This window comes from Anolis sagrei, chromosome 1, assembly GCF_037176765.1.
Source record: "Anolis sagrei isolate rAnoSag1 chromosome 1, rAnoSag1.mat, whole genome shotgun sequence".
Classification (NCBI taxonomy): domain Eukaryota; kingdom Metazoa; phylum Chordata; class Lepidosauria; order Squamata; family Dactyloidae; genus Anolis; species Anolis sagrei.
In genome coordinates this window covers 1,196,187-1,304,152 of record NC_090021.1, presented here as the reverse complement: position 1 = coordinate 1,304,152, position 107,966 = coordinate 1,196,187, and the positions used below count along the sequence as shown (strand labels likewise).

Genomic DNA, 107,966 nt, shown 5'->3' with positions numbered 1-107,966 from the left:
CAGACTCCCTGTTTGCACATAAAGAACCTGGGCTTCCATTGTGGAAATGCTGCATGAGGGTGGGGTGGGATGCTGACATTATTCCATGCTCCTCTCCCCCCCCCCCCCCTTCTCCCCATGACAGAGCGCCATATCCCTCCGTCCCTTGACAGAAACAGCATGGTATGCAAGGGATAGACTGCATCTGGGTGTTTCTGAATATAAAGGGCTAGCCTTGGGACTGATCTTTGGGAGAAAAGTATTCTATCACTATGCCTGGGCTCTGCCTTATTCAGGTAGAGATGAACCAAACAAACTCCCAGTTTGTGTTAAACAATTTAATTAAAGCAGCACTTACTGTCTGGCTGTTTTAATAGTCCAAAACATAAAACACAAAGATAGCACTCAGCCACAGAATATAAAACAAAACTATCAGCAAACACTGTTGCAGGTTCAAGACAACACTGTAGTCAAAAGGTCCAGTCCAGTGGTCAAACCTTGAGAGTTGAGTGAACAAAGTCCAGGGATCAAGAGTCTATAACATAGTCAAAAGTCAGTTCAGAGATTCAAGGTTTCAGGATTCCAAGAGTACAGGTGACAGGTCAGGATACTGAAAATCCTCAAACCTGGGGGAAAACCAGCAGCATCTACCACCAAAATAAGACAAATACAGTCCCAAAGCTTGCTCCTTATATCCAGAAATACCCAGCTGCAACCTATTTCTTGCATGCCTCCACCCTTAATTGCTTTCACCCATGAACTCTTACTGGTTACTCAACCCTTTAGAACTAAGACTTACATTAACCCTTCCATCACCAACTGCTAGGCCTACCACCACCAACCACCACCAACTGCAGAACATGATACATGACACCCACAAGGCACCTGTTACGTTGTGATGGAGGGCGGAGATGTTCTGCCTTGTGGAAAACAGCCACAAAGTGGAAAGGTGGGCCCCTGGCACCTTTCCCTGCTGAGTTACCCACAATCCCCTTGGACCGGCAGCTGAGGGAGCTAGTCGACCATTCAAGGTCATCACCAGAAGGGATTCCTGTGGCTAAACTCAGCAGAGGAGAGCGGAGCTTGCACACAAAGGTGGATCTCCCACTCCAAAGCTTCCTTGTGGTCAGCGTTTCTGTCTCATGGCTTCCCTTTGGGTGCGTTGGCTGCTCTGTGGCTGCCACTAAAATGGCCCAACTGGAAGGAAGAAATGAGTAGTGTTCCCTCACTTATCGTGGGAGTTACATTCCAGGACCACCCGTGAAAAGTGAAAATCCGCAAAGTAGGGACGCTTTATATGCATATAGTGTTCCAAGGGTGAGGCAGAAGTGAGGAGAGATTTAAGGGCACCACACACCTTTTTTGCTAGCTATCTCTGCTTTGGGTTGTTGTAGGTTTTTCAGACTATATGGCCATGTTCTAGAAGCATTCTCTCCTGACGTTTCACCTAGAATCATAGAATCCAAGAGTTGGAAGAGACCTCATGGGCCATCATCCAGTCCAACCCCATTCTGCCAAGAAGCAGGAATATTGCATTCAAATCACCCCTGATAGATGGCCATCCAGCCTCTGTTTAAAAGCTTCCAAAGAAGGAGCCTCCACCACACTCCGGGGCAGAGAGTTCCACTGTTGAACAGCTCTCACAGTCAGGAAGTTCTTCCTCGTGTTCAGATGGAATCGCCTCTCTTCTAGTTTGAAGCCATTGTTCCATTGCGTCCTAGTCTCCATGAAAGCAGAAAACAAGCTTGCTCCCTCCTCCTCCCTGTGGCTTCCTCTCATATATGTATACATGGCTATCATATCTCCTCTCAGCCTTCTCTTCTTCAGGCTAAACATGCCCAGTTCCCTAAGCCGCTCCTCACAGGCCTTGTTCTCCAGACCCTTGATCATTTTAGTCGCCCTCCTCTGGACACATTCCATCTTGTCAATATCTCTCTTGAATTGTGGTGCCCAGAATTGGACACAATATTCCAGATGTGGTCTAACCAAAGCGGAATAGAGCATGGGGAGCATTACTTCCCTAGATCTAGACACTAGGCTCCTATTGATGAGGTCTCACAACCTCTAAGGATGCTTGCCATAGATGCAGGTGAAACATCAGGAGAGAATGCTTCTAGAACATAGCCATATAGCCCAAAAAACCTGCAACAAGCCAGTGATTCCAGCCATGAAAGCCTTCGACAATACATTATCGCTGCTTTGCTTTGCAATGGAGGGTAAAACCTCCTTCCAAACTGCATTGTTGCCAGGAGGCGGGATTAGAATGCCGTTTCGGGCAACGGCAACCAGTCATAAGCTGGGAGGCAAAAACCTGCGAAACAGCGAGTTCACAAAAAGTGAACCACGAAGTAGCGAGGGAACACTGTAGTCCGATGGCAAGCGCTGGGTGCCGCTACCTTAGTGCTGCCCTTCAGCCCAAGCATCAAGGGTACCATGGCTGGCCACATCAAGTAAAAGGGCTGCCCGAAAATAATGTGTTGTGATAGTGGCCACAAAGAAACCCATTGACCACTTGCAGTGGCAACCACGGTGGGTGGCCGAAAGTGGGGAAACCTAGGAGACGGGTCACTGCCTTTCTTTGGGGCTGCAATCAGGAGGGAGGGGTCCGGATCCCCTTGCCTTGCCCTGCAGAACAACTCTTCCTGCCTTCTCTGTGTCACGTTTGGTGGCTTGCTTCACTGAGCTTGGGCTGCCAAGTCCTTCCTTGTTCTTGGCTGGGGACCCTGTGGCTCTTTGCAGCCCTCATTTCCCTGAGAAGCAGCCCAAGTCAGAGGAAGAGGGACACCCCCTTTCCACCCTGAAGGCGCCCCCAAGGAACAAATCCCCACTGCCACAAAGAAGGGGATATCCTGTGGTTAGGATCCCGATTCAGAGGGGGGCACTGGACACCAGGCCAAGGCACTGGGAGAGCTTCCTTGTGCTCCGTCTTCGCTCTGTTCCTTGCCCACCAATGTGCACTTATGGGAACCCCATGGGGGACCCCAGGAAGCAGAGGAGTACACGGGCAGCACAGTGCGGGCAGTACGGCTGCCGCAACCTGCCAGAGCACCCCTTCCCCTCCATTCTTCACTGGTGTGGTTTGAACTCACTCACTGCTTCCCCCCCCCCCCCAAAGCAATGTCTCTGAAATACAGCGATGTGTCCATGGTTGGGGGCCAGGCACATGCACATCCAGACAGGGGGTCCTCTGGGTGCCCCTTCCAGCACAAAAAGAAAGGTGGCAACCAGGACATTTCCGGGACGCAAAGCACCTTGAGGCACACCTGAGAATCCTTGGATGAGCTGGTGACTGGCTGGCTTTTGGCCCGTCGGAGGCAAGGAAAGGCTCTTCTCTGGAGATCAAGCAAAGCCAAGGAGGCGCTTCCTTCCCATGTGCACTCAGTGTCTCTCCAGCCTCCGGCCAAGGAGTTATTTTCACCTCTCGAGGTCAGGCTGAGAGATGCTTGGCAAGGCTCCTCCACTGGCTTGGGCTGAAACACATTGATTCTATCTCAGTTCCGGGCAGATGTTGACTCTCCTGGAGCTGGTGACCCTGAGCTTCGAAGCCTGGGCTGAAACACATTGATTCTATCTCAGTTCCGGGCAGATGTTGACTCTCCTGGAGCTGGTGACCCTGAGCTTCGGATCCTGGGCTGAAACACATTAATTCTATCTCAGTTCCGGGCAGATGTTGACTCTCCTGGAGCTGGTGACCCTGAGCTTCGGATCCTGGGCTGAAACACATTGATTCTATCTCAGTTCCGGGCAGATGTTGACTCTCCTGGAGCTGGTGACCCTGAGCTTCGGATCCTGGGCTGAAACACATTGATTCTATCTCAGTTCCGGGCAGATGTTGACTCTCCTGGAGCTGGTGACCCTGAGCTTCGGATCCTGGGCTGAAACACATTGATTCTATCTCAGTTCCGGGCAGATGTTGACTCTCCTGGAGCTGGTGACCCTGAGCTTCAGGAACGGGCAGAGGACATCCTTGGAGAACGGAGCGGACGTTTCCTCACACCGAAGGGCATACAACCAAAGCGTAAACGGCAGCAACAGCACACGTCCTTTGATGCCCAAGTGCTCTTTTTGCGCTGCCTGCTCACTCTCTCTCTCTCTCTCTCTGGACGCTCTCCTGCACTCCTCGTCTCTCAGTCTGCCGCTGGCCTCCAGGACGTTTGAGCACAAGACTAAACCCCAGGACAATTGTACAGAAATGCTGATCCTTGGCAGGCACGAGGGCCCGTTGCTGGCGCTGTGACGGTGGGCTGAGTGGCCCCTCACCCCTGCGGCCGCAACCCAAGCTGTAGGCTTCCGATGTTCCTTGTTCTATGTATGTGGGCGAGTCTGTATTTACGTGCGAGTGTTCTGTGGCGGGTGCGTGTGTGGGCGTCTGGTTGGGGAAACGCTTGTGGGGTCTCCTCTGGGTGGGAGGGAGGGAGGGAGGGTCCGAAAGCGGGAGGAGGGAGGGAAGGAGGGGTCTGTTGGTGGGTTGGTTGGCAGGCAAGGCGGCCGGGACCAAACTCTTTGTGCCTGTTGCTGTGGTGATTCCCTTACTTAGGCAGTCTGAAGTCGGTGTTTGGTGGCCCACGCTTGTCGCTCTCTCTCTCTCTCTCTACGTATGAATATACAGGACATGTTATGCATACCTATATTATACCAAGTGTACTGGCAGATGCTGTTCCCCACAACCCCCCCCCCTCCTCTGGTTCTGCTCTTCGAACACACCTATCACGTTGCTCCAACCCGGTGCCGGCCTGGAGAGGTGGCACCGGAGCAGCACCGCAACCGAGCCCCAGCCGTGACAATAAAGAAATGAGCATTGTCCAAACGGAGAGAGAGAGGGCTGCCTCCTTCATTGGGGTCTCTTAAAGATGGGGGGGGGGGGAGAAGGGGGGATACGGCCTGTAACAGATCACATACAGTCATATAGAGTTGGAAGAGACTCTAAAGGGACATACAGTCAGAGGCGGCCCTAGGTAATTTTCAACGGTAAGCAAACAGTATTTTGGCGCCCCCCCCCCCAACCAATAATTGATATATTTTTTTCTGTTTGTCGTGGGAGTTCTGTGTGCCATATTTGGTTCAATTCCATCATTGGTGGAGTTCAGAATGCTCTTTGATTGTAGGTGAACTATACATCCCAGTAACTACACTTGCCGCACTTGCTCCCTTGCCTGGCCCGCTTTGGGTCCGGAGGCGTGCCTGAAGACCCCGGCGTGTGCACCAAAAGTCGCCTCTTCTCCTGACTTTCTCCTCAGCCATTGGGACTAAGAGAGAGAGAGAGAGAGGTGGAGATGCCCACCTTTCCTGAAGGTAGGCGCAAAAACAAAGGAGGGAGCGGAGGTGAGAGATACCTCCAGCCGGAGGGGCTCTCTCTCTCTCTCTCTTTCAGTCCCAATGGCTGAAGAGAAAGTCAGGAGAAGAGGCGACTTTTGGTGCGCACGCTGGGGTCTTCAGACACGCCTCCGGACCCAAAGCGGGCCAGGCGTGGCAGCTCTGCCCCTTGGCCCACCCACGAATGGGAAGAGGAGAGGAGGCGGGTGGAGCGCCAGGGGGAGCCAGCCATGGGGAAGGGATCGAACGCGGAGAACGATTGAGCGCCGGCTCTGCTCGCGCACCCGGTGGCCAGGTGGAGCAGGAATGAGGGGCTAGGCGAGGCTCAAGGGCCCGGCCCCTTTGGGAAGAGGATCACCCGGCAGCGAGGCAAGAAGGCTGAGGCTCCCCCCGGACTGCTAGGGCTGTTGTGAGCTGAGGGGCGCTCCTCAAGTGGCGGTCGAGGGGCATTTACAGAGGCACCTCTGCACCCCTGGCAAAAAAAAAAGTGTTCTGCGACCGCTTACTTTGCGTAATGGACGAGCCACCCCTGCATACGGTCCAAACCATTTCTGCCAGGCTGGAAAAGCTCAATCAAGGTCCCCCCGACAGATGACCACCCAGCAGCAAAGGATCCAGGCCCGGAGACAATGGGGACCCTGAAGGCCACCCAGTCCAGCCACCTCCTCCCACGCAGGAAGACACACTCATCCATGTCAGGTCCCTTTGCAAACAGATCTTACTTACTTTTACTTAGGTCAGTGTTTCTCAACCTGGGGGTCGGGACCCCTGGGGGGGTCACGAGGGGGTGTCAGAGGGGTCACCAAAGAGCATCACAAAACACAGTATATTCCGTTGGTCATGGGGGTTTTGTGTGAGAAGTCTGACTCAACTCAATCGTTGGTGGGGTTCAGAATGCTCCTTGAGTGTAGGTGAACTATAAACCCCAGCAACTACAACTCCCAAATGTCAAAGTCTATTTTTCTCAAACTCCAACAGTCTTCACATTTGGTCATATTTATTTATTTATTATTTGAACTTATATGTCGCCACTCCCCTGTCGCTCGGAGCAGCTTACAAGAACAGGCTAAATCGAACACAATTTAAAAACAATCAGAGATCAAAGGCCCGTCGAAATAGATATGTCTTCCATGCCCTGCGGAAAGCTGATAAATCCCGCAAGGCACGGACTTCAGGTGGCAGAGTATTCCAGAGCGATGGTGCCACTGCTGTGAAGGCTCTGCGTCTGGTTGCTGTTAGGCGCAAGGTCTTGACACTGGGGACTTCCAATAGATCTTGGTCCCTCAGAGCGGAGGATCTCTGGGGTTGGGAGGGGGTGAGGCTGGTCCCTCAGGTACATCGGCCCCAGACCATGCAAGGCCTTCAAGGTGAGTACCATCCCTTGGAAAGTGATCCGGTGCTTAATGGGTAACCAATACAGCTGTAGTAAGATTGGGGTGATGTGGCATCTCATCAGAATTCCCGCAAGAAGCCGAGCAGCTGCATTTTGTACCAACTTGAGCTTCCGGATCACCGACAGAGGAAGGCCAATGTAGAGGGCGTTACAGTAGTCCAGTCTTGAGATGACCGTGGCCAGGTTGTCCCTGGACAGGGAGGGGGCCAGCCATCTAGCCTGCCGCAGGTGAGAGAAAGAAGGCGGTTCTGCTCACGGCAGAGAGAGACCTGGGCCTCCCTCGTCAGCAGAGGGTCCAAAAGGACTCCCAGACACTTGACCAACGATGACGGGCGTAGCGCCTTGCCATCCAGGGTAGGCAGCTGGATGTCCCCACTGCCCGGTCGACCCAGCCGTAGGATCTCCGTCTTTGCTGGATTCACCCTCAACCTGCAGGCACGCAGCCATCCAGTCATGGCCTCGAGGCACTGATGGAAACAATTGGGGACAGAGTCCGGTCGGCCTTCCATCTTCAGCACCAGCTGAGTGTCATCGGCGTACTGGTAACACTCCAGCCCAAAACCTCGAACCAGCTGAGCAAATGGTCGCATAGAGATGTTAAACACCAGAGGGGAGAGAATGGCCCCCTGAGGAGGAACCCCACAAGAGAGAGAGAGGGGGGGACCTCTCGGAGACCAGGCATCCCCTCTCCACTCGCTGTCCACGGTTGTGAAGGAAGGAGGATGGCCAGTTTAAAGCTCTCCCCCTGACTCACTCCAGCAACAGCAAGGCGGTGGGTCAAAAGATTGTGGTATCAATGCTAAGTTTGGTCCAGATCTATCATTGCTTGAGTCCACAGTGCTCTCTGGAGGTAGGTGAACTACAACTCCCAAACTTGAGGTCACTGCTCACCAAACCCTTCCAATATTTTCTGTTGGCCATGGGAGGTCTGTGTGCCAAGCTTAGTTCAATTCCATTGTTGACGGAATTCAGAACGCTCTGATTGTAGGTTGACTATAAATGCCAGCAACTACAACTCCCGAATGACAAATCCCCCCCCCCCCCACCCCCCCCACCCCCTACACACACACACCAGTATTCCAATTTGGGCCTATTGGGTATTTGTGCCAATTTTGGTCCAGTGAATGAAAATACATCCGGCATATCAGATATTTACATTACAATTCATAACAGGAGCAAAATTGTTCTGAAGTAGCCATGAAAATAATTTTATGGTTGGGGGTCACCACAATATTAGGAACGGTATCAAGGGGTTGTGGCATTAGGAAGGCTGACAACCACCGACTTAGGTGATTGCTTGTAGCCCAAGGATGGGGGTCCACCAAGTGTGGTGTCTTGCCAGTGGGTCCGTAGGTGGCTATGGAGCCCTATTCTTGATCCGCATGCTCTTTCTCCCACAGTGAGGACATGGGTTTCCAAGTGGATGGCGGTCCTGGTCAGGGTTGGCTTGACGTGCCTTCCTCTTGGCACATTCCTCCCTTTCGCCCTCCATTCGTACCTCTTTGAATTCTGCAGCACTGCTGGTCGCAGCTGACCTCCATCTAGAGCGCTCAAGGGCCAGGGCTTCCCAGTTCTCTCACAGTCTATGCCACGGTTTTTAAGGTTGGCTTTACGCCCCTCATTCAATCTCTTTTCCTGTCCACCAACATTATGTTTCACATTCTTAAGCTGGGAGTATAGTAGCTGAGAGGAAACAAACAAGGACATCTAATCACTTCTCAACAAAAGTTTGCTCCAGGCACTGTCAGGCCATTATATGCTAATCAAGGTGGTCAGTTGAAGCATTCACACCTAGCTCCAGCAGACAAGAGTCTTTTGTCCCACCCTGGACATCATTCCACAGATACATAAACCCTTTTTCCTAGTTCCAACAGACCTCACTACCTCTGAGGATGCTTGCCATAGATCGAGGCGAAACGTCAGGAGAGAATGCCTCTAGACCATGGCCAGATAGCCCGAAAAACCCTACAACAACCCAGTACAGTAACTGCTTTGGGAGATGGTGATCTTTGTGCATTTCGACAACGTGGCCAGTCCAACGGAGTTGATGGTGGAGGACCATCGCTTCAATGCTGGTGGTCTTTGCTTCTTCCAGCACGCTGACATTTGTCCGCTGTCTTCCCAAGAGATTTACAGGATTTTCCGGAGGCAGCGCTGATGGAATCGTTCCAGGAGTTGCATGTGACACCTGTAGACAGTCCACGTTTCGCAGGCGTATAGCAGGGTTGGAAGGACAATGGCATTATAGACAAGCCCCTTGTTCTCCCTACGGATGTCCCGGTCCTCAAACACTCTCTGCTTCATTCGGAAGAATGCTGCACTCGCAGATCTCAGGCGGTGTTGTATTTCAGTGTCAATGTTGACTTTTGTGGAGAGGTGGCTGCCACAGCAGGGTTGGGAGGACAATAGCTTTATAAACAAGCACCTTGGTCTCCCTACAGAAGTTCTGATCCTCAAACACTCTCTGCCCCACTCAGAAAAATGCTGCACTCGCAGAGCTCAGGTGGTGTTGTATTTCAGTGTCAGTGTTGACTTTTGTGTTTTGTGGAGAGGTGGCTGTCACAGCAGGGTTGGGAGGACAATAACTTTATAAAGAAGCACCTTGGTCTCCCTACAGAAGTTCTGATCCTCAAACACACTCTGCTTCATTCGGATGGTTGCTGCACTCGCAGTGCTTGGACCGTGTTGAATTTCAGTGTCAGTGTTGACTTTGGTGGAGAGGTGGCTGCCAAGGGAGCGGAAATGATGCACATTTTCTAACGTTACACCATTAAGATGTATTTCTGACATCGGGGAGGGATTGGCTGGTGACTGCCAGAAGAGCTGGAAGAGCTATTGTCCTCCCAACCCTGCTATATGCCAGTGAGACGTGGACTGTCTACAGACGTCACATGCAACTCCTGGAACGATTCCATCAGTGCTGCCTCCGGAAAATCCTGCAAATCCCTTGGTAAGACAGGCGGACAAACTTCCGCGTCCTGGAAGAAGCAAAGACCACCAGCATTGAAGCGATGCTCCTCTGCCATCAACTCCGCTGGGCCGGCCACGTTGTCCGGATGCCTGACCACCGTCTCCCAAAGCAGTTGCTCTACTCTGAACTCAAGAACGGAAAATGGAACATTGGTGGGCAGGAAAAGAGATTGAAAGATGGGCTCAAAGCCAACCTTAAAAAATCTGGCATAGACACTGAGAACTGGGAAGCCCTGGCCCTTGACTGCTCCTGCTGGAGGTCAGCTGTGACCAGCAGTGCTGCAGAATTTGAAGAGGCACGAATGGAGGGCGAAAGGGAGAAGCGTGCCAGTAGGAAGGCGTGTCAAGCCAACCCCGACCGAGACCGCCTTCCACCTGGAAACCAATGCCTTCACTGCGGGAGAAGATGCAGAGCAAGAATAGGGCTCCACAGCCACGTACGGACCCACGAGAACACTGGAAGACAATCATCCTCGGAAAGCGAGGGATCGCCTAAGTAAGTAAGTAAGTAAGCTGGAAGAGCGCTTTGGTTTTCTCTACCCAGATTCCCTGGGGCATCCTATTGAGAGCAGCAGAACCCAGTGAGTTTAGAAAGCTGCAGGTCAGACTGCATGAAGGCGCATGAGAATGCATTGGGCTGCCCCTTGAGCCCCAAATGCCATCAGTCCATGCGTTCAGACACAGCCTGCCAGGCTCTAGAGAGGAAGAGAAGGCCCTTCCCAGGACAAAATGCCTGCTTTGTCTCTAGGACGTGAGGAAGGGGGGCATCCCAGGGCTTGTTTGGAGGGTCTCCCTTCCTTTTGCAGGATTTCCTTCCGCCCTTGCTCCTTGCTCGAGGCTGCTGACTCTGCAGAGGTGCCTTGACAGGGGGTCCTACTATCTACAGGGAGGGATGGCACACACACACACACACACACACACACACGCCTCCTTGTTTTTCCTTTTTCTACTAACACAAGAAAAGAAGCCCTTTTTATTGTTTTTAATGCCACTCGGAATCCTGAGCTCATTTTGTGCTTTAGCCTTGTGGACCTTTTCCCTACAGGAGTTGGCTATTTCTTTGAATTCTTCTTTGGTGATTTCTCCCTTTTTCCAGTTCTTGTGCATGTCTTTTTTGAGTCTTAGCACAGTTAGATGGCAGGCAGAGTTCATTATTCCTGAGGATTTGATTCTGTGTGTTCCTGCTTTGCAGGGGGTTAGACTGGATGGCCCTTAGGGCCTCTTCCAACCCCAGAATTCTTTGATTTCATGTGTCTGTGAAGCTCAAGGTCAATTACTCAGAAACTACATGGCCCAGGTCCCTTCTGTCAGGTAGGAAGACACAATAAAAACCCTCCTCAGGCCATTCAGCCTCTGCTTAAATTCTCCAATGAAGGAGATCTGACATGATCAAAGTTGCTGGATCCCTCTTCTCCATGACATTCCTTCAGGTATGGACTGCACACTGATGTATCATCATCTTCCTGCTTTTCTATCTTAAACAGTGTTCAAAGTGTCTTGGTTCAAATTGGACTTCCCAATGGCAGAGGTGCATCATTTTCCAATTAAGAGAAGTGTGGAACTTGTTCAGAAATCAACATATTTGCGAATTGAATGAATGAAGGCTGCCCCTTCAGCCCCAAATGCGACCAGTCCATCCGTTCGGACACAGCCTGCCAGGCTCTAGAGAGGAAGAGAAGGCCCTTCCCAGGACAAAATGCCTGCTTTGTCTCTAGGACGTGAGGAAGGGGGGCATCCCAGGGCTTCTTTGGAGGGTCTCCCTTCCTTTTGCAGGATTTCCTTCCGCCCTTGCTCCCCGAGGCTGCTGACTCTGCAGAGGTGCCTTGACAGGGGGTCCTACTACCTACAGGGAGGGATGACACACACACACACACCTCCTTGTTTTTCCTTTTTCTACTGACAAAAGAAAAGAAGCCCTTCTTATTGTTTTTAATGCCACTCGGAATCCTGAGCTCATTTTGTGCTTTAGCCTTGTGGACCTTTTCCCCACAGGAGTTGGCTATTTCTTTGAATTCTTCTTTGGTGATTTCTCCCTTTTTCCAGTTTTTTGTGCATGTCTTTTTTGAGTCTTAGCACAGTTAGATGGCAGGCAGAGTTCATTATTCCTGAGGATTTGATTCTGTGTGTTCCTGCTTTGCAGGGGGTTAGACTGGATGGCCCTTAGGGCCTCTTCCAACCCCAGAATTCTTTGATTTCGTGTGTCTGTGAAGCTCAAGGTCAATTACTCAGAAACTACATGGCCCAGGTCCCTTCTGCCAGGTAGGAAGACGCAATCAAAGCCCTCCTCAGGCCATTCAGCCTCTGCTTAAATTCTCCAATGAAGGAGATCTGACACCTTCAAAGTTGCTGGATCCCTCTTCTCCATGACATTCCTTCAGGTATGGACTGCACACTGATGTATCATCATCTTCCTGCTTTTCTATCTTAAACAGTGTTCAAAGTGTCTTGGTTCAAATTGGACTTCCCAATGGCAGAGGTGCATTATTTTCCAATTAAGAGAAGTGTGAAACTTGTTCAGAAATCAACATATTTGCGAATTGAATGAATGAATGCTGCCCCTTCAGCCCCAAATGCGATCAGTCCATGCGTTCGGACACAGCCTGCCAGGCTCTAGAGAGGAAGAGAAATCCCTTCCCAGGACAAAATGCCTGGTCTGTCTCTAGGACGTGAGGAAGGGGGGCATCCCAGGGCTTCTTTGGAGGGTTTCCCTTCCTTTTGCAGGATTTCCTTCCGCCCTTGCTCCTCGAGGCTGCTGACTCTGCAGAGGTGCCTTGACAGGGGTTCCTACTACCTACAGGGAGGGATGACACACACACACGCCTCCTTGTTTTTCCTTTTTCTACTGACACAAGAAAAGAAGCCCTTTTTATTGTTTTTAATGCCACTCAGAATCCTGAGCTCATTTTGTGCTTTAGCCTTGTGGACCTTTTCCCTACAGGAGTTGGCTATTTCTTTGAATTCTTCTTTGGTGATTTCTCCCTTTTTCCAGTTCTTGTGCATGTCTTTTTTGAGTCTTAGCACAGTTAGATGGCAGGCAGAGTTCATTATTCCTGAGGATTTGATTCTGTGTGTTCCTGCTTTGCAGGGGGTTAGACTGGATGGCCCTTAGGGCCTCTTCCAACTCCAGAATTCTTTGATTTCATGTGTCTGTGAAGCTCAAGGTCAATTACTCAGAAACTACATGGCTCTAGAGAGGAAGAGAAGGCCCTTCCCAGGACAAAATGCCTGGTCTGTCTCTAGGACGTGAGGAAGGGGGGCATCCCAGGGCTTCTTTGGAGGGTCTCCCTTCCTTTTGCAGGATTTCCTTCTGCCTTTGCTCCTCGAGGCTGCTGACTCTGCAGAGGTGCCTTGACAGGGGGTCCTACTACCTACAGGGAGTTGGTGACACACACACACACACACACATGCCATTCAGCCAGTGTTGTGATGGCATCTAGTGGCCCTTTGCCTGTATTGCTCCGAGGGTACATACTACGGCAGGATGAGAATGAAGCACACGCTACAGGCCCCATGCCATTTGCCAAAGCCGCCTCCTCAGATCTCATTGGATTGGGAATGACACAATAATTATCACACGGGTTGTTGTAGGTTTTTTCGGGCTGTATGGCCATGTTCTAGAGCCGTGATGGTGAACCTATGACACTCGTGTCAGCACTGACACGCATGGCTATTTTTGACGACACGCAGACCCAGAGAAGGACACCTTATAAGAGCCAAACTAATTCCGTCCTTAAATTGGTCAAAGGCTCTCCAAATTTAACCTCTGCACATTTGAGCATTGTTCACTCTATAACTCAGCATGGATTATACATTTTTCTTATTTAAACTATAAATATTGCCATTTTTTTTTTCTTGAAGTGGCACCCCACCCAAGTTATGCTCAGGTTTTTGGCGAATTTTGGCACACCAACCGCAAAAGCTTGGCCATCACTGTTCTAGAGGCATTTTCTCCTGACGTTTCGTCTGCATCTATGGCAAGCATCCTCAGAGGTAGTGAGGTCTGTTGGAACTAGGAAAAAGGGGTTCATATATCTGGAATGATGACCAGGGTGGGACAAAGGACTCTTGCCTGCTGGAGCTAGGTGGGAATGTTTCAACAGAAAGGAAGAAACCATAAAAAACCTACCACAATCACTGGATTGTTGTAGGTTTTCCTGGCTATATGGCCATGTTCTAGAGGCATTCTCTCCTGACGTTTTGCCTGCATCTAGGGCAAGCGTCCTCAGAGGTTGTGAGGTCTGTTGGAAGTAGGAAAAAGGGCTTTATATATCTGTGGAATTATGTCCAGGGTGGGACAAAGGACTCTTGTCTGCTGGAGCTAGGTGTGAATGTTTCAACTGACCACCTTGATTAGCATTTGATAGCCTGGCAGTGCCTGGAGCAATCTTTTGTTGAGAGGTGATTAGATGTCCCTGATTGTTTTCCCTCTGTTGTTTTGCTGTTTTAATTTTAGAGTATTTTTTAATATTGGTAGCCAGCTTTTGTTCATTTTCATGGTTTCCTCCTTTCTGTTGAAATTGTCTATGTTTGTGGATTTCAGTGGCTTCTCTGTGTAGTCTGACATGGTGGTTGTGAGAGTTGTCCATCATTTCTGTCTTCTCAAATCATATGCTGTGTCCAGGTTGCTTCCTCAGGTGCTCTGCTTTGCTACTGGCTACCAGTATTAAAAAACTCCAAAATTAAAACAGCAGAGGGAAAACAATCAGGCACAGCTTATCACCTCTCAACAAAAGATTGCTCCAGGCACTTCCGGGCTATCAAATGCTAATCAAGGTGGTCAGTTGAACCATTCACACCTAGCTCCAGCAGACAAGAGTCCTTTGTCCCACCCTGGTCATTCCACAGATATATGAACTCTTTTTCCTAGTTCCAACAGACCTCACTACCTCTGAGGATGCTTGCCATAGATGCAGGCGAAACGTCAGGAGAGAATGCCTCTAGAACATGGCTATACAGCCCGAAAAAAACCTACAACAACCCAGTGATTCCGGCCATGAAAGCTTTCGACAAGAAATTCTCACACGGTTTATGCAGTTGGAAGGGATTCAAGGCAGGAATCCCACCCATGACTCTGTGGAGCCGGGGTTCAACATAAGGAGCCAGGTTGCTGTAAGCTTGTCTAGGTCCGGCAAAAAAGAAGGCTGGCTATCCCCATTCGTCATCATTGAAGCATCTTTACACCTGAAGACTCTTGCAAGCATCAACACACATGTAAAGGTGCCCATCATGTGTTCTGTACAGTGTTCTGCCAAGTAGTTGCAAGGGAGAAGTGTGCCAAGAGGAAGAAGGAGCGTCAAGCCAAACCTGACCAAAACCGCCTTCCACCTGGAAATGGATGTCCTCACTGCGAAAGAAAGACCGTGCAGGTCAAGACTAGTTCTCTACAGTCACCGATGGACCCACCGCCAAGATCCTACACTTTTGCAAGCAATCAGATTCGGACACGAGGGATCGCCAATAATGATGATGGTGATGAGTTGCCTGTGGGATAGATGGCAGGCCGACTTCCTTATTCCTGGGGATTTGATTCTGTGTGTTCCTGCCTTGCAAGGGGTTGGACTGGATGGCCCTTGGGGCCCCTTCCAGCCCCAGGATTCTTTGATCTGATGATTCAATGAAGCTCAAGGCCAATTACTCAGAAGCCACCTGGTCCAGATCCCTTCTGCTAGGTAGGAAGGCACAATCAAAACCCTTCTGACAGATGGCCATCCAGCCTCTGCTTAAATTCTCCAGGGAAGGAGATCTGACACCTTCCCAGGTGGTCTATTCACTCTCAAACAACTCTCGTAGCCAAGGAGTTCATCCTAATATTTAAGGAGAATCACTTCTCTTGCCATTTGGATCCATTGATCCGTGTCTTTGTCTCTGGATCAGCAGAAAACATGCTGGCTCCCTCTCCTCCACGACATCCCTTCAGGTATGGACTGCACACTTGATGTATTGTCATCATCATCATCATCATCATCTCCCCCATTTCTCTATCTTCAACAGTATGTGACGTGTCTTGGTCTAAATGACTGGACTTCCCAATGGCAGAGGTGGCATTCTTCTCCCGTTAAGAGGCATCAAGTGTGAAACTTGTTCAGAAATCAACAGATATGCAGATTTCCTAAAAGTTCTCTTTGGAGCCCAGGGCCTAAACCCTGAAGCCAGAGCACGTTCCTGCTGGAAGAGCTGCAATTTGGGTCAGGGTCAAAACCAATGGAGTCCCACCATGTTTAAATCTCAGGGTGTTGATCTCTCCATCCATCCATCCATCCATCCATCCATCCAACGCCAGCCCAATGATCTTGATGGCCACTGCTTTGGAATAGAGCCAGGCCTTCTCCAGGATGCCTCCAAAGCTGCTCCAGAAAATATAAACTCCACTGGTCCCAAAAGGCATGGGTTCCAGATCTGCTGGTAACTGAATGGACACTCCTCTCACGGCCACTGGAGCAGTAGACATCTCCCAGAACATCATGTGTTCTACTGTTGAATTTGCTGCTGACTCCTCTCAGAGGACATGAGAGCAGAGGACAAGATCATTGGGCTGGCTTTGGATGGATGGATGTAGAGATAAATACCTTGAGATTTAAACATGGTGGGACTGCATTGGTTTTGACCCTGACCCAAATTGCTGCTCTTTCAGAAAGTGCTCTGGCTTAAGGTTTTAGCCCCTGGACTCCAAAGAGAACCATGTCCTCTACTATCATGTCCATTTGGTTACTAGCAGATCTGGAACCCATGCCTTTTGGGACCAGTGGTGTTTATATTTTCCGAAGCAGCTTTGGAGACATCCTGGAGAGAACCTGGATCTATTCCAAAGCACAGGTCATCAAGATCATTGGGCTGGCTTTGGATGGAGGGATGGAGAGATCAATACCTTGAGATTTAAACATGGTAGGACTGCATTGGTTTTGACCCTGACCCAAATTGCTGCTCTTTCAGAAAGTGCTCCGGCTTAAGGTTTTAGCCCCTGGATTCCAAAGAGAACCATGTCCTCTGCTATCATGTCCATTTGGTTACCAGCAGATCTGGAACCCATGCCTTTTGGGACCAGTGGTGTTTATATTTTCCGAAGCAGCTTTGGAGGCATCCTGGAGAGAATTTATTTATTATTTATTTATTTGCTTTATTTCTATACCGCGTTTCTCAACCTAATTAGGTGACTCAATGTGGTTTACAAAATGTAAATTAACGCAACAACAACAATTAAAACACATCATACACAGTAACAAATACACAACAATCATACATAATGCCTCGATCACAAAACAAGATCCAGTCTCATAATCCTTGTGCCATTCCTATGTTCAATTTACCGTCGTCCTATGTTCGATTGCGCTGATTAGCCAAACGCTTGCTCAAAGAGCCAGGTTTTAAGCTTCTTCCGGAACGCCAGCAGCGAAGGGGCCTGTCTGATGTCAATGGGTAGGGCATTCCATAGCCGAGGGGCCACCACCGTGAAGGCCCTGTCTCTCGTTCCCGCCAACCGTGCCTGTGATGCAGGCGGGACCGAGAGCAGGGCCTCCCCGGACGATCTTAATGTCCGCGTCGGTTCATAGGTGGAGATGCGTTCGGAGAGGTAAGTGGGGCCGGAACCGTTTAGGGCTTTGTAGGCTAGCGCCAGCACCTTGAATTGTGCCCGGTAGCAGATTGGCAGCCAGTGGAGCTGGCTCAACAGAGGAGTGGTATGCTCCCTGAGTGCCGCTCCTGTTAGCAACCTGGCTGCCGAGCGCTGGACCATCTGAAGCTTCCGGGCAGTCTTCAAGGGCAGCCCCACGTAAAGCGCGTTGCAGTAATCTATACGGGAACCTGGATCTATTCCAAAGCAGTGGCCATCAAGATCATTAGGCTGGCTTTGGATGGAGGGATGGAGAGATCAATACCTTGAGATTTAAACATGGTGGGACTACATTGGTTTTGACCCTGACCCAAATTGCAGCTCTTTCAGCAGGGAAGTGCTCTGGCTTCAGAGTTGAGCACCTGGGCTCCAAAGACAATCATGTCCTCTGCTCTCATGTCCTCTGAGAGGAGTCAGCAGCAAATTCGACAGTAGAACATGTTTAAATCTCAAGGTATTGATCTCTCCATCCATCCAAAGCCAGCCCAATGATCTTGATGGACACTGCTTTGGAATAGAGCCAGGCCTTCTCCAGGATGCCTCCAAAGCTGCTCCAGAAAATATAAACAACCACTGGTCCCAAAAGGCATGGATTCCAGATCCCTGCTGAAAGAGGTGCAATTTGGGTCAGGGTCAAAACCAATGCAGTCCCACCATGTTTAAATCTCAGGGTGTTGATCTCTCCATCCATCCATCCATCCAAAGCCAGCCCAATGATCTTGATGGCCTATTCTTTGGAATAGAGCCAGGCCTTCTCCAGGATGCCTCCAAAGCTGCTCCAGAAAATATATACACCATTGGTCCCAAAAGGCATGGGTTCCAGATCTGCTGGTAACTGAATGGACACTCCTCTCACGGCCACTGGAGCAGTAGACATCTCCCAGAACATCATGTGTTCTACTGTCGAATTTGCTGCTGACTCCTCTCAGAGGACATGAGAGCAGAGGACATGATTGTCTTTGGAGCCCAGGGCCTAAACTCTGAAGCCAGAGCACTTCCCTGCTGAAAGAGGTGCAATTTGGCTCAGGGTCAAAACCAATGCAGTCCCACCATGTTTAAATCTCAAGGTATTGATCTCTCCATCCATCCATCCATCCATCCATCCATCCATCCATCCATCCAAAGCCAGCCCAATGATCTTGATGGCCTATGCTTTGGAATATATCCAGGTTCTCTCCAGGATGCCTCCAAAGCTGCTCTGGAAAATATAAACACCATAGGTCCCAAAAGACATGGGTTCCAGATCTGCTGGTAACCAAATGGACATGATAGCCGAGGACCTGATTCTCTTTGGAGTCCAGGGGCTAAACCCTTAAGCCAGAGCACTTTCTGAAAGAGCAGCAATTTGGCTCAGGGTCAAAACCAATGGAGTTCCACCATGTTGAAATCTCAAGGGATTGATCTCTACATCCATCCATCCATCCATCCATCGCCAGCCCAATGATCTTGATGGCCAAGCCCACTCCAGGATGCCTCCAAAGCTGCTCCAGAAAATATAAACACCACTGGTCCCAAAAGGCATGGGTTCCAGATCTGCTGGTAACTGAATGGACACTCCTCTCATGGCCACTGGAGCAGTAGACATCTCCCAGAACATCATGTGTTCTACTGTCGAATTTGCTGCCGACTCCTCTCAGAAGACATGAGAGCAGAGGACATGATTGTCTTTGGAGTCCAGGTGCTCAACTCTGAAGCCAGAGCACTTCCCTGCTGAAAGAGCTGCAATTTGGCTCAGGGTCAAAACCAATGCAGTCCCACCATGTTTAGATCTCAGGGTGTTGATCTCTCCATCCATCCATCCATCTATCTAAACCCAGCCCAGTCTTGTAACATCAGCTTGGTACCTTCTGGCATGTTCCTCCTCTCCATCGTCCTCCTGCCCTTGGTTCGATTGCAGTTTCACGCTCCAGTTACTTCCAGGCAGGCAGACAATTTGCCAAAAGGTCATCTGGGACTAAAGCTGGAAGGAAAGAAAGCCTGGCTTCCCGCAACAAGGAAACGGCTCCAGGTTGGTTTGCATGCAGCCATCCCAAGGTACATCCCACAGCCCACCTTGGCCTTTACAGACACCTAAACCAGGTCCATGTGGCCTGAAATATCATTTTCAATCCAGAGCTCTCCCCCTGCAATTCCTTCCCGTTGGGGTTTGAGCAACATGCAGCTGAGAAATAAGTAAGGGGAACGCAGCACAGAAGAGGTAAGGGGTCAGCACAGGAATACCTGGCCAATCTCAATGGATTAAAATGTCCAGGAGCAAAGGAGGCAATAAAGGAAACGCAGCACAAAAACAGGTAAAGGGGCAATAAAAGAATATCTGACTAATCTGAATGCATTCAAGTCCTTAAGGACATATGTATTACAGCACCGTTTCTCAACCTGGGGGTCGAATGGGCATGTTAGAGGGTGCCAAAGACCATCAGAAAACACATATTCCTGATGGTCTTAGAAGCGCCTTTTGGCGGAGAAGGCGGAAGATCTCCCCATCTGTCCTCCTCTTCCTTTTTTGGGAAGGAATCCTCCAGCCAAAAGCTCTCCTCCACTGTGATTGGCCGGCCTCTCAGTCGAGGGGAGGGCTGTTTCTGAGTCTCCAAGCAGGGAGGGGAGAGCAGGCAGGGGCGGCTCGTCCATTACGCGAAGTAAGCGGTTGCAGAACACTTTTTTTTGCCAGGGGTGCAGAGGCGCCTCTCTAAATGCCCCTCGACCGCCACTTGAGGAGCCCCCCCTCAGCTCACAACAGCCCTAGCAGTCCAGGGGGAGCCTCGGCTTTCTTGCCTCGCTGCCCGGTGATCCTCTTCCCAAAGGGGCCGGGCCCTTGAGCCTCGCCTAGCCCCTCTCGTTCCTGCTCCACTCGGCCACCGGGTGCGCGAGCAGAGCCGGCGCTCAATCGTTCTCCGCGTTCGATCCCTTCCCCATGACCAGCTCCCTTTCCCGATCCCCCGGTGCTCCACCCGCCTCCTCTCCTCTCCCCAATCCGCAGGTGGGCCAAGGGATGGAGCCGCCGCGCCTGGCCCGCTTTGGGTCCGGAGGTGTGTCTGAAGACTCCAGCGTGCGCACCAAAAGTCGCCTCTTCTCCTGACTTTCTCTTCAGCCATTGGGACCAAGAGAGAGAGAGAGAGAGAGAGAGAGCCCCTCCGGCTGGAGGTATCTCCCACCTCCGCTCCCTCCTTTGTTTTTGCGCCTACCTTCAGGAAAGGTGGGCATCTCCACCTCTCTCTCTCTCTCTCTCTCTCTCTCGGTCCCAATGGCTGAGGAGAAGAGGTGACTTTTGGTGCACACGCCGGGGTCTTCAGGCACACCTCCGGATCCAAAGCGGGCCAGGCAAGGGAGTAAATGCGGCAAAGTGAACTATTACTGGAATGTATAGTTCATTTACAATCAAAGAGCATTCTGAACTCCACCAATGATGGAATTGAACCAAATATGGAACACAGAACTCCCACAACAAACAGAAAATATATATCAATGATTGGTTGGGGGGGGGGGGGGCGCCAAAATACTGTTTGCTTACCGTTGAAAATTACCTAGGGCCGCCTCTGAGAGCAGGCATGTTCAGCACATGGCAGCGTGCAAGGGAGAGCGTGCGAGGCTGGAGGGTAGGCTTGCAAGTCCCTTCAAGGCAGGGGGGAAAGTGCCCACTCGACAAGGGACTGAGAGTGGCCCAGCAGCATCAGGAGGAGGAGGAGCAGCAGCTTAGGTAATTTGTAACGCTATTTATTAGGGAAAAAATTCAGTATTTCCTTATTTTTTAATTAATGCTCCCAATAGAAAATGCATAAAGATGTGGGTGAACTACAATTCCCAAAGTTGTGGGTCAATCCTCCCCAAACCTTACTAGTATTCAAAGTTGGCCATGTTAGGTCTGTCTGCCAAGTTTGGTCTAGATGCATCATTGTTTGAGTCCACAGTGCTCTCTGGATGTAGGTGAACTACAACTCCAAAACTCAAGGTCAGTGCCCACCAAATCCTTCCAGTATTTTCTGTTGGTCGTGGGAGTTCTGTGTGCCAAGATTGGTTCAATTCTATCACTGGTGGAGTCCAGAATGCTCTTTGATTGTAGATGAACTATAAATCCCAGCAACTACAAATCCCAAATGACGAAATCAACCCCCCACCCCACCCCACCAGTATTCAAATTTGGGCATATTGGGTATTTGTGCCAAATTTGGTCCAGTTCTGGGCACCACAATTCAAGAGAGATATTGACAAGCTGGAATGTGTCCAGAGGAGGGCGACTAAAATGATCAAGGGTCTGGAGAACAAGCCCTATGAGGAGCGGCTTGAAGAGCTGGGCATGTTTAGCCTGAAGAAGAAAAGGCTGAGAGGAGATATGATAGCCAGGTATAAATATGTGAGAGGAAGCCACAGGGAGGAGGACGGAGCAAGCGTGTTTTCTGCTTCCTTGGAGACTAGGACGCGGAACAATGGCTAGGACGCGGAACTACAAGAGAGGAGATTCCATCTGAACATTAGGAAGAACTTCCTCACTGTGAGAGCCGTTCAGCAGTGGAACTCTCTGCCCCGGAGTGTGGTGGAGGCTCCTTCTTTGGAAGCTTTTAAGTAGAGGCTGGATGGCCATCTGTCAGGGGTGATTTGAATGCAATATTCCTGCTTCTTGGCAGAATGGGGTTGGACTGGATGGTCTATGAGGTCTCTTCCAACTCTTTGATTCTATGATTCTATGATTCTAGGGGTTCGAACGGGAGTCCCCCAGCACCACCTTCTGGGTATGGCCCTCCAGGAAAGAACAGTCACTGTAAAGCCATGCCTTCAAGTCCATTCCCAGCGAGACGACCCGGAAGGACACCATGGTCAATGGTATCGAAAGCCGCTGAGAGATCCAAAAGAACCAACGGGGACAAACTCCCCCTCTCTAGCTCTCTGCAAAGGTCTTCCACCAAGTGAGTGAAGGTACTGCAAGTCCCATCATCCAGTACCTTCACTATCCTCCTGAGACCACTGTGAGTCATATAAATAACTGATAAAGACCAACCTTGATACACAATTCCTTTCTCAAATAAACCGGGCAGTGCCGGGTCCCCAAGCTAGTAATATAAAATAAGATAAGATAAGATAAGAATAAAACTTTATTTATATTCTGCTCTATATTCCCGGAGGGACTCAGGGCAGGTTCCAAACATAAAAGGCAAACGTTCAATGTCCGAATACAACAATAAATCCATACTAACAAAATCTAACAACCCAACATATAAACATGAATTATGTCTTAACAACTAAAATTAAATAAAAACACAGCCTGTAATAACAGACAGAAGACAAAACATTGACGAGAAGCAACAATTTCCCATGACTCCCTAGGGTGCTCACCAACGGCATCTGTGATAAGTGTTCCCCCAGTTTCAGGTGACTCCCCAATGAAGTCAAATCAAATCAAGACCAGCATAAGGAGAGTGGGGTACAGTCTCATAAAAGCACTGTATATTAAATTCTAAAAGGCTGAGAAAGAGAGGTAACCCTCTGTGTGTTCCTGCCTCCAATGAGGTCACCAAAGGTGCACAGGCACCACATAATCCCCGCTCTCCACAAGGAACATCTCAACATTCAGTGAAAGACATAATCCCCTTCCCAGCAAAGCCTTTCCCACAGTGCTGGCATTCGTAGGGTTTCCGTGCTGTGTGGAATCTCAGGTAACGCTTCAGGTCGGCCTTTCCAGCAGAGCCTTTCCTACAGGGCTGGCATTCGTAGGTTTCTCTCTTGTGTGGACTCTCAGGTGATGCTCAAAGTTTGCCTTATGAGCAAAGCCTTTCCCACAGTGTTGGCATTTGAAGGGCTTCTCTCCTGTGTGGACTCTCAGGTGACGCTCAAAGTTTGCCTTCTGAGCAAAGCCTTTCCCACAGTGCTGGCATTTGAAGGGCTTCTCTCCTGTGTGGACTCTCAGGTGACGCTCAAAGTTTGCCTTCTGAGCAAAGCCTTTCCCACAGTGCTGGCATTTGAAGGGCTTCTCTCCTGTGTGGACTCTCAGGTGAAGCTCAAAGTTTGCCTTCTGAGCAAAGCCTTTCCCACAGTGCTGGCATTTGAAGGGCTTCTCTCCTGTGTGGACTCTCAGGTGACACTCAAAGTTTGCGTTCTGAGCAAAGCCTTTCCCACAGTGCTGGCATTTGAAGGGCTTCTCTCCTGTGTGGACTCTCAGGTGATACACAAGGACCCTCTTATGAGCAAAGCCTTTCCCACAGTGTTGGCATTTGAAGGGTTTCTCTCCTGTGTGGACTCTCAGGTGACACTTAAGGTGTCCCTTATGAGCAAAGCCTTTCCCACAGTGCTGGCATTTGAAGGGCTTCTCTCCTGTGTGGACTCTCAGGTGACACTTAAGGTGTCCCTTATGAGCAAAGCCTTTCCCACAGTGCTGGCATTTGTAGGGTTTCTCTCCTGTGTGGACTCTCAGGTGAAGCTCAAAGTTTGCCTTCTGAGCAAAGCCTTTCCCACAGTGCTGGCATTTGAAGGGCTTCTCTCCTGTGTGGACTCTCAGGTGACGCTCAAAGTTTGCCTTCTGAGCAAAGCCTTTCCCACAGTGCTGGCATTTGAAGGGCTTCTCTCCTGTGTGGACTCTCAGGTGAAGCTCAAAGTTTGCCTTCTGAGCAAAGCCTTTCCCACAGTGCTGGCATTTGAAGGGCTTCTCTCCTGTGTGGACTCTCAGGTGACGCTCAAAGTTTGCGTTCTGAGCAAAGCCTTTCCCACAGTGCTGGCATTTGAAGGGCTTCTCTCCTGTGTGGACTCTCAGGTGATACACAAGGACCATCTTATGAGCAAAGCCTTTCCCACAGTGTTGGCATTTGAAGGGTTTCTCTCCTGTGTGGACTCTCAGGTGACACTTAAGGTGTCCCTTATGAGCAAAGCCTTTCCCACAGTGCTGGCATTTGAAGGGCTTCTCTCCTGTGTGGACTCTCAGGTGACACTTAAGGTGTCCCTTATGAGCAAAGCCTTTCCCACAGTGCTGGCATTTGTAGGGTTTCTCTCCTGTGTGGACTCTCAGGTGAAGCTCAAAGTTTGCCTTCTGAGCAAAGCCTTTCCCACAGTGCTGGCATTTGAAGGGCTTCTCTCCTGTGTGGACTCTCAGGTGACGCTCAAAGTTTGCCTTCTGAGCAAAGCCTTTCCCACAGTGCTGGCATTTGAAGGGCTTCTCTCCTGTGTGGACTCTCAGGTGAAGCTCAAAGTTTGCCTTCTGAGCAAAGCCTTTCCCACAGTGCTGGCATTTGAAGGGCTTCTCTCCTGTGTGGACTCTCGGGTGACGCTTAAGGTATCTCTTATTATGTTTGTAATAACAGACAGAAGACAAAACATTGACGAGAAGCAACAATTTCCCATGACTCCCTAGGGTGCTCACCAACGGCATCTGTGATAAGTGTTCCCCCAGTTTCAGGTGACTCCCCAATGAAGTCAAATCAAATCAAGACCAGCATAAGGAGAGTGGGGTACAGTCTCATAAAAGCACTGTATATTAAATTCTAAAAGGCTGAGAAAGAGAGGTAACCCTCTGTGTGTTCCTGCCTCCAATGAGGTCACCAAAGGTGCACAGGCACCACATAATCCCCGCTCTCCACAAGGAACATCTCAACATTCAGTGAAAGACATAATCCCCTTCCCAGCAAAGCCTTTCCCACAGTGCTGGCATTCGTAGGGTTTCCGTGCTGTGTGGAATCTCAGGTAACGCTTCAGGTCGGCCTTTCCAGCAGAGCCTTTCCTACAGAGCTGGCATTCGTAGGTTTCTCTCTTGTGTGGACTCTCAGGTGATGCTCAAAGTTTGCCTTATGAGCAAAGCCTTTCCCACAGTGTTGGCATTTGAAGGGCTTCTCTCCTGTGTGGACTCTCAGGTGACGCTCAAAGTTTGCCTTCTGAGCAAAGCCTTTCCCACAGTGCTGGCATTTGAAGGGCTTCTCTCCTGTGTGGACTCTCAGGTGACGCTCAAAGTTTGCCTTCTGAGCAAAGCCTTTCCCACAGTGCTGGCATTTGAAGGGCTTCTCTCCTGTGTGGACTCTCAGGTGAAGCTCAGAGTTTGCCTTCTGAGCAAAGCCTTTCCCACAGTGCTGGCATTTGAAGGGCTTCTCTCCTGTGTGGACTCTCAGGTGACACTCAAAGTTTGCGTTCTGAGCAAAGCCTTTCCCACAGTGCTGGCATTTGAAGGGCTTCTCTCCTGTGTGGACTCTCAGGTGATACACAAGGACCCTCTTATGAGCAAAGCCTTTCCCACAGTGTTGGCATTTGAAGGGTTTCTCTCCTGTGTGGACTCTCAGGTGACACTTAAGGTGTCCCTTATGAGCAAAGCCTTTCCCACAGTGCTGGCATTTGAAGGGCTTCTCTCCTGTGTGGACTCTCAGGTGACACTTAAGGTGTCCCTTATGAGCAAAGCCTTTCCCACAGTGCTGGCATTTGTAGGGTTTCTCTCCTGTGTGGACTCTCAGGTGAAGCTCAAAGTTTGCCTTCTGAGCAAAGCCTTTCCCACAGTGCTGGCATTTGAAGGGCTTCTCTCCTGTGTGGACTCTCAGGTGACGCTCAAAGTTTGCCTTCTGAGCAAAGCCTTTCCCACAGTGCTGGCATTTGAAGGGCTTCTCTCCTGTGTGGACTCTCAGGTGAAGCTCAAAGTTTGCCTTCTGAGCAAAGCCTTTCCCACAGTGCTGGCATTTGAAGGGCTTCTCTCCTGTGTGGACTCTCAGGTGACGCTCAAAGTTTGCGTTCTGAGCAAAGCCTTTCCCACAGTGCTGGCATTTGAAGGGCTTCTCTCCTGTGTGGACTCTCAGGTGATACACAAGGACCCTCTTATGAGCAAAGCCTTTCCCACAGTGTTGGCATTTGAAGGGTTTCTCTCCTGTGTGGACTCTCAGGTGACACTTAAGGTGTCCCTTATGAGCAAAGCCTTTCCCACAGTGCTGGCATTTGAAGGGCTTCTCTCCTGTGTGGACTCTCAGGTGACACTTAAGGTGTCCCTTATGAGCAAAGCCTTTCCCACAGTGCTGGCATTTGTAGGGTTTCTCTCCTGTGTGGACTCTCAGGTGAAGCTCAAAGTTTGCCTTCTGAGCAAAGCCTTTCCCACAGTGCTGGCATTTGAAGGGCTTCTCTCCTGTGTGGACTCTCAGGTGACGCTCAAAGTTTGCCTTCTGAGCAAAGCCTTTCCCACAGTGCTGGCATTTGAAGGGCTTCTCTCCTGTGTGGACTCTCAGGTGAAGCTCAAAGTTTGCCTTCTGAGCAAAGCCTTTCCCACAGTGCTGGCATTTGAAGGGCTTCTCTCCTGTGTGGACTCTCAGGTGACGCTCAAAGTTTGCGTTCTGAGCAAAGCCTTTCCCACAGTGCTGGCATTTGAAGGGCTTCTCTCCTGTGTGGACTCTCAGGTGACACTCAAAGTTTGCCTTCTGAGCAAAGCCTTTCCCACAGTGCTGGCATTTGAAGGGTTTCTCTCCTGTGTGGACTCTCAGGTGATGCTCAAAGTTTGCGTTCTGAGCAAAGCCTTTCCCACAGTGCTGGCATTTGAAGGGCTTCTCTCCTGTGTGGACTCTCACGTGACACTTCAGGTTTGGCTTCTGAGCAAAGCATTTCCCACAGTGTTGGCATTTGTAGGGTTTCTCTCCTGTGTGGACTCTCAGATGAATCTCAAGGTCTGGCTTCCAAGCAAAGCATTTCCCACAGTGCTGGCATTTGAAGGGTTTCTCTCCTGTGTGGACTCTCAGGTGACACTTAAGGACTCCCTTCTGAGCAAAGCCTTTACCACAGTGCTGGCATTTGTAGGGTTTCTCTCCTGTGTGGACTCTCAGGTGACGCTCAGAGTCTGCCTTCTGAGCAAAGCCTTTCCCACAGTGCTGGCATTTGAAGGGTTTCTCTCCTGTGTGGACTCTCAAGTGACGCTCAAAGTGTCCCTTCCAAGAAAAGCATTTCCCACAGTGCTGACATTTGTGGGTTTGGAGATGTCAGGCAAGATGCAGCTTGCGCCTAATATGGCGGCTGCCCTTCATGCTGGCTTTTGTGGCCCACCAGTTATCCCCTATAAAGAAGGACAAGGATAGACAAGTGTGAATCCAGACATTCAGGGAAGAAGAACATTTTGTAGGGCTGATGGGGACACGAGAATGGAGGAAGAAGTGGAGAGTAGTCAGGCGTGCAGAGGACGGAGGGGTGAGGGACTACAGCAAGAAGAATCAGGACACCCAATAGGCTTGTCAAAACTGGAAGCGGGAAGGATGGGTCTGCAGGCCAATGAGGTGGTGGTCGGTTGAGGGGGTGAGAAGAGGGCAACTGGGCTGATAGCCTTGGGCCAAATGTGGCCTTGCTCTTGGGATGACAAGCGGGGACACTCTCCTCTCAGGGTCCCATTTCCGCCTCTCTGTGCGCATATGCTCATCCTTACCAGAGTATACCCATCCACAAACATGGGCATGCATTTAGGCAAAACCACAAGACCAGTGTTAACGGGTTGTGATTACTCTGAAGGACACACGAGTGGACCTGAGAGCCCAGGGCTGCCTGGGAAGGCTTCGCTTTCTGGACTCTTGTGGGCCTTCCCAGAGGCACCTTCCAGACCCAGAGAAGGACTGGTTGGGAATTGCTCACTGTTGCTAAGGGGAACCCCTTGATGTTCCTGGAAAACAAGGACCTGAGCTGAAGAGGACATTCAAGGTTGAGGAACTGAAAGGGCCCTGACTCTCCTGAGGAAAGGGAATGCTTTGGAGGTCCTTACGCAGGAAGGCCACATTCTCATAGGTCTCCATCATGAGCTCCTCATACAAGGCCCTCTGCTTCTTGCCCAGCAACCTCCATTCCTCCTCTGTGAAGTAGATGGCCACATCTTTGAAGTTCAAGGTCACCTGCAACAGAAAATAGGTGCCACTCAGGGAACGGCTTCTCCAAACTGGAGGGGAACGTTGGTGCCTCCCAAAGAGTGGCCGGATTGCTCCAGAAGGCAGACGAGAGCAGGACATGTTTGGCCCTTTTCCCATTTCCTTTTAAAGAGGAGTACACGAGGGAAAAGACCAGAGTTCGGTCTGGATTCCTGATGAGCTAGATTGCATACGGGAAAGGAGATGTCACTTGGCAAGGGGATGCTCTTCCCCATCTGCATGACGCATTGGCAGAACTCTCGGGCCGAGGATGGGATTTGCAGTCCATACAGTGAAGACCTTCCACCGAAAGAGACACTTCCCATCCCGTACGTTCAGGCAAGGCAACCACAAACGGAATCCTTCGCAACGACTGCCTTCCGTGGAGCTGAAGACACCAGTTCTCCCAGTCGGGCCTCCTTCCTCCAAAGGGGTCTTTCCCCCCCAGCCCCAAACCCATGAGTCCTTGGGAGGAACGGTTGGTGGTCCCAGTTGAAGACCCCCCCCCCCAAGGGCCCTATCTTGAAGAATGAAAGAATGAATGAAAGAAAGAAAGAAAGGAAAGAAAGGAAAGAAAGAAGGGAGGGACAGAGGGGGGAAGGAAGGGAAGAAGGGAGGAAAGAAGGAAGAAAAAAAGGAGGGAAGAAAGGAAGGAAAGAAGGAAGTGAGAGAGGGAGGAAGGAAATCAAGAACAGAAAGGAAGAAGGAAGGAAGAAAGGGAGGGAGGGAGGAAGGAAAGGAGAGAGGGAGGGAGGAGAGAAATGAAGAAGGAAAGAAGAAAAGAAGGAAAAAAGAAAGAAGGAAGGAAGTCAGGTAGGAAGGAAAGGAAGGTAGGAAGGAAGAAGGGCAGGAGGAGAGAAATAAAAAAGAAAAGAAGGAAGGAAAGGAGAAAAGAAGAAAAAAGCAGGAAGGCAGGTGGGAAGGAAGGAAAGAAAGAAAGAAAGAAGGAAGAGGGGGAAGGAAGGATGGAAGGAAGAGAAGAAGGGAGGAAGGAAGGAAGGAAGGAAGAAGGGAGGGAGGAAGAGAGGAAGGAGAGAAATAAAGAAGAAAAGAAGGAAGGAAAGAAGGGAAGAAGGAAGGAAGAAGGGAGGGAGGGAGGAGAGAAATAAAGAAGAAAAGGAAGGAAAGAAGAAGGAAAAAAGAAGGAAGGCAGGTGGGAAGGAAGGAAGGAAGGAAGGAAGGAAGGAAGGAAAGAAAGAAAGAAGGAGGAGGAGGGGGAAGGAAGAACGGAAGGAAGGAAGAGAAGAAGGGAAGGAAGTAAATGACTGAAGGAAGGAAGGAAAGAAGAAAGAGAAGGAAGGAAGGAGGGAAGGAAGGAAGGAAGGAGGGAAGGAAGGAAGGAAGGAGGGAAGGAAGGAAGGAAGGAAGGAGGGGAAGAAGGAAGGAAGAAGGGGGCGAGAGAAGTAAAAAAGGAAGGGAGGAAGAAGGAAGGAAGGAAAGAAGGAAGGAAGGAAGGAAGGAAGGAAGAAGGGAGGGAGGGAGGGAGGGAGGGAGGGAGGAGAGAAATAAAGAAGAAAAGTAGGACGGAAAGAAGGAGAAGGAAGGAAAGAAATGACAGAAGGAAGGGACTTGGCTAACCTGTCCCGGGGGCATCTTTCTTGCACCTTCTTCCACAGAGGAGGAGTTCACTGGGTTGTCTTCTCTCCGTGTGTCTGGAGACTCTGCAGGCCAAGTTCGGACTCAGGCACACCTGCAGGGAGTACACATGGAGGTGCTTCACGCAGGCATGCGGCCATACACAGACCACCAAGAGACAACGAAATCACTCCCAGAGCAGATCAAGCCTGAGGTTTCCCTAGATGTCAGAATAACTGAGGCTATGGTCATGTGGACCCCAAAACACCTGCATCTAGAAGGACACACAGGACTGAGCCCAAGGCAGGAGTGGCAAGCGGTTGATGGACTACAATTCCCAGCACACACACACCCCCCCCCCCCAAATTTGTCAGGCTACCCAAGAGGCCTATGGGAGCTGTAGGTCATCAATATCTGGAAAGCCACAGAATGACCACATGTTTAGAGTGGCTTGTAGGTCTTCTCCTGAATGTGCAGAGAGTACATTATCATCAGCATATTGGAGTTCTATAACAGACATTATTGTGAACTTGGTTTGGTCTTTCAGTCTGCTGAGGTGAAAGAGCTTGCCACCAATAATATATTACACATCTGGTTATATCGGTTTCCTTCCACTTACATTCCAGCCCTCTGGAACTCCCTCCTTCCTTCAGGTTTCCTTCTAATAGGTCTGAATAACTGTTACATCCAACCAAACCTTTAAAGACATTTTGCTCTTACTTTACACCAGAAATATAACATTTCCTAAACGATCCGGCCCTTTCAGCACGTGCATTTTTATATCCCCATGCTTTTCAAGCGTTTTGAGGTAAAATCCTGAGGTAAAATTCCTTCAGGTTTTGTTCTCAGGGACCTGAATAACGCACCAGAGTACCATGAAGCCTCACAGGCCCCTTCTACAATCCAGATGATCTGCTGTGAACTGAGTTATACAGCAGTGTAGACTCCTATAACCCAGTTCAAAGCAGATCATGTGGAGTATCTGCTTCAATAATCTGGGTTATGTGGCAGCATAGGCCTCCAACTCTTTTCATAGGTGCCCTCAGCTTCTCTCCATGGCGACGAAAATCCTGACTGAGAAGAACGTTCTTTGCAGCCTTATTATGGAAGGAATGTGTATGGTTCCTCTCACATTTCAGGGGCAGAAGTCAAGGGCTGGCTCTACACAAGAGAAGGAACGCGGTTTGAGGCCGCCAAGATACTTAGAAGGAGGAAATGGCGGTGTCCTGGGTTTCATTCCGGATTTCCTCCCGAATCCTGAGGTAAATTTCCTTCAGGTTCTCTTCGCATAGGCCTGAATCACGCCAGAGCATGATGAGGCCTTGTCAGGCCCCAACTCCGGGCCCTTCCTTCCTTCCTTCCTTCCTTCCTTCCTTCCTTCCTTCCTTCCTTCCTTCCTTCCTTCCTTCCTTCCTTCCTTCCCTCCCTGCTTGCTTGCTTGCTTGCTTGCTTGCTTGCTTGCTTGCTTGCTTGCTTGCTTCCTCCCTCCACAATACCTGCTTCGAATTGACTTATCCTCGGCCCCTTCCACACAGCTGTATCAAACTGGGTTATATGGCAACTTGGACTCAGATAACCCGATTCAAGGCAGGTCTTGTCACAGCCTTGGGTTCCCTGGCTGTGTGGAAGGGAACTGAGCCCACACTGCCACCTCATCCTATTCAGCGCCTCAACTGCCAGACAAAACCCAGATTACGGTAAACTCCAGTAAATAGAGCTATAAATATATGAAATTAGGGTAGAATCATAGAATCAAAGAGTTGGAAGAGACCTCCTGGGCCATCCAGTCCAACCCCATTCTGACAAGAAGCAGGAATATTGCATTCAAATCACCCCTGACAGATGGCCATCCAGCCTCTGCTTAAAAGCTTCCAAAGAAGGAGCCTCCACCACACTCCCTCCGGGGCAGAGAGTTCCACTGCTGAACGGCTCTCACAGTCAGGAAGTTCTTCCTCATGTTCAGGTGGAATCTCCTCTCTTGTAGTTTGAAGCCATTGTTCCATTGCGTCCTAGTCTCCAGGGAAGCAGAAAGGAAGCTTGCTCCCTCCTCCTCCCTGTGGCTTCCTCTCACATATTTATACATGGCTATCATATCTCCTCTCATCCTTCTCTTCTTCAGGCTATACATGCCCAGCTCCTTAAGCCGCTCCTCATAGGGCTTGTTCTCCAGACCCTTGATCATTTTAGTCGCCCTCCTCTGGACACACTCCAGCTTGTCAACATCTCTCTTGAATTGTGGTGCCCAGAACTGGACACAATATTCCAGGTGTGGTCTAACCAAAGCGGAATAGAGCATGGGGAGCAGGACTTCCCTGGACCTAAACACTATGCTCCTATTGATGAAGGCCAAAATCCCATTGGCTTTTTTTGCCGCCACATCACATTCCTGGCTCATGTTTGACTTGTTGTCCACGAGGACTCCAAGATCTTTTTCACACGTACTGCTCTCGAGACAGGCCTTATTGTCCCCCATTCGGTCTCTTTGCATTTCATTTTTTCTGCCTAAGTGGAGTCTCTTGCATTTGTTCCTGTTGAACTTCATTTTGTTACTTTTGGCCCATCATCTCTCTCATCTGTTCAGATCGTTTTGAATCCTGCTTCTGTCCTCTGGAGTTGTGCCGTTACGCGCAGACGCTTTCAAATAAAACGTTGACGTGCTGCTCTCTATGTCTGGGCGAAACTGCTGGGGTCTTTCTTTAGGCAGATTGAGCTTTCTGGAATAACTGAGTCCACTTCAAGTTTGAAACATCAAACAGGGTATTTATTCGCAAAGTCCTGGTAGACTTGGCTCCGCTTATCAAGGTTACAAACAGTCAATGAGTAATAAACTCCATCTATATTAATAAACTCTATATTATTAATTCTATATTAATAAATAGGAGCTTTTTTGTTGAGTTCCAGGGCCAGAGAAGCAGATGGCGGAAACAGAAGAACGGCTGCCTCAGGGGAGCGTGCTTGCTCCATCCATGTTCAACATCTACACAAATGACCAGCCACTGCCAGAAGGGACAGAGAGTCTCATCTATGCTGATGATCGTGCCATTACTGCTCAAGCAGGGAGCTTTGAGACGGTAGAACAGAAGCTCTCCGCAGCTCTAGGTGCTCTTACTGCCTATTACAGGGAAAACCAACTGATCCCTAATCCATCTAAAACACAGACATGCGCCTTTCACCTTAAGAACAGACAAGCATCCCGAGCTCTGAGGATTACCTGGGAAGGAATCCCACGGGAGAATTGCAGCGCACCCAAATACCTGGGAAGAGTCACTCTGGACCGTGCTCTGACCTACAAGAAGCACTGCCTGAACATCAAACAAAAGGTGGGTGCTAGAAACTATATCATATGAAAGCTGACTGGCACAACCTGGGGATCACAACCAGACACAGTGAAGACATCTGCCCTTGCGCTATGCTACTCTGCTGCTGAGTGTGCATGCCCAGTGTGGAACACATCTCACCACACTAAAACAGTGGATGTGGCTCTTCATGAGACATGCCGCATTATCACGGGATGCCTGTGCCCTACACCACTGGAGAAATGACACTGCTTAGCCGGTATCACACCACCTGACATCCGCCGGGAAGTAGCAGCCAATAGTGGAAGGACCAAGGCAGAGACATCTCCAGCTCATCTTCTGCTTGGGTATTAGCCAGCACGTCAACGACTTAAATCAAGACATAGTTTTCTTAGATCTATGGAGACACTCGCTGGAACACCCCAGCAAGCGAGAGTCCAAAAGTGGCAGGCTCAAACCCAGCACCTCAATCCGTGGGTGATACCAGATGAGAGACTCCCCCCTGGGCACACAGAAGACTGGGCAACTTGGAAGGCGCTGAACAGACTGCACTCTGGCACCACAAGATGCAGAGCCAATCTTAAGAAATGGGGCTACAAAGTTGAATCCTTGGCATGCGAGTGCGGAGAAGAGCCAACCACTGACCTCCTGCTGCCATGCACCCTGAGCCCTGCCACATGATGCACAAGGGAGGACCTTCTTGCGGCAACACCAGAGGCACTCCAAGGGGCCAGAGACTGGTCAAAGGACATTTAACCAACTACCAAGTTTGCAAAATCTCTGTGTTTTTTCTTTTCTTTTTAATCTCTGTGTTTGCTTTGTTCTGTTAGAATTGTAATACAATGGTATGGTTGCTGATGACACGATAAATAAAATAAATAAATAATAAACTCTATCTATATTCAGTTGTTCCCTATCTATGACTCAATTAAACTCAATCAAACTCAATTACTCAATAAATCTATCTATCTATTATCTATAGGTCTCAATTAAACTCAATTGTTTTCACAATGTTATCTTCGGAGGTACCTGTCTGCCAACAGCACATCATGGATTCTTCCTTAGAGCCGCCGCAAACTAGGTTCCTGCGGGAGAAAACCTTGCTAGCACGTCCCTGACGTCATGAGCCTGCGCCTCTCTCCCCGCCCCTTTCTCCGCCCCTTTCTCTTTGCCAGCGTGGTTTTTCCTTTGCTAGGGCAGCATTGCCCGCATTTTCTCTCAGTTGAATTCTGCCAACTGAGAGAGTACGCTGGCAATGCTGCCCTAGCAAAGGAAAAACCACTCTCGCACGGAGAAAGAGGCGGGGCGAGAGGTGGAGTCTCGTGACGTCAGGGACGTGCTAGCAAGGTTTTCTCCCGCAGGAACCTAGTTTGCGGCGGCTCTTAAGGCTGAAGGGGCAGGGAGACCTCCAAAATGGCTGCTTCTACCCTGGAAACAGGGGCGGGCCCAAAGAGCTACTCTTTGGCCAATCATTGCAGAGGGCCTGCAAACTGGCTTTCCTACCTCTGGCTGCTAACTTTTTAGGCCTTTGCAGAGGCTGCAGCAGCCTGGGAGAAAGGCAAGGGGCAACCAATTTAAGCAACCCAAAAAGGCAATGAACCCAGTCTCCTGGGAGACGGAACACTCCCCGCTTAAATTTCCCAGGATCTGGGAATTTACCGCTAAACATATACAAACACCTTTGTATACATAACGATAAAACAGTATAAACATTAAACACTCTCAACAAGCAAAACAAGATCGCTGATTGGTCAGTCCAGGACAGACATTTTGTCCTTGTTGTAAGTCTTTAATTGAACTTTCCTGTCCTTACCATCAGGGCAAGGAAAAGTCTTTCGTATGATGCCCATGGGCCAAGCATGGCGGGGCAAGTCTCTGTCCTTTCATGGTAATAACGAACAAGCAACAATGCAATGCGACTATTGGGGGGGGGGGGGTATGATAATGGGGTTTCTTACACATATCTTAAGTTTAGCCTTAGCTAACCTTCCTCCCACTCCCAAAATACCCTCCCTAGAAGACTGGCTCTGACTGGCTAGAAGTGACATCACATGGCACGCTAATGAGCCGATGCTCAGCTTTTTGTATCCTGTTTGTTTTGGGATGCTCTGCGGTATATTTTAGAGTAGTTTTCCCTAACAGAAAATGCAGTTCATCAAATGATAACATCTCTTTACCAAAATACAGAACATTTGCTTGGTGGTACTTCCTCCATCTTTGTGCACGCTGCTGGTTTTGGCCACATACAGATTGGCAGTGGAGAATGGCCTCTTCTGAATGGAATGGAGCTGATGTGGAGATATTGGAAATATAGATATTTCTACATATATTGTAGAGACATCAGACTGGCAACCAAGATCCATTGCCTAGTCAAAGCCATGGTATTCCCTGTAGTCACGTACGGATGTGAGAGCTGGACCTTCGGGAAGGCTGAGCGAAGGAAGATCGATGCTTTTGAGCTGTGGTGTTGGAGGAAAGTGCTGAGAGTGCCTTGGACTGCGAGAAGATCCAACCAGTCCATCCTCCAGGAAAGAAAGCCCGGCTGCTCATTGGAGGGAAGGAGACTAGAGACAAAGCTGAAGTACTTTGGCCACATCATGAGGAGACAGCAAAGCCTAGAGAAGACAATTATGCTGGGGAAAGTGGAAGGTAAAAGGAAGAGGGGCCGACCAAGGGCAAGATAGAATAGACTACTGCAACGCTCTCTACGTGGGGTTGCCCTTGAAGACTGTTCGGAAACTTCAACTAGTCCAGCGAGCGGCAGCCAGATTGCTCACTGGGGCGACATACAGGGAGCATACCACCCCCCTGCTATGCCAGCTCCACTGGCTGCCGGTTCAGTTCCGAGCACAATTCAAGGTGCTGGTCTTGACCTATAAAACCCTGTACGGTTCCGGTCCAGTGTATCTGTCCGAACGTATCTCCCGCTACGTCCCACCTCGGAGCTTGAGATCATCTGGGGAGGCCCTGCTCTCGACCCCACCACTCTCACAAGTGAGGCTGGTGGGGACGAGGAGCAGGGCTTTCTCAGTGGTGGCCCCTCGCCTGTGGAACTCACTCCCCGGGGAAATCAGAGCATCACCATCCCTCCTCTCCTTCATGAGGAGGGTGAAGACTTGGTTATGGGACCAGGCCTTTGGGCAACCAGGCAATTAAAGACCAGCAGGATTGACAAAATGGTATTAAAAGCGGATCTATGAGACAGCAAACACTGACAATGTAAGGGAGGAATTTAGGTTTGTATTGATTTTATTGATTTTTTACTGGAATAATGCATGAAGCTGTTAGTAACTGTGAATTTTACTGTAAGTTGTGATGATTGTTGTAATGCTGGCATCTAATCATGCCTTTACTGTGTAAGCTGCCCTGGGTCCCCTTCGGGGTGAGAAGGGTGGGGTAAAAGAACCCCAAATAAATAAATAAATAAATAAATAAATAATAAGATGGATGGATGGCATCCTTGAAGTGACTGGACTGACCTTGAAGGACCTGGGGGTGGTGACGGCCAACAGGGAGCTCTGGCGTGGACTGGTCCATGAGGTCACGAAGAGTCGGAGACGACTGAACGAATGAACAACAACACACACTAAAAGCACTGAAATGTAAGAAAAATCAGGTTCTCTCTGTATTAGAAAGCTATGCTGACAGGACAAAAGGATGCTGAAGGAGATATGTGTTGAAAGGGGGAGGAGAAGGGAGAGCCTATCTATATATTCCAGAGACCTGGTACGGCTTAGTACAGGCTATACCTTCTTCCTTCTAAAAGTAAGGAGTCTCCTTCCCTCCCTCCTGACAGGTCAAAAGTAGGCCTCTTGATGGATCTGTGTAAGCGGAATGCTGAGACATGCTCCTTGCATGTACAAAGATATAATTTGATATTTCTATGATGCTAAGGTGACATAGCGATGATGTGAACGTATGTAGAAGCACGTCTCTTTGTTTGCCTGCACTTGAAGATGTATAACAGGGAAAGTCAACCCCTTTATCCTCACTCTGGTTTGCTTTTGATGGAGATTCCACGCCAGGGTCTCAGCTGAAAAAAAAAAAGTACTTTTCTGCCTCTACAAAGGATCGCTCTTGGTAATTATTATCTCTTCTATCAGCCATAACAGAGCTGTGGCAGGACTGAGGCCACAGACGGCTTTGTTGGACACCTCCTCCCAGTTGCACTCCCCTCGTTGCCTCCTCTGATCAAGGCTCATGGGAGTCTCAGTCCCACCTCACCTGGAGGTCCACAGGATTCCCACCTGGGGCCTGGGAGGCTGATTCTTGGGTTGTATTTAGACCTGGAAGGGGGCCATGAGTAAAAGGAAAAGAGGGCCATGAGCAGGAGATTGGGGAGAGAAAAGGGGTCGGGGGCGGAGGTGCCTCAGAAAGGCAGCTGAACCAGGTTGGTGTCAGACATCATAGGATGCTCACCAATGGCACCTGCGGTAACTTTTCTCCCGGTTTCAGGCGGCTTCCCAACGAAGTTGCCAAAGTTGCACCGGCACCACATGCACAGCACCACTCACCTCAAGGGGCGTCTCAACTTTCAGTTTAAGGAAAATACATAATCCCCTAACAATGCTCCGGGAGACACAACATGGGCTTGAGAAGAGCCGTGAGTTTTTCCAGAATTTATCTGACTTTCATTCTGGGTACATTTTCTCGGCCTAATTGCCAAATCAGACCACCTCTCTGGGGTCCTCGTTGAGGTTGTGCCAACATGGCTGACATCATCATAGGCTATCACTCGTGCCTGAGTCTGATTGCCTTCCAAGTGTAGGGTCTTGGTGGTGGGTCTGTAGGTGACTGTAGAGCCCTATTCTTGATCTGCATGCTCTTCCAGAGTGATGGCTTCAATTTGCAGATGTAAGGTGATCCCAACATGGGTTAGCTTGATGCACCTTCCTCCTGACACATTTCTCCTTTTCACCTTCCATTCGTGCCTCAAATTCCACATGCACCCACTGTATGACCAGCCAAAACCCATGTCTATAAATCCATTAACTCCAGCACAGCCGCATTCCTTCCTCCCATAACCCTTCCACGGGAACCTTCCATTAGCCTTCCATGGGCAGACCAAAAGACAGCTTCAAGACTTCAAATCGAGTAATGAGAATTTCTTAAATTTCCCACCACACTTCCCAATCAATTAACAGCAACAATGAACAGTGCTCCAGCACCTATCAGTGAGTGGACCCTAGCCACCATCGGTCTGGACCAATCAACAACTGGTGCAGCAAAATCTCTGTGTTGAACCACTCTCAGTTTTTGGAGAGCAGTCTTTACTGACAACCACTTTGGTCAAGGTGAATAAACACCTCAGTTCTTTGCCTTCATCTCACCTGTGTCTTATTTGGTTCTTTGGGAGCTTGACATGCCGGGCCCCCAAACCCATGATTCTTGTAATCCTAAAATGACGTAACATATTGGGCAACCAACAAATTTGTCCTATCCCGCCACTAGCTCCTTCCAGTTCCTCTTCTTCCAATTTGTGTTTAGAATTATCACAGAATTCTTTTGTTTGTTGCAGAGTAACAGTCCTGAATCATCTTTTATTAAAATAAAATGATAATCCTTCCAATTTCCCCCATCTATATACGATGTTTTTCTTCCTTAGCTTCTCTGTCAAGTAACAGTAATCCCTTCTTTTTGGCAGTGTATGGCCTGGGATGTCAAGACACAGACACCTTAAAGGGGTCACACACAGTTCTTAGTCCAAAGGCAAAGTTTATTAAGTCCAATGGAAATTAAGCTCAGAAGCACTTAACTTCAGTGCTTCTGGCAACAACTCAAGATGTAGACCAACCTTGGTGCAAAATAAAGCAATTGGAGAAATAACCCAGATTATCTGGAGAAAGGATCCGGATTAAACACAATCTTCAGCGGTAAACAAGCAAACTGCAACCAAAGAGTTAACAGAGAACAGAAACCGCAGGGAGAGAGAAGCTATAGTCAGTTGAAGTCCAGAAGTCAAGATAGAGGCAAACCGGAGTAGCGTCGAATCCAAATCCAGCGGGCAGCGTCGTCATCAAATAGTCCAAGGTTCAGGAGAGGAGAATTCCACACTCACGGGAAGTCAGTCCCAACGAAGTAAACGGAATGCCAAGCTGCAGATCCAGGATCCAAAATCCCAAACACGAACAGGCAGTGACAAGAGCATACGATACCCAAAGTAACACCTTGCCTTCTGCAAAGGCTCCCCATTTTTGACCTTGCTTATATTACACATCCTCATCCTCCGATGAAGAGCTAGCCAACACCCCATCATTATCCCGTGCAGGTTCCCCATGAACCACACGTGAACTCCTGTTACCATCTCTCCAACCCCTCCACCTCCTGTCAAGACTTAAGTTTCCCCATGTTTCTGTAGTGTTCCCCGATTGCCACTCCTCGCCACCCGAGAAACCCATGAATGTATCACTGGATGTTGGTTCCCCACAAACCGCTTGCACCTCTCGAACTTTAGTCCAATCCAAAGCCTCATCCCCATTCCCATCACTCTGTGACCCAGAAAAACCCACAAAGGACTCTTCATCCGTGGGGGCCATAAGTATATCCCGGATCCTTTTCCTTTGACACTCCTCATCAGAGTCTGACTCTTCAATAACCTGTTTCTCTCCTCTAGCCTCCAACCCACCATTTGCACCAGTAGTAGCAGGTCTTACTACAACATGGGGTGTCTTTCTTTATTATCATCTGTATTCCGTGATATGTCAATTTGATTTTTTTATATTTCTGCAAAATCTCATCTCTAAAACTTTTTTTCACAACATAAATAATCACATCTTTTGTCACTTTTCCGTAGCCAACTCTCCTATTTGTGGATCTGAAAATTCTATCCGCCTTCTATCTCCAGTTCAATCTCATTTCAGAGGTGTTGGATGGGCAGAAAAGAACACAAAAGGCTTCAAATAATTCAACGTTTTATTGAATGAAAACATGTGTGCAAAACACTCTACAAACATGTGCCTTGCAGCAAAAACAGCACTGAAATAATTATAACATTATGACGAGACAAACCTGAGGTACAATATAATATTATTTACTTAAAACTAATAAAAATTATTGAACTAAATAAAACATAGTTTCTCTATTAAAATAACTACTACATAGTTCCACTTCCTCTTCAGTGAGAACATCCCAATGCTTCCTAAAAATGAACCATGAACAAAGCACTGCTGGCCCCTTTAGAATTTCTCACCTGTGTGGGAAATGCTTTGCTCGGATGGCACACCTGGAAAATCACCTGGGGGGTCATCAAGGTATGCCATCTGAGCAAAGCCTTTCCCACAGTCCTGGCATTTGGAGGGTTTCTCTCCTGTACGGACTCTCAGGTGACGCTGAAGGTGTGCCTTCTGAGGAAAGCATTTCCCACAGTGCTGGCATTCGTAGGGTTTCTCTCCCGTATGGACTCTCAGGTGACACTCAAGGTGTGCCTTCCGACCAAAGCATTTTCCACAGTGTTGGCATTCGTAGGGTTTCTCTCCTGTATGGACTCTCAAGTGACGCGCAAAATCTGCCTTGTGAGCAAAGCTTTTCCCACAGGGTTGGCATTTGTAGGGTTTATCTCCTGTATGGACTCTCAGATGACGCTCAAGGTCCGCCTTCTGAGCAAAGCATTTCCCACAGTGCTGGCATTCATAGGGTTTCTCTCCTGTATGGACTCCCAGGTGATTCTCAAGGTTTGCCATCCGAGTGAAGCATTTCCCACAGTGCTGGCATTCATAGGGTTTCTCTCTCGTGTGGTTTCTTATATGAATCTCAAGGTCTGGCTTTCCAGCAAAGCATTTTCCACAGTGTTGACACTGGAAAGGTTTCTCTCTTGTATGGACTCTCAGGTGACACTTCAGGTCTGGTTTCCAAGCAAAGCATTTCCCACACTGCTGGCATTTGTAGGGTTTCTCTCCTGTATGGACTCTCAGGTGACGCTTCAGGTCTGCCTTCCCAGCAAAGCCCTTCCCACAGTGCTGGCATTTGTTGGGTTTCTCTCCTGTATGGACTCTCAGGTGAAGCATCAGGCCTGGCTTCCCAGCAAAGCTTTTCCCACAAAGCTGGCATTGGAAGGGTTTCTCTCCTGTATGGTATCTCAGATGAATTTCAAGGTGTGGTTTCCAAGCGAAGCTTTTCCCACAGTGCTGGCATTTGAAGGGTTTCTCTCCTGTGTGGACTCTGAGGTGCTGATTCAGGCCTGGCTTCTGAGCAAAGCATTTCCCACAGTGCTGGCATTTGAAGGGTTTCTCTCCTGTATGGACTCTCAGGTGATTCTTAAGGTATGGCTTCTGAGCAAAGCATTTCCCACAGTGCTGGCATTTGAAGGGTTTCTCTCCTGTATGGACTCTCAGGTGATTCTTAAGGTATGGCTTTTGAGCAAAGCATTTCCCACAGTGCCAGCATTTGTAGGGTTTCTCTCCTGTATGGACTCTCAAGTGACACTCAAAGTATCCCTTCTGAACAAAGCATTTCCCACAGTGCTGGCATTTGTAGGGTTTCTCTCCTGTATGGTATCTCAGATGAATTTCAAGGTGTGGTTTCCAAGCGAAGCATTTCCCACAGTGCTGGCATTTGAAGGGTTTCTCTCCTGTATGGACTCTCAGGTGATTCTTAAGGTATGGCTTTTGAGCAAAGCATTTCCCACAGTGCCAGCATTTGTAGGGTTTCTCTCCTGTGTGGACTCTCAAGTGACGCTCAAAGTATCCCTTCTGAAGAAAGCATTTCCCACAGTGCTGGCATTTGTAGGGTTTCTCTCCTTTATGGACTCTCAAGTGACGCTCAAAGTGTCCCTTCTGAAAAAAGCATTTCCCACAGTGCTGGCATTTGAAGGGTTTCTCTCCTGTGTGGACTCTAAAGTGACGCTCTAAGTATCCCTTCTGAACAAAGCATTTCCCACAGTGCTGGCATTCATAGGGTTTCTCTCCTGTATGGATTCTCAAGTGATGCTCAAAGTGTCCCTTCCGAGAAAAGCATTTCCCACAGTGCTGACACTTGTGGGTTTGAAGATGTTGGGCAAGATGCAGCTTGTGCCTAAGATGACGGCTATCCTTCATGCTGGCTTTTGTGGCCCACCAGTTATCTCCTATAAAGAAAAGACAAGGATAGACAAGTGTGAATCCAGACATTCAGGGAGGAAGAACCTTTTGTAGGGCTGATGGGGACACGAGAATGGAGGAAGAAGTGGAGAGTAGTCAGGCGTGCAGAGGACGGAGGGGTGAGGGACTACAGCAAAGCTGCAGAAGAATCAGGACACCCAATAGGCTTGTCAAAACTGGAAGCGGGAAGGATGGGTCTGCAGGCCAATGAGGTGGTGGTCGGTTGAGGGGGTGAGAAGAGGGCAACTGGGCTGATAGCCTTGGGCCAGATGTGGCCTTGCTCTTGGGATGACAAGCGGGGACACTCTCCTCTCAGGGTTCTACTTTGGCCTCTCTGTGCGCATATGCTCATCCTTACCAGAGTATACCCATCCAGAAACGTGGGCATGCATTTAGGCAAAACCACAAGACCAGTGTTAACGGGTTGTGATTACTCTGAAGGACACACAAGTGGACCTGAGAGCCCCGGGCTGCCTGGGAAGGCTTCGCTTTCTGGACTCTTGTGGGCCTTCCCAGAGGCACCTTCCAGACCCAGAGAAGGACTGGTTGGGAATTGCTCACTGTTGCTAAGGGGAACCCCTTGATGTTCCTGGAAAACAAGGACCTGAGCTGAAGAGGACATTCAAGGTTGAGGAATTGAAAGGGCCCTGACTCTCCTGAGGAAAGGGAATGTTTTGGAGGTCCTTACGCAGGAAGGCCACATTCTCATAGGTCTCCATCATGACCTCCTCATACAAGGCCCTCTGCTTCTTGCCCAGCAACCTCCATTCCTCCTCTGTGAAGTAGATGGCAACATCTTTGAAGTTCAAGGTCACCTGCAACAGAAAATAGGCGCCACTCAGGGAACGGCTTCTCCAAACTGGAGGGGAACGTTGGTGCCTCCAAAGAGTGGATGGATTGCTCCAGAAGGCAGACGAGAGCGGGACATGTTTGGCCCTTTTCCCATTTCCTTTTGAAGAGGAGTACACGAGGGAAAAGACCAGAGTTCAGTCTGGATTCCTGATGAACTAGATTGCATGTGTGAAAGGAGATTTCACTTGGCAAGTGGGTGCTCTTCCCCATAGGTCTTCCCCATCTGCATTACGCATTGGCAGAACTCTAGGACCGAGGATGGGATTTGCAGTCCATACAGTGAAGACCTTCCACCGAAAGAGACTCTTCCCATCCTTGATGTTAAGGTAAGGCAACCACAAATGAAATCCTTAGCAACGACTGCCTTCCGTGGAGCTGAAAACACCAGCTCTCCCAGTCAGGGCCTCCTTCCTCCAAAGGGGTCTTTCCCCCCCAGCCCCAAACCCATGAGTCCAGTCATTCTGCCCTTGGGAAGAACCGTTGGTGGTCCCAGTTGAAGACCCCTCCCAAGGGCCCTATCCGAAAGAAAGAAAGAAAGAAAGAAAGAAAGAAAGAAGGAAAGGAAGAAAGAAAGAAACTTTGTTAACCTGTTCCTGGGGCATCTTTCTTGCACCTTCTTTCACAGAGGAGGAATTCATTGTAGGTTGTCTTATCTCCGTAGGTCTGGAGACTCTACAGGCCAAGTTTGGACCAATGCACACCTGCAGTTGAAATCGATAGGAACTTTAGAAGGGTCTACCCCAGGAGGAGAGACCATGCAGCCCCACCAAAGAGGAGTCACTACGTTGGTGAGCAAAGAGAAGCTTAATTTTAAGCAATTTATTTTCCCCAAGTTCCCAAAAAGATCTCACCAAAGTTGAAAACAGTGCCACCGAGATGTTTATTAGCGATTCAGCTGAAAATGATGCAAAGCAGCAATCATTCGCCAAGCTAAGCATACATGTACACAAATAAATGCCATTTTTATAGAAAAAACAGAGTGTGGGGTTTGAATCTTCCCCCCTGCCCCCCCCCCCCCTCCGCCTGGCTTGAAGGTGATTGACTGGCGCCTCAACAACTGGGAGGAGGCTTCTCTGCCCCTCGAGCGCCTGGGCCAATCACAGGGCTTCTGCCACCTTGGCGCGTCAACGAATCAGGAGGGAGGGAGATGGGACAAGGGAATACAATGCATTCTTGAATGGATTATGGAACTCAGGAAATGTCCATGTGGCTCAGCGAGTCCTAAATGGCCTTCAAGTGAAACCTGTCTATTGTATCGTGGTTGATCTGAGATAAGCATTGATCACTTAATCCAGGTTTTCCTCTTGTGGTCAGGTGGGGGCACAATGGGGGAGATTTTGGGTGAATGTCGTTAATGGAAAGGCTTGAAAGAAAACGGGTTGGGGGAAGAGGACTTCCTGAAAGTCCTCCCCCCCCCCCATTGTAATGTGATTAAAAAGTCTGCCAAATGATTATCTTCTTGATGGCCCGACTCCGAAATCAAGAAAATAATTCTTTGTTAATTTTCCATGCAAGAAATGTTCTGAGATAAGGTCTTAACAATCGCTAATTGCTTTTTGCAAAGGCAGGGCAACTTCCTTATACATTTTCCTCAAGGAGAAGGGAAGGGGGCAAAAGGGTCAGGGCAAGGTCAGATACATGAAGGGAAATATAGAAATACAGGAGAAAATATGAAAATATAGAAATCCTAATACAGAGAGTAAACCCAACTACCCTCCCCCAGCGTCCATAGTTCATATTATTCCTAGGAAGGTCCATAAAGGGAAATCTATCCATGAAGGGGGAAGAGAGTCCCTTGTTTGTGAAGTGGGGGACCCTCAGGAGCCCAGGTGTGCCTCAGGTGGGAAAAGTCAAATACTTTTGTGGCATGATTTTCAGTAATAAATTGGTTACCTTCTGCTATAAACATATGAAAATAGGGCATAAAGCCTTGATTAAATGATACACACCAAACTGACCAAGGTTTAACCCTTATTATCCAGCCTGGTGTCCTTGCCCTTAGCAAAACTATAACTTACTATCTCTAATGGGGGGAGGGGGTCGTGTTCAGGTGGAATCTCCTTTCTTGTACTGCTCTCCTTCATTATTTTAAGTACACCTATTTTCATTTCTAATAGAAATCCATCTGTATCCAAGCTGCCGCGTCGTAATGTAGCCCCAAATTTGGTCATGCCATTCCACCTCTCTCTCTTGAATCTTGAACATTTTTTTTTTAAATTTTTTCCAAATGAGTTTTGTCAATGGGCTTTTCTTTCTTTCTTTTTGCTTGATAATAGTCAGGTGTGGTTGCTAAAGGATGGACCTTATTTAAGTTTCAGACTGAAAAGCAGAATGGGTTCTGTATGATTTTGGACATAGTCGGTCCCACAGAGTTGTATTGATCATAGTGGACACCTGGCTGAGGAAAGAGGGAGGAAAGAGACACAGAAACAGTAACTGTGACCCTTGGAAGACTGAGGGGAGCAAGCCCGGTGGGGCCTCCATTTTGTGATCCGGACACCATTTTGTGTTGCCTGTCCCTGCCCACTTCTGCTCGTTGATGCAGATGGAACGTCTGTCGCACCTCAGAGTAGAATCACCTTGCTTTAGACACCAAACAGCACACAAGCAATAGTCTTTATGGTTCATTAAAGTAAAAGATAAAAGTTCAAAAAGGCAAAAGTATAGTTCCAAAGATCAATACCAGGTAGCACTGGAAAACAGGATCCACGAAGACAAGGCAAAGTCCCATGAGAACATGACAAAGTCCTGAAACCATGAACATGAAAACTGCCAGATAAATCCTAAGTCTCTTGGCTGAAGCGAGAAGTTGCTCTGACACTGGAGTGTTTTCAAACAGCCTGTTTAATACCCTTTGTAAAACATGAAGGCGTTCCTATGGCCCTTGGCCTCCCTCTCTCTTTTGTTAGCGATTCTCACACTCCTTCAAATCTTTGGAAAACATGAAGGCGTTCCTCTGGCTCCTGGCCTCCCTCTCTCTCTTGTTAGCGATTCTCACACTCCTTCGAACCTTAAATTCCAAGCGATCAGCTCGATCTAAAGCTCCGGCCTCATCAAGGTCAATCTGTTCGTTAGTGCTTTCTTGCTCATTATCTGGTTGAGAACAACTGTCCTCCCTTCCTGAATCAGAATGCACCTGTCTCTCCGTAGTTTCATTATCAACAGCAGAGTCATCCCTTGCTGTGAGGGAACAACTGAACTTCTGTACCCTGTTCTTCCTCGTCTATCACAGGGACTTCGTTTTGCACATGACTGTGAATCTGAATCCCATCATCCTCATCAGAATCGTTGACTCTATCACTTTGAGATTCCAGCTGAGTTACAACACCGTCCTAGTAATAATAATAATAATTATTATTATTATTATTTGAAACACAACAAAATGAGAACACAGCTAACAAGGTTACTCTGCTGGCTGTTGTATTGGATCACACATCGGACACTTCTCAAGGGTCTAGGACTGTGTAATGTATCAGTGAATAATGAATGCAGATCCCAGTAGGGCAGCCTTTTGCACACAAACACAAACACCGGCACAAACATCGGCAGCCATGATTTTAACAGGAGCGGAGCACAGGGAGCATACAACCCCCCTGTTGCGCCAACTCCACTGGCTACCGATCTGCCACCGGGCTGAATTCAAAGTGCTGGCGTTGGCCTTTAAAGCCCTAAACGGTTCCGGCCCAAGCTACCTATCTGACTGCATCTCTGCCTACGAACCCACCAGGACTTTGAGATCTTCCGGGGAGACCCTGCTCTCGATCCCGCCTGTTTCTCAAGCTCGGCTGGCGGGGACGAGAGGTAGGGCCTTCTCGGTGGTGGCTCCTCGGCCGTGGAACGCCCTTCCTACGGACATTAGACTAGCACCATCTCTAATGGTATTCCGCAAAAAGGTGAAGACCTGGATGTTTGTGCAGGCGTTTGAGTAATTTAGTGCAATCTGGTAATGGAACATAGGAATGGAACAATGGACGACGAACCTGGACTACGCTTGGATGATGAGAAGATTGGGTACGGTTGTTTTTTGTAATAATTGTGCATTGTAATGGCTTATTGGTAATTTATGGATAATGTGTTAAGTCAATTGTTATATGTTGTATGGAACCACAGCTGTTTCTACTGTTTTTACTGTTTGTGAACCGCTGTGAGTCGCCTTTGGGCTTGAGATACAGCCGTAGAGAAGCAAAGTAAATAATAAATAATAATAAATGTGTTTCCAATTTCTGTGAAAGTGATAAAAGCCTTGCAACCCTGTTGCAGGGTGTGAGAGACCTTTTGCTCAGTGGGCAGTTCCTGTCACCATATTGCTAGGTCCATATTCAAAGCCTTTGTAGTAAGGCCCCAACTTGTGGTCTCTTCCTTGCACTGCTGACCAGGCCTTTGGGGGGCTCCTGAGCTTGCCTGGAGTTTGTCTGGGGTGCTGGTGAGTCATTGCCCCGACAATAGTGGTGCCCATAGATTTATTTGTTTGTTTGTTTTGTGTCAAAAGCATTGCATAAATTATTATAAAACTGAAAAAAAAAATAGAAGGAGCACAAGCGGCTAAATATCTTTTGACCAAAAACGGGCAACAGCAACGGCATTGTCTGTGGCCTCCGACAATTCTTCCTCTGTACATGAGGCAGGGCACAGTGGACAAGCATACCGATGGGGACTGTGATCGAGGTTCCTTCTTTGGAGGCTTTTAAACAAAGGCTGGATGGATATCTGTCGGGGGTGCTTTGAATGTGATTTTCCTGCTTCTTGGCAGGATGGCCCACCAGGTCTCTTCGAACTCTATGATTCTATGATTCTAGATGCAGAGTTATCTGTTCTGCTTCACAGTCACACAAGGTGGGGGATTCCTGTCATTTTGCCAGATTGTTTTTTGATCTGCCCACTTTGCATCTGAGTCTGTTCAGGGACTTCCAAGTCAACCATTCTTGGGTTGTTGTAGGTTTTTTCGGACTATATGGCCATGGTCTAGAGGCATTCTCTCCTGACGTTTCGCCTGCATCTGTGGCAAGCTCCCTTAGAGGTAGTGAGGTCTGTTGGAACTAGGAAAATTGGGTTTGTATATCTGTGGAATGACCAGGGTGGGACAAAGGACTCTTGTCTGTTGGAGCTAGGTGTGAATGTTTCAACTGACCACCTTGATTAGCATTTGATGGCCTGGCAGTTGTTTGGTGTGGCTTGTTAGGGAGCAGAAGACATTTCCATCTTGTCTTTACTAATAATATAATATTGTGTATTGTATATACATATAATATTTATAATATTATAATGTAGTACAATATAATACTAGTAATAACAATTCAATATTATAATTATAATTATATATTTACATTACATGTAATATTACTAATAATATTTCAATATAATGGCATAGTGCAATATAGTAATATATACTGATATTGTACTATGCTAATAATATAATATATTGTATGAAAATATATATTGTAAGCTGCTCTGAGTCCCCTTCGGGGTGAGAAGGGCGGCATATAAATGCCGTAAATAAATAAATACATAAATAAATAGTGCCTGGGGCAATCTTTTGTTGAGAGGTGATTAGCTGTCCCTGATTGTTTCCTCTCTGGGTTGTTGTAGGTTTTTTAGGGCTATATGGCCATGTTCTAGAGGCATTCTGTCCTGACGTTTCGCCGGCATCTGTGGCAAGCATCCTTAGAGGTAGTGAGGTCTGTTGGAACTAGGAAAATGGGGTTTGCATATCTGTGGAATGACCAGGGTGGGACAAAGAACTCTTGTCTGTTGGAGCTAGGTGGGAATGTTTCAATTGACCACCTCTCCATACCTCGTCCCCACCAGCCTCGCTTGCAATGGAGGCCAGGCCGACCTTAGAGCCCAAACAAACCTTGCCCAGGAAGGGAGGTTGGAAATGGGCCGATAATTGTCAAGGATCACTGTGCCTGGGGAAGGTTTCTTTCAAATTGGCCTGACAACCGCCTTTTCCAGGCAAGATGGGGCCTTGCCAAAGGAGGAACTTTCCCAAGCAGTGCTTTCCCAAGGACTGACAGAACTGGACACAAAATGGCGGGCGGACCACAAAATGGCGTCCTTCTGGCTTGCTCCCTCAGGAGCCTGAGACCCTCAGCTGCACCTCAGCCTCTTTCCTCCTTCTTGCCCCAGCCAAGTGTTAAACAACCAGGATGGAGGCAAGAACTTTGCCCAGGAAGGAGAGGTTGGAAATGGGCCACTAATTGTCAAGGATCATGGGGTCCAGGGAAGGTTTCTTTCACATTGACCTTAACAACCGCCTTTTGAAGGCAAGATGGGGCCCTACCCTGGCCCAGTGAAGCCTTACCGAAGCAGGAACTTGCCCGCAGTGGCTTCCCAAGGACTGAGGAAGGTGCTAGAACTTTCTATGGCCACCCACTGAGCATGCTCAGTATGGACTGAACTCGACACAAAATGGTGGGCGGACCACAAAATGGCGTCCTCCTGGCTTGCTCCCTCAGGAGCCTGAAGCCCTCAGCTGCACCTCGGCCTCTTTCCTCCTCCTTGCCTCAGCCAGGTGTTACTCAACCAGGATTCCCTGATCCTAAACTATATTTTACAGAGCCCTGGGGAGGGAGGGTCACCTCCGATTGCAGAAGGTTTCTTTCAAATTGGCCTTACAATTGCCTTTTCCAGGCAAGATAGGACCTTACCCTGGCCCAGCGAAGCCTTGCCGAAGCAGGGACTTGCCCGCAGTGGCTTCCCAAGGACTGAGGAAGGTGCTAGAACCTTTTATGGGAACCCACTGAGCATACTCAGTACTGACAGAACTGGACACAGAATGGCGGGTGGAACACAAAATAGCGTCCCCCTGGCTTGCTCCCTTAGGAGCTTGAGGCCCTCAGCTGCACCTCAGCCTCTTTCCTCCTTCTTTCCTCAGCCAGGTGTTAATCAACCAGGATTCCCTGATCCTAAACTATATTTTACAGAGCCCTGGGGAGGGAGGGTCACCTCCAATTACAAAAGGTTTCAAATTGGCTTTAGCAACCTCCTTTTTCAGGCAAGACGGGGCCTGGAAAGGTTTCAAATTGGCCCTGCAAAGCCTTGCCAAAGCAGGGACTTCCCCGCAGTGGCTTCCCAAGGACTGAGGAAGGCGCTAGAACTTTCTACGGGCACCCACTCAGTACTGACAGAATTCAACACAAAATGGCAGGCAGAACACAAAATGGCGTCCTTCTGGCTTGTTCCCTCAGGCTTGTTCCCTCAGGAGCCTGAGGCCCTCAGCTGCACCTCGGCCTCTTTCCTCCTTCTTGCCTCAGCCAAGTGTTACTCAACCAGGATGGAGGCAAGAACCTTGCCCAGGAAGGAGAGGTTGGAAATGGGCTGCTATTTGTCAAGGATCGCAGAGTCCAGAGAAGTTTTCTTTCAAATTGGCCTTAACAACCGCCTTTTCCAGGCAAGATGGGGCCTTACCCTGGCCCAGTGAAGCCTTGCCAAAGCAGGAACTGGCCAGCTGTGCTTTCCCAAGGACTGAGGAAGGTGCTAGAACTTTCTGTGCGCACCCACTGAGCATGCTCAGTACTGACAGAACTCGACACAAAATGGTGGGCGGAACACAAAATGGTGGGCGGAACACAAAATGGCGTCCTTCTGGCTTGCTCCCTCAGGAGCCGGAGATCCTCAGCTGCACGTTGGCCTCCTTCCTCCTCTTTGCCTCAGCCACGTGTTAAACAACCAGGATGGAGGCAAGAACCTTGCCTAGGTAGGAAAGGTTGGAAATGGGCCGCTAGTTGTCAAGGATCACGGGGTCCAGGGAAGGTTTCTTTCACATTGGCCTTAACAACCGCCTTTTCCAGGCAAGATGGGGCCTTACCCTCGCCCAGCAAAGTCTTGCCGAAGCAGGAACTGACCTGCTGTGCTTTCCCAAGGACTGAGGAAGGAGCTAGAACCTTCTATGGGCACCCACTGAGCATGCTCAGTACTGACAGAACTCAACGCAAAATGGCAGGCGGAACACAAAATGGCGTCCTTCTGGCTTGCTCCCTCAGGTGCCTGAGTCCCTCGGCTGCACCTCAGCTGCGGCGCCTCTTTCCCAGCCATTGAAACCCACTGCTCCACTGTGTCCTAGGCCTCTTGCATAATCCAGATTATCAACGCAGTCCATCCACATGACCTGCCTTGAACTGGACATGAAAAAAAAACACCTGGCCCTGTCAATGCTTTGCTGGGCCAGGATAAAATACCCTCTAGCCTGGAAAAAGTGGTTGTAAGACCAATTTTAAGGAAATCTTCCCTGGGCCCTACGATCCTTAACAACGATTGACCCATTTCCAATCTCCCCTTCCTGGGCAAGGTTCTGGAGCGGGTGGTGGTCACCCATCTCCAGAGATTCTTGGATGAAACCAATTATCTTGACCCCTCAGTCTGGTTTTAGGCCTGGTCACAGAATGGAGACAGCTTTGGTCGCCTTTGAGCCTGCTACTTTTGGACTCTCGCTTGCTGAGGTGTTCCAGCAAGTGTCTGTAGATCTTAGAAAACTATTTCTAGATTTAAGTCATTGACGTGCTGGCTGAGACCCAAACAGGGGATGAGCTGGAGATGTCTCTGCCTTGGTCCTTTCACTATTGGCTGCTACTTCCCGGCGGATGTCAGATGGTGCAATACCGGCTGAGCAGTGTAATTTCTCCAGTGGTGTAGGGCGCAGACACCCCGTGATAATGCAGCATGTCTCATTAAGAGCCACATCCACTGTTTTAGTGTGGTGAGATGTGTTCCACACTGGGCATGCATACTCAGCAGCAGAGTAGCATAGCGCAAGGGCAGATGTCTTCACTGTGTCTGGTTGTGATCCCCAGGTTGTGCCAGTCAGCTTTCGTATGATATTGTTTCTAGCACCCACTTTTTGCTTGATATTCAGGCAGTGCTTCTTGTAGGTGAGAGCACGGTCCAGAGTGACTCCTCCCAGGGATTTGGGTGTGCTGCATTGCTCCCGTGGGATTCCTTCCCAGGTGATCCTCATCATCCTCAGAGCTTGGGATGCTTGTCTGTTCTTAAGGTGAAAAGCACATGTCTGTGCTTTAGATGGGTTGGGGATCAGCTGGTTTTCCCTGTAATAGGCAGTAAGAGCATCTAGAGCAGTGGTTCTCAACCTGGGGTCCCCAGATGTTTTTGGCCTACAACTCCCAGAAGTCCCAGCCAGTTTACCAGCTATTAGAATTTCTGGGAGTTGAAGGCTAAAAACATCTGGTTGAGAACCACTGATCTAGAGCTTCAGAGAGCTTCTGTTCAACCATCTCAAAGCTCCCTGCTTGAGCGGTGATGGCATGATCATCAGCATAGATGAAGCTCTCTGTCCCTTCTGGCAGTGGCTGGTCATTTGTGTAGATGTTGAACACAGATGATACACAACTCTATTACTCATATTTTGTTGTATTATCCATGCTGTGAACCGCCCCAAATCCCCCAAGGAGATGGGGCGGGGTAATAAATAAAGTTTATTATTATTTATATTTAGAGTCCAACTCACAGCAAACCTCCCAAGAGCTTGTCAGGCTTGCCAAGATTTGGAAATAAGTTGTACAGCAGTTCTTTTAAGTGAGAACAGGATCAGCGTCTCAGGCCTAACCAAGGGTGTCACTGCAATTTTGGGGGTGAGGGCAAACGCTGAGACTCTAGCATAAAGGCTGTAGTAACCCTGTGTTAGTTTGGCTGAAGGTTGGTGGATGAAGAGAGAAAAGAGAGTTTGTTGGACATATTGTAAATACTGTGCTAGTTTCTACTATTACTGTTTGTACTATTACTGCAACCGGAGAAAGAAAAGTCTTCCAGTTGGAACAGTTTGTATTGTCGAAGGCTTTCATGGTCAGAATCACTGGGTTGTTGTAGGTTTTTTGGGCTATATGGCTGTGTTCTAGAGGCATTCTCTCCTGACATTTCGCCTGCATCTATGGCAAGTAACCTCAGAGGTAGTGAGGTCTGTTTGAACTAGGAATATGGGTTTATATATCTGTGGAATGACCAGGGTGGGACAAAGAACTCTTGTCTGCTGGAGCTAGGGGTGAATGTTTCAACTGACCACCTTGATTAGCATTTGATGGCCTGGCAGTGCCTGGGGCAATCTTTTGTTGACAGGTGATTAGATGTCCTCAGAGGTAGTGAGGTCTGTTTGAACTAGGAATATGGGTTTATATATCTGTGGAATGACCAGGGTGGGACAAAGAACTCTTGTCTGCTGGAGCTAGGTGTGAATGTTTCAACTGACCACCTTGATTAGCATTTGATGGCCTGGCAGTGCCTGGGGCAATCTTTTGTTGACAGGTGATTAGATGTCCTCAGAGGTAGTGAGGTCGGTTTGAACTAGGAATATGGGTTTATATATCTGTGGAATGACCAGGGTGGGACAAAGAACTCTTGTCTGCTGGAGCTAGGTGTGAATGTTTCAACTGACCACCTTGATTAGCATTTGATGGCCTGGCAGTGCCTGGGGCAATCTTTTGTTGACAGGTGATTAGATGTCCTCAGAGGTAGTGAGGTCTGTTTGAACTAGGAATATGGGTTTATATATCTGTGGAATGACCAGGGTGGGACAAAGGACTCTTGTCTGCTGGAGCTAGGTGGGAATGGTTCAACTGATCACCTTTGGAAGCTTTTAAGCAGAGGCTGGATGGCCATCTGTCAGGGGTGATTTGAATGCAATATTCCTGCTTCTTGGCAGGGGGTTGGACTGGATGGCCCATGAGGTCTCTTCCAACTCTTTGATTCTTTGATTCTATGATTAGCATTTGATGGCCTGGCAGTGCCTGGGGCAATCTTTTGTTGAGAGGTGATTAGATGTCCCTGGTTGTTTCCTCTCTGCTTTGTGTCTGCTGCTCTTGTTCCTGAGGCCACTCCACCGCACAGAAAGAGACTTGGCTCCCTAACAGGAGTGAAGAGTCCCTTCTGTTGTCGTTCAGGGAATGTCATGCTGTTCCGAACCCAACAAGGCAAAGGCAGCCTCCTCCGAACCACGCCTCAACAGCTAGGTTTCCAAAAAGGGATTCGGACCCTGCCCTCCGGAGCCCACTCCCACTCTGACCATGATGCAAAGCTGGCTCCCCACCCCACCCCACCCCCTTGCTGGGTTTCCCCCCTTGAGACCAGTCCCAGCCTGCCTCTCATAGAATCCTAGAATCAAAGAGTTGGAAGAGACCTCCTGGGCCATCATCCAGTCCAACCCCATTCTGCCAAGAAGCAGGAATATTGCATTCAAATCACCCCTGACAGATGGCCAGACAGCCTCTGCTTCAAAGCTTCCAAAGAAGGAGCCTCCACCACACTCCCTCCGGGGCAGAGAGTTCCACTGCTGAACGGCTCTCACATCCATCCGTAGCTCCCTTGTCTCCTTCAAGGGAAAGAAGCCCCTCGGCCGACGACAACATCAAGACCCCTCTCCTCGCCCCGGGGACAAGGCCAGAAGAATCAGGCAGCCACTAGCTGTTGGTAGCAAAATAGATGCTTCTTAATAAGTTACAAAAGCCACACACACAGAAAATATTACAGGATTCCCTCAACGACTGCAGGAGGTGGATGTCCCCGATTCCTCCTTGAAGGGGGCTTACTGAGTCCTTCCCAAAAGACAGAGATTTTGGGGGTGGGGGACACTTCACCCCAAACACCCCAGGGAGCCAGTCTGTCTCTTGGAGTATACTGGGGGTAGGTGGGTGGGTTGCTGTCCAGCTGAATCCCATCCAGTCTGTACACCTTCCTCCTTCCTTCCTTCCTTGGTGGCTACTGTCCACTTCTGGCCCGGTAGCGCTGCTTGGCTTCCTGGAGGAAGTTCCGGAAGGCCGGCTCTTCGTGGCTCCCTTCGCTTGCTGCAGGAGGAAAGAGAGGAAAGTGGGCCCAGCCCTCAAACTCCACCCTGTTAGCCATATAGTTTCACCAAAATAGTTTTCAGAGAGTATGGAGATCTGAGGTAACACATTCAGCTATTTTCTTTTAACCAGGGTTGTTGGAAGGACGCTACACATGACAATAATTAACAACCCAAACTCATGAGTGCCCCTGAGACTGGATCTAGACTGCCCTATATCCCAGGATCTGATCACAGATTATCTGCTTTGAAATGAATTATATGACTCTACACTGCCAGATAATCTGAAATAAGCAGATAATCTGGGATCAGATCCTGGGATATAGGGCTGTGTAGATCCAACCTGAGTAAGTTTATCAACTTTCCTTTCTGATTCCCATCCAAAATCACACTACACTCCAATAATTCCTTCAACCATTGATATTATTGCCTCTAGGCAACATCATTCCTCCTTTGTCCTTCAATGGCCACTATTAATACATAATGTTTTATGACATCATCATACCCTCATGTTTTGTATTTTTATGTCCATCCACACATGCAGTACGCCTATAAAGGTCAGTTCTTAGGAAGCAGACTTAGGTTGCATTTCCACTGTACAATTATGCAGTTTGACACAACTTTAACAAGGTTTTTAGCCTTCTCTACCAAAAAATGCCGCTACCTCACCAAACTGCAACTCTCATGATTCCATAGCATTGATCCATGGCAGTAACACACTTGGCGGGGACGAGGGACAGGGCCTTCTCTGTGGTGGCCCCTCGGCTGTGGAACTCCCTGCCTAGGGATATTAGATCAGCCCCCTCCCTCCTGACTTTTCGGAAGAGAGTAAAAACCTGGTTCTTCAAGCAAGCCTTCGGAACCCCGGAATAGATAGTCAAGCTTGAGATGGAGAATGACCCAGGAACGGCCAAGACGACGAAACGGATGAGGATTGGAACGAGAGGATAGAGCTCTTTTTAAATTGTTCTTGCACTGACTCATAGAATCATAGAATCAAAGAGTTGGAAGAGACCTCCTGGGCCATCCAGTCCAACCCCATTCTGCCAAGAAGCAGGAATATTGCATTCAAAGCACCCCTTACAGATGGCCATCCAGCCTCTGCTTAAAAGCTTCCAAAGAAGGAGCCTCCACCACACTCCGGGGCAGAGAGTTCCACTGCTGAACGGCTCTCACAGTCAGGAAGTTCTTCCTCATGTTCAGGTGGAATCTCCTCTCTTGTAGTTTGAAGCCATTGTTCCATTGCGTCCTAGTCTCCAAGGAAGCAGAAAACAAGCTTGCTCCCTCCTCCTCCCTGTGGCTTCCTCTCACATACTTATACATGGCTATCATATCTCCTCTCAGCCTTCTCTTCTTCAGGCTAAACATGCCCAGTTTCCTAAGCCGCTCCTCATAGGGCTTGTTCTCCAGACCCTTGATCTGCTCCCTCCTCCTGTTGGCTTCCTCTCACATATTTATACATGGCTATCATATCCCCTCTCAGCCTTCTCTTCTTCAGGCTAAACATGCCCAGTTCCCCAAGCCGCTCCTCATAGGGCTTGTTCTCCAGACCTTTGATCATTTGAGTCGCCTTCCTCTGGACACATTCCAGCTTGTCAATATCTCTCTTGAATTGTGGTGCCCAGAATTGGACACAATATTCCAGATGTGGTCTAACCAAAGCAGAATAGAGGGGTAGACTCTTTTGTCTAAACGCACTTAATTGTTTTTGCTGTTGTATTGTATTGATGGCATCGAATTGTGCCAATATGTAGACCGCCCTGAGTCGCCTGCGGGCTGATATGGGTGGGGTATAAGTGATGTAAATAAATAAATAAATAAGGAGAGAGTGGGTCTCCCCCCATGAAAGAGACCCCAGGGTGTGGCCTCTTCTGAGCCAGGAAGGATGGAAGCCAACCCACTGAGCACAGGGCAGAGAGGCCGGGGAGTCAGTGCCATTACCTTCGTGGTCAATGTCGTCCGTGTCACTGTCCAGGCCTTCCTCTTGGTCCTCTCCCTCCTCCAGCGTCCCTCGCGTCATGATCAGGCCGGAGGGGCCGGCGGAAGACAATTCTGCTGCTGCTGCTGAGCCTGAAGACAAAGTTCAATGGTGACAAATGCAAGATACTCCACTTTAGCAGGAAAAACGAAATGCAAAGATACAGAATGGGGGACAATGAGGCCTGGCTCGAGAGCAGGACGTGTGAAAAAGATCTCGTAGTCCTCATGGGGAGGAAGTTGAACATAAGCCAGGAATGTGATGTGGCGGCAAAAAAAGCCAATGGGATTTTGGCCTCAGGCATCAAGAGGAGCATAGTGTCTAGATCTAGGGAAGTCATGCTCCCCATGCTCTCTTCTGCCTTGGTTAGACCACTTTACCTGGAATATTGTGTCCAATTCTGGGCACCACAATTCAAGAGAGATATTGACAAGCTGGAATGTGTCCAGAGGAGGGCGACTAAAATTATCAAGGGTCTGGAGAACAAGCCCTATGAGGAGCGGCTTAAGGAGCTGGGCATGTTTAGCCTGAAGAAGAGAAGGCTGAGAGGAGATATGATAGCCATGTATAAATATGTGAGAGGAAGCCACAGGGAGGAGGAGGGAGCAAGCTTGTTTTCTGCTTCCTTGGAGACTAGGACGCAATGGAACAATGGCTTCAAACTACAAGAGAGGAAATTCCATCTGAACACGAGGAAGAACTTCCTGACTGTGAGAGCTGTTCAACAGTGGAACTCTCTGCCCCGGAGGGAGTGTGGTGGAGGCTCCTTCTTTGGAAGCTTTTAAGCAGAGGCTGGATGGCCATCTGTCTGGGGTGATTTGAATGCAATATTCCTGCTTCTTGGCAGAATGGAGTTGGACTGGATGGCCCAGGAGGTCTCTTCCAACTCTTTGATTCTATGAAAGACCCCAAGGGCTGAGTAGAGCACATGCTCTCCCCCAACATGCCAAGTGTAATGAATCCCTTACCTTCGCTGGTTAGCTTAGGCCTAGGGAAGTGGGCCTGGTGAAGCCACGGCATCCATTTTAGAGAAGGGAGACAGGGAGACGCCATCTTAGGTTAGGTTTGCCTAAAAGGGGGGGGGGGGTGTTCTAGTCTAGGAGGGAAAATCAGAAGGCTAGGTGACTTTTAAACTGAGGTTTGAGGTCCCAGTTTGCCAGTTGGAGCTTGGAAAGGGTAGAGAGAAGGTTGGGTGTTAGCAAGAGCAGGTTGGGTTTCCGAAGAAGAAGTTTGGGTCAGTCTTTTGGAGAGTATTCAGAATAGCTATAGAAAAATATAGCTAGAATACTGTGTGGAACAGCACCCCGTTAGTGGTCTGTTCTTTTCCGAAGGAAGGCTAGTTCAGAGTTTTGGCTCGATTCCTAAGGGGGATTTTTGGGGGTTACTTTCAGAGATTCATTTCCTGAAGTAATTTTCTGTGTTGTAACTTTTAAAACTTGTAACCCGGGACTTTTTAAGATCTTTACTCAAATGCAACCACAAGCGTTTTGTGCTAGTATTTTACTGAAACCATTAAGCATTTGTACCTGAATTATTCAAACCTGTTCAATAAACATTATTGTTATTTTTAACAGCTTATACCAGCCTCAGTGCGAATACCTTTGTGGTCAAAGCATTATTCAAGTCAGCTTTTTAACAGCCTTTAAGTAAACTATAGTGACACAGAGTGTGTTACTGAACAACCTCTCAATAATACCTCGGCCTGTTTATCATTAACATGGTGGCAGCGGAAATCCTTTGAAGAATCATTTCAAGTCTCTTAGTTCCAGTGGCTCCCAGTTCCTAGCTTTTAAGTATACAGTTGGTTTCACTAACCATATTCCCTCTATATTTTTAGTGAGCTAGTCAGTAGTGGTGGTGTCATCGTTATAATTTTGGTTGAGCAGCATTGTGGGATTATTTTCCTATATTTCCCCATCTGATAAAATCAAATTATTTAAAATCTTCTCTGCTACCCTCCTGCTATTGTTATAATTTGGTGAACAGCGGTGTGATAGTTATACCAAACCACTGGGCCCAGCACTTTCTGCATGGCCCATCCACAATGGAGCCTCTCAGTTGGCCCCAATGCCAGCAGCCCTGAGCTTCCTTGCCTACCGGGCAAAGCAGGGCCACCCTCCGCAGCCACATCCACGGCGGAGGCCATGTCTCTCTGCAGGCGCTCCAGCTGCTCCTGCTGCCGCCGGCTCTGGGCTTTCTCCTGCAAAAGAGGAGGAAGGCCTGTCTCAGTCAGTCACCCCGCTGGCTTTCCTAAATCCGGACTCACAACCTTCCAACCTCTTCCAAGATGTGGACCAAGGCGCCCGTAAGCCACTGACTGGTGTAAACTCAACAGAAGGAAACAAAGGCAGTGAGCACTCCCCCCACCACCCATCACCACATACAGAGGGGGAACTGGCCTGGGGCTGTCAGTCACAGCACCCCCAATGGTCATGACCAGGTCTGGAGCTCAGGCTGAGGAACCGCTTTCAGCAGGAGAGAAGCACATGGACACCCCCACCAACACAGGGTATCGGTGCACCAATCGATCAGGGTGCTCTTCTCCTCGGCCAAGGCTCCAGGGGTCCCTGAAAGTGGCACAAAGGAGAGGGAGGACCCCTGCTGCCCAGCTCCACTTACCAGCTTCTTCCTCAGCCGCTCGTATTCTGGACGATACTCTCTGGAAGAGAAGAGAAGGGACAGGGCTCAGTGCGCCCCTCCACCAGCCCCAGGCAGGGAACCCCAGCACCATTTGGCAGCCACACCCAGCCCAAGACCCCCATTATTTATTATTTATTTATTTACAGTATTTATATACCGCCTTTCTCACCCCTGGGGGGCTCAAAGCGGAGTCCGGCATGTGAAGGGACCTGGCCCCTCCTTCCCCCAGTACCAGCCAGTAGCGCTCTCCCCGCATCCCCAATGCCCTGCCCAGCCTCTACTGGACCTTGAGGGGGTTGGAAGAGGAGAAAGCCGCCATCCCACCTCCCTCCCTTGCAAAGGGCCTCTCTCTCACCTTTCGTATTCCTCAGCCGCTTGGGACACGAGCTCAAAGAACTCCTCCATCCCGGTCCCTTGCACGGCAGAGACCCCCGCCACCTGAAAGAGAACCATAATCTATATAAATAAAAAGGTAATGTTCGTTTGTGGGATTAACAGAACTCAAAAACCACTGGACGAATTGACACCAAATTTGGACACAAGACGCCTAACAGTCCAACGAGTGTCCATCACTCCTTAAAAAACTCACACACAAAACCCCAGCGGAGCAGACTTAAAATCCCGAAAAATACAGCATATATACATATACAGATACACTCATACATATATATATACACATGCATGCATTCTTATATATATGCACAAATATACACATATACACACTGGATGAATTGCCGCCATATTTGGACACAAGACACCTACTAACCCAAGGAGTGACCGTCACTCAAAAAAAAAAAAAAGATTTTGTCATTTGGGAGTTGACTCCGGCACAAGCCAGTCAAGGGGGTCCCAGTGGTGATGGGCACACTGGGTGCAGTGCCTCAAGACCTTGGCCTGCACTTAAACACAATCGGTGCTGACAAAATTACCAGCTGCCAGCTGCAAAAGGCCACCTTAATGGGATCTGCACGCATTATTCGCCAATACATCACACAGCCCTAGACACTTGGGAAGGGTCCGACGTGTGATCCAATGCAACAGCCAGCAGAGTGTCTGCTGTGGACTCTTCTTGTTGTGTTTCTAACAACAACAACAACAATAATAATCTCTATATATATATAAATGCTCTGTGCATAATGAGTACCTTAAAAACAAAAGAACCAATGAACAAAATCACACCAAATTTGGCAACAAAACATCTCACAACACAAGGAGTGACCATCACTCAAAAAAATATGATTTGGTCATTTGGGAGTTGTAGTTGCTGGCATTTATAGTTCACCTACAATCAAAGAGCATTCTGAACTCCACCAACAATGGAATTGAACCAAACTTGGCACACAGAACTCCCATGACCAACAGAAAATACTGGAAGGGTTTGGTGGGCATTGACCTTGAGTTTGGGAGTTGTAGTTCACCTACATCCAGAGAGCACTGTGGACTCAAACAATGATGGATCTGGACCAAACTTGGCACAAGCACTCAATATGCCCAAATATGAACACAGATGGAGTTTGGGGGGGGGGGGGGGATAGACCTTGACATTTGGGTGTTGTAGTTACTGGAATGTATAGTTCAGCTACAATCAAAGAGCATTCTGAAACCCACCAACGACAGAATTGGGCCAAATTTTCTGTTGGTCCTGGGAGTTCTGTGTGCCAAGTCTGGTTCACCACCTCTGAGGATGCTTGCCATAGATGCAGGCGAAACATCAGGAGAAATGCCTCTAGAACATGGCTCTATAGCCCAAAAAAAACCACAAGAACCTAGTGATTCCAGCCATGAAAGCCTTCGACAATACAAGTTTGGTTCAATTCCATCGTTGATGGAGTTCAGAATGCTCTTTGATTGTAGGTGAACTATAAATCCTAGCAACTATGACTCCCAAATGACAAAAATCATAGTTTTTTGAGTGATGGTCACTACTTGTGCTGTGAGACGTTTTGTTGCCAAACTTGGTGTGATTTTGTTCATTGGTTCTTTTGTTTTTAAGGTACTCATGACGCACAGAGCATTCTTATATATATATATAGATTATAAAAGAAGCTCAAAGGAACTATCAGTAAGAAACTGAAGACAAAGACAATCAAAGCATAGCGAAGTGAGAAGATCTTTCAATTTGGGAAGACCTGGAAGTACCTCTCACTCTTTGGCCTTTTTCTTTCTTTCTTGTTTATGTTACACCCATTACCCATCTATCCCTCCCTTTTTCCGACTTTCCTAAATGTATTGTTCCCACCTTGAGGGAGCCGTAGAACTCGTCCAGAACGAGGCTCATGGAGCGCGTCAGGTTGCTGGCGTAGGAGGCCTCCTGGCTGAGGGCCTCTTGGAAGGCCTCAAAGTCCTGCATCCACTCCACGGCAAAGCGGTGGTCAATGATGTCCGTCTGTGGCCAGGAAGCAGAGTGAGTATCAACCAGGGGGAGGGGGTGGCAGAGGGGGTGGAAGGGTCACAAAATACAGGGGAGTTGGCTGTCTCTGGAGACCTCGATAAACTCTGGAGTGTTGTGGGAGCCGCTCAAAGGGCGGAAAAAGCACTCCCAACCTGGCTATAGTGCTCTCGATGTATAGTGCTCTCAATGGGGACAAATGCAAGATACTCCACTTTGGCAGAAAAAATGAAATGCAAAGAGACAGAATGGGGGACGATGAGGCCTGGCTCGAGAGCAGGACGTGTGAAAAAGATCTTGGAGTCCTCGTGGGGAGGAAGTTAAACATGAGCCAGGAATGTGATGTGGCGGCAAAAAAAGCCAATGGGATGTTGGCCTGCATCAAGGGGAGCATGGTGCCTAGATCTAGGGAAGTCATGCTCCCCATGAATTTCTGGGAAGTCATGCTCCCCATGAAATTCTGCTCCCCAGAATGGGACACAATATTCCAGGTGTGGTCTAACCAAGGCGGTCTAACCATGCTCCGCCTTGGTTAGACCACACCTGGAATATTGTGTCCCATTCTGGGCACCACAATTCAAGAGAGATATTGACAAGCTGAAAAGTGTCCAGAGGAGGGCGACTCAAATGATCAAGGGTCTGGAGAACAAGCCCTATGAGGAGCGGCTTAAGGAGCTGGGCATGTTTAGCCTGAAGAAGAGAAATCTGAGAGGAGATATGATAGCTATGTATAAATATGTGAGAGGAAGCCACAGGGAGGAGAGAGCAGATCAAGGGTCTGGAGAACAAGCCCTATGAGGAGCGGCTTAAGGAGCTGGGCATGTTTAGCCTGAAGAAGAGAAATCTGAGAGGAGATATGATAGCTATGTATAAATATGTGAGAGGAAGCCACAGGGAGGAGAGAGCAGATCTAAGGGTCTGGAGAACAAGGCCTATGAGGAGCGGCTTAAGGAGCTGGGCAAGTTGAGCCTGAAGAAGAGAAATCTGAGAGGAGATATGATAGCTATGTATAAATATGTGAGAGGAAGCCACAGGGAGGAGGAGGGAGCAAGCTTGTTTTCTGCTTCCCTGGAGAGAGACTAGGACGCAATGGAACAATGGCTTCAAACTACAAGAGAGGAGATTCCACCTGAACATGAGGAAGAACTTCCTGACTGTGAGAGCCATTCAGCAGTGGAACTCTCTGCCCCGGAGTGTGGTGGAGGCTCCTTCTTTGGAGGCTTTTAAACAGGGGCTGGATGGCCATCTGTCAGGGGTGCTTTGAATGCAATATTCCTGCTTCTTGGCAGAATGGGGTTGGACTGGATGATGGCCCATGAGGTCTCTTCCAACTCTAGGAATCTGAGATTCTATGATTCTTCCTCTGCCACTTTTTCCTCATCCCCATTTTATGAAACAGGGAAAATGGGAGGCTTAGAAAGGGGAAGGAGACGCAAATAAGCCAGGCCGGGCCCCTTACCTTGTTCATGGCCAGAATGAATGGGAGCTTCGTCTTGTAGAGGATGCTGGGGAAAGAGCCAAAGAGTGGTCAAGGAGGCTGCGGAGAGAAGGCGGTCCCCCTGCATCACCCCCATCTCTTTCAGAAGCCTCAGAGTCCAAACCAGGCCTGGGCAAGCTTGGGCCCTCCATGTGTTTTGGACTTCAACTCAAATTGTGGGAGGAGACACGATGAGGGCCATGTATAATGTGTGTGTGTGTGTGGGGGGGGTTCTAGGTAGGAGGGAGCAAGCTTGTTTTCAGCTGCCCTGGAGACTAGGATGCAGAGCAATGGCTTCAAACTACAGGAAAGGAGATTCTATTAGAATATGGTGGCTGAAATATTGCAATAGTTTAAACTGTGTGGTGCAGCAATGCAAGAGTTAAATGCACAGAGCTGTGCTTGATTCCTAGAGCGTTACTTTGGAATGTTCCAGTAATGTATTTACATTCCACAGAAATCAGATAACCATGTGATGGTTGGTGGGGACAAAAGACAGGGCCTTCTCTGTGGTGGCCCCTCAGCTATGGAATTCCCTCCCAAGTGAAATCAGATTCGCTCCATCCCTCCTGACCTTCCGAAAAAAGGTGAAATCCTGGCTGTGGGATCAGGCTTTTGTGGACTAGACCGACGTCATGGTAGAGCTATGGTTTTACTGACTCTGATGGACTGTTTGTAGGACGATTTAAGCTGGCGATTCTTCTAAAGTTTAATGTTTTTATGATGTTTTTATAATGTTTTATACTGTTTTTACTTAAGATGTATATTTATGCTTTTGTTGTTAGCCTCCCTGAGTCCCTCTGTGGAGGTCGAGATAGGACGGGATATAAATGTGCGAAATATATAATAAATAAATGGGTTCCAGCTTCCAGCGATGTACAGCTAAGCAAACATCGTATTTTACTCTGCTCCTGTAGATAGTGTAAAGTGCAAATTAAAAGATAAGAGCCACTCCGGGCTTTGGAGCTGACTGAGGTAGTTCGCTTCATTCTTTGCTTTTGTGCCTTTGAGCAGACGCTCTGAGGTCAATAAATCAACAGATTCCACCTGAACATTAGGAAGAACTTTCTGACTGGGAGAGCTGTTCAGCAGTGGAACTCTCTGCCCCAAAGTGTGGTGGAGGCTCCTTAGAATCCTAGAATCCTCGAGTTGGAAGAGACCTCCTGGGCCATCATCCAGTCCAACCCCATTCTGCCAAGAAGCAGGAATATTGCATTCAAATCACCCCTGACAGATGGCCATCCAGCTTCTGTTTCAAAGCTTCCAAAGAAGGAGCCTCCACCACACTCCGGGGCAGAGAGTTCCACTGCTGAACGGCTCTCTCAGTCAGAAAGTTCTTCCTCGTGTTCAGATGGAATCTCCTTCTCTGGAGGCTTTTAAGCAGAGGCTGGGTGGCCATCTGTTGGGGGTGCTTTGAATGTGACTGCCCTGCTTCTTGGCAGGGGATGGACTGGGTGGCCCAACTCTATGATTCTAGTTTGGTGGTTCTCAACCTGTGGTTCCCCAGGTGTTTTGACCTATAACTCCCAGAAATTCCAGCCAGTTTACCAGCTGTTAGGATTTCTGGGAGTTGAAGGCCAAAACATCTGGGGAGGGACCCACAGGTTGAGAACCACTGTTCTAGTTGAAGTTGAGAACCACTGTTCTAGTTGTCTAGATCTAAGGAAGTAATGCTACCCCTCTATTCTGCTTTGGTTAGACCACATCTGGAATATTGTGTCCAATTCTGGGCACCACAATTCAAGAGAGATATTGACTCTAAGCTGGAATGTGTCCAGAGGAGAGTGACTCAAATGATCCAGGGTCTGGAGAACAAGCCCTATGAGGAGCAGCTTAGGGAACTGGGCATGTTTAGCCTGAAGAAGAGAAGGATGAGAGGAGATATGATAGCCATGTATAAATATGTGAGAGGAAGCCACAGGGAGGAGGAGGGAGCAAGCTTGTTTTCTGCTTCCCTGGAGACTAGGACGCAAGGGAACAATGGCTTCAAACTACAAGAGAGGAGATTCCACCTGAACATGAGGAAGAACTTCCTGGCTGTGAGAGCCGTTCAGCAGTGGAACTCTCTGCCCCGGAGTGTGGTGGAGGCTCCTTCTTTGGAAGCTTTTAAGCAGAGGCTGGATGGCCATCTGTCAGGGGTGATTTGAATGCAATATTCCTGCTTCTTGGCAGAATGGGGTTGGACTGGATGGCCCATGAGGTCTCTTCCAACTCTTTGATTCTATGATTCTATGATTCTAAGTCCAAAACACCTGAAGGGCAGAAGCTGGCCCCTGCCTGGTCCAAAGCCTGAAGGCACCTGGACTTATGTTTCTGCTCTTTTCGTGGTTTTCAACATACTGTTTTGATAGGATGTCTGGGGCATTCTTCTTGGAGCAACAGAAGACAGCCAAAATAAAGCCATTAGGAAATAGTATTGAGACTACAGCTGCAACATGCAAAGAAATATGGCAGTGGGACAGAGGAGGCAAACACTGTTGCCTCTTGTTGGTCTTGTCATTGGCTGTCAAGGCCATCAGGACTTATGTGGTGACCCTGTGTTTGGGAGGCCTTCAAACCTTGGCTCCTACTCAGGACTTGGAGATGTCTCCCCAAAATCTGAACCTGACACACAACTGTTCCCCCCACCACCACCCTCTGGTATGCTCACCTGCAGGCATAGAGCATGTTGGACATGAAGGTGACGGGGCTGGTGCTGCGAGAGGTGTCCATCACGTAAACCACCACCGAAGGGAAGGAGGAGGCCTGGGGAGGAGGCAACGGGCGGCAGTGGAGTTGAGGGGTGAGCAAGTGGGCCAAGGGAGCCCTCCCCACTGAGCCCAGTTGAGGCCACCCAGCCCTCCATCCACCTCTCTTTCTCTCTCTCTCACTCACTCACCAAGGCTTCTGTGATGATAGTCCCTGAAGCAGACCAAGTGAACACCTCAATCTGCCCAGGAGTGTCAATCAGGACGTACCTGAAAGGAAAGGTGTGCCTTGAGCTTCTTGGCTCTTGGTCCCCTGGTTCGTACCTAGCTAGATGAGGGCCGCAGCCTTCCAGGCAAGAGCCACCACCTGAAGGGCACAGTCACATGTTCCTCTGCTTCTCAACTGGAGGAGCTTCTACCCAGGCCCCTAGAACCCTGGTCTCTGGGACCATGCACTCTTCTTCCCACATTCAGGTCCAGGCTGAGGGCTTTCATGCTCCTTGGGTCTGACCACTGGTTGAGCAAACAAATCTGGTTCTGGTTTGCTCTCTAAATTCTAACCCAGTTGATATCATTAGTTAAGATCCTTCAGACTTCATTAGATTGTACTTCTATCCACTTCTGGATCTTTCCCAAGCAGCCTTGAGAAGAGAGGTGGCAAACGTTTTTGATTAATACCAAGCAAAAAAAGAAATTGCCCTTTTCAAGGCATCTCTGCCCAGGAGAAGAGTGGGATGAGCATTCCTACTCCTAAGTGAAAAGTGAAAGAGATGTCTGCTAACAAAATGTGCTGCCTCAAATTCCAGTGGCATCTCCTTCTCTAAAGATTTCAAAGCAGAGGCTGGATGGCCCTCTGTCAGGAGGGTTTGTGTCTACCTGCATGCCAGGATAGGTTGGACTGGATGCTCCCTAGGATCTCTTCCAGCTCTACAATTCTAAGGGATCTCCCACCCATCATCCCTTTCCATCCCAGCAGGACTTCTCATTTCCCATGGACTCACTGAGACGCAGCCTGTCGCTTTTCAATAAATGTCATCACCTGAGAAGAAGGAAAAAAAAGAAGGTTCAGTCACTGGAGAAGCAGCCGTTATTTCATTGTGTGTTGTTAACGTTATTGCTTTGTTTTTTGTGTTATTTTGCTGTTGTTGTTATTGTTTTTACTATTGTATTTGGGCTCGGCCTCTTGTAAGCCGCACCGAGTCCTTCGCGGGGTACAAATAAAGGATTATTATTATTATTATTATTTCAGCAAAGTCAGGATTCTCAGCAGTGTGACATGTCTTCTTCAAAGGATGATGCAGAAGGCCCAAGACTCCTAAAGGAAATTAAGTCTCAGCGACAAATGCAATCAACCCTCAGAGATGGCCAGAATAATAATAATAACAACAACAACAACAACCAGAGGCACAACTCTGTGGCCCAGATGATTCACTGGAACTTATGTCACAAGGACCACCTGCCAGGAGTCAAGAACCGGTGGGATCATAAACCTACAAAGGTTGTGGAAAATGAACACACAAAAATACTGTGGGACTTTCGAATCCTGACTGACAAAGTTTTGGAACACAACACACCAGACATTACGATTGTGGAAAAGAAAAAAGTCTGGATTATTGATGTCGCCATACCGGGTGACAGCCGCATTGAGGAAAAACAACAGGAAAAACTCAGCCGCTATCAAGACCTCAAAATTGAACTGCAAAGGCTCTGATTGCATAAACCAATACAGGTGGTCCCAGTGGTCATTGAGATCTTTTGGTCATTGAGATCTTTTGGAGCACTGGGTGCCACACCAAAAGATCTCAGCCAGCATTTGGAAACAATAAACATCAACAAAATCACGACCTGTCAACTGCAAAAGGCCACCTGACTTGGATCTGAGCGCATCATTCGAAAATACATCACACAGTCCTAGGCACTTGGGAAGGGCTCGACTTGTGATTTTGTGATACGAAATCCAGCATAGAGATCTCGTTTGCTGTGACATACTGTGCTTTTGTGTCAGTAAAATAATAATAATAAACTTTATTTATACCCGCCACCATCTCCCTAACGGGGACTCGGGGCGGCTAACATGAGGCCAGACCCAAAATTATAACAGAACAAATACAAATATAGCAAATAAAATACAAAAAAGCAAAACACCATCAAAATAAATACATAACATAACATAATAAAATAAACAGGTCCAAAATGACATGAAAAGAAATAAGACACAGTGGGCAGGCCAGATATATTAAAAGTGAAGTTGAAAACATTTGATAAAAACCCTGGATGAGATGTGTAGAATATTTTTCTGAGGGAAAATGTGTTTTTAAGGGGGGAGGGACACGAAAGGATCGAAAAAAACAATTGGGTTAAACCTTCACTTAGGGCAGAGGGAGAATGCATCATGAGGACAGTGCTAAGGTGGGAACAGATTAAAGCTGGAATATATTTTCATTCACCCAAGGTACATCGGAAAAGCCAGGTTTTCAGGTCTTTCTTAAAAGCTACCAGGGTAGGGGCTAGCCTACTCTCACTAGGCAGTGAGTTCCAGAGCTGGGAGGCCACAGCAGAGAAGGCCCTCTAGTAAGCACCACGTACCTGATCAAATCTGGTGGCAAAGAGGTTGAGGGAAGTCACAATGCCTCCGTTTGGGCCCAGTCCGTATCTGGAGCGTGTTCAGGAAAGCCCTGCTGCCATGCTGTGGGACCCCTTGGCCGTGGGGCTTCCCCAAAGGGTTCCTGGGAAGACTCACTGGCCCCACCCCCTCCCTGCAAAAGGCCCAGCGCACCCAATAAAGCCACATGCCAGGGGGCTCTCTGGGGGGCAACCAAGAGGCACTTTTTTTTTTGTCGTGTCAGGAGCGACCTGAGAAATTGCAAGTTGCTTCTGGTGTGAGAGAACTGGCTGTCTGCAAGGATGTTGCCCAGGATGATGGAGACTGCCAGCTTCATGCTTCCAGAGAGAAAATATTCGTGCCATTTCACAAACTGGTGAAAAAGCACAAATGGGATTAAATAAATTCCCAGAGGAGAGGGGCTGCAAGGCATGGAGAAATTCCATTTACAGGGGAAAGATGAGGAAAGAGGAAATGCGATGGAATTAAATACCATAGGGAGCAGTATCTCCCCCTCTGACACAAAGCTGGAACGCAAAGGGGCCAGAGGAGCCAAATGGCAGGCAACTCAGGAGCCACCTTCTTGCCTAGGGCTGGGATGAGGCCTCGGCACTCAGTTGGGATTTCTTCAAAACAGTGCTGGGCAGAAGCAGAGGACAGGGCTCCCAATATCATTGGCCTTGATGAGTCAAAGGAAGAGAGATTCCACATAAGTGCTTGACAGTGGGACAGGTGACCCCAGAAGAAGGCTTTTCAAAGAAGCTGGATGAGCACCTTTTGGGGTTTTTTAGCTGTGTTTTCCTGCCTGGCAGAAGGGAGGTGGACTCAATGGTTCCTGTGGTCCCATCCTGTGATCATCAGAAGCATCACACTTGAGGCTATGCCAAACGATAGCAAGAAATGCCATGTGCATTTGACGCAGGCACCTATGAACTCATGAAGGCCCCCAAAGGCAGCTGTAAAGGCAGCCATGCTGAGCCTCATGGGTGACAGAGTGTTTCTTGTGCAGGGATTTCACTAGGTCCCGTTCTGGGTGACCCTTGGCCGCTGGGGCTTCCAGGGGCCAAGGGCCATCACGCTGCCTGGTCAGCTACCCATCTCTGCAGGCTGGAACACATTCCTGAGCAATGGGGACCCTCCTGCCCCTCCCCAGCTGGCCCCAGGGAAAAGGAAATCCGCCCACTGCAGCCAGAGCCCTCCTTTCATGACCCCCCTCAACCCCTCCCTTCCCAATAAGGTGTCAGGAATCAATTTCTGACGGCATGAAGACATCACAAATTCCTTCCATGACATCCTGACTGAATCATCCTGGCTGCCTCAATTCCCTCTCTGTGACATTTTGAAGCCAGCAGAGGACACTGGAAACCTTGTACTGGAACTTGTGAAGCAACAAGTTCTAATAAGGAAACTGAGAAGAGGGGGAGATGGGCAGGAAAGGTGTATAAAAGGAAGTGGTGGTGGGGAAAAGTCAGTAGTGTCTTTCTTTTCTGCAGAGAAACAAGCAATATGTCCATTTCAAAGCAAAACCGGCTTGTGAGTGGTCATTTAATATTGCTATATAGATCCTACAGTCTTACATAAGGGTTGCATGTTACCATGACAACCAACCAACCCCCCCCCCCAAGGGCCCCAGAATCGAACACTCAGACAAGGATACTGCTTCATGACTTCTTTGTACTTCACAGTGTCCCGGATATCTTTTGAAAAAAGGAGATGAAGAGGAGACATAAACGGAAGGCATTTTCTACAGTCACACAACCCTCAACACAAGTCCCATAAGTTTGTAACAGTCCAGACAGACAGCGTTTTTGCACCACTTATCTGTGAAAACACAAAAGACCTTAGCTTGAAGGTTAATATTATGCCTGCTTGATGAACCTATGTACTTTACTAACTGCTATATTTCTGCCCTCAGGAATAACTGTCTGCTTTCACATTTGATGGCAGAGAGCTGTACCTGCCTCCAGGAGAGAGTGGAATGCAAGGCCTAGAGCAGATGCATTATGTGGGGCTTTTACATTCATGTAAAGGAGCAGCTCGAAGAGCTGGGCATGTTTAGCCTGAAGAAGAGAAGGCTGAGAGGAGATAGGATAGCCAGGTATAAATATGTGAGGAAGCCACAGGGAGGAGGAGGGAGCAAGCTTGTTTTCTGCTTCCCTGGAGACTAGGACGCAATGGAGGAATGGCTTCAAACTACAAGAGAGGAAATTCCATTTGAACATAGAATCATAGAATCAAAGAGTTGGTAGAGACCTCATGGGCCATCCAGTCCAACCCCCTGCCAAGAAGCAGGAATATTGCATTCAAATCACCCCTGACAGATGGCCATCCAGCCTCTGTTTAAAAGCTTCCAAAGAAGGAAGAACATGAGGAAGAACTTCCTGACTGTGAGAGCCGTTCAGCAGTGGAACTCCCTGCCCCGGAGTGTGGTGGAGGCTCCTTCTTTGGAAGCTTTTAAGCAGAGGCTGGATGGCCATCTGTCAGGGGTGATTTGAATGCAATATTCCTGCTTCTTGGCAGGATGGGGTTGGACTGGATGGCCCAGGAGGTCTCTTCCAACTCTTTGATTCTAGGATTCTATGTTTACCCAACTCACTTCATTTTGACATTCTTTCATGCTTTCAATCTGTCTTACACCTTCAACTGTGCTTGTTTTGCTCATTTTGTTGTCCAACTTAGGAAAGCAAAGGAGAGTAAAACTTTAAGAGATTATTGAGCTAAGAATGATGTTTGCGGCTCTGGTCACATGCCGAACGCAGCTGGAAGAGATGCCAAGGAAAGCAACTTAAATAATAGGTACCAGCGCCTGGCTAGAGCTTTGCAGCATCCATAAAACAATACAAAATCCCATATGACTTCTGCCTCTATCGGCACTAATGAAAATGGACACAAGCATCTATGCTTCCCCATTCTTCAAGATTCTTCATGTGACAGACATGTGCTTTTCACGTCAAAAACAGACAAGCATCCTGAGCTCTGAGGATGACCTGGGAAGGAATCCCACTGGAGCATTGCAGCACACCCAAATACCTGGGAGTCACTTTGGACCATACTCTCACCTACAAGAAGCACTGCCTGAATATCAAGCAAAAAGTCGGCGCTAGAAACAATATAATACGAAAGCTGACTGGCACAACCTGGGGATCACAACCAGACACAGTGAAGACATCTGCCCTTGTGCTATGCTACTCTGCTGCTGAGTATGCATGCCCGGTGTGGAACACATCTCACCACGCTAAAACAGTGGATGTGGCTCTTAATGTGACATGCCACATTATCACGGGGTGTCTGCGCCCTACACCACTGGAGAAATTACACTGCTTATATTGCACCACCTGACATCTCCCGGGAAGTAGCAGCCAATAGTGAAAGGACCAAGGCAGAGACATCTCCAGCTCATCCCCTGTTTGGGTATCAGCCACCATGTCAACGACTTAAATCAAGACATGGTTTTCTAAGATCTACAGAGACACTCACTGGAACACCTCAGCAAGCAAGAGTCCAAAAGTGGCAGGCTCAAACCCAGAACCTCAACCAATGGCTGATACCCAATGAGAGACTCCCCCCTGGGCACACAGACTTGGAAGGCACTGAACAGACTGCGCTCAGGCACCACGAGATGCAGAGCCAACCTCAAGAAATGGGGCCACAAAGTGGAATCCACGACATGCGAGTGTGGAGAAGAGCAAACCACTGAGCACCTGCTGCAATGCACCCCGAGCCCTGCCACATGCACAAGGGAGGACCTTCTTGCAGCAACACCAGAGGCACTCCAAGGGGGCAGATCGTGGTCAAAGGACATTTAATCAACTACCAAACTTGCAAATTTTGTGTTTTGTCTGTTTGTCTTGTTCTGTTAGAAATGTAATACAATTGACTGGTTGCCCTGACACGACAAATAAATAAAAAATGTGACTGAGTGGTATTTAAATAGTAAGAGGAAGAAACACGAAGGAGGGAGTGCAGCAGCTTTTAGTTCTGGCTTGGGAGTTTGGGCCCTTTATCACTCCATTCCTAGCCATGAAGATCACCGTGGAGAGTGCGCAGGGAAGATGTGGAGAGAAGGGAAACAGCCTGCACTGCCTCAGGTTTCCTGGAAGGAAAGTAGGAGTGCACCCAAGTGTTTTCCCTCTCTCCACATCTGCCGCATCGGACAGAGCATAAGATCAACAGTGATGCCCAGGTCAGGACTGGGACCCGTTCTACATCGCCATATAAAATCCAGATTATCTCCTTTAAATATGGCAATGTAGACTCTGATAATCTAGTTCAAAGCAGATAATGTGGATTATCTGATGTGATAATCTGGATTATATGACAGTGTGTAAGGGGCCTGAAGATGGAGGTTAAATGGGTGATACAGTCTGCACCTTTGCATGCTGAAACCTACTCCTAGGCCCCTTCCATACAGCTGTAAAAAATCCACATTGAATTGGATTACATGGCAGTGTGGAGACTCAGATAATCCACTTCAAAGCAGATATTGTAGATTATCTGCCTTGATATTCTAGGTTATATGGCTGTGTGGAAGGACCCCTAGTTGTAAAAAGAAAAGGCATGACAATTGTCTTAGTTCCAGTTGGCAGCCTGCTGCTCTCAGCCCCCCTTCTTTCTGAGTCACTAAGGCTGGATCTATACTACCCTAGATTCCAGAATCTGACCCCAGATCATAGAATCCTAGAGTTGGAAGAGACCTCATGGGCCACCCAGTCCAACCCCAGTCTACCAAGAAGCAGGAATATTGCATTCAAATCGCCCCTGACAGATGGCCATCCAGCCTCTGTTTAAAAGCTTCCAAAGAAGGAGCCTCCACCACACTCCCTCCGGGGCAGAGAGTTCCACTGCTGAACATAGAATCCTAGAGTGGGAAGAGACCTCCTGGGCCATCCAGTCCAACCCCATTCTGCCAAGAAGCAGGAATATTGCATTCAAATCACCCCTGACAGATGCCCATCCAGCCTCTGTTTAAAAGCTTCCAAAGGAGGAGCCTCCACCACACTCCAGATTATCTGGCAGTGTAGGCTCAGGCCCCTTCCACATTGCCAGATAATCCAGTTCAAAGCAAGTAGTATGGATTTTATCTGGTAGTGTAGAATGGGTCTCAATTTTCACCCTGAGGGCGCTCCGTTGTTCCCAAGAGAGGCCCCAGCTCTCTTCTTCCAGAGGCGAGGGCTCTTCCTTCCCCCTTCGACTGTGCTCACCAATGTTGACCGGGAAGGGTAGCGTGTGGACGGCAGGGTCCAGGTTGATGATGTAGGGCGGGCAGCGCTTCTCCTGCAGGTGGGCTGCCAGGCGCTGAAGGGGAGGGAGAAAGGGGGAGAAGCGTCAGTATTGAGAGGCACAGGACAACGAAGAAGGAAGGAAGATATGAAGGATGGAACGAAGGAAGGCTTGAAGAAAGTAAGATATGAAGGAAGGAAGGAACAAAAAGAGGAAGGAAGGGATGAAGACAGGAAGGGATGAAGGAAGGAAGGAAGGAAAATAAGGAGGCTGTTCAGGTCCTGAACTGCTGCTTGGCAGCTGTGATGATCTGGATGAGAGCAAACAAATTGAAACTGAATTCAGTCAGGTCAGAGGTACTCCTGGTCAGTTGCAAGGCCAAACAGGGTATTATAGGGTTACAGCCTCAGTTGGACAGGGTCACACTCCCCCCCTGAAGACGCAGGTTTTCAGCTTGGAAGTTAGGAAGGGAGGGAGGGAGGGATGGAGGGAGGAATAAAGAAAGGAAGAGATGAATGAAGTAAGGAAAGGAGAAGAAAGGAAGAGATGAAGGAAGGAAGGGATGAAGGAAGAAATGAAGAGATGACAGTAGGAAGGAAGGGATGAAGAAAGGAAGAGATGATGGATGGACGGATGGAAGGAAGGAAGGAAGGAAGGAAAGAAGAGATGAAGGAATAAAGGAAGGAAGAAATAAAGAAAGGAAAAGATGAAGGGATGAAGGAAGGAAGGGATGCACAAAGGAAGGAAAGAATGAAGAAAGGAAGAGATAAAGGAAGTAAGGAAGGGAGAAGAAAGGAAGAGATGAAGGAAGAAACGAAGAAAGGAAGAGATGAAGGTAGGAAGGAAGGGATGAAGAAAGGAAGAGATGACGGAAGGAAGGAAGGAAAGAAGAGATGATGGAATAAAGGAAGGAAGGAATAAAGAAAGGAAAAGATGAAGGGAGGAAGGGAGGAAGGAAGGGATGCAAAAAGGAAGGAAAGAATAAAGAAAGGAAGAGATGAAGGAAGTAAGGAAGGGAGAAAAAAGGAAGAGATGAAGGAAGGATGGGTTGAAGGAAGAAAGGAAGAGATGAAGGTAGGAAGGAAGGAAGAAAGGGACGAAGAAAGGATGAGATGACGGTAGGTAGGTAGGAAGATAGGAAAGTAGGAAGGAAGGAATGAAGAAAGAGACAAAGGAAGAAAGGAAGAGATGAAGAGAGGAAGGGAGGAAGGAAAGAATAAGGAAGAGATGAATGAAGTAAGGAAGGGAGAAGAAAGGAAGGGATGAAGGAAGGGATGAAGGAAGGGATGAAGAAAGGAAGGTAGGAATGAAGGAAGAGACGAAGGAAGGAAGAAATGAAGGAACGAAGAGAGAAAGGAAGGTAGGAAGGAAGGAATGAAGGGAGAGATGACAGAAGGAAGAAATGAAGGAACAAAGAGAGGAAGGAAGGAATGAAGAAAGGATGAGATGAAGGAAGGGATGAAGGAAGAGATGAAGGTAGGTAGGTAGGTAGGTAGGAAGGAATGAAGGATGAGATGAAGGAAGTAAGGAAGGGAGAGATGAAGGAAAGAGATGAAGGAAGGAAGCAAGGAAGAGATGAGGGAAGTAAGGGATGAAGGAAGGAACGAAGGAAGAGATGAAGGAAGTAAGGACGGGAGAGATGAAGGTAGGAGGGAAGGAAGGGATGAAGAAAAGAAGAAATGAAGGAAGGAAGGAAGGAAGGAATGAAGAGAGGAAGGAAGGGATGAAGGAAGAAACAAAGAAAGAAAGAGATGAAGGTAGGAAGGAAGGAAGAAAGGGATGAGATGATGAAAGGTAGGAAGATAGGAAGGAAGGAAGGGATGAAGGAAGTAAGGAAGGGAGAGATGAAGGTAGGAGGGAAGGAAGGGATGAAGAAAAGAAGAAATGAAGGAAGGAATGGAGAGAGGAAGGAAGGGATGAAGGAAGAAACGAAGAAAGAAAGATGAAGGAAGGAAGGAAGGGATGAGATGATGAAAGGTAGGAAGGAAGAGACGAAGTAAGGAAGGGATGAAGGAAGGAAAGAAAAGATGAAGAAAGGAAGAGAGGAAGGAAGGAAAGAATGAAGAAGAGATGAAGGAAGTAAGGAAGGGAGAAAAAAGACGAATGAAGAGACGAAGGAAGGAGGAGATAAAGGAACGAAGAGAGGAAGGAAGGGATGAAGAAAGGAATGAAGGAAGGAAGAGACGAAGGAAGGAAGGCAAGGCAGACCTGCACGAGCGCCGTCTTCCCGGACCCGGCCATGCCCAGCACCAGGAGGCACACGGGCCCAGAAGAGCCCGAGCTCGGAGCCTCCTCTCCCGCAGCAGAAGCAGCAGCATCCGCCATCTTCCCTCGACTGCTGTCCAACTCCCTTTCCCTTCCGCTTCCGGAGCAGAAGCCCTTCCTTCCTTCCTTCCTTCGGTCAGAGAGCGACGCCCCCTGGTGGGGAAGACGGGGAAGCGCAGAGAGGAGGCCTCAGAGGCGGCCGACCGGAAGTTAGGGGGGCTCTGCCTGCGGCGGAAGTGACGCGCGCTGAGGAGGAGGCTGAGAGGATGCGGGGCGGCGGCGTTGGCGTCTCCTCGTCGGAGGGCTACGGGAGGGGGCCGGGCAAGGCCCAGGGGGGGCCCCGGAAGCCCCGCCCCGCTCCGGAAGCGGCAGGGAGAGTGGTGTTGCTGCCGGAAGCCATGCGGAAGGAGGCGCCCTCCCGGAGGAAAGGTCAGAGCCCGCTTGGGCCTTCCCTCCCTCAGGGGGGCTTGGACTACAACTCCCAGCATGCCTCGCAGCCTCAGGCCCCGCTTAAGCGGCTGAGGGGGAAAAGGAAGGGGCCTGAGGCTGCGAGGCATGCTGGGAGTTGGAGTCCAAACCCCGCTGAGGGAGGGATGTTGACACTAGGCCCGAATACTGTGTCTCAAAGGATTTAGGGCCTGGAGAACAAACCCTATGAGGAGCGGCTGAAAGAGCTGGTGTATGCTTAGCCTGCAGAAGAGAGAGAAGGCTGAGAGGAGTCTTGAGGAGGGAGGGCCATGCATGTAGAAAGCCAGGAGGATGGATTCCAACCACAGGAAGGGAGTGTTGCACCTTGTTCTAGGGGTTCAACCAAGGAAGGGATGAAGAAAGGAAGGAAAGGATGAAGAAAGGAAGCGATTAAGGAAGAAAGGAAGGGATGTAGAAAGGAAAAGATGAAGAAAGGAAGAGATGAAGGGAGGAAGGGATGAAGGAAGGAAGGAAGGGATGAAGGTAGGAAGAAAGGAAGAGATGAAGGGAGGAAGAAACGAAGGGATGAAGAAAGGAAGAGATGAAAGGAGGGAGGGATGAAGGAAGAAACGAAGGAAGGAAGAGATGAAGGTAGGAAGAAAGGAAGGAAAGGAAGAGATGAAGGAAGGGATGAAGAAAGGAAGAGATGAAGGGAGGGATGGATGATGGAAGAAACGAAGGAAGGAAGAGATGAAGGTAGGAAGAAAGGAAAGGATGAAGAAAGGAAGCGATGAAGGAAGAAAGGAAGGGATGTAGAAAGGAAAAGATGAAGAAAGGAAGAGATGAAGAGAGGGAGGGATGAAAGAAGAAACGAAGGAAGGAAGATTAAGGTAGGTAGGAAGGAAGGGATGAAGGAAGGAAGAAACGAAGGGATGAAGAAAGGAAAAGATGAGGGAAGGGATGAAGGAAGGAAGGTAGGAAGAAAGGAAGATGACAGAAAGAAGGAAGAGAGGAAAGAAGGAAGGAAGGGACGAAGGAAGGAAGAGAGGACGGAAGGGATGAAGAAAGGAAAAGATGAAGGAAAGGAAGGAAAGAATGTTCTGGGGTTCAACCATCTTTTGGGCTTGAACTAGGGCTCAAGCACTCACCAGGAAGCCAAACATAGAAGTAAACAGTTTATTGGGGGGGGGGGGGGACACAGTAAAACAATAAAAAAATCCTAATAGGTAATAATAATCATCATCATTATTTATATCCCGCCACCTTCCTTCCTACCTTCATCTCTTCCTTTCTTCCTTCATCCCTTCCTTCCTTAATCTCCTCCTTCATTCCTTCCTTCCTATCTTCCTTCCTTCATCTCTTCCTTTCTTCTCCCTTCCTTACTTCATTCATCTCTTCCTTTCTTTATTCTTTCCTTACTTCATTCATCTCTTCCTTTCTTTATTCTTTCCTTCCTGCCTTCATCCCTTCCTTCCTTCATCCCTTCCTTCATTTCTTCCTTCCATCATCTCTTCCTTTCTTCATCCCTTATTTATACATCACCGCCATCTCTCCAATGGGGACTCGGGGTGGCTAACATAATAATAATAATAATAATAATAATAATAATAATCTTTATTTATACCCTGCCACCATCTCCCCAATGGGGACTCGGGATGGTTAACATAATAATCATCATCATCTTTATTTATACCCCACCACCATCTCCCCAATGGGGACTCGGGGTGGCTAACATAATAATATAAATAATCTTTATTTATACCCCACCGCCATCTCCCCAAAGGGGACTCGGGGTGGCTAACATAATAATAATAATAATAATAATAATAATAATAATAATAATCTTTATTTATACCCCGTCACCATCTCCCCAATGGGGACTCGGGATGGCTAACATAATAATAATAATCATTAACTTTATTTATACCCCACCACCATCTCCCCAATGGGGATTCGGGGCAGCTAACATAATCATCACCATCTTTATTTATACCCCACCACCATCTCCCCAATGGGGATTCGGGGCAGCTAACATAATCATCACCATCTTTATTTATACCCCGCCACCATCTCCCCAATGTGGACTCGGGGCGGCTAACATCATAATAATAATAATTTAAAAAACTTTATTTATACTCCACCACCATCTCCTCTATGGGGACTCGGGGCAGCTAACATAATTATAATAATCTTTATTTATACCCCGCCAACATCTCCCCAATGGGGACTCAGGGCGGCTAACATGAGGCCAAGCCTGAACAACAAAATACTGTAGAATAACACAAGATACAAATTGCAATAAAATAAACAACATAGCATTAAAATATAAAACATATAAGCATATAAACAATATACACAAAACATATAGAGAGAGAAAAAGCAGTAAACCAAACATAATGACAGTGAGCGGGCCGCATGTACATAAAACGATTTAAAAACTCAGGGTGAGATAAAGGAGCAGAATTATTTGTAAGGGAGAAATCCTAGTGAGACAGGGAAATAATCAGACCTTCGTACAAGGGGGTGGGGTGTACTCCTAGGACAAGAACGTTGAGATAAGATTATGTGACTACTCTCCGAAAGCGCAATGGCACAGCCAGGTCTTGAGAGAGAAGGAAGAAAGGAGAGAAAGAGGAAAAGAAAAGGGGAAGGAAAGAAAGAGGTAGAGAAGGAAGGAAGGAGAGAAGGAAAGAAAAAAGGAAAGGGTGAGCAAAGGAAGAAGGGAAAGAGGTAGAGAAGGAAGGAAGAGAAAGAGGGAGGAAAGGAAAAACAGAAGGAAGGATGGAAGGAAAGACAGAAGGAAGGATGGAAGCAAACAGCAAAGGAAGGAAGGAAAGAGGTAGAGAAGGAAGAAAGGAGAGAAAGAGGAAAAGAAAAGGGAGAAGAAAAAGGAGTAGAGAAGGAAGGAAGGAGAGAAGGAAAGAAAAAAGGAAAGGGTGAGCGAAGGAAGAAGGAAAAGAGGTAAAGAAGAAAGAAAGAGGGAGGGAAAGAAGGAAAGACAGAAGGAAGGATGGAAGCAGAGAGCGAAGGAAGGAAGGAAAGAGGTAGAGAAGGAAGGAAGGAGAGAAAGAGGAAAAGGAAAGAAAGAGATAGAGAAGGAAAGAAACAAGGAAAGGGTGAGCGAAGGAAGAAGGGAAAGAGGTAGAGAAGGAAGAAAGAGAAAGAGAGGGAAGGAAAGACAGAAGGAAGGATGGAAGCAAAGAGCAAAGGAAGGAAGGAAAGAGGTAGAGAAGGAAGAAGGGAGAGAAAGAGGAAAAGAAAAAGGGAAGGAAAGAAAGAGGTAGAGAATGAAAGACGGAAAGACAGAAGGAAGGATGGAAGCAAACAGCGAAGGAAGGAAGGAAGGAAAGAGGTAGAGAAGGAAGAAAGAGAAAGAGGAAAAGAAAAGGGAGAAGAAAAGAAAGAGGTAGAGAAGGAAGAAAGAGAGGGAGGAGGAAAGACAGAAGGAAGGATGGAAGCAAAGAGCGAAGGAAGGAAGGAAAGAGGTAGAGAAGGAAGAAAGGAGAGAAAGAGGAAAAGGGAGAAGAAAAGAAACGTGTAGAGAAGGAACGAAGGAAAGAGGAAAGAAAACAAAGAAGGGAAAGAGGTAGAGAAGGAAGAAAGGAGAGAAAGGGAAGGGAAAGAAGGGAGGAAGAAAGAGGTAGAGAAGGAAGGAAGGAGAGAATGAAAGAGAAATAGGGAAGGAAAGAAAGAGGAAAAGGAGAGAAAGAGGGAGGGAAGGTTGGCCATGGCAACGTGTGGCGGGTACAGCTAGTTATTATTATTATTGTTATTATTACTATTATTATGGCTGGAATGAAGATAGATCAGAGGTGCAGAGAGAAGAGGGACAAAGGAGCACAGAAGTGTGAATGAGAAGAAAAGGCATGCGCGGACATGTTTAGCAACCTCTACTATTAAAGGGCCAAGTTGCATCTCAGCCTTATGGCTCCATTTTTCCTGTTGCACTCCCAATAGCTTTGTTGTGGCCCAAACGAATCCATTGCATCTTGATCTCCTGGCCTCTCGTGCCTGACTGAAACAGAGATGCTAGGGACTTTGGGCAGCCCCGAGGCCCAACATGACCTTCCTTGTGGACAATTTCAACAGAAATTCACAGGGAATTGTCCACAGCATGTGGACAATTTTAACAGAAAGGAGGAAACCATGAAAATGAACAAAATCTGGCTACCAGTATTAAAAAACTCAAAACTTACATCAGCAAAACAACAGAGAGGAAACAATCAGGCACATCTAATCACTCTCAACAAAATATTCCCCCCAGGCACTTCCAAGTCATTATATGCTAATCAAGGTGGTCAGTTGAAACATTCACCCCTAGCTCCAGCAGACAAGAGTCCTTTGTCCCACCCTGGTCATTCCACAGATATATAAACCCATTTTCCTAGTTCCAACAGACCTCACTCCCTCTGAGGATGCTTGCCATAAATGCAGGCGAAACGTCAGGAGAGAATGCCTCTAGAACATGGCTATATAGCCCGGAAAAACCTACAACAACCCAATGACCTTCCCTCTCTCTTGTCTTGCAGTGAAGCAGGTCCCGGCAGTGAGGCAGGCGCCCCCGGAGCCCAAGGGCCGGCGCCGGAAGAGGGAGCCCCCTCCCTACCCACCAGGTGAGGCAGACATTGCAGGTGGGGTGGGGGGTAGGGGTGGGACCCTGGCAAGAGTGCCACTCAAGCATCACTGTGACAGAGGAAGTCCTCCCCCCAGCTGGGCTCACTTTCCAATTCACCTTTGGTGGCTGGCGTTGCTGGAGGAGCCCTGCGTGGGGCAGGTACGAAGCCCCCAATACCTTTCCCAGCTGTGTTATTCTACATACAGCACCCCTCCTGCTCTGAAACAGATTTAGTCTTTGAGACTGGAACCTGCCCAGGTTGGTTGGCACTATTGCTGTCAGTGGCAAGGAATCCCCTTTGTTGGCTGTGCTGCTTTCCTCTTCCGCCACACTTTGATCTGACGCCGTTGGGTCAAAATATCTTATCTATTTATTTATTTATTTATTTATTTATTTATTTACAGTTCTTATATTCCGCCCTTCTCACCCCGCAGGGGACTCAGGGCGGATTACAGTAAACACATATATGGCAAACATTCAATGCCAGTTTGACAAACAACATTTAACAGACAAAGGCTATTTAACTTTTTTTCTGGCCGCCAGGGGAGCTGCTGCTTTTCATCGTCCATCAGCAACACCGATGAAGTTCTTCCGCATTCCACATTCCCCGGAGTCTTCTTTCTTTATGGCCTCATAAATTAGTTAAATTTAGCCTCCCACACAAGTGGTACCTTATTTTCCTACTTGACAGATGCAACTGTCTTTCGGGTTGCAAAGGTCGACAATGGGCTACACAATGGCTGGACACCCACTCCAGCCCGGGCTGGCTTCGAACTCATGACCTTTTGGTCACAGTGATCTTAATGCAGCTGACACTCAGCCAGCTGCGCCACAATCCCGGTGCTATCTATCTATCTATCTATCTATCTAGCCATGTATAAATATGTAAGAGGAAGCCACAGGGAGGAGGAGGGAGCAAGCTTCCTTTCTGCATCCTTGGAGACTAGGACGCAAGGGAACAATGGCTTCAAACTACAAGAGAGGAGATTCCATCTGAACATGAGGAAGAACTTCCTGACTGTGAGAGCCGTTCAGCAGTGGAACTCTCTGCCCCGGAGGGAATGTGGTGGAGGCTCCTTCTTTGGAAGCTTTGAAACAGAGGCTGGATGGCCATCTGTCAGGGGTGCTTTGAATGCAATATTCCTGCTTCTTGGCAGAATGGGGTTCGACTGGATGGCCCAGGAGGTCTCTTCCAACTCTTTGATTCTAGGATTCTATCTATCTATATAAATGCTCTGTGCGTAACGAGTACCTTAAAAACAAAAGAACCAATGAACGAAATCACACCAAATTTGGCAACAAAATGTCTCACAACACAAGGAGTGTCCATTACTCAAAAAATTATGATTTTGTCATTTGGGAGTTGTAGTTACTGGGATTTATAGTTCACCTACAATCAAAGCGCATTCTGAACTCCACCAATAATGGAATTGAACCAAACTTAGCACACAGAACTCCCATGAGCAACAGAAAATACTGGAAGGGTTTGGTGGGCATTGACCTTGAGTTTTGGAGTTGTAGTTCTCCAACATCTAGAGAGCACTGTGGACTCAAACAATGATGGATCTTGGGTCAATCTATCTATCTATCTAAATGCTCTGTGCGTAACGAGTACCTTAAAAACAAAAGAACCAATGAACAAAATCACACCAAATTTGGCAAGAAAATGTCTCACAACAAAAGGAGTGTCCATTACTCAAAAAAATATGATTTTGTCATTTGGGAGATGTAGTTGCTGGGATTTATAGTTCACCTACAATCAAAGAGCATTCTGAACTCCACCAATAATGGAATTGAACCAAACTTGACACACAGAACTCCCATTACCAACAGAAAACACTAGAAGAGTTTGGTGGGCATTGACCTTGAGTTTTGGAGTTGTAGTTCACCTACATCCAGAGAGCACTGTGGACTCAAACAATGATGGATCTGGACCAAACTTGGCACGACTACTCAATATGCCCAAATATGAGTACAGATGGAGTTTGGGGGAAATAGACCTTGACATTTGTGAGTTGTAGTTACTGGGATTTATAGTTCACCTACAATCAGAGCATTCTGAACCCCACCAACGATGGAATTGGGGCAAACTTCCCACACAGAACCCCCATGACCATCAGAAAATACCGAAGGCCATTCAGTCCAACTACCTTTACCAGGACAAGAAAATGTAATCAAAGCCCTCCTGACAAAGAGCCATCCAGTCATAGATATAGATAGATAGATATGATTCACACGCAGAGAGATATAGTATCATAGATGTGAAAGGGACCCCTAAAGAAGGACAATTATGTGTTGCGTGTTCCAGAGTAGGCAAACCAGACACTCTCCACATCCACACGGACAAAGAAACAACAAGTACTGTTGACCCACAAGCAGAAAGACATTACATAGATTAGAGACCAACACTTTCTCATTACTTTATACTCCAGATCACCAGACTGGGCCACAGCAACACGTGGCAGGGGGGCAGCTAGTGTTTTATAAACTTTCAGGGATCTCTCACCACGTTCTCCACAACCTTGGCCTTCAAATGGAAATCTTTATGTCGTTGGGGTTGCCTCCCCTCCCCAGGAATGGCAAATCCCCCTGCCCCTCTCCCTCTGATGCACATGCATTTACTGTCAGGATTTGTTGGGGTATTATATGTATTATGTGTATGAGTTTTAAATGTAATTCTTGTGTAGCAAATATGGAGGCCACTGAGAATGAAAATGCTGTGCTGAAATGTTTATGTTGAGGCTGTGATTAAGTGACCTTAAGATAAGCTCTCTTCTGCTATCGCCGGTCTTCCTTCCTTCCATCCATCCGTCTGTCCATCCATCAGGGAGCCTGGAAGAGCAGTGGCAGCTGGCCATCCTGGGCAAGGGCCGGGTCACCTGCCCCATCTGCAGAGCGGCCACCAGGAAGACGGTGGAGGGGCTGCGGAAGCACATGGCCAACTGCCAGCAGGTGAGGTGCCACAAACCTCCAACAGCAAGGTCTCCTCCCACACAGAGGCTGGGAAGGCACTTCTGGGAAGCCCCCTGCAAGGCCCCCCACTTTTGTGGGGTCTTGCTCAGTGCCCAGAGGGACCCTGATCCCACCACCAGGATCCCAGGGCTGGCAGGGAGGTGGTGGGCTGTCTCATGGCAGGAGATGCAATGAGGAGAGAGGGATGGAGGGGAAAGGCTTGCTCTCTGCTCCCCTTGTCCCAGCTGGTCTCCTTCCCCCACTGCCCCCTTGGGCAGCCCCCTGTTGAGCCTCCAAGGGATGGGCCTGGCCATCTCGGGCCCCACGGGCAGCCTGGTCACTCTCCCTGGACACCTGTTTCTCCCTCTCTGCTCCTAGGAGGTGTTCACCTGCCACCATTGCGGGAAGCAGCTGCGCTCTCTGGCCGGGATGAAGTACCACCTCATGGCGGACCACAACAGCCTGGTAAGGAAATCGCTGGTGTGGCCACAGAGGCCGCTGGAACCGGTAAGGCCTCTGTGGGGAGCAAGCTTGTTTTCTGGGAGCAAGCTTGTTTTCTGCTTCCTTGGAGACTAGGACGCGGAACAGTGGCTTCAAACTACAAGAGAGGAGATTCCATCTGAACATGAGGAAGAACTTCCTGACTGTGAGAGCCGTTCAGCAGTGGAACTCTCTGCCCCGGAGTGTGGTGGAGGCTCCTTCTTTGGAAGCTTTTAAGCAGAGGCTGGATGGCCATCTGTCAGGGGTGATTTGAATGCAATATTCCTGCTTCTTGGCAGAATGGGGTTGGACTGGATGGCCCATGAGGTCTCTTCCAACTCTTTGATTCTATAATTCTATGATTCTCCTGAGCCTGCCAGCATTTGGGAGGAGCCTTGAAGGAATGGTCTGTCAGGATAGTTGAGGTAAATCCCCCGTTATCTCAGCTGGAACTTCTTGAAGGCATGAAGCTGAAAAACCACCAGGCAGTCTCAGGTTTAGACCTTTCAGGATGTTTATTTTATTTATTTATATATTATTATTATTTTTATTTATCGTGTCAGGGCAACCAGTCCATTATATTACATTTCTAACAGAACAAAGCAAACAAACAGACAAAACACAAATGTTGCGAGTTTGGTAGTGGATTAAATGTCCTTTGACCAGTATCTGGCCACTTGGAGTGCCTCTGGTGTTGCTGCAAGAAGGTCCTCCATTGTGCATGTGGCAGGGCTCAAGGTGCATTGCAGCAGGTGGTCAGCTTCTCTCTTCCCCCCCCCCCCTTTTAGAAATGGACATTTGCCAACCTCAACTAAAAGTGCGAGGAACGGTTCCTCCTTGGCCTTCTCCCCAGACTCCTTTGAGGACCCCTCCCCACCTTCCCAGGCATTTATTTTATTTATTTATCGTGTCAGGCAACCAAACAGTTGTATTACATTTTTTAACAGAACAAACAAACATACAAAAACACAGAATTTGCAAGCTTGGTAGTGGATTAAATGTCCTTTGACCAGTCTCTGGCCACTTGGAGTGCCTCTGGTGTTGCCGCAAGAAGGTCCTCCATGGTGCATCATGTGGCAGGGCTCAGGGTGCATTGCAGCAGGTGGTCACTGGTTTGTTCTTCTCCGCACTCGCATGCCAAGGATTCCACTTTGTGGCCCCATTTCTTGAGGTTGGCTCTGCATCTCGTGGAGCCAGAGCGCAGTTTGTTCAGCGCCTTCCAAGTCCCCCAGTCTTCTGTGTGCCCAGGGGGGAGTCCCTCATTTGGTATCAGTTCTGGGTTTGAGCCTGCCACTTTTGGACTCTCGCTTGCTGAGGTGTTCCAGCGAGTGTCTCTGTAGATCTTAGAAAACTATTTCTAGTTTAAGTTGTTGATGTGCTGGCTGACACCCAAACAGGGGATGAGCTGGAGATGTCTCTGCCTTGGTCCTTTCACTATTGGCTGCTACTTCCCGGCGGATGTCAGGTGGTGCAATACCGGCTAAGCAGTGTAGTTTCTCCAGTGGTGTAGGGCGCAGACACCCCGTGATAATGCGGCATGTCTCATTCAGAGCCACATCCACTGTCTTAGCGTGGTGAGATGTGTTCCACACTGGGCATGCATACTCAGCAGCAGAGTAGCACAGCGCAAGGGCTGCGGATGTTTAATATGAGAGAATTATCAGGCAACTTAATGATCTTTTAGGTGATTGTGTTATATTAGAATAGGGATAACTATGCCCTGCCCCAGGGTCTGTGTGATGGGTTTTTTCTCTGCTCCTTTTGCAGCTGACGGGGAAGGAGACGGAGGCGCAGGACAAGCAGAGCCAGCGGGAGCGGCTGCGGCAAGTGCTCAAGCGCCTGGGAAAGCTCAAGTGCACCCGGGAGGTGAGTCAGGACCAGGAGGGGGCGGGGGGGGGGGCCGGGGAGGGACGTCCTCTGGCAGGAAGGCCTCCTTGCAGGAAAATGTCAGGATTTGGAAATTCCCTGGCATTTTCTAAGTTTATTTATTTCATGTTAAAAGCATTGCAATGTTGGAAAGCAGTGCTTTTGGGGTGGAAAGATTAGCTGTTTACATTTATTATTTAAACTTCTATGCGGCCACTCCCTTCCCTGGGGCTTGGAGCGGCTTACAAGAATAGCTAAAATCTAACAAAGTTTAAAAGCAATTTAAAACAATTTAAAAACAACAGTATCAAACATTAAAAGCCTGTCGAAACAGGTATGTCTTCCATGCCCTGCAGAAAGCTGGTAAGTCCCGCAAGGCACGGACTTCAGGTGGCAGAGTATTCCAGAGTGATGGTGCCACTGCTGTGAAGGCTCTGCGTCTGGTTGCCGTTAGGCGCAAGGTCTTGACACTGGGGACTTCCAATTTGACTGAGGCGATCCCTCGTTTCCGAGGAGGATTGTCTTCCAGTGTTCTTGTGGGTCCGTATGTGGCCGTTGAGCCCTATTCTTGCTCTGCATCTTCTTCTGCAGTGAGGGCATTGATTTCCAGGTGGAAGGCAGTCCCGGTCAGGGTTGGCTTGACGTGCCTTCCTCTTGGCACGCTTCTCTCTTTCGCCCTCCATTCGTGCCTCTTCACTGCTGGTCACAGCTGACCTCCAGCTGAAGCGGTCAAGGGCCAGGGCTTCCCATTTTTCAGTGTCTATGCCAGAGGTTTTAAGGTTGGCTTTGAGCCCATCTTTGAATCTCTTTTCCTGCCCACCAACATTCCGTTTTCCGTTCTTGAGTTCAGAGTAGAGCAACTGCTTTGGGAGATGGTGGTCAGGCATCTGGACAACGTGGCTGGTCCAGCAGAGTTGATGGTGGAGGACCATCGCTTCAATGCTGGTGGTCTTTGCTTCTTCCAGCACGCTGACGTTTCTCCGCCTGTCTTCCCAAGAGATTTGCAGGATTTTCCGGAGGCAGCGCTGATGGAATCGTTCCAGGAGTTGCATGTGACGTCTGTAGACAGTCCATGTCTCGCAGGCGTAGAGCAGGGTTGGGAGGACAATAGCTTTATAAACAAGCACCTTGGTATCCCTACGGATGTCCCAGTCCTCAAACACTCTCTGCTTCATTCCAAAAAATGCTGCACTCGCAGAGTTCAGGCGGTGTTGTATTTCGGTGTCGATGTTGACTTTGGTGGAGAGGTGGCTGCCAAGGGAGCGGAAATGGTCCACATTTTCTAATGTTACACCTTTAAGCTGTATCTCTGGCATTGGAGAGGGGTTGGCTGGTGTCTGCTGGAACAGAACCTTGGTTTAGCCGTGTACCCCCCCTGTTCAAACAACTCCACTGGTTGCCAATAAGTTTCTGGTCCCAATTCAAGGCGCAGGTGATCACCTTACAAAGCCCTAAACGGTTCAGGACCTGTCTATCTCTGACATCACATCTTCCTCGATGAACCAGCACATACTTTAAGAACACCTGGGGAGGCTCTTCTCTTGCTTGCACCGCTGTCTCAAGTGTGGCTGGTGAGAACGAGAGAGAGGGCCTTCTCGGTGGTGGCCCCCCGACTCTGGAACTCGCTACCCAAAGAGATCAGATTAGTGCCTACCCTCTCCATTTTCCACATGGAGTTAAAAACCTGGCTGTTCCTCTGTGCATTTGATTAGGAAGTCAGCAGAGAATTGGATCAATCTCACCATAGACGTTGGCACTTTTGTTGGCCCTCCCACCTGTAATCCTGTCACTGTAAATGCCTAAGGACGTTAACCCTCCCAGCTGCGGCCCAAACTGAATTGAAACCCATTTTGCACTTTCTCTGGGCTGTATCTGGCCGGGGGGGCCACTACCAAGAAGGCCCTCTCTCTTGTTCTCAACAGCAGTTAATCTTTCAGCCTGTATACTGTTTTTAAAATGTGTAATGTGATGTAATGTTTTTTCTGATGTTGATTTTATTGGGTGTGTTTTAATCTGTATTTCTGGGCTCATTTATTTATTTATTTATTTATTTATGTTGCTTCTATACGGCTGTATCTCAAGCCTGAAGGCGACTCACAGTGGTTCACAAACAGTAAAAACAGTAGAAACAGCAGTGGTTCCATACAACATATAACAATTGACTTAACACATTATCCATAAATTACCAATAAGCCATTACAATGCACAATTATTAGAAGAAACAACCGTACCCAATCTTCTCCTCATCCAAGCGTAATCCAGGTTCGTCGTCCATTGTTCCATTCCTATGTTCCATTACCAGATTGCACTAAATTACTCAAACGCCTGCACAAACATCCAGGTCTTCACCTTTTTGCGGAATACCATTAGAGATGGCGGTAGTCTAATGTCCGTAGGAAGGGCGTTCCACAGCCGAGGAGCCACCACCGAGAAGGCCCTATCTCTCATCCCCGCCAGCTGAGCTTGAGAAGCAGGCGGGATCGAGAGCAGGGTCTCCCCGGAAGATCTCAAAGTCCTGGTGGGTTAATAGGCAGAGATGCAGTCAGATAGGTAGCTTGGGCCGGAACCGTTTAGGGCTTTAAAGGCCAACACCAGCACTTTGAATTCAGCCCGGTAGCAGATCGGTAGCCAGTGGAGTTGGCGCAACAGGGGGGTTGTATGCTCCCTGCGCTCCGCTCCTGTTAAAATCATGGCTGCTGAGCGTTGGACTAGTTGGAGCTTCCGAGCTGTCTTCAAAGGCAACCCCACGTAGAGAGCGTTGCAGTAGTCTTGTAAGCTGCCCCAAGTCCCTCCGGGGAGATGATGGCGGGGTATAAAATAGTATTATTATTATTATTTACAAGAAATGTTGCCCAGGGAATGCCCAACGGTATTACTCAGTCTTCGAGGAGGCCCTATCTAACCACCTGTAAAGGAGTTCAGCCACTGTTATGAGAGTGCAGTGGTTAATGCAATGGGAGTAGTATATAGGTTGTAGTTCTACTAAGATTGATGAGGGTTGGTGGGAGTTGTTGAGGGACGGATGGTGTTTTGTCGAGTCTGTTGGAGAAGTGAGCCAATAACTCGTGGCTACGTGGATGGATGGTGATGAGCAACGATTTTATGGTGATGACTTGGCCATTGTAATTATATGATTGTATTTTTGGTATTTTAATGTCTTAGTGTAATACGGAATGTGATGTTTTTAAACGATTGTTTGTATACTATTGTTGGAAATCGGCCTGAGTCCCTCTGTGGAGGTGAGAAGACCGGTATACAAAAGTTCTAAATAAATGAATAATAAATAAATAATTGCTGCTTTGAGTAGTAGTGAGGAAGGAGTAGCTGTAAAGTTTGCATAATTTTATATACTTTGTGTTGTCGAATGCTTTCATGGCCAGAATCACTGGGTTGCTGTGAGTTTTCTGGGCTGTCTGGCCACGTTCCAGAAGCATGCTGTCCTGACGTTTCATTTGCATCTAATTGGCTAATGGAAACATTCACACCTCCCTGCAACAGACAAGAGTTCTTTCTCCCACGTGGGCCATTATTCCACAGATGTATAAACCTCACTTGCCTAGTTTCCAGCAGACCTCACAACCTCTGAGGATGCCTGCCGCAGATGAAGGTGAAACATCACGAGAGAATGCTTTTGGAACATGGCCAGACAGCCCAAAAAACTTACAGCCACCCACTGTATATACTTTGCAATCTGCTGCAAGAAAGGAGAAAGAAAGGCCTTCCTGCTTATTTGGGAAAGGATAAAAGTCTATGTGTGTTTGTTGCTCAAGTGGAAGTCCACAACAACTGTGTTTTGGAGTCACTTCTGCAAGAACGGGAGTTTTCTGACTGGATAGAAGCCCTGGCAGAAAAGACCGAGGAGGTGTCTGGCCATCATGAGACTCCCTTCCATCTGCTACCTCCAGTGCTTCTGAGCCTCTTGGGCAGGGAGGCTGTGTGTGTGTGTGTTGAGGGGAGGTGTTTGGCCGGCCTCTTCCCTCCCCTCTGCGCTTACCCAGGGCCCAAGGGTGAGCCTTCCTCCTCCTCCTCCTCATCCACAGGGCTGCTCCGGGAGCTTCACCAGCATTGTGGGGTACCTCTACCACACGCAGAAGTGCGGGAAGGCGGCGGAGGAGCTGGAGACGCTGGTTGCCCGCTGCCCGCACTGTGGCAAGGCCTACCGCTCCAAGGCCGGCCTGGTCTACCACCTGAAGTCTGAACACGGGCCGGTGAGTCATGGGATCCCAGGGGAGGAGGAGACCTTCTGCCAGGCAGGAAAATGCAGTCAAAGCAGCCCGGGGTCGCCCCTCACTCACTTACTCCCCGACACAAGATGGGGGGGGGGCAGTGGGGGCCAAAAGCAGCCCTGGGAAGGAGAGCCTGTTGCGGTTTATCAGTCTGTGCGGAAGCTACCCAGTAGTCTTCCCAGCCCCATCCCTCTAGTTGAATCACACAGAGTCAGAGTAAAAGGAAAAACAAAATTTACTCTTGAGTAGTCAAAGATAAATATGCAGCTTTACAAAATATCCAGCCTTGAAAATAAACTCAGTCCATTGCAGCAAAATAACTCCCACCAAAGTCCAATGCATTAAAAATCATGCATTCTCTGCTTCTTCATTGGTGCCAGGAGTCTTGTAGTATAGAAGTCCCATCCGGTCTCTTCCTGATCATCTGATCACCATCTCTCTCTAAATACACCATGAAGCACTCCTCATGTTATACTCCATGCAGGGAGTGGCTCAAGCTTAATTGCTTAATTGTCCAGGCGTTCTTCCTCAACACGCACCCATACAGGCAATGATCCTTGTAAAGACTTAGCATACATATGCATATTCTGTAATAGAGCCCCCCAACCCACCCCTCTGCCATCCCTCCCTTCAGGCCCCCTTCCACCGTGAAGACAACCAGGCAGGGGCCCAGAAGGACGCTGGGTCAGAGTCCAGCGGCGGGCGGCGGCTCCAGAGGAAGTCGGCCAAGGTGGCGGCCTACTACCTGCACGAACTGGCCCACGTGGAGCTGGCCAAGGAGTGGCCCAAGAGGAAGGTCCTCCAGGATCTCGTCCCCGATGACCGGAAGGTATGGGGCAGAGGCAGGGTGCTCAGGAAGGAAGGCAGGAAAGATTCACCTGGAATGAGGAAGGAATTGGTGTATTGTAGTCCAGCCTTTGGTTGTGCCTATACCTACTTTCACTGGGGATCCTGGGCCTATTAGGCAGCCTGATGATGACAGAGGGGATTCTGGGCCTGCAGATGAGCAAGAGAATCAGGAGATTTTAAGCCTTGAGAATGAGAGCTCTCTGTCTAAGTGGTTCCCTAGAGATGCAAGGTCAGAGGCAGAAATGAGCTCAGGGGAGGAAGATATTATTCCAGGTGGACAAGCCAATGAGGGACAGTTAGATAGGAGATTAATGTTGCGTCGACATAGGGTATCTCTTGAAGCAGTGCGAAGGCCCGCTCGCCTATTAACGAAGAAGCCCTTATCAGTTTTGGAAGGGCAACGGCATGGTTTTCTGTCTATATCAGAAAGGCCAACTGGAAGTATTCCCTCACTTCCAGACAACGTTGATTTTGGAGCCTAGTCAAGTCTTCTAGGGGATTTTTAGTTCCAGATTTCCTTGTGTTCACTTCCTGGTTCCATGTTTCTTGTTCCTGTGTTGAATGTTTGGAATTTACCTGCTTTTGTATCCCTATTTTATTATTCATTTCATGTACTTTATTATTATTATTATTATTATTAATAATAATAATAATAATAATAATACTTTGAACTCAGATTATTCCTGGTTTTTGTACATGGATTTTTATACTATTTTGCTAAATTGCTTTTCATATATATTCTTCAATGAACTGCTTTGTTATTTTATCTTGAATTGGATTGTGTGTTAAGTACAGAAGTGATTCCCAGCCTTGAAGTGCAGTAGGGTGGCCGCTAGTCACATGTCCCTAGAGCTTGTGCAGAGCGGCCCTTCCGTCCTTTGTGGGAGATTCCTCATCTTCGGAAAAGGAAGGGGAGCAGAGAAGTGCTCAGGAATTGGAGGGAGAAGAAGAATCAGACAATGAGGGATTGAAAGTGACCACATTTCTAGAGAGACGAAAAGAGCATAGATGGCGTTCAGCCAGAATAGCTGCTAAAAACGCTGAGCTAATTGGGAGACACCCTAGCACCTCCTGCATGGGGAATTCAGGGCTATAAATCAGAAGCAGGAGCAGCCAGCTTTTGCTGGTAACAACTACCCTGATACTGATGTTTTCACTCCAATGGAATGTGCTTTGTGTCTGCTGCTAAGAACTTAGTTCATTGCCCATTGTCTGATGGAAGACTGGTGTTTCTTTTGGGACCTTGTAAGAGACTTTAATTTGTGTCTGGATTAAGACTTCTTTGCTTTCCTTTGCACTTTTCGATTGCATTTGCTTATCCTTTGTGTTTGCTGAAGTAAAGAAGTATTGTCTAAAGGCTGCTTTTGAAGGGCAATTCAGGATAGAGAGGTGCGAGTGAGGGCCGCTATCTCTGGGGCACGGAGAATGGGGGTGGGGGGCAGCAGTTTCCGCTCCCACGGCCTCCCATCCTGGTCTCTGCCCTCTCGTTCTTCTCCCTTCCAGCTGAAGTATACCCGGCCGGGGCTGCCCACCGTGAGCCAGGAGGTGCTCTGCAAGTGGAGGGCCGAGATCAAGGCCTACCGCCAGGTCCAGTGCCCCAACCAGGTAAGGATTGTTCCGTTAGGTTGGGGAGGAGGGAGCTGCCAGTGTTGGGGCCTGGAGGATGTGGGGCTGGAGGCTTCTAATCAGGACCCTTCGTGCCACGCCTGCTCCAGCCCCACAGAATGCACTCTCTGGTGGATCCTTGTTCCTATTGAGCCTTTTGCCCCCTCCACATCCTGGTGCCAGTCTTCCCTCTTGCTGAGGACATAAAGAGAAGCCCCTTCTCCGCTTCCTTCTGGCTGAGGATGGGGTTGTGCAAGTGGGAGGCCTGAGATACCTGCTCCTCCTTCTTGTCTCTCTGTCTCCTAGGGCTGTGCCTGTGTCTATAGCAGCATCTCGGGCCTCAAGTCCCACCTGGGCAGCTGCACCCTGGTAAGTGGCCCAGTAAAGTGGGGGGGGGGGGGCATAGAGGGGACTGGCGGCCTGTGCCGCATACTGGCCCCAGAGTCCTCTCTCCAGGCCGGTGGGGTAAGAGCCTCCTTGCAAGGGCGAGTGAGGTCCACAGCAGGACTCGCCTCCTCTCCTGGCCATTAGGAAGGAGCTAAAGTGAAATGAGATCCCTGTTGGGTAGTTTCAAAAAGGTCTGCTTCCTTGCAAATCTGCCAACGCTCAAAACTTCTAACACGCCAAAAGGAACATGACTCTACCTTTGAGAAAAGGAGACCAAGTGTACAGAATCCCGCTTTTCATCGCAGATCTGACACTCCCTACGCACCATCTCCATACAGCATGGAGATGGCGGTTGAACCCTATTTATTATTATTATTATTATTATTATTATTATTATTATTATTAACTTTGAGATAGAATCATAGAATCATAAAGAGTTGGAAGAGACCTCATGGGCCATCCAGTCCAACCCCATTCTGCCAAGAAGCAGGAATATTGCATTCAAAGCACCCCTGACAGATGGCCATCCAGCCTCATAGAATCCTAGAGTTGGAAGAGACCTCCTGGGCCATCATCCAGTCCAACCCCCTTCTGCCAAGAAGCAGGAATATTGCATTCAAATCACCCCCGACAGATGGCCATCCAGCCTCTACTTAAAAGCTTCCAAAGAAGGAGCCTCCACCACACTCCCTCCGGGGCAGAGAGTTCCACTGCTGAACGGCTCTCACAGTCAGGAAGTTCTTCCTCATGTTCAGATGGAATCTCCTCTCTTGTAGTTTGAAGCCATTGTTCCCTTGCGTCCTAGTCTCCAAGGAAGCAGAAAACAAGCTTGCTCCCTCCTCTTCCCTGTGGCTTCCTCTCACATATTTAGACATGGCTATCATGTCTCCTCTCAGCCTTCTCTTCTGCAGGCTAAACATGCCCAGCTCCTTAAGCCGCTCCTCATAGGGCTTGTTCTCCAGACCTTTTATCATTTGAGTCGCCCTCCTCTGGACACATTCCAGCTTAGAGTCAATATCTCTCTTGAATTGTGGTGCCCAGAATTGGACACAATATTCCAGGTAACGTGGTCTAACCAAAGCGGAATAGAGCATGGGTAGCATTACTTCCTTAGATCTAGACACTAGGCTCTTACTCACATCCATCCGATAGAAACGCTGATGGCAGAATGAAAAGGGAAGCACTCTCCTCCTCCTGGAAGAGGTGGAGCCAAACAATACTGATTGACAGCTATAAGTAGCCAATCAATCGAACCTTACATAAGCAGGGTAAAAAGGCAGGATTAAGCATGATGCAACATGCTTGCGTTTCGTTTTTTTTTTTAATAATTCCGAAATTTTCCTTTAAAAAATTTCGAAATTTACGAAACTTCGTAAAATTACGAATCAATTCGTTAATGGCAGACGGGATTGCGCAATATGTTAAAAACAAACCCTCCAAATGGGACAGGAGGAACTTCTGAAGCTTCCCTCTCCCTCTGTTGTTGACTGTTGGTGTGATCAAACAAACAACAACTATAAAACTTGCACCAGACATGCCAAAGTAATTACGAAATAAATTGAAAAAATTGTTTCGAACCTTTATTACTCCTCACACAATTCCTGCATGGCTCAATATTGGATCGTGAGCTAATTTAATTACGAATTAATAACGAATTACGAAATTAACGAACGAAACCGCCCAAGCCTAGTGGTTGAGTCCAAAATCCCCCCCACCCCACCCCCAATTGCGTCCTTGCAGGGTGAGTTTGTGGCCGGGAAGTACCGGTGCCTCCTGTGCTCCAAGGAGTTTGTGTCCGAGAGCGGAGTCAAGTACCACATCAACACCGTCCACTCAGAGGTGAGTCCCGCCCTTCTCTGTGATGATGGAGGGAGGGGGGTGGATATTGGGGTCTTCCCTCTGCATTGAGTGCCGCCCCCTCCCCTCCCTCCCCCCCCCCCACAGGACTGGTTCGATATGGACGCCACGGTCTCGAGGGGCTTGGCCAAGCGCCGGCGGTCGGAGGAGCCCTCGAGGTCCAAGCAGCGGCAGCACCGGAGGAAGCCCCCCTCCCGCAGCCGGAAGAGGCGCCCCCCCGCGCCCAGGGCGCTCTCCCCGAAGAGGCCCCCCCGCCCAGGACCGGACCCAGGCTGCCAGGCCTCGAGCGCCAAGGCCGCCGGGCGCATGCGGGGCCCCCCGGGCTCAGGCGGAGGAGAGGGATGGAGCGCTGGGCACGAGGGGGCCGCCACAGTGGTGACCCTGCCCCTCAAGCTCAGCCACAAGCGCTCCAGGAAGTAGCCCGGACGGACCACGGAGGGGGGGTGGGGGGGGCCAGGAGACTGTGTTTGGAGCTGCTGCTCCTTGACCCATTGGCTGAGGCCTCGTCCTCGGTCTCCTTCCGTTGATGCCCCTGAAGCAGCCGGAACAGCAGGACTCTGACCTGGCCCCCCCCCCTCTCTCTCTCCTGCGGGCAGCGTCTCTATGGCCACCGGGACCCTGGGGGGGGGAGTGGGAAAGGGGAGGACTGAAGAGCCCCTCGCTCGCCTTCCTTCCTTCCCTGCCAAGACAGGGCCTCCTCTGCTGCGGCCCCTCGGCTTCGTCATTTCTGGGAGAGACTGCAAGGGCTCCTGTTGCGACCTTTCCAGGGAGGAAGCAGGGGTATCTCGGGGGTGGGAGGGGGTCAGCAGAAGGAAGGGGAAGCATGCGGCGCTGCCCCCCTACAGCCCCCTCCCCACAAATAAAGGGGTGGTCATTGCTTGGCTGGAGTCTTTTTCTTGGGGGAGACAATAGGGTCAAAGAGATGGAAACAACCAGGCACATCTTAACACTTCTCAACAGGGGATTTTCCCAGGCTCAGCCAGGCCTTCAGATGCTAATGAAGGTGGTCAGTTGAAACATTCACACCTAGCTCCAGCAGGGAAGAGCTCTTTGCCCCACCCCAGCCATTCCACAGATATATAAACCCATTGTCCTAATTCCAACAGACCTCACTACCGCTGAGGATGCTTGCCGTAGATGCAGGCGAAACGTCAGGAGAGAATGCCTCTAGAACATGGCTCTATAGCCCGAAAAAACCCACAAGAACCTAGATGGAAGGTATTGCCCAAGGCCATGCACTCCAACCCCTTTCTGCCAGGCATGGAGACACAATCGAAGCACTCCCAGCAGATGGCCTTCCAGCCTCTGTTTAAAAACCTCCAGGAAAAGAGACCACCAGATTCTGAGCTCCTTACTTACTTAGGCAATCCCTCGTAGCTTGAGGATAATGGTCTTCCAGATGTGGTGTCTTGGTGGTGGGTCTGTAGGTGGCTCCTGCCTCTGATTTCACAATGATGGATCTGGACCAAACTTGGCACAAAAGCTGAATATGCCCAAATGTGAATGCTGGTGGAGTTTGGGGGGAATAGACTCAGACATTTGGGAGTGGGAGTGGCCCTAATTGGTTCGCAACATAATACTCCATATATGCCCAAATGTGAACGCTGGTGGAGTTTGGGGAAAATAGAATCTTGACATTTGGGAGTTGTAGTTGCTGGGATTTATAGTTCACCTACAATCAAAGAGCATTCTGAACTCCACCAAGGATGGAATTGAACCAAACTTGACACACAGCACTCCCATGACTAACACAAAACACTAGAAGGTTTTAGTGGGCATTGGTGTTGAGTTTGGGAGTTGTAGTTCACCTACATCCAGAGAACACTGTGGACACAAACAATGATGGATCTAGACTAAAAACTACACAAATACTCAAATGTGAACACTGGTGGAGTTTGGAGAAAATAGAATCTTGACATTTGGGAGTTGCAGTTGCTGGGATTTATAGTTCACCTAGAATCACAGAGCATTCTGAACCCCACGGAAAGATAGAATTGGGCCAAACCTCCCACACAGAACCCCCATGACCACCAGAGTGGGCCACAGCAACGCGTGGCAGGGGATGGCTAGTAGGCTTGGGCAATCCATGGTTCTAAAGTACTTACAAAACTAAAGTTCTGGTGGTGAAAATTTCAGAACTCTAACAAAACTTTCAAAATTGAATTATTATTTCATTATTGGTGATTTTAATGACAGAACCAATTAGGAGCTGCCATTTATTATGAAATTTTGAGAGTTTTGTTAGAGTTCTGAAATTTTCACCACCAGAACTTTAGTTTTGTAAGTACTTTAGAACCATGGATTGCCCAAGCCTAATGGCTAGTATATAATACTATATTTCCATCATGACAATGTGGTTGAGTCCAGCATGCCCCCCCCCCCTCACCCCCAATTGCGTCCTTGCAGGGTGAGTTTGTGGCCGGGAAGTACCGGTGCCTCCTGTGCTCCAAGGAGTTTGTGTCCGAGAGCGGAGTCAAGTACCACATCAACACCGTCCACTCAGAGGTGAGTCCTGCCCTTCTCTGTGACCAGGAGACTGTGTTTGGAGCTGCTGCTCCTTGACCCATTGGCTGAGGCCTCGTCCTCGGTCTCCTTCCGTTGATGCCCCTGAAGCAGCCGGAACAGCAGGACTCTTACCTGGCCCTCCCTCTCTCTCTCTCACCTGCGGGCAGCTTCTCTACGGGTGCCCTTCCCTCCGGGACTCTGGGGGGGAGTGGGAAAGGGGAGGACTGAAGAGCCCCTCGCTCGCCTTCCTTCCTTCCCTGCCAAGACGGGGCCTCCTCTGCTGCGGCCCCTCGGCTTCGTCATTTCTGGGAGAGACTGCAAGGGCTCTTGTTGCGGCCTTTCCAGGGAGGAGGCAGGGGCATCTTGGGGGTGGGAGGGGGTCAGAAGAAGGAAGGGGAAGCATGCGGCGCTGCCCCCCTACAGCCCCCTCCCCACAAATAAAGGGGTGGTCATTGCTTGGCTGGAGTCTTTTTCTTGGGGAAGGGAGGGAGGGAGGGGAGACAATAGGGTCAAAGAGATGGAAACAACCAGGCACATCTTAACACCTCTCAACAGGGGATTTTCCCAGGCTCAGCCAGGCCTTCAAATGCTAATGAAGGTGGTCAGTTGAAACATTCACACCCAGCTCCAGCAGGGAAGAGTCCTTTGTCCCACCCTGGTCTTTCCACAGATATATAAACCCATTGTCCTAATTCCAACAGACTACCTCTGAGGATGTTTGCCGTAGATGCAGGCGAAACGTCAGGAGAAATGCCTCTAGAACATGGCCCTATAGCCCGAAAAACCCACAAGAACCTAGATGGAAGGTATTCCCCAAAGCCATGCACTCCAACCCCTTTCTGCCAGGCATGGAGACACAATCGAAGCACTCCCAACAGATGGCCTTCCAGCCTCTGTTTAAGCACCTCCAGGTAAAGAGGCCACCAGACTCTGAGACAGATAGCTCCATTGCCTCGCCTCTTCCATGTGAAGACGTGCAAAGAGACCTCAGCAGCACCTCCTTACCTGCTTTTGGGGGGGGGGGTACTCCATTCGTGTCAGGAAAGCCACCCTGTCCTGAGCTGCCCTTCAAAAAACAGCCTTTAAACAATTTTGAAAGTAAAATAACATGCTTTACTTCAGCAAGAACAAAGGATAAGCAAATGCAGTTGAAAAGTGCACAAGAAAACAAGGAAGTTATTCCTGCCTAAGTGGAGTCTCTTGCATTTTTCCCTGTTGAACTTCATTGCACAAGAAAACAAGGTGGTCATTGCTTGGCTGGAGTCTTTTTCTTGGGGGAGAGAGGGAGAGAGGGGAGACAATAGGGTCAAAGAGATGGAAGGTATTCCTCAAGGCCATGCACTCCAACCCCTTTCTGCCAGGCATAGAGACACAATCAAAGCACTCCCAACAGATGGCCTTCCAGCCTCTATTTAAAAACCTCCAGGAAAAGAGACCACCAGATGCTGAGCTCCTTACTTACTTAGGCAATCCCTCGTAGCTTGAGGATGATGGTCTTCCAGATGTGGTGTCTTGGTGGTGGGTCTGTAGGCGGCTGTGGAACCCTATTCTCAATCCGCATGTTCTTCCACAGTGAGGCATAAGTTTCCAGGTGGAAGGTGGTCCCCGTCAGGATTGGCTTGACGTACCTCCTTCCACTTGGCACGTTCATAGAATCATAGACTCAAAGAGTTGGAAGAGACCTCCTGGGCCATCCAGTCCAACCCCATTCTGCCAAGAAGCAGGAATATTGCATTCAAATCACCCCTGACAGATGGCCATCCAGCCTCTGCTTAAAAGCTTCCAAAGAAGGAGCCTCCACCACACTCCGGGGCAGAGAGTTCCTCTGCTGAACGGCTCTCACAGTCAGGAAGTTCTTCCTCATGTTCAGATGGAATCTCCTCTCTTGTAGTTTGAAGCCATTGCTCCGTTGTGTCCTAGTCTCCAGGGAAGCAGAAAGGAAGCTTGCTCCCTCCTCCTCCCTGTGGCTTCCTCTCACATATTTATACATGGCTATCATATCTCCTCTCAGCCTTCTCTTCTTCAGGCTAAACATGCCCAGATCCTTAAGCCGCTCCTCATAGGGCTTGTTCTCCAGACCCTTGATCATTTTAGTCGCCCTCCTCTGGACACATTCCAGCTTGTCAATATCTCTCTTGAATTGTGGTGCCCAGAATTGGACACAATATTCCAGGTAACGTGGTCTAACCAAGGCGGAATAGAGCATGGGGAGCATGACTTCCTTAGATCTAGACACTAGGCTCCTCTTGATGCAGGCTAAAATCCCATTGCCTTTTTTTGCCGCCACATCACATTACTGGCTCATTTTTAACTTCCTGTCCACGAGGACCCCAAGATCTTTTTCACACGTCCTGCTCTCGAGCCAGGCGTCACCCATTCTGTATCTTTGCATTTCATTTTTTCTGCCAAAGTGGAGTATCTTGCATTTGTCACTGTTGAACTTCATTTTGTTAGTTTTGGCCATTCATCTCTCTAATCTGTCAAGATCGTTTTGAATCCTGCTCCTGTCCTCTGGACTATTTGCTATCCCTCCCAATTTGGTGCCGTTCCTCCCTTTTGCCCTCCACTTGTGTCTCTTTGAAGTCTGCAGCACTGCTGGTCACAGCTGATCTCCAGCTAGAGCGCTCAAGGGCCAGGACTTCCCAGTTCTCGGTGTCTGCTCCATTGCCTCTTCCATGTGAAGACGCGCAGAGAGGCATCAGAGGCAGTTGGCCCTGCTGGGTGGGGAGGTGCTCAAGTGGAAGCCCTGCGTGACATGATGACCACACAGGAGGAAGGCCAGGGGTCCTTCGAGGGGACGGGGCAGGGGTGGGTCACAGGGAGGAAGGCCAAACAGCAGGACCCCAGGAAAGCCCTCTGACTTTGAACACCACACAGAATCACAGAACCACACAGCTGAGTAGAAGTGCAAGCAGTTTATTAAAAGATAGAATCCAAGAGTTGGAAGAGACCTCATGGGCCATCCAGTCCAACCCCCTGCCAAGAAGCAGGAATATTGCATTCAAATCACCCCTGACAGATGGCCATCCAGCCTCTGCTTAAAAGCTTCCAAAGGAGGAGCCTCCACCGCACTCTGGGGCAGAGAGTTCCACTGCTGAACGGCTCTCACAGTCAGGAAGTTCTTCCTCATGTTCAGGTGGAATCTCCTCTCTTGTAGTTTGAAGCCATTGTTCCATTGCGTCCTAGTCTCCAAGGAAGCAGAAAGGAAGCTTGCTCCCTCCTCCCTGTGACTTCCTCTCACATATTTATCCATGGCTATCATATCTCCTCTCCGCCTTCTCTTCTTCAGGCTAAACATGCCCAGTTCCCTAAGCCGCTCCTCATAGGGCTTGTTCTCCAGACCCTTGATCATTTGAGTCGCCCTCCTCTGGACACATTCCAGCTTAGAGTCAATATCTCTCTTGAATTGTGGTGCCCAGAATTGGACACAATATTCCAGGTAACGTGGTCTAACCAAGGCGGAATAGAGCATGGGGAGCATGACTTCCTTAGATCTAGACACTAGATATTTTAAAAAGCAGTAGCAGTAAAAAGCACTCCATAAAAATAGGTAAATCCAATTAGGTAGAAAGATAAGCAGAAATAAATAATCCAGAAAATTAGTCCATCAGAGTTCATGAAAAACAATTACTGAAACTTCCAAGGTAAAACTTCAAAACTTGAATCGTGAATCAAAAAAGGCACACAACACATGAATCTATCCAAGGCAAGGCTTCCAAGGACCAAGAAAGATGACTTGACTCAATTCCAACGTTGCTTCGTCTGAACTACAGATTCTGTACTTGCCATTTTTATCCCCTAATCTACTCATTGTCCCAAGCAGCCAGGAACGGATTTTGTTTCAGCCTTGACTCTGTTATCAATATCTCTCTGAGCCTGGCAGAACGCCTGAGAGATTGGGTTGTTTTCCTGTGCTGACTAAAAACATGCCTTCTATCTACTGGCTCATTAATTTCTGCAGCTGGCCCAGGTGCCAAACTATTCTCAGGTTCAAAGTCCTGGGAATTCTCTGTTAGCAATTCAGACCCTCTTCCAGGGACCATCCCATCATCCCCAAACCCTTCAGGAACATTCTCATGAGAAAAGACACTTTGCACAGGAATCCCATTGTCACTCTCTGCATCTAGAGCAACCTCATCAATAGAAACATCATTAGGTACATGAACCTCATTGTCATTCCCAACATCCAGAGTAGAGTACTCTGGATGTTGGAAGTGACAATGAGGTGATCATTAGACCCACAATCACAGGCTGAACTCCAACATTGCCCCACAATCCATGCTCTCGATAGTGATATTTATGGAGGACTCCTTGGAGATCGTGACTTCTTCTTAGGCGATCTCTCGTTGTCCAAGTAGGATAATCCTCCAGGGTGGGTCCGTAGGTGACTATGGAGCCCTCTTCTTGACCTGCATCTTCTCCCGCAGTGAGGGCATTGGCTTCCAGGTGGAAGGCATTCCCGGTCAGGGTTGGCTTGACACGCCTTCCTCCTGGCATGTTCCTCTCTTTCGCCCTCCATTCTTGCCTCTTCAAATTCTGCAGCACTGCTGGTCACAGCTGACCTCCAGCTGGAGCACTCAAGGGCCAGGGCTTCCCAGTTCTCAGTGTCTATGCCACAGTTTTTAAGGTTGGCTTTGAGCCCGTCTTTCAATCTCTTTTCCTGCCCACCAACATTCTGTTTTCTGTTCTCGAGTTCGGAATAGAGCAACTACTTTGGGAGACGGTGGTCGGACATTCAGATACCGTGGCCGGTCCAGCGGAGTTGATGGCGGAGAACCATCGCTTCAGTGCTGGTGGTCTTTGCTTCTTCCAGCACGCTGACATTTGTCTGCTTATCTTCCCAAGAGATTTGCAGGATTTCCCGGAGGCAGCGCTGATGGAAACGTTCCAGGAGTTGCATGTGATGTCTGTAGACAGTCCATGTTTTGCAGGCATAGAGCAGGGTTGGGAGGACAATAGCTTTATAAACAAGCCCCTTGGTCTCCCTACCGATGTCCCGGTCCTCAAACACTCTCTGCTTCATTTTAAAAAATGTTGCACTCGCAGAGCTCAGGCGGTGTATTTCGGTGTCGATGTTGACTTTGGTCGAGAGGTGGCTGCCAAAGGAGTGGAAATAGTCCACATTTTCTAATGTTACACCATTAAACTGTATTTCTGGCCTTGGAGAGGGATTGGCTGGTGACTGCTGGAAGAGCACTTTGGTTTTCCCGATGTTCAACGACAGGCCGAGCTTCCCGTATGCTGCTATGAAAGTGTTTAGAGTGGCTTGTAGATCTTCTTCTGAATGCACACAGACGACGTCATCAGCATATTGGAGTTCTATAAAGTGTTGTTGTAACCTTGGTTTTAGCTTTCAGTCTGCTGAGGTTGAATAGCTTGCCATCTGTCCGAGAGATGATTTCCACTCTGGTGGGAAGCTTCCCACCAACAAGGTGAAGTATCATAATGATGGAGATGGAGAATAGAGTTGGGGCAATAACACATCCCTTAAATGGGTCACTCAGTTGTGACCTCTGAAGTGGGGGCTCTGGCTGGGTGAATGGGCATTGCACAGGAGGTGGGTGCCCAGAGACATGGACAACTGAGTGGACGCTGCTGGCTGGAGTCACCAGAGAAGGTCCAAGGGGACCCACTTGTGTTCTGGTAACAAGGACTGAGTTCTGTCAAACAGACACAGGAGAAACTTGAATGGAAAGCGAAAGCCTTGGGTCTTCCAAAGGCCTGGCTACAAAACGGAAATGCAGGACGCAGCTGGAGTAGCGCAAATCAAGGTCAAAAGTCCAATTAATGCAGAGAGTACCAGCAAGGTAATTAATTTCATTTAATTTAATTAATGCAACGAGTGCTACCAAGCCAGTCCAGGAACAAGAACCAGCAGGAGCCAAGTTTGCAGTCCAAACGCCAGGTGCCAAGAGTCCACTTAGAAGAACGTTCCAGAGCTCAAGAGAACAAACCATAGTCGAAGAGTTCCAAAGTCAAGCCAGAAAGTCAAGGGTCAGGTGGAAGTCCAAGTCCATAAATCAGAGCCAGGAAGGCAGTCCAAGATTCAGGTCCAAGGCAGGGTCAGAGGAGCAGCAGAGCCAAGGTCCATGGCAAGAGGGCCAAAATACGACAAAGAACTCTCTCCTCCAGGCTCCTTTTCCACAACTGCTCATTTCAGCAAACCTTCACAGATAACGATCTCAGGAGCCTGTGGAGCTTTGTTCAAGGCAGAGGGCCAGCTAACCAAGCTCCCAGCAGCCCTGTTTGTCTGTGTGCTTGTGTCTCATTGAATTGTCATTATAACAAGGCCAGGGCAGACAAACCGGGCTCTCTCTGACCTTGCAGTCTCCTGAGGTCCTGGGTAGATGGACCTCAGAAGGATGGATGAATCACTACCACAAAGTAGAGACATCATGGAGATAACATGTTTCTATGTCAGTGCATCCTCTTCCTTGGTTGTTTATTTGCTCGTGAAGCTCCCTGTTGGCCTTCACCACCCCCAGCTCCTTCAAGGTCAATCCAGTCACTTCAAGGATCCCATCCATCCACCTTGCCCTTGGTCGTCTTCCGTTTTCCTTCCATTTTCCCCAGCATCATTGTCTTCTCTAAGCTTTCCTTTCTTCTCATGATGTGGCCAAAGTACTTTAACTTTGTCTCTAGTCTCCTTCCCTCCAATGAGCAGTCAGGCTTTCTTTCTTGAAGGATGGACTGGTTGGATCTTCTCGCCGTCCAAAGCACTCTCAGAACTTTCCTCCAACACCACAGTTAGAATCATAGAATCATAGAATCAAAGAGTTGGAAGAGACCTCCTGGGCCTTCATCCAGTCCAACCCCATTCTGCCAAGAAGCAGGAATATTGCATTCAAATCACCCCTGACAGATGGCCATCCAGCCTCTGCTTAAAAGCTTCCAAAGAAGGAGCCTCCACCACACTCCGGGGCAGAGAGTTCCACTGCTGAACGGCTCTCACAGTCAGGAAGTTCTTCTTCGTGTTCAGGTGGAATCTCCTCTCTTGTAGTTTGAAGCCATTGTTCCGCGTCCTAGTCTCCAAGGAAGCAGAAAACAAGCTTGCTCCCTCCTCCCTGTGGCTTCCTCTCACGTATTTATACATGGCTATCATGTCTCCTCTCAGCCTTCTCTTCTTCAGGCTAAACATGCCCAGCTCCTTAAGCCGCTCCTCATAGGGCTTGTTCTCCAGACCCTTGATCATTTTAGTCGCCCTCCTCTGGACACATTCCAGCTTAGAGTCAATATCTCTCTTCAGTTGTGGTGCCCAGAATTGGACACAATATTCCAGGTGTGGTCTAACCAAAGCAGAATAGAGCATGGGGAGCATGACTTCCTTAAAGCAGTATTAAACAACAAAGAATCACAAGCAATAACAATACATCAAACAAGGTAAAAACTGGGCCGGGCCAGAGTAAAGGGTACAGGGTTAAAAAGTGCTGATGTGACAGGTGACATGTAAGGCTTATAGGGCTGTGCAGTGTGCGGCAGTCTTAATTCTAATAAAGTGCATCTGGGACTTGATATTGGAGATTTCCTGTTCTGGGAAGGCACATCGGAACAGCCAGGTCTTCAAGTTCTTTCTGAAGACTGCCAATGTAGGAGCCTGTCTAAGATCCTTGGGGAGAGTGTTCCAGAGATGGGGGGCCACCACGGAAAAGGCCCTGTCTCGTGTCCCCACCAAACGCGCTTGCGACGCAGGTGGGATCACGAGCAAGGCCTCTCCAGATGAGCGTAGTGAATGCGTGGGTTCGTAGACGGAGATGCGGTCACATAGGTAGGCTGCTCCCAAACCATTCAGGGCTTTGTAGGTAAGCACCTTGCCCTTGGTCAACCCCTCTTCCTTTTTCCTTCCATTTTCCCCTGCATCACTGTCTTCTCTAAGCTTTCCTTTCTTCTCATGATGTGGCCAAAGACTTCATCTTGGCCTGTCATCTCCTTCCCTCCAGTGAGCAGTCAGGTTTTCTTTCTTGAAGGATGGACTGGTTGGATCTTCTCGCCGTCCAAAGCACTCTCAGAACTTTCCTCCAACACCACAGTTCAAAAGCATCTCTCTTCCTTCAATCAATTATGCATATATTGTATGTACATTACAAGCATTTAAATGTAAGAAAAAAACCAAGTTCTCTCTGTATCAGAAACCCAAGCTGACAGGACAAGCCTCTTGCGCAGGCACAGCAAGAGGGAGGTGAACATTTCAGGAAGGGGGACCTGTTATCTATACAGAGACTGGTACAATATAGCCTCTAACTTCTAAGTAAGGAGCCTATGCCCCTCCCTCCTGACAGGTCAAAGTAGGCCCCTTGATTGATGAATGTAAGCTGTATGCTGCTCTTTAGAGAGAAATACAGAGACATGCCTTTCGCATGTTGGAAAATAGAATTTGATATTTCTATGGCCGACAGGGAGCTCTGGCATGGGCTGGGCCATGAGGTCACGAAGAGTCGGAGACGACTGAACGAATGAACAACATGATGTTAAAGTGATGCAGTGAATGAAGTCAATGTATGTAGAAGCATGTTTCTTTGTTTGCCACCATTTGAAGTGTATAAAAGGGAAAGTCAACGCCTTTATCGGGCGCTCTGGTTGCTTTAGGACACAACTCCACTCCAGGATCCCAGCTGGAAATAAAGCTGTAATTTTCTTTCTCCAGAAAGGATCTCTCTTGATATTATCTCTCCTGTCATGCTGCGACACAACAAGTGGTGCTTTCATCTAAGAAACACGGAGGGGAGAGTCCCATATTTTCCAAAGTGTTAAGATGGTGGGTGGACCTGGTAGAAAACGTAGTGTAGTATAATGTCTACATGGAGAAAGTAATAGAGTTGGAAGAGACCGCATGAGCCATCCAGTCCATGCAGGAAGCACACATTCAAATAGTGGGTTGCTATGAGTTTTCCAGGCTCTATGGCTATGTTCCAGTAGCATTCTCTCCTGACATTTTGCCTGCATCTGCAGCAAGCATCCTGAGAGGTTTGTGGCAATGAAGCAAGTGGAGTGTTTGTTTGTGTCTGTGTGTGTGTATACACACACACACATACAGAGAGAGAGGGGGAGAGACCCATGGAACATTTGAAGCATGTGTGAATGTTGCAATTAGCATTGAGAGGCCATGAAGCTGCAAAGTCAATCAGTGAGGGTGTCTGCAGAAATGCAGCCTGGCCTTTGTTGCCTGGAGGCACCCTCTGTTTGGGAGGTATCAACTGGCCATTGATGGTTTGCTGCCTGAAGTTCTCATGTTTCTGAGTGGCGTTCATTGTTTCATGTCTTGATTCTGGTGTCTTGATTCACACTTGTTTTAAACAGACAAGGGTTCTTCCTCCTCCCACCCTGGACATTCGTCCATAGATAGATAGATAGATAGATAGATAGATAGATAGATAGATATACACATACATACACACACACACCATTTATCTCTCTGCCAAGAGAGCCTCTGAGGATGCCTGCCATAGATGCAGGCGAAATGTCAGGAGAGAATGCTACTGAAACATGGCCATACAGCCTGGAAAACTCAACAGCAAGCCAGTGATTCCAACCATAAAAGCCTTTGACAACACATATAGATAGATACACACACACACACACACCTTTTATCTCTCCACCAAGAGAGCCTCAGAGGATGCCTGCCATAGATGCAGGTGAAATGTCAGGAGAGAATGCTACTGAAACATGGCCATACAGCCTGAAAAACTCAACAGCAAGCCAGTGATTCCAACCATAAAAGCCTTTGACAACACACATAGATAGATACACACACACACACACACCTTTTATCTCTCCACCAAGAGAGCCTCAGAGGATGCCTGCCATAGATGCAGGTGAAATGTCAGGAGAGAATGCTACTGAAACATGGCCATACAGCCTGGAAAACTCAACAGCAAGCCAGTGATTCCAACCATAAAAGCCTTTGACAACACACATAGACAGACACACACACACACACCCCTTTTATTTCTCCACCAAGAGAGCCTCAGAGGATGCCTGCCATAGATGCAGGTGAAATGTCAGGAGAGAATGCTACTGAAACATAACCATACAGCCTGGAATGCTCAACCACAAGCCAGTGATTCCAACCATAAAAGCCTTTGACAACACACATAGACAGACACACACACACACCCCTTTTATCTCTCCACCAAGAGAGCCTCAGAGGATGCCTGCCATAGATGCAGGTGAAATGTCAGGAGAGAATGCTACTGAAACATAACCATACAGCCTGGAATGCTCAACCACAAGCCAGTGATTCCAACCATAAAAGCCTTTGACAACACACATAGACAGACACACACACACACACACCCCTTTTA

The 107,966-nt window shown here is 48.6% G+C and overlaps 4 protein-coding genes and 1 pseudogene across 4 annotated transcripts; 1 reads left to right on the top strand and 4 right to left on the bottom strand.

Moving 5' to 3' along the window:
• Positions 1 to 22,367: 22,367 nt before the first annotated feature.
• LOC137095864 (zinc finger protein 227-like) lies at positions 22,368 to 24,609 on the bottom strand (annotated as a pseudogene).
• LOC137095863 (zinc finger protein 845-like) lies at positions 24,552 to 27,166 on the bottom strand (the record flags this gene model as incomplete). Its single annotated transcript, XM_067463188.1, has 1 exon — positions 24,552 to 27,166. A coding segment is annotated over one exon (2,238 nt), but the record flags the coding sequence as incomplete, so codon positions are not given.
• A 12,893-nt stretch (positions 27,167 to 40,059) lies between these two features.
• LOC132761739 (zinc finger protein 709-like) lies at positions 40,060 to 50,909 on the bottom strand. The gene is made up of 3 exons (XM_060754822.2): positions 50,720 to 50,909; positions 42,712 to 42,972; positions 40,060 to 42,010 (listed from the first exon to the last, which is right to left on the bottom strand). Exons 1-3 carry the CDS (start codon positions 50,907 to 50,909, stop codon positions 40,125 to 40,127), a joined length of 2,337 nt encoding a protein of 778 aa, XP_060610805.2. The 3' UTR covers positions 40,060 to 40,124.
• Positions 50,910 to 54,284: 3,375 nt separating this feature from the next.
• GPN1 (GPN-loop GTPase 1) lies at positions 54,285 to 75,986 on the bottom strand. Its single transcript, XM_067469986.1, has 14 exons — positions 75,862 to 75,986; positions 73,635 to 73,728; positions 70,091 to 70,130; positions 68,418 to 68,484; positions 66,833 to 66,870; positions 66,023 to 66,101; positions 65,795 to 65,889; positions 63,127 to 63,172; positions 61,518 to 61,664; positions 59,634 to 59,716; positions 59,258 to 59,297; positions 58,736 to 58,838; positions 56,602 to 56,730; positions 54,285 to 54,661 (listed from the first exon to the last, which is right to left on the bottom strand). Exons 1-14 carry the CDS (start codon positions 75,976 to 75,978, stop codon positions 54,576 to 54,578), a joined length of 1,164 nt encoding a protein of 387 aa, XP_067326087.1. The 5' UTR covers positions 75,979 to 75,986; the 3' UTR covers positions 54,285 to 54,575.
• Positions 75,987 to 76,153: 167 nt separating this feature from the next.
• On the top strand, positions 76,154 to 96,041 carry ZNF512 (zinc finger protein 512). Its single transcript, XM_067469493.1, has 11 exons — positions 76,154 to 76,347; positions 80,856 to 80,939; positions 83,769 to 83,893; positions 84,272 to 84,358; positions 86,141 to 86,239; positions 90,280 to 90,447; positions 91,100 to 91,294; positions 92,818 to 92,919; positions 93,226 to 93,288; positions 95,047 to 95,145; positions 95,251 to 96,041. Exons 1-11 carry the CDS (start codon positions 76,185 to 76,187, stop codon positions 95,581 to 95,583), a joined length of 1,518 nt encoding a protein of 505 aa, XP_067325594.1. The 5' UTR covers positions 76,154 to 76,184; the 3' UTR covers positions 95,584 to 96,041.
• Positions 96,042 to 107,966: the final 11,925 nt, after the last annotated feature.

What these genes read in the sequence shown, in the direction of transcription:
- LOC132761739 (XM_060754822.2), bottom strand. Translation starts at nt 50,909, where the DNA reads ATGGCTGGGAAAGAGGCGCCGCAGCTGAGGTGCAGCCGAGGGACTCAG. An exon ending in TCCTTGGGAAAGCACAGCAG is followed by an intron (nt 42,973 to 50,719) that starts GTCAGTTCCTGC and finishes CCTCTTCAAAAG; the next exon opens with GAAATGGGAAAAGGGCCAAA. An exon ending in TGAGAATGTGGCCTTCCTGC is followed by an intron (nt 42,011 to 42,711) that starts GTAAGGACCTCC and finishes TTTTCTTTATAG; the next exon opens with GAGATAACTGGTGGGCCACA.
- GPN1 (XM_067469986.1), bottom strand. Translation starts at nt 75,978, where the DNA reads ATGGCGGATGCTGCTGCTTCTGCTGCGGGAGAGGAGGCTCCGAGCTCG. An exon ending in AACATGCTCTATGCCTGCAG is followed by an intron (nt 63,173 to 65,794) that starts GTGAGCATACCA and finishes CTCTTTCCCCAG; the next exon opens with CATCCTCTACAAGACGAAGC. An exon ending in TCATTCTGGCCATGAACAAG is followed by an intron (nt 61,665 to 63,126) that starts GTAAGGGGCCCG and finishes TCCTGGCCACAG; the next exon opens with ACGGACATCATTGACCACCG.
- ZNF512 (XM_067469493.1), top strand. Translation starts at nt 76,185, where the DNA reads ATGCGGGGCGGCGGCGTTGGCGTCTCCTCGTCGGAGGGCTACGGGAGG. An exon ending in GCCCCCTCCCTACCCACCAG is followed by an intron (nt 80,940 to 83,768) that starts GTGAGGCAGACA and finishes TCCATCCATCAG; the next exon opens with GGAGCCTGGAAGAGCAGTGG. An exon ending in ACATGGCCAACTGCCAGCAG is followed by an intron (nt 83,894 to 84,271) that starts GTGAGGTGCCAC and finishes CTCTGCTCCTAG; the next exon opens with GAGGTGTTCACCTGCCACCA.